Source organism: Malaya genurostris, chromosome 2 (assembly GCF_030247185.1).
Source record: "Malaya genurostris strain Urasoe2022 chromosome 2, Malgen_1.1, whole genome shotgun sequence".
Taxonomy (NCBI): Eukaryota; Metazoa; Arthropoda; class Insecta; order Diptera; family Culicidae; genus Malaya; species Malaya genurostris.
In genome coordinates this window covers 136,772,067-136,916,245 of record NC_080571.1, presented here as the reverse complement: position 1 = coordinate 136,916,245, position 144,179 = coordinate 136,772,067, and the positions used below count along the sequence as shown (strand labels likewise).

General features: G+C 37.5%; 1 protein-coding gene across 2 annotated transcripts; it reads right to left on the bottom strand.

Moving 5' to 3' along the window:
* Positions 1-48,277: 48,277 nt before the first annotated feature.
* Positions 48,278-117,707, bottom strand: LOC131428505 (clathrin heavy chain). Of its 2 annotated transcripts, none has more exons than XM_058592492.1 (7): positions 117,299-117,707; positions 54,052-54,259; positions 53,738-53,995; positions 49,628-53,674; positions 49,401-49,567; positions 48,649-48,735; positions 48,278-48,579 (listed from the first exon to the last, which is right to left on the bottom strand). In XM_058592492.1, exons 1-7 carry the CDS (start codon positions 117,338-117,340, stop codon positions 48,355-48,357), a joined length of 5,034 nt encoding a protein of 1,677 aa, XP_058448475.1. In that variant the 5' UTR covers positions 117,341-117,707; the 3' UTR covers positions 48,278-48,354. The 2 variants fall into 2 exon arrangements, with proteins under 2 accessions (XP_058448475.1, XP_058448476.1); XM_058592493.1 differs by having other exon boundaries at positions 53,738-53,992.
* Positions 117,708-144,179: the final 26,472 nt, after the last annotated feature.

Sequence of the window (144,179 nt, the reverse complement as noted above, 5' to 3'; positions counted from 1 at the left end):
CTAAAGGTGATGCCCAAGCTATTTTCAACGGCACTGGTTCGATTATATCTTGTTGTAAGAGGTCATTTCATTTTTCTTCAACTACGCCTTGTAACGGGATCGGTAAACGCCTACAAGGTTGTTGAACTGGGACTATAGATTTATCGATTTGCAGTTTCACCTGCAAATCCTTTATCTTTCCAACTTTCAGTGATTGTTCATTTGTAACGCGGAACACGTCTCCATGAATCTCCAAGATTCCCAACTCCAACGATGTATTTTTGCACAGTAGGTTTGCACCTACTTCGTTGTTTACGACATACACCTCGTGGGTAACGCGTTTTGAACGGGTAGCTATATCTGTTTTGAACGCTTTGTGGACCTTTAGCTTGCCGTCTCCGCAGACACGAAGAAACTCCCGTGATTTTGTTGCTGCGCTAAATTTACATCCATTCGCTTTCAGGTAGTGCCATGTTTTCCGGTATATGACATTAACGTGCGATCCACCTTAATTTGTCACCATGTCATGTTTGTTTCCGGTAGCGTAAATTTGTTGTACATCGTCATCACTATCTTCACTGTTTGCACTATTGCAGCTCTCACCGACTTCTTCGCCTTCAGATCTATCCACTTGCCACACATTCTTTTTACCTCTATTTCCGTTAATTCTTCGATTCGAGGATTTGGTTTTGCACATCTTCCGGAAATGTCCGACTAGTTTACAACCGTCGCAAGCTTTGTTCTTTGCAGGACAACATTTATCGTTTGCAAAATGTCCACTGTTCCCACAACGATAACACCTTTCTTTAATAGGCCCTTTTTTGACTATGTTTACCATGTTCGGTTCAACAGAGATTTCGTTTTTCTTCATTGCTTCCTTATTCCGATGCACGGTTTCCAAAATACGGGCTTCTTGAACAATTTCCTCTACTTGCAATATTTTCTTCTTGATAATCACTTCGCGCAGCTCGTCTGATAAACTGTTATCAAACACCTGTTCAGTAACTCGCATGTCCAATGCATTACCATACTCGCAAAGGCGTCCTTGTTCCCGTAAACGGGACACGAATCTTTCAACACTCATCCTCTTCCTGCTTCATTTGCCGAAATATATATCAATCATACGGTATATTGGAAAATGGTGCAAAATGAGCATCCAGTAATTTTATCGCTTCTTTATATACGTCTGAATCGCCTGGAGGAAGTAATTCGTGACCAGGTGTATCATAAAAAATGTCCTGTATTTGTGCTCCACCGGAATGCAACTGGTAGGATTTCTTTCTAGACGCAAGAGCGACGCAATTCACTTCTAGGAACAACTCCAGCGATCGTTTCCATTTCTTCCATCGAGTTCCGATAGACTCCGTGTTGGAGGTGTCAAACGGTAATAACGTTCATTTGCTGTTTTCCATCTTATTATTTATTTATTATTTTTTTTTTACGCAACTACGGCGAAACACTTCTATTATTAATCCCTCGTTTTCCGGTTAGTTGTATCTATCCCCTGAACGTTGTATCTGATCCAATCCGTTACCTTATAGATTATGTTTAACTCCTCAGTCAAAACTTTCCCGGCTCTCGTCCGATTTGGAATTGAATCCCTGATAACGAATTTAATCACTGTCTTCTTACACCGACATTGTTTAGAACGAATTTTATCCGGTCGTCGCCAAATATTTGGAATAAAAGTACACGCGTACGTGACAAAGTATATTTTATTTATCCTCCCGCTTCTTCATCCGTGCTCTCAGTTTACAGGATCATAACACAAACATTTCAACAGACTTCGCAGCCGATTCTTAGTGTAAAGAATCATTGCATTGCTACTAGGATCCAACTAAGGTTTGAACAACCTTCCAGGTCGGGGCTCGAACATACGACAACTGGCTTGTAATACCAGCGTCCTATGCATTGAACCGCCAACCCGGGACATTGTCTCTAAGTGTTCTCTATTTTTCAAATGACGGTTGTTCAAACCTTAGTTCATAATTCTCGAAAAGTTCGTTTTTTATGTACAACGAATAATTGTGGAATGTAACTAGGTGAATTCCTTTCAGCTTTCTGGGTTTGATACCGCAGGTGCTATTGATGATTACGTCTTGGTGAACGGTTTGCACCAATAGTATTCCTGGGGCTATGGTTTTTGTATTAGCTTAGGCTGATATTTCTGATGGCTGATATCTGTTCTAGGTTAATGAAAACGTCGAGATTCAATGTCATCAAAAATTTTTTTCATCAAATTGGAACTCCAATGGTCTTAATGAAATGATAAAAGGGAGATAAGTAATATCACAGACATAACTGGAGGTCGTGAATACAAATAAAGATGATAATCGTTCGTATTAGTTGATTAGATTGACTTATTGGCGACGAATATTTTCTACCACACAATTAATTACACGGAACAAATGAGAGTCAAAAAATGCTGTACGGGAATAATTTCTGGCAGTGCCAAATTGTGTAATTCTCGACGATATCAAACACTGCTGCGAAATTTGCAGTATACTGATGGTTTCAATCTCCGAATTGCAAAGAAGCATTTTTTATAGTTCTTTATATACAATTTGGAAGGGCTCATTTTGCATAATGTTCCCCATTGTTGTCCATTTTTCGTTGTATTTTGCTCTAATGCACACAACTAGCAGCAGGATGACGCAATGGATGAAGGCACAAATCTCCAAATATCAAGGGGAACGTGCCATTTGAGCCAATTTATTCCGATTCCTGATTCCTACATAATAGGAAAACTTTTAGTTCTTTGAGAATATATTAATAGTTCTATCAAGAATCGATTTATAGAATTCAGAAACTAGACCTCAGTTCAAGAACTAAACAAAACTCAGTTGTAATTTAGTTCTAGAGCTGAATGCTGAATTTGAATTTCGAAACTAAATTTAGCAGTTCTGTTCAGTTGAGAGCACGACCTGAGCGTATGAGGTTTATTCCACGCAAAAGGTCTATTTTCATTACCGACGACTGCTCCTCCTGACGACCGAAGTCCAAATGAGAGCACGTCCTGAGTGTTTCACGCTTTATACCTGATTTCGACGTCAACATTTCAAAAAGGCCTAAAAACAATTGAGAGATTCTCTTTGTTTACTTTCTCTTTCGACAATATCTGCGTTATTATACAAACGTTCGCTCCATATTTGGTACTGTCAGAAACATGGGAATATTGTCTTTCATTTTACATGAATATTTTGTAGGTACACGAGAAAATTAAGGAGATATTAACAAAAGAGAAAGTGAACAAAGAGCAACTCTCATTGGTTTATGTGACCTTATGATATTTTGACATCGATTTGTTCTTACTGATATTGGTGGGAGAACCTCACCTCGACATCCAGTTCTGTCTGAAGCACTAGAAAAAATTGAAGATTTTCAATCAAAATTTACTTTTTATACTCGTCCAGTAGATAATCGGAACTGATATGTGCTTGACTACTTCAAAACCGTCGTCCGGATGCGAAAAAGGCAAGCAAGCGTGATGAGTCTTCCACATTACTTCGAAAAGTTTTAGAAAACTTTGTTTCTTAGTTGTTTATGGTTATCTCACGCTGTTGAAAATTTAATCACCAATTCCTGATCATATTTCCGATAGCTTGTAGAAAAAATTATAATGTTGGGGTAAGTACATCAAGAGATATTCGCAATAAATTTCTGCCCATTCTTGTACTGGGTAAATTTTGAAAAGGCGCCCCATAGTATGTAACGGAGTTACAAATCTTGGTCCCAAGACAGTTCCGCCCATAGTGATCGTCACTTATCTTGATCGCGTTCTCGGTCTCTGTTCTTTTTCGACTGGAATTCGCCAGGGAAGGGTACATTGATTATACCAGCGCAAAACCAAAAGAGAGTCTCTCTGAGACACTTGAACGGCACGAATAACGATCAATTGATTTTCGGGTCCGCTTGACGAAGTAATGAAGAGGAAGAAAGGATGACTCGATAATACGGTCTCTTGTAGTTCAACCAGCGGACTGATCACACGTCAGTGGTTAGCGCTTAATAAGAAATCGTTCAGTGCTAAAAGCGTACCGTGCCTAAAAGCGGTTGTGCCGGTGGAACACCTGTTACCGAATGTGGGGTCACAGAGTATATATACAGATACTCTTCTAATGCTATTTTCCAATCACTGTTTTGTTGTTGGCTTATTTTCAGAACTTTCAAAATTGATCGGTTTTGGCGCTCTACTTCACTCTACGTTTGCGCTGGGATAGTATGGTGTTGTGTGTGTGAGTTTGATGCCGTAATCATTGCAATAATCTTTCATCTCTTGCCTTGAAAAGTTTCTCGCATTATCGAATGTTAGGATCAATGGGGGACCCATCCTAGTGAAGGTGCTCATTAAAAATCTAATTACGTCACCTGATGTAGTTCGGGTCATCGGTTCTGCCAAAACAAACCGACTATAGAGGTCGATTAATACGAATACGTAGCTGTTATCAGGTAAAGGCCCAAGAAAGTCTCCTGACAAGTGAACCCAAGGTGCAGTCTCGGATGCATAAAGGCTCAGGTTTTTCGAATGGTGCAACAAGTTGACAGTCGAAACACTCGCGGCGTCTTATTTACGTCAGCGTCAATTCCAGGCCACCAGACAGCAATTCTCATCATTCTCTTCATCTTTTCAACTCCAGGATGACCGCCGCGTGCCAGCTTCAATATAGTTTCACGTAATTTCATCGGTATGACAACTCTGGATCCTCTAAGTAACCCTTCATTAGCAAAGCATAGCTCACCTTTGAATACTGCGTATCTCTTCATATCTCCTTCCCATTTGTCATCACTTAGAGCTTGAGAAACTTTTTGAATCTCCTCATCCTTTTGTGAATACTTTACGATAGTGTCCATTGTCACTGATGGTGGCATACTGCTTTCAACAATTGCAATCGCAGGGCAGTTGATCTCTCCGAGAGATTTGGAATGAACTTACCGACGTAGTTCACTAAGCCGAGGAAGCTACGCATTTCAGTAGCATTTTTGGGGTACCTAAAAGATTGAATGACACATATTTTATCGTTCATTGGTAAGATTCCTTTCTCGGATAAAGTATTTCTCATAAAATTTACGGATCTCTTCCCAAACTCGCACTTCTTGAGGTTCACTGTTATACCATGTTCCTCGAGTCGACGTAGAACTAATTTCACTCTCACATCGTGTTCTTCTTTCGATTGTGCGCACACGAGGATATCGTCGATAAATATTCGTACACCATTTAGGCCCTTTAATATTCTTTCGATTTCCCGCTGAAAAATTTCTGCGGCACAATTCTTCCCGAACATCAGTCGTTTGTAACGATAATATGCGGTAACGTAGTGATTTCACGAGACGTAGGGTGCAACTCAATTTGGTGGAATGCTTTGACCAAATCAATCTTGGTAAAGTATTTGCAACCGTCCAGATGAGGATTTATTTCATCAAATGTATGGGAATAATGGCTTTGTTAGCCATACGCATGTCAACGCACAGACGTACACTTCTTCCTCCATCTTTTGGGGTCACTACTAAAGGTGATGCCCAAGCTATTTTCAACGGCACTGGTTCGATTATATCGTGTTGTAATAGGTCATTCCATTTTTCTTCAACTACGCCTTGTAACGGGATCGGTAAACGCCTACAAGGTTGTTGAACTGGGACTATAGATTTATCGATTTGCAGTTTCACCTGCAAATCCTTTATCTTTCCAACTTTCAGTGATTGTTCATTTGTAACGCGGAACACGTCTCCATGAATCTCCAAGATTCCCAACTCCAACGATGTATTTTTGCACAGTAGGTTTGCACCTACTTCGTTGTTTACGACATACACCTCGTGGGTAACGCGTTTTGAACGGGTAGCTATATCTGTTTTGAACGCTTTGTGGACCTTTAGCTTGCCGTCTCCGCAGACACGAAGAAACTCCCGTGATTTTGTTGCTGCGCTAAATTTACATCCATTCGCTTTCAGGTAGTGCCATGTTTTCCGGTATATGACATTAACGTGCGCACCAGTGTCTACGATCCACCTTAATTTGTCACCATGTCATGTTTGTTTCCGGTAGCGTAAATTTGTTGTACATCGTCATCACTATCTTCACTGTTTGCACTATTGCAGCTCTCACCGACTTCTTCGCCTTCAGATCTATCCACTTGCCACACATTCTTTTTACCTCTATTTCCGTTAATTCTTCGATTCGAGGATTTGGTTTTGCACATCTTCCGGAAATGTCCGACTAGTTTACAACCGTCGCAAGCTTTGTTCTTTGCAGGACAACATTTATCGTTTGCAAAATGTCCACTGTTCCCACAACGATAACACCTTTCTTTAATAGGCCCTTTTTTGACTATGTTTACCATGTTCGGTTCAACAGAGATTTCGTTTTTCTTCATTGCTTCCTTATTCCGATGCACGGTTTCCAAAATACGGGCTTCTTGAACAATTTCCTCTACTTGCAATATTTTCTTCTTGATAATCACTTCGCGCAGCTCGTCTGATAAACTGTTATCAAACACCTGTTCAGTAACTCGCATGTCCAATGCATTACCATACTCGCAAAGGCGTCCTTGTTCCCGTAAACGGGACACGAATCTTTCAACACTCATCCTCCGCCTGCTTCATTTGCCGAAATATATATCAATCATACGGTATATTGGAAAATGGTGCAAAATGAGCATCCAGTAATTTTATCGCTTCTTTATATACGTCTGAATCGCCTGGAGGAAGTAATTCGTGACCAGGTGTATCATAAAAAATGTCCTGTATTTGTGCTCCACCGGAATGCAACTGGTAGGATTTCTTTCTAGACGCAAGAGCGACGCAATTCACTTCTAGGAACAACTCCAGCGATCGTTTCCATTTCTTCCATCGAGTTCCGATAGACTCCGTGTTGGAGGTGTCAAACGGTAATAACGTTCATTTGCTGTTTTCCATCTTATTATTTATTTATTATTTTTTTTACGCAACTACGGCGAAACACTTCTATTATTAATCCCTCGTTTTCCGGTTAGTTGTATCTATCCCCTGAACGTTGTATCTGATTCAATCCGTTACCTTATAGGTTATGTTTAACTCCTCAGTCAAAACTTTCCCGGCTCTCGTCCGATTTGGAATTGAATCCCTGATAACGAATTTAATCACTGTCTTCTTACACCGACATTGTTTAGAACGAATTTTATCCGGTCGTCGCCAAATATTTGGAATAAAAGTACACGCGTACGTGACAAAGTATATTTTATTTATCCTCCCGCTTCTTCATCCGTGCTCTCAGTTTACAGGATCATAACACAAACATTTCAACAGACTTCGCAGCCGATTCTTAGTGTAAAGAATCATTGCATTGCTACTAGGATCCAACTAAGGTTTGAACAACCGTCATTTGAAAAATGGAGAACACTTAGAGACAATGTCCCGGGTTGGCGGTTCAATGCATTGGACGCTGGTATTACAAGCCAGTTGTCGTATGTTCGAGGCTCGACCTGGAAGGATTCTTAGTGTCAGTAGGATCCATGTATTGATCCATAGTAGTACTATGGATCCTACTGACACTAATACCGTTTTCGTTTATTGATCAGAGCAGCCCGAAAGCTCACCCAGAGTCGCCCAAACAACGTTTAATGTGTTTGTTTTAGCAACCTGAGGTCGCTCTAGAGCGGACTCCAATCGCGTAGTTTCGCTCTGAAAATGTTTTCGGGTCGCACCACGCATCCAGCCGAGTTTGTTTATTTTATCTTTTTTAGGGCGCGTAAAACGTGTTCGTTTTACTCGGAGTCAGAGTAGCCCGCGTCTAGGTTCAAAAACGAAAACGGTATAAGAATCCTTCCAGGTCGGGGCTCGAACAACTGGCTTGTAATACCAGCGTCCTATGCATTGAACCGCCAACCCGGGACATTGTCTCTAAGTGTTCTCTATTTTTCAAATGACGGTTGTTCAAACCTTAGTTCATAATTCTCGAAAAGTTCGTTTTTTATGTACAACGAATAATTGTGGAATGTAACTAGGTGAATTCCTCTCAGCTTTCTGGGTTTGATACCGCAGGTGCTATTGATGAGTACGTCTTGGTGAACGGTTTGCACCAATAGTATTCCTGGGGCTATGGTTTTTGTATTAGCTTAGGCTGATATTTCTGATGCAGGACATTGTCCATGTTGTCCTCTCAAGAGTGGAGCTTCGCATGAATTGTTGCTGATATCTATTAGTTGTTTCCTCTCACAGATCGTAACTTGGCTGACTTCTCGACATTGAGATGTGATGGCTGATATCTGTTCTAGGTTAATGAAAACGTCGAGATTTAATGTCATCAAAAATTTTTTTCATCAAATTGGAACTCCAATGGTCTTAATGAAATGATAAAAGGGAGATAAGTAATATCACAGACATAACTGGAGGTCGTGAATACAAATAAAGATGATAATCGTTCGTATTAGTTGATTAGATTGACTTATTGGCGACGAATATTTTCTACCACACAATTAATTACACGGAACAAATGAGAGTCAAAAAATGCTGTACGGGATTAATTTCTGGCATTCAGAAGTGCCAAATTGTGTAATTCTCGACGATATCAAACACTGCTGGGAAATTTGCAGTATACTGATGGTTTCAATCTCCGAATTGCAAAGAAGCATTTTTTATAGTTCTTTATATACAATTTGGAAGGGCTCATTTTGCATAATGTTCCCCATTGTTGTCCATTTTTCGTTGTATTTTGCTCTAATGCGCACATCTAGTAGCAGGATGACGCAATGGATGAAGGCACAAATCTCCAAATATCAAGGGGAATGTGCCATTTGAGCCAATTTATTCTGATTCCTGATTCCTACATAATAGGAAAACTTTTAGTTCTTTGAGAATATATTAATAGTTCTATCAAGAATCGATTTATAGAATTCAGAAACTAGACCTCAGTTCAAGAACTAAACAAAACTCAGTTGTAATTTAGTTCTAGAACTGAATGCTGAATTTGAATTTCGAAACTAAATTTAGCAGTTCTGTTCAGTTGAGAGCACGACCTGAGCGTATGAGGTTTATTCCACGCAAAAGGTCTATTTTCATTACCGACGACTGCTCCTCCTGAGTGTTTCACGCTTTATACCTGATTTCGACGTCAACATTTCAAAAGGGCCTAAAAACAATTGAGAGATTCTCTTTGTTTACTTTCTCTTTCGACAATATCTGCGTTATTATACAAACGTTCGCTCCATATTTGGTACTGTCAGAAACATGGGAATATTGTCTTTCATTTTACATGAATATTTTGTAGGTACACGAGAAAATTAAGGAGATATTAACAAAAGAGAAAGTGAACAAAGAGCAACTCTCATTGGTTTATGTGACCTTATGATATTTTGACATCGATTTGTTCTTACTGATATTGGTGGGAGAACCTTACCTCGACATCCAGTTCTGTCTGAAGCACTAGAAAAAATTGAAGATTTTCAATCAAAATTTACTTTTTATACTCGTCCAGTAGATAATCGGAACTGATGTGTGCTTGACTACCTCAAAACAGTCGTCGGGATGCGAAAAAGGCAAGCAAGCGTGATGAGTCTTCCACATTACTTCGAAAAGTTTTAGAAAACTTTGTTTCTTAGTTGTTTATGGTTATCTCACGCTGTTGAAAATTTAATCACCAATTCCTGATCATATTTCCGATAGCTTGTAGAAAAAATTATAATGTTGGGGTAAGTACATCAAGAGATATTCGCAATAAATTTCTGCCCATTCTTGTACTGGGTAAATTTTGAAAAGGCGCCCCATAGTATGTAACGGAGTTACAAATCTTGGTCCCAAGACAGTTCCGCCCATAGTGATCGTCACTTATCTTGATCGCGTTCTCGGTCTCTGTTCTTTTTCGACTGGAATTCGCCAGGGAAGGGTACATTGATTATACCAGCGCAAAACCAAAAGAGAGTCTCTCTGAGACACTTGAACGGCACGAATAACGATCAATTGATTTTCGGGTCCGCTTGACGAAGTAATGAAGAGGAAGAAAGGATGACTCGATAATACGGTCTCTTGTAGTTCAACCAGCGGACTGATCACACGTCAGTGGTTAGCGCTTAATAAGAAATCGTTCAGTGCTAAAAGCGTACCGTGCCTAAAAGCGGAGTCTAGTGAGGTCAGTTTAGAACCCGATATATTAAAAGGCCAGAAGTTACTTAAACTACAGGGAATCTAGATATCAGGTAATTGTTAGAATCGGAGACTAAAAAGGAGCTAACTAACAAAAGGCTATTGTTCTTTTATCAGTTCTGTAACGCACATGTTCGACACTTATTCGGAAGAAAACGTCAATACCTGATTAGATCGAAGCTATTATAAACAGGTAACTTTATTACGAAATTGATAAATGTTTGTTACCAGAAAAAGAAAAAAACTGACTGGAGTTTCTGAATCCGTTTGAAGATTATTACAACCTTCAAACGAAGATGCACTCTACGGGCACCGGATCGAGTCGGAAAAGTCCACCCGCTACAAGAAAAGGCCCTGGTTGATTATCGCGGTGCAACGCGGTTACACTAGCAGGGACGCACACATGGACGCAGTAACGACATCCAAATCCTCGCTCTGCACATCAAGCGTCACGTGCACCACAAGCAACTAAACCGGTACTAGGGCAACGAACATCGAACTTATCGACATCCACCGCGCTCGACCCAAAAGCGCGACGACAATTCACACCGTGACCACGAGGGGAATTTTTGTCCGTTCCCGAAACGGATTAGACCACGTTGCAGAGACCAGACGTTCTAGATAAGTCGCCACGTGCCATCAGGACTACGCGGGAATGCCGGCGAAGCAGAAGTATTAGAATGAGCTCAAGTAAGAGAAGATAAACCACTCATCTTAGCCTATAAGCGAAAAGACGATGACTAATATGTTTGTAACACGAGACTAAGGTGTATGATCCATTTGGTGAGTTGTGGTGATTTCTTGGGTCGCGGATTTCGATTGGCGTACTAGATTGGAACCTGCCCTGAGGAGTCCCAGCCGGGCACGGGAATTTCAGACGAAAAAATTAAAACATGCATTTTCACGGCATGTAATCAATCATGCCTGGCGCTTAAGTGAAGGTTGCTTATTTCCATCTACCCTTATAACTGTCATCCGTCCCCGTTACATTTGGCGCTCAACCAACGGTTAAGTATATGTGAATAAGTTAAATTTCTCAAAAAATTTAGGTCAATAATACAGAAGTTTTGTATATAAAGTATCGTGTTTTCGGAGAGAATAGATTGGGACAAATCAGAAAAAAAGATATAGAATTTATTATTGCTTACATAATGTACATGTTGCACGTTGAGTAACACTCGTTCGAATGTTATCATGGTACGATGTTCCTTTTGAAGTCGAATCAGAGGAAAAGTAATACGAATATATCTTGAATAGGCCACCTGGAAAAGTATAAACAAATATAATATTAATGAATCCAACAGAGGGGAGGTTACTGGATATTATATAAATCCAAATGATTTATTGAATGAGGAGATCGACTATGAATTAGGAATACGAGAATTACCAACCTATGGTTTAATTACAAATAAACAAATGAGATTAAGAACTGCTCATTTAGAAGAAATTAGAAATTGTCGGCTGAAAGGTATAACTAGTTTTGTACGTGAATACGAAACCATAAAGAAAAGAATTCAGGATATAAAACACATAATCAAAATTTTTCTAGAAGCAGAACAAATTTCGCGTCTCAGACATTATCGGCTGAGAATCAATCGTTCAAAGAACAATTGAGACTAAAAAGAGACTTGTAAGCAGAAATCGAAAGCATGTTGGTGAGGCATGGAAACCCATTTAACTCTAGAAGTCATACGGTAGGAAATTACCCACACCATTCTAGTAGAATATTAGGACAGAATTTGTAGGATGAAACGAAGAAGAATGTACCTAAGCATTCAGATCAGGGTTAAACTGACAATCTAGAGCAAGGACTATTAGAGGAATAGGAGGAGTAGAAAGTAGCACGACTCAAATATGACATAAAGAGTATCAAAATAGAAGTAACCCATTTTGGAGCGAAAATTTCATTTTTAATTATACACGCTTCCCAAACGAGCCTCTGTTACCTCGTAGAAATGATCAGGTTGAAAAAAGGGAAAGAGAAATACAAGTAATGAGCAAATGGAAACAAGAGATTAATGAGTACATACAACATACATTATCAGTACAAATGGAAAGAATAACGTCGCAATGGTGTCATAATTTAACACGGCAACAACCAAAAGCGTCAACACCTCCACCTACCAGGCCGGCTCCTCCATCGCCCACATTCAATGTAGAACGACCACAGCTACAAAATCTAAATTATTCAGAATGGAACGTATCGCATGAATCATTATACGAACCTGATCGAGCAGAAAGATTAAACGGAAACCGAAATAGCAGAAATGTAATGCAAATAAAATAAACAAATGGAGAATCCATTTTAGTGGAGACACACGAGGTGCAACAGTTACACAATTTCTCAACCGGGTCGAGATATTGGCGAAAACTAATCGGGTAACAGAACAAGAATTACTCAGCCAAGCAAATTTTTTTTTCAGAGAAGGCTCGAAAGCGGAAGAGTGGTACAACACATTTTGTCATAGATTCCCGATCACAAGAGAAGAGTTAATGCATACCAATTTCGGCTATTCTTTTTGAAATACCAGAATAGCTGTATTTGATATTCGTTAGGTTGAATTAGAAGCTAAAATGGCAAAACAAAATACCAAAAATAAAGCCGCCCAAGAGTAAAACAATATCGGTGGAATAGCAAAATAAGCAATTAATTTGCTTTTGGATTAAATAGCCGAATTAGGTATTCTATAGCTGAATAGCAAATTTGCATATTCTCTTTCATTTCTTCCAAATTTATAGTCAAATTTCATGGTTTTTAAAAAAGCTTTCAATTTATTTATCTTTTTTTTTAACTTTTAACAAGAATGCAGTCATTATTTTTCAAAATTTGTTTACACTCGAAACAACCATTAGGACATACTGTGTCTGTTGATTTTTAATAATAAATGATCAAATAAATAAATCCAGAAACCCAATTGAAAGAGCATACCTGAAAAAACAAACTAGAAATTTAAACAAAGAGAAAAGAATTATTAAAAAATATATACCCACCATTTCAATTTTCACCATCTAGGCGAAATACCTCAAGGTTAAGAAAACAACAGATCAATAATCAAGTAGCCCGCCGAAGATTTGGATTGTTTGCCACCACAATCGCTATGAACCTTGCCACTTTTCTTGCAACTTTGTTCCTGGAGAATCTTTTAAAAAAGTTCTGCGTTCGAAAAGTCGATCTGCAAATACAATTTATATGAGAAAAAAATCAAAATATAAATAATTATTTACCTTTAATGTACTCAACCTTTTCCGGACCCAGTTTCTCCGGATTACATGCTTCATTGACTTGAGAGGCTTCATTCAAACTCGGTTTACGCTTTCCGCTTGGATTATTCGATTTCTTTCCGGAAACGGTGGCATTGCCTATACCATTCGGCCACAAATAGAACACCAGCTCTTTTACGAATAAATAATCTGAATCCTCCGCAGCTTGCGACACTTTTAGAAGCCACGTTCTATCGGGGTACCCAGGAATCTTTTTAAAATAAACTTCTCCGGGTTTGTCAATTAATGCTGTTTGCAGCTTCATGTTCAGATTCCGCAACTTCAGGTTGTCATCCTCAAGGTTCGTGATTTTGCGATGATTGCTGCGGTAGAATTTACATCGGACACTGCACTCGATTGACCTTTTTCAGCTTCACTGGAGTCCGCTAATTGAATTAACTGGTGAAAAACTGGTGTTGTCCACAGCGATCTCCTGGACGCATTCTTCTTCCGAATCAGAACCAATGTTTTTAATTTCTTCATGCATGGTCGTCTTTAATATTTTTGTATTTCGTGTTACCTTTCGCAGTGGATGTCTCGTACGCTTCATACCCAATGTTTCATTTTCTTCTGGCTTGTTCACCGTAACCTAGGAGAAAGAAAACTTTTGTTAGGTTATGTTGCATCAAATTTCCTTAAATACTTACATTTTCTTTCACAAATCCCATATTCACAGTGTTGGCCATTCTCAACATCAACTTTTGGGAATTGGTTTTCCGTGTTTTCCCCATTTTCACCACAAATTTAGTCACAAAAGAAAAACGCGCACGCCATAAGGCTGGAACAACAGTTTTTATGAAATCAGGAATGCCAGTTCTTTTTTTACATCTGAGTGATACTGATTTGGACTTGCTAGCTCAAGATATTTAGTAGAGGTGGACACATTTGTCATTTGTAAAGCTTAGAGTGACTATAATCAGAGTGGCGACAGCTGTTCGTTTGGAATGACAGCTACCAGTTCCAAACGAGCAAACGACCTGTCAATTCAATGTAAAGCTAAAGGAATGTTTTGAATTGTTGCCAACATTACGGATGAGATGTCGTCACTCTGGTTATAGGCACTCTAGTAAAGCTATAAACAATCTCGCGAATTATTTAAATATCTGTATAAAATGTTCAAAACGACGTATGTAACAATGAGAGATTCTCTTTGTTTACTTTCTCTTTTGATTATTACGGTACTCTTAGCAATCCTTCTCTCCAATTATTTACCGATAATAATTACTAAAACTATCATCTTTTAATCTGCTCTGGAGAGATTACCGAAAAAAGCAGGAATCTTTTGCAATAATCAAAAGAGAAAGTGAACAAAGAGAATCTCTCAATGTTACATACGTCGTTTTGAACATTTCATACAGATATGTGTACAGTTACAATTTCTATTACGTTTGACAGTATACTCTTTTTCACTTTTCGTGGTATTTTTGTGACAAGGGAACTTTTAAAAATAACAATGGAAATAGTACTAATACTGATAACGATAATGACAATGATAGTAATAGCAATATTGATAATATTTTTTTTTATAATAAAATTTTTATTGGGCTCATTTGCGTTAGCTTAACGTGGCCGATTGTCTTGTTGTTAGGTGGAAAAGAGTGGAAGCCGTATTATGGGGCGACCTGCTCCCCTAGAGTTGGTAAAGGAGTGTCAGGAGGGTGGGACCTATACTGTATTGATTTTGAACATATTTTGATATTACGAATCATTCATTAATAGCTTGCATCTTTTAAACACACTTTGCATTTCCGGGTTCTCGACGTTCTCCAGATTGTACGAGGAAGAGACTATACTAAACTCGGATGCTTTGTTGGTGTACTTTGATGTTAGTGTGTCATTTATGGATGGTTTCCAGCAATTCAGCTTGGCCAGTGTTTAGTTCGTTTGGGGTAGGACCACTGTAGAAGAAAAAAAGAGAAAGAGGGGGAACTAGATTTGCACGTTTATAGCTTTGAGGAAGGTCATGTAAAGGAGATCTCGGGTTGCCAAAACGTCACGGACTGGAACATAAGGTGGTCTACCTCGGGCCCGAAGGGAATCAATTAGCTGGAGTCTGACGTCGCAATACTCGGAGCACACCCAAACAACATGCTCGATGTCATGATAACCGTCTCCGCAAACGCAAAGATTACTCACACTAAGGCCAACAAGATGAAGATGCGCTTTGAGCAAAGAGTGGTTGGACATAAGCCTTGCCATTGTGCGAATAAAGTCCCGGTTCACATCCAACCCTCGGAACCAAGCTTTCGTCGATACCTGCGGTATAATGGAATGTAACCACCGTCCTAGATATCCATCATTCCAGGAGGTTTGCCAGCTGACGAGTGCCTCTTGACGAGAACGACTGAAAAATTCATTGAAGCAGATTGGTCTTTCATAGGTTTCACCTTGTAATGCGCCCACCTTGGCCAGTGAGTCCGCCATCTCATTACCCCTTACGGAACAATGTGATGGGACCCAAACCAAGGTAATCCGGTATGATTTTTCAGTTAAAGCACTCAGTTGTTCCCGTATTTTCCCCAGGAAATACGGCGAGTACTTTCCAGGCTTCACTGAGCGAAGAGCCTCGATAGAGCTGAGACTGTCCGATACAATGAAGTAGTGGTCTGTGGGCAAAGTTTCAATGATCTCAAGGGTATACTGAATTGCAGCTAGTTCTGCGACGTAAACTGAAGCCGGATCACTGAGTTTATAGGAGGCGGTGAAATTTTCATTAAAAATACCGAAGCCAGTGGACCCGTCGAGATGTGATCCGTCAGTGTAAAACATTTTATTACAGTCGACTTCTATAAATTTGTCATTAAAAATATTTGGGATCACTTGAAGGCATACGTGATCCGGGATTCCATAAATATCTTCTTTCATGGATGTGTCGAAAAACACCGTAGAATTAGAAGTATCGTTGAAACGAACACTGTGAGGATTGTAGGAAGAAGAATTATTGTTACGTGACATGAAATCAAAGTACAATGTCATAAATCGGGCCTGAGAATTAAGCTCGACTAGCCGTTCAAAGTTATCGATAACCAACGGGTTTAAGACGCTACATCGAATGAGTTGTCGATATGAGAGATCCCACAAACGGGTTTTCAACGGGAGAATTCCCGCCAGTACCTCGAGACTTCCCGTATGAGTCGACTGCATACAACCCAAGGCTATACGCAAGCAACGATACTGGACTCTCTCCAGCTTGATAAAGTGTATTTTCGCGGCTGAACGGAAACAGAAACATCCATACTCCATCACTGACAATATCGTTGTTTGGTACAGCCTTATAAGATCTGTTGGGTGAGCTCCCCACCAAGTCCCGGTCACTGTACGTAGAAAGTTGATTCTTTTTTGGCATTTTCGTTTCAGATACCTAATGTGACATCCCCAGGTACCTTTGGAATCGAACCAGACTCCGAGGTATTTGAATGTGAAGGCCTGAGCTATGGTTTGACCCATTAGTTGAAGCTGTAGTTGTGCAGGTTCACGCTTCCTGGAAAATACTACCAACTCAGTTTTCTCCGTGGAGAATTCGATACCCAGCTTTAGAGCCCATGTAGACAAAGTGCCTAAGGTAGTTTGTAATGGTCCTTGCAGGTCGGTAGACTTGGATCCTATAATAGACACCACGCCATCATCTGCAAGTTGCCTTAACGTGCAAGAATTTTCAAGACATTCATCGATGTCATTGACGTAAAAGTTATAAAGAAGGGGGCTGAGGCATGAGCCCTGGGGAAGGCCCATGTAACTAATTCGTGAGGTCGTCAAGTCTTCATGTGTAAAAAACATGTGCTATTCCGATAATAAGTTGTGCAAAAAATTGTTGAAAAGTGGGGAAAGACCATGCTTGTGCAGCTTCTCCGAGAGAATTTTTATGGAAACTGAATCAAAAGCCCCCTTTATGTCCAAGAATACTGATGCCATTTGCTTCTTGTGGGCGAATGCCATTTGAATTTCTGTAGAGAGCAGCGCAAGGCAATCGTTCGTTCCTTTGCCTTTACGGAAGCCAAATTGTGTATCTGAAAGCAAGCCACTTGTTTCCATCCATTCATCGAGACGAAACAGAATCATTTTTTCCAGCAGTTTCCGAATACAGGAAAGCATTGGAATCGGCCGATACGAGTTGTGGTTGGAGGCTGGTTTGTCCGGTTTCTGAATAGCGATAACCCTCACTTGTCTCCAGTCTTGAGGAACAAAGTTCTGTTCGACGAACTTGTTGAACAAGTTCAACAGATGTTTTTTCGCGATATCGGGAAGATTTTTAAGCAAATTGAATTTAATTTTATCACGCCCTGGGGCATTGTTGTTGCACGATAAGAGGGCAAGAGAAAACTCCGTCATCGTAAAGGGGGTATCGTTTTCAGTGTATCGAGAGGACGCGACGCGATAGGTATTCGATTCCCGAACAAAATCCGGGCAAACTTTCTTGGCGAAGTCAAATATCCAGCGATTTGAATATTCTACGGGTTCGTTATTAGTGGTTGCATTTCTCATACGACGGGCTGTATTCCACAGAGTGGTCATCGATGTTTCCCTAGATAGGCCATTGACGAACCGACGCCAGTAACCTTTTTTTAGCTTTAATCAGATTTTTCATGGTCTTTTCTAATGATGCATATTTTTCGTAGTCTTCGCGCTTGCCACTGTTCCCGAATTTTTTATACGCGGATGATTTTGTTTTATATATTTCCGAGCACTCTTTATCCCACCATGGGGTTGAAGGTCGCGTAGTGATTGTAGTTTTGGGTACTCGTTTGGTCTGGGCTTGAATCGCGGCGTTGAGGATCAAGTCAGCTAGGGATTTGTATTCTTCTTCAAGCGAATCTGGTTGTTTCGTTTCAAGAGCTTGGGATACCGCGGTCGAGTAGGAATTCCAGTTGATGTTTTTCGTGAGATCATATGTCATAACGACTGATGTCGGTGTTTGTGCACCAGTGGATATTGAAACCAAAATCGGCAAGTGATCACTACCGTGGGGATCAGGGATTACCTTCCACTTGCAATCTAGCTGTAGTGATGTCGAGCAAAGGGATAAGTCCAGCGCACTAGAGCGGGCTGGCGGTCTTGGATTGCGTGTCATTTCACCCGTTTTTAAAATTGTCATATTGAAGTTGTCGCACAGATCATAAATTAACGAAGAACGGTTATCATCATATAGGCAGCCCCACCCCGTACCATGCGAGTTAAAGTCTCCTAAAACTAACCGCGGAGTGGGAAGAAGCTCCATGATGTCTGCAAGTCGTCGATGCCCTATCGAGACTCTGGGAGGTATGTAGATAGAAGCTATACAAAGATCTTTGCCTCTAATCCTGCTTTGGCAAGCAACAACTTCAATGCCCGGGATCAAGGGGAGGTTAATTCGATAAAATGAATAGCACTTTTTGATCCCTAAAAGAACCCCTCCATAGGAGTCTCCTCGATCCAGGCGTATAATGTTGAAATTGTGGAAGTCAAAGTTTATATTTGAAGTGAGCCATGTTTCACACAATGAAAATACGTCGCAGTTACGCGAATTTATCAAAAATTTGAAAGAATCTAATTTTGGGATGATACTTCTGCAATTCCACTGGAGTATAGTGATCATATTCTCGATTTCTGTAGGTATTTCAGCCATCGATAGATACGATCGCTGTAAGGAGGGGCCATTGTTCCGTCAACTGTTTTAAAAATGTTCTTACTGTTGGTAATAAAGCCGTTAGAATACTTTTAAGAGGATCAGTTGTATTGAAGGCTGTTAATATCCAGTCCACGATATCAGAGAGTTTCAGTAATCCAACGTTTGTCGGGTTTTCTGGTTGTGTGTTGGGATCACTTGGGATTTTTAGTGTCCCTGGAAGTGCTGGAAATTCCTGGTTGTAATTCGATTTTCGAAATCCAGGAGGTATTGGTTTCGGCTCTGTGACATTGTTGTTTTGGTTCCGTTTTAATATGTTAGTTTCTAGTATTTTAAGACCTTTGCGAGGAAGCTTAGGAGAGGACATAATTGGTCGTTTCCTGTTTGTTCCTAGCTGAACAGAAGAAGGTCCTTCGTCGGGGATTTGAAACATCAGCGTCAGTTGACAAAAAAGCGAATGGGTTGTCAGAGATATGTGGAGTAGCTCGTTTGAGGATTTCCGCGTAAGATCGTTTGGAATGCTCCCTCACGGTTCGCTTGAGCTTTTCCTCGCGTTGCTTATATTTCGAGCACTCAAAAAGAGCATGCGGATTCTCACCACAGTAAATACACTTTTCGATTGACTTCCTGCAGGAGTCATCTCTGTGTCCCTCATCACATTTACCACATCGTGGTTTGTTACAACAGACTAGAGCCGTATGTCCCATCTGTTTGCAGTTTGAGCAGTGCATTACTTTCGGTACATACAACCGAACAGGTAGACGAACCCCTCCCACTACAACGTAATTCGGAAGTGCAGAACAGGCGAAGGTCACACGAAAAGAGTTTGATGGATGATACTTTCCATCTTGTGTCGATTTAGAGTGCAATTGCTTGCACTCCAATATCTTCACTGGTTGAAGGTCGGGATTTTTGAAGCGGCCAATCCCATCCTTCAACAGATCTTCGACAGTTAAACTTTCTTCGTGGACCACACCGTCGATCTCCACCATCCGAGAAGGTACGTAGACGCGATATTCCCTCGTGAAAATCTCATTGGTAGCAATGTCGTTTGCTTGTTTTAGATCAGTTACGACAACGCGCAGTTTGTTCCGAGATACCTTGTCCATGTGTTTTACTGCCGAGTAGTGTTTAGCCAGATCTCGAGCAATATTGAGGACTCTGAGTGATTTAGCTATGGGCCGGAAGTATACCACCCACGGGCCATCCGATCCGTCATCCTGATAGATCTTCCGACGGATTGGTGGTTTTCCCAGAGGGGGAGCGGGGATATCCATTTCAGATGTATCACTATCAGGATATTCATCCAAACGTTCCTCATCTCTAGGTTTATCATCATCTTCGACGAGGTTTCCCTCATCGGAAGACATATTTTCTGTGCAGGAGAAACAAAGTCTCCCACACTATCAAGGAAAATAGAAAAAATAGATAGGATAGTGAGAAGTAGGAGAAAAGTTGAAATATAAAATGAAAAAAAACTACTTCACCGGTATGGTTTGTTGAGCTGATGGGTGAGTTGGTCCTTTGCTTAGATTATTTCTCTCGCGTGACCTTGATGATCCAGTCACTCACTGCTGGTGCCGATGCTATTGAAGCGACAGGTAGAAATGGTCGCAAGCAAGTGTGTATACCACTGTCTGCTGCCGGTGTTTATCACTCGATCAACCACTGGATCTAAGAGAACAAAAAAAAATGTTTCCTCCAGCCCTTGCTAGGGAAACACCTTCGCACTCGAGGTTTTGTAATCGATACCGTCCCGATACGGAGCGAAAAAACAACAAGTGTATCGCGGACGACTGCTCGGATACGAATGATATTGATAATATTGAAAATAGAAAAGAAAACGAAACAAACAAACAATTATCTTTTGAGACTTTTCACCTATGTACACCTCTACATTTGTTGTCTTGATTATTTAGAAAAAGGGTTGCCACCCGCAAGCAGAGATGCCATTTATACAGATTTATCTGTATTATACAGATTTTTACATGCACATACAGATTTCATACAGTATACAGATTTTGTACAGGTTTTTGCCTTTCTCATATAGAAAGGTTATGCAATCACTTGAAAAACCGACTAGTGAAAATTGGCCCGGAGGGCCAAGTGTCATATATCATTCGACTCAGTTCATCGAGCTGAGCAATGTATGTGTGTGTGTGTGTGTTTGTATGTATGTATGTATGTATGTGTGTGTGTATGTGTCAAATAATCTCACTAGGTTTTCTCGGAGATGGCTGAACCGATTTTGACAAACTTAGATTCAAATGAAAGGTCTCGTGGTCCCATACGGAATTCCTGAATTTCATCCGGATGCAACTTCCGGTTCCGGAATTATAGGGTGAAGTGTGTTCAATATTGTACACTGTCACTTAAACCGGCGAAACAAAAAATGTAAATAATTTTCTAAACTGGTCTCAAAACTACACAAATCGATATTCATTATCAGTAGGCAACTAAACAAACCGATTCCGGCTATCCTGGCTCCCGGTATCCGGTTCCGGAAATAGTGGTCATATATACCAAAATGGATCTCACTCACTTTTCTCAGCGTTGGTTTGACCGATTTCCACAAACTTAGATTCAAATGAAAGGTCTTCTGGTCCCATACGGAGTTCCTCAATTTCATCCGGATCCGACTTCCGGTTCCGGAATTATAGGGTGAAGTGTGTTCAATATTGTACACCGTCACTTAAATCGGCGAAACAAAAAACGTAAAAATTTTTCCAAAACTGGTCTCAAAACTACACAAATCGATAGTCATTATCAGTAGGCAACTAAACAAACCGATTCCGGCTATCCTGGTTCCCGGTATCCGATTCCGGAAGTACCGGAAATACTGGTCATATATACCAAAATGGATCTCACTCACTTTTCTCAGCGATGGTTTGACCGATTTCCACAAACTTACATTCAAATGAAAGGTCCTCCGGTCCCATACGGAATTCCTGAATTTCATCCGGATCCGACTTCCGGTTCCGGAATTATAGGGTGAAGTGTGTTCAATATTGTACACCGTCACTTAAACCGGCGAAACAAAAAACGTAAAAAAATTTCTAAACTGGTCTCAAAACTACACAAATCGATAGTCATTATCAGTAGGCAACTAAACAAACCGATTCCGGCTATTCTGGTTCCCGGTATCCGGTTCCGGAAGTACCGGAAACAGTGGTCATATATACCAAAACGGATCTCACTCACTTTTCTCAGCGATGGTTTGACCGATTTCCACAAACTTATATTCAAATGAAAGGTCTCGTGGTCTCATACGGAATTCCTGAATTTCATCCGGATCCCACTTCCGGTTCCGGGATTATAGGGTAAAGTGTGTTCAATATTGTACACTGTCACTTAAACACTTTTTTCTTTGTCCATCCGTCCAACCGAACGGACGTGTTCACGGGACTCGTGTCGCAGTATATCGCGCGCGTATGTATATATAAATATTTTTATAATTTTATTTAAACTTTTTTATTTCGAAGCAAACGTGCAAGTAGGCACTCTTTTTTAAATAGTAATCATTTTTTAACATACCGTCGCGTAAACATGGAGAAGTGCGGAATTAGTAATTGTACTGTCTACGACAATCGCTATCTCTGGAAGTGTCACGGAAAGTGCAATCGAAAATTTCATGCAGCCTGCGTGGGAACACAGAGAAACCACGAAGAATTATTAAGGACCTTCATGGTACCTCTCTGTATTGACTGTCAGCAGGAATTTGCCGAAGAACTGCAAATGAAAAAACTCATTCATCAACAGCAGGAATTGAACCAAACAGTCCGTGCCCAAATTGAAGCAAACCATGCTTTATTCGCACAAATAAAAAGCATGAAAGTATCACATGACGCTCTCGACAGCATGGAATCTCTTTTGCTGAAGCTAGAAACGGACATAAAAAATGTAAACATTAATACATGCAACGCGGCCAGTAAAGTCATAAATCGCATTTCATCACTTTTGAATGAACGCGACGAAACTTTTTTAGCTGACATAAAAACCGCCAACAAGCAACTGTCCACTAAGACAGAAGTAAACCTTGAAAAAGTGTTTACTTTTTTCGAAAACAAAATTGACGGCGTGCAAACAAATATTAATGAAATAAAAAGTATCGACCCATCGACCCACCAAACCGGCGAAACAAAAAACGCAAAAAAAATCTAAACTGGTCTCAAAACTACACAAATCGATAGTCATTATCAGTAGGCAACTAAACAAACCGATTCCGGCTATCCTGGTTCCCGGTATCCGGTTCCGGAAGTACCGGAAATAGTGGTCATATATACCAAAATGGATCTCACTCACTTTTCTCAGCGATGGTTTGACCGATTTCCACAAACTTACATTCAAATGAAAGGTCTTCCGGTCCCAAACGGAATTCCTGAATTTCATCTGGATCCGACTTCCGGTTCCGGAATTATAGGGTGAAGTGTGTTCAATATTGTACACCGTCACTTAAACCGGCGAAACAAAAAGGCGGGTGGGTAATGTCAGAGACATAACTGGATGTCGTGAATACGAAAACAACTGACATGTTCCTTAACACTTCCGAATGTCAATTGTATGAATTATGCACGCATTCCCCTTTTTCACATTTTTCGCAAAAACAAAGAAAGCTTCACTTGATCTCGATTACTGTGAATTTCACACAGCGAAAAATGCACAAATCTAAGCAAACTGTTTTTGATTTGCAGTAAACTAAGGATATTTCCCTACGATTTGCAAACAACAAATCCTAATAGTTATTTAGAAAACTTCTAGAGCCATTAGAACGGCTGATATTGTGCAATGCTCTCCACCGTTGTTTTTTCCCAACAGAACAAATTGGCTCAAAGGGGAACGTGCCATTTGAGCCAATTTGTTCTGATTCCTGATAGAACGCGCTCTGATTGGCTGGTGTTGACATGGAGCAAATGAGACAGGGTTTTCAATAGTGTACTATTGAAATACTTCAATGCTTTTGCTATACACGTTTAAATTGAAAAATTTCGATTCTATTGGTAGTTAGATTATATAAATCCTTCCACAGATCACTGAGCTATGAGCTTTCAAAATACGAGAAAGGCAAACGCGCCTTATGAATTATCCTCTTTGATACTCGTTCATACCAAACATTTCAGAAAAGTTTAATTTTGAATTATTTGAGACTATGTTACAAAACTGAAAATTTTATCATAAAATTGTGATCATATTTCCATGTCGGCATGTCGCAAGAATTATGTTGATTCATTAGATACAACAATAGATATTTACGATCAAAAACTTATCACTCTCTCAGAGGGTAAATTTTGAAAAGGCACCCCATAGTAAAGTAAGTCGTATTCACGACAAAAATGGGTTGTATAGAGGTACAGTAAAGTAAATTCCGCATAATTCTTTAGGAGTATTTTTATGGTTTTAAGAAGAACCGAATAGAAGTCTGGAATAGAGAACTGGACCCTTAGTTCAAGACCTAAATTTAGATCCAATAACAGACTCAGAATCCAGTTTCAGTCGCTGCTGGTTCTCGCCTTGATGGCCAGCAAGCGAATGAGAGATGCGACCTGAGCGTTTGAGGTTTTTAACCACGCAGAAGGTGCACTCTCCGAAGCTGCTAGTCCCACGACGTCTGCTTCCGTCCAACGCACAAGAAGAAATGATCGATTCTCGACCACGGTTTCCCTTTTATACGCATTCAGTTGAAGATATGTGCCAGACTACCTCAAAATCGTCGTCCTTGCGCGAAAAACCCAAGCGAAAGTAAAGAGTTTTCCGCGTTGTTTTCAAATTTTAAGAAAACTTAATTTTTGAGTTGTTTGTGATTATCGCACACTGTTCAAAATATTATCCTGAATTCCTGATCATATTTTTGATGAAATGGTGAAAGAATTATGTTGCTACCATTAATACAAGTCGAGAAATTCACGATTAAGTTCTGCCCATTCTTCCATATGGCTAATTTTGAAAAGGCGCCCCATAGTAAAGTAAGTCGTATTCACGACAAAAACGTAAAAAAATTTCTAAACTGGTCTCAAAACTACACAAATCGATAGTCATTATCAGTAGGCAACTAAACAAACCGATTCCGGCTATCCTGATTCCCGGTATCCGGTTCCGGAAGTACCGGAAATAGTGGTTATATATACCAAAATGGATCTCACTCACTTTTCTCAGCGATGTTTTGACCGATTTCCACAAACTTACATTCAAATGAAAGGTCTTCCGGTCCCATACAAAATTCCTGAATTTCATCCGGATCCGACTTCCGGTTCCGGAATTATAGGGTAAAGTGTGTTCAATATTGTATACCGTCACATAAAATATTTTCGGATGCAACAAACATTTAAATCGTAATTTAGAGTGCGTACTAGTGGAGTTTGTGTGTCATGTTAGTGTGTGGCTGTACGAACCGACTTTGATTATACCAGTTCTCGGGTTCCGGTCCGGAAGTGCATATAATAGAGATCCCATTTCGTTTTCTTAAGGATGACTTACGCTATCAAAGCACTGTTTTATTCTGTATGGTGGATTAAAACAGGTTTTTAAACTTAATACAGATTCATACAGATTTTCCAAAAAAAAGGAAAGAATAAAATAATTTCGTTTGTCTGAGCTCTCTTTGGTAGTAGTGACGAGATGAGAGTTTTGTAATCAATCGACGAATCACAAATTGATCTAAAAATCATTAAATGGTGTTGATAGTTTAAGTTGAGCGCTGAGATCCTACATCAACTCATCAAGCCAATATTTTGAAAGTATACGAAACTGAAATTATGTTTTGTTGATTCCGATTGGTGATGGCAATTTGAAAGCATTTAATGTCGTCGTTGTAGAATGATATGAATATTGAGCACTCATTCAATTTCTCATTATAAAACCATAAATTTTAGGAATAACATTACGTCAACAAATTTTTATTATAAATATTTCGATTCTATAGTGGATACAAATAAATACAGATTTTTCATTTTCTGTAATACAGATTTTCTATGAAAATATCTGGCATCTCTGGTGTAATTGAAAAAGGGTTGCTGTAAGAAATTGAAGACCTTTGGTTCCAGGAAATTCGAAAAAATTTCAAATTTTAATTATAAATTTTGCGAGGCATGCATTGAGTTTTACTCATTTATTGACAGCATTCTAAAGATAGAGCATTTGTGATTTTTCAAATATTGTAGTACGTTCTTACAAATAATCCATATGAAAATCTCTAATAAATGTGAATTTTGACAACCAGCTCAATATGTCATCTGCCATGTCACAGTAAAGGGCCTAGAAAACTTTTCCCTACAGTGAACGACTGTAATAGTTAAAACTGGGTTTAAAGACAGGAAATATTCAATCCATCATCGACCTAGTTAGGTTCTATAGGTTGATATCGCTATTAAAAATTTTCAAACCTTGGTAGTTTTTCACATTAATGTTTTCAAATAAGAATGAGCATGCCAGTAAATTAGTGATGGCTGTCAAATGATGACCTTCCAACTCATTTTATGAAATTATTTCAAGTTGATATGAAATAAAATTAAATATATTGGTACTACCCCTTTATGGTATACATAGTTTAAAATAACTTGTTTTATAGCTAGAATGAAAAATTGAAAAATTTGCAAAAGCATTTTTTCCAAACTCATATTTTTCCAAAATTTTTTTCAGAGTTTAATTATAAACTATATTCCAAAGTCAATTAATGATTTCCAATTTTTTTTATTACCATGACTGACAACCCTTACTGTATGGATAGGTTTTGGATGCAGGTTAAATACACGGTGTAGAATGAACTGGTGATAACATTTTTGTGTTAGTGCGTAAACATCTGCCGTTGCAGGCTCATCGGTTGAATCACGTCTAGATACAATAACAGTTTTTATTTCATTTCTATCATGTTGGAAACATTTGAACACATAAATGAAAACTTCATACCAGAAAACACCACCTTGTAATTCAGCAACAAAGCTCTGAGCCACATTTTATTCCGAGGCAAGCCCGGGAGCCATATTTAATTTCATGAGAAAATTAAAAACGCATTCAAAAAAGACTTATGTGATCACCAGTACATTCTACTTCGTGGGTTAAATACCATGCATAGGCACAATTCTTTTTGATTGAATAAATGAAGCATGGGATTTGAAGACAAGTTTTTGTAAAGTGGACAATTTTTGTAGCTCACATTTGATTTGTTTATTATATGATGTCTCGAAGAAGACGTTATGACTATTTGTCGGTTTCTATGCTTGGAAAGAAGTACGAGACAAAGGTAAACAGAATACAGATTCACGTACCTGCACCATTATTTTGCATTCCGATCGAGTTCGTATTATTTCGATCGAATGCGAAATTTGCATTCAGCGATTCGCTCTTCTAATGTTGTTTTTATAAGGAACTCGAGCGAAATAGAGAATGGAAATTTTACATTTGATCGAAATATACAGAACCGATCGAAATACAGAATCGGAATGATAAGTTTATTAAAATTTTTCAGCGTGAAAAATCGGCACGTCGGTCACAAGGCAATTTAGGTAAAGAACAGGTATATTTGAACAAATTTGAAGACCGAATCTCTCCAGAACTGACAGCAGTGCCAAGGAGCTGTAGGAATTCATTTGTTTTTGCGTCGACAAATGAAACTGCCAACCAATCGTTGAATCCCAACATTCGGCAAGATGAAGATAATTTACCACGATTCATTTCAACTTTTTAATCAATTTGTGAAAATAGTGACACAAAATGCTGATGAGTTAAACAGTACAGTTGACAGTGAAACACCCAATGGAATAAAACACAATGGCGAAAATATCGATGAATCAGGCAACATTAACGATTGGAATGATTTTTGTAAAGTTTGTCAATATGGTATGCTCAAAGTACTTTTGGTAATTTGATTATTTTTTTAGGTGTTTTCGAAGAAAAATCATTCACAATTTCGAGTAAATTCGGATATAATTATAGCCGAAATTTTTATCTTGGTTGTGAACTACTACGTTCGTCATAACTTGTCACAAGATGCACTAGAAGATTTATTGAAAATGCTGAATGTTATTAGTGGAACAAAATGCTTCCCTGAAAATTTTGAAACATTCGCGTCTCAGTTCCGTAATAACCCATATGATGCCAAACGTGTTTATTTTTGTACATTCTGTCAGTATGATTTTGGAACCAACCTACCCAAGAAAGGAACATTATGCCCTATTTGTAAATCACAAGGACATGATTTTTTCGTAACTATACCTGTTGAGCCACAACTTCGTGAAATGGTACTAAAATATAGCCTGGAAATTGAGCAGCATTCCATGGAAATCGAAAATAAGAATATTTGTGATATTAATCGAGGACGCGTAGCAAGGCGTTTAATGAAAGAGCATCCGGAGAAACATCTCACGTTGAGTTCTAATACTGATGGTGCGTCTCGAAAGAGTACGACAAAAAAAAACACTTTATCCGGTTTTCGTTACACTTAACAATCTCCCGCCAGTACATAGATTCAACAAACACAACCTTTTAATTGCTGCACTTTGGTTATCAAAGGAAGAACCCAACATTAATTTACTCTACAAATATTTTTGCATAGAATTAAGAATACTCAAGAAATGTATCTCGATCGGTAATCAAAACTATACAGTTAGTCTTCTACAAAATTGCGTGGATTCTGTGGCAAGATGTAAAGTTTTGTGTATGAAGCAATATAATGGAGACTACGGATGTACAATATGTCTGAATCCCGGAAAAGCTACTGATGCAAGCCCAATAAGATATTATCCAAGTCAACGGTATCCCAAACGTGACGATACGACCACTAGAAAAATGATGGATGAAGTTCAATTTACAGGTCAAGAAGTGCATGGAATATTAGATAAATCAGTTTTCGTGGCTCTGCCTGAATTCGATATCATTATAAGTCACCCTCCAGATTATATGCACGCAGTTCTTCTGGGGGTTATGAAACAGTTATGGGCAAGTCTTACTGAAAGTGAAAATCATAAAGCTCCATTTTATGTAGGACTTCGTATGAAAGATATTGAGAAACGTTTTTACTCCTTCCGACCTCCAAGCTTATTCCCGAGGTATCCACGTTCATTGAATCAAGTAAAAAAATTCAAAGCAATCGAATGGGAAGCCATGTTATTACATTATATATATCCTAGTTTATATAAAATTCTTCCTGACCATTCATTGAACCATATTATGCTTTTATCATCTACAATATTTTTATTATTGGATCCAAATTTGTCTGAGGAAATGATTAATTGGTGCGAAAAAAAGCTTAAACGTTTTGGTTGCCAATTTGAGGCTATTTATGGAATAGGACGAATGACTTACAACGTTCATTTGATGTCTCATTTAGCAGAAACTGTTCGAAATCTTGGAGCATTGTATAACTCATCATTGTTTCCTTATGAATCAGGTAACACAGACATGTAATATCAGTAACTAAATATTAACCATCTTTGTTTAATATTTTCAGGAAACGGAACGCTATTAAAATTTTGCAGTGGCAACAACAAGCCTGTTCTTCAAATCGAGAAAAAATATTACTTGAATAAACTTTGTCAAAACAGCAGGGTGCCTCAAGATTCGGTCATTAAGCAGTGGGTTCAGTCTATATGGTTCAAGAAACATTCTATAGTTCAGTATAATCCTCAAAAAATATTTACTGTGAATAATTCTACCCTCTTCGATAATGATGTAACACAACGTCATTTCAGCTATCATTCTAGACTGTACTACAATCGCTTAAGTTTGTGCACAAAAGATGCTTGCTCAGATCTCAAATATGATGATTCATGGATTTGGATCAACAGTAATTTTTGCCTTTCTCTATAGAAAGGTATTAGAATTGCTGGAAAAACCGACTTTCGAACGGAGCCTCGGAGACCCATAGTGTTATATACCATTCGACTCAGTTCGACGAGATCGGAAAATGTGTGTGTGTGTGTGTGTGTGTGTGTGTGTGTGTGTATGTATGTGTGTATGCATGTGTGTGCACTTTTCGAAGATATTAGAACGCGCTCAATTTTCTCAGAGATGGCGGATCCGATTTTAACAAACTTGGGCTCGTTTGAAAGCTACTGTCGGACCATTGATCAAGTTCGAAGATCAAATGGCTGTGACTTTTGGTTCCGGAGATATGATTGTAAAAGTGACGTAACCGACAAAAAGCGTTGTATTTGAACGCGCTCAATTTTCTCAGAGATGGCTGATCCGATTTTAACCAGCTTGGGCTCGTTTGAAAGCTACTGTCGGACCATTGATCAAGTTCGAAGATCTAATGGCTGTGATTTTTGGTTCCGGAGATATGATTGTAAAAGTGACGTAACCGACAAAAAGCGTTGCATTTGAACGCGCTCAATTTTCTCAGAGATGGCTGATCCGATTTTAACAAACTTGGGCTCGTTTGAAAGCTACTGTCGGACCATTGATCAAGTTCGAAGATCAAATGGCTGTGACTTTTGGTTCCGGAGATATGATGGTATAAGTGACGTAACCGACAAAAAGCGTTGTATTTGAACGCGCTCAATTTTCTCAGAGATGGCTGATCCGATTTTAACAAACTTGGGCTCGTTTGAAAGCTACTGTCGGGCCATTGATCAAGTTCGAAGATCAAATGGTTGTTACTTTTGGTTCCAGATATATGATGGTATAGGTGACGTAACCGGCAAAACACGTTGATTTTTACCACTGTTATATATAAGGGTGCCAAAATTTTAGGATCACCGCTATTTTCGTTAAGTTCTAGTGCTCAAAAGTTTAAGCACCTCTAAAAAAGCCTTCATGCAAAATTTGACCTAAATCGGACATGCTTAAGGGGTGCTGCCCGGTGGTAAAGTTTTGACAATTTTCGATCTGGAAAAAGCGCCATAGGGGGGAGTACATGAAATTTCCAAAACCGAAAATTCTTTTGATGCCGAAACTCTTAAAACTGCATGAAACATCGAAATTTAGTGTCATCTCAAAAAAAATTTTTTTTGAAAAAATCAACTTTCTGGGATTTTTATATTTTTTCAAGTCCCAAAAAGTCGACTTTTTCAAAAAAAAAAAAAATTCGAGGTGACACTAAATCTCGACGTTTCATGCAATTCTAAGCCTTTTGGCATCAAAATTTTTTTTTCGATTTCGAAAATTTCATGTACTCCCCCCTATGGTGATTTTTCAAGATAGATGAAAATAGTGGACTAAGAAGGCTTTTTTTAGATTAGCATCACTGATTACAAATAGGCAACGCAAATGTCAAGCACTAGTTTGGAAAAATGATGCTGACTGTGTGACACAAACACTGAAGCATGCTTTTGAGAACTACTCGAATCAATCTGAATCAATTGGTGTCAAAATTAGTATCCAAAATTATTTAATAAAAGTATGAAACATATTTTCATGAGACTGTTATGAAAGAAGAGAAAGGCATTATCACACCACTAGGTTTATTAAGAAAGGTTTTTTAGATTAGCATCACTATTCTCATACAAATAGGCAACGCAAATGTCAAGCACTAGTTTGCAAAAATGATGCTGACTGTGTGACATAAACACTGAAGCATGCTTTTGTGAACTACTCGAATCAATCTGAATCAATTGGTGTCAAAATTAGTATCCAAAATTATTTAATAAAAGTATGAAACATATTTTCATGAGACTGTTATGAGGGGCTGTCCATAAAAGACGTCACACTTTTTTTTGACGATTTTTGACTCCCCATCCCCCCTTTGTCACAAATTGTCACAGAAGTAAAGACCCCCCACCCCCTATGTCACATGTCACGAATTCAAAATAAATAAAATTCATCTCAATACATACTCAATATGTATGACAAACCATACAAATATGAGGAAAAAATCGATTTATTACATGCTATCATTAGATTAAAAAATATCCCTAAAACTACAAAATCATCGGAATTATTTTATTAATATCAATTATATAAATTAACGAAAGTATTTGGTTGGAATTGATAAAACATTTAAATCATCTGTTTTATTTCCAGAGATATATTATTGTTTTAGGTAAAGAATAATATTTTCTTAGTGTAGCAGGGCTAAGAAAATAAAGACCAAAACCTCATCAAAACGAGATCACTGCCGGAGAATCTTTTCATGATCAGTTGATCAGTGAATTTTAAATCACATCGATCAATATCGGTACTGATCTTCCGTCACACGATGAGTAGTGATTTTGAGCTAAAATGATTCTTGATTTATGTAAGTTCAATCATTGGATGATTCGATAAGCTTTGATGTTGGTAGAGGAAAATCACATATGATCAAGACATGACATGATCTACGTCTGAAATCGTTGATCTCCCGTTTCAAATGGAGTACAATTGAATAAACTGTATCAGAATCAGATAAGAGAAATTATTCTGATATACTATTATCAATACTAGAAAATCAAATTACTGAAAAAATTGTCAGTGCATATCTTAAGTTAAACCGTCTGAAGGCATCTTTTTCTTTTTTACTCATATTAGGCAAAATTTATTAATTTCGCTAATTTACTCGCTCCTCCGTGCACTTTTGCTGATCACAACAGAAATGATTTCCTGCATCATTCGTTTCCGAATTTACAACAAGAAGCTTTTACATCAACAAATACTCAAACATAATTCCACTTCTTTACTAAACAGAGACCAAGGAAATAGGTCTTCCTGGCTCTTTAAGTTACTACCTACACACAGGGGACAGACAAACATAGAAAACACTTAATCTCTCCCTACCCTAAACAAATTAGATAATTTTTTCGAGGTGTTTATACCTGTTGTAGGAATCTACCTACTTCCGTTTCATATAAAAGGAACAACATTGCAGCATTCTTTCAATAACTAAACAAAACTATCACACTGAAGATGAATATAAATTGTATTCGAAATGTGCATATGTGATGTGACGTTTATTATACAAGATTTATAGTGTCGTGAGATACATAGTGAATTTGTATAGTGACGTGATATACTTATAACAGAATTAAATGGTAATATTTAAAAAATTTATCCTTGTAAAATCATTCTGTTCAAACACTCAAACGAAAAGTTAATGAAAATGGCTACCAAGCCTAGTGAGTTAAATAGGATTTTAAAGTTAAGAAAGAAAATTGCGGGATTATCGAAAGATATTGCATTTTTGAAAAAGTGCAAGAGCTTTGGAATTATTCCGACATGCTGTTAAATACGGGGTAGGAAATCTTTCTCTAAAAACATTATGGGTAAAATTCAGAGGGAAATTTTAAAAGAAAATTTAAAAAAGTTGTATAGCATCCAAAGTGTAAAAACCTTGGAATGTTATAATCTCCATTTAAAACTAGCAAAACAGTACCCCCATGATTTCGAAATTTTTCTAGCCAAAGTAAAGTTCGCTGAGCACTGTGAATCAGAACGCAAACGAACTCTACTCAACAAAAAATTTACTTTCCCAAAACCGTATGGTCCATCCTCCAAAACCTTCGGTACAGTTTTCAGAAAACTTCCTAGTTAATCGTTCATCACAAAATTTCACACACGAACAAACAAATCTTCTCAACTTGGGGTGCCATTTCTTCCAAAGTTAATCTCGAACAGGTTATTATAGACGTTGAAACAGGTCTAGATAGCTGTAACCTTCCTTTTTCGAAAATAAATGACGCCAGGACTATTGTAGCTGAAGTCATTAAAAATACTCCATTAAGAAATGAACAAACTAAAAATGAAAGAGAGCTAGTTAAACAATTGCGGGAAAAGCCAGTTTTTTATGTTAAAGCTGACAAAGGAAACAAAGTTGTTATTATAGATAAGGATGATTATGACAATATAATCATCCAAAAAATTAATGACGGACCATATAGGAAACAAAGATCCGACCCCCTTCCAGAAATTATCAAAAAATAGATAAAACTCTCATAGAATGTAACCCTAACTTCGATATCAATCTCAGCCGCCTCAAAGTTCCTAACCCTTCATTACCAAAAATCAAAGGATAACCTAAAGTCCATAAACCTGGGAATGAAATAAGGGAAATTATCTCTTCAAAATTAAAACCCTTTGGCTTGGATTTAGTGTTCAGTAGTACTAGCAACCAGTTGAAAACTTTACTAGGATCTACTAAAGATCCTACTGACAAATTGAAAAAATCGGGGGTATACAAAATTTCATGTTCTCATTGTGATAAATTATACATTGGACAAACAAAGAGATCATTGGATATCCGTTTCAAGGAACACATAGCGGAAATAGGGAAAGCATCCAAGGATCTGGAACGGGGTTTATCACACCATTTCAAGTCGAAAGTAGCTGAGCATGCCTTTTTCGAAAACCATGATTTCACTACAAATGACATAAAAATTTTAAGACAAATTTCCAACCCATAGAAATTAGATTCGGCAGAAAGTCTGGAAATTTTCAAACATAATAATTCCACTTCTTTACTAAACAGAGACCAAGGAAATAGGTCTTCCTGGCTCTTTAAGTTACTACCTACACACAGGGGACAGACAAACATAGAAAACACTTAATCTCTCCCTACCCTAAACAAATTAGATAATTTTTTCGAGGTGTTTATACCTGTTGTAGGAATCTACCTACTTCCGTTTCATATAAAAGGAACAACATTGCAGCATTCTTTCAATAACTAAACAAAACTATCACACTGAAGATGAATATAAATTGTATTCGAAATGTGCATATGTGATGTGACGTTTATTATACAAGATTTATAGTGTCGTGAGATACATAGTGAATTTGTATAGTGACGTGATATACTTATAACAGAATTAAATGGTAATATTTAAAAAATTTATCCTTGTAACAAATACTCGTTTTCCTATAGAATGTAAACGTTTATTGTGGAGATTTTTTCAGGAAATAGGGCAAAGCAGTAATATAATTAGGTATTTCAAAAATGCGCTCATTGAAAATATTGGATGTCACGTTCCAAAAACCTCCCCCCTGTCACAAAAGGTCACGTTTTTTGAAACACCCCCCTCCCCCTTGCGGCGTGACGTCTTTTATGGACAGCCCCTGAAAGAAGAGAAAGGCATTATCACACCACTAGGTTTATTAAGAAGGGTTTTTTCGTATTCAAGCTATTCTATGCGATCAAGCAAATATAAATTATATACTTGGCCAAAAGTTGGATACTATTAGTTTGTTTCCTAATATGTATTCCTATACTTTCACGGATGAAGTTAGAATTATGAAAGTTACGGATTCTTCAAAGCAATGTATTAGTATGAAAGTTGAAATTAACGGTGAATACATGAGATTCATTTCGATATGCAAAAAGCAAACACAAGTTGATTAAAAAGCACTTTTAATAAATAATGTATCATTCTTCAGATGCTATTCTTGTTAAAAGTTAGATTGAAATGAAATGCGTTGTGTTCCTGCAGGTTACATCATATGAAAATAACACTACAAAATAATTGGAAACCCAAATATGTTTACATGTATTACTAGCCAATTAAAGGCCTTTATTGTATACCCCAAACCGAATCCTATGCTGTGAACCTTTTATTTCATCTAATTTCTTTATCCGTTTAATAATCCCGAGTAAAAACGCATTAAATCGAATGGAATTTTTCGAATTGATCGTACTCATACTTTTTGATAGGATAATAACAAAAGAAGAACTAAACGAGCTCTTATACCAATTCGAGCAATTGGTTTACTATTAATAGCAATTCAATCAAAATATATGAATACCAATATAATAGTTCTTTATGCTATGATAACAAATTATGCTGTTCTTATGATACTGGGTTGCTATTCCCTTCTGATCGGGTTGAACACATGGACTAAATTCAAGCATCAATTGCCTCTTCGCTTTGAACTACCAAATAAAGATAGGGTGATTGAACGTCAAATTTTAGATAGGAGACAACTCCCACATGAAATCTTCAACGCTTCAAGGCAATTGTAATTCAAGTTAACTCAGCAATTGACCAAACCCTTCGCAGAAGAACAGAAATTAGACATTCTGATGGAAAATATGAAAGAATGCTATAAGCCTTTTCTTACAATTTACCGCATAGAGCGAGTGGAAGAACTCACTACCATATGCCACGGCTTGGATAAGTCAATGTATCGCAATTACGTCGGCGTTCCGCGATATAGATAGAATCAAATAAATTGCTTAGATGGACATGAACAAGAAATAAATTGCGAGGAGGAGACAGAAGATGAAGTAAATGTGATTAGCAGGAGTATGCGGAAGAGAGAGGAAAGGAAACACATCAATCGGGTGCGACCCCGAAGAAATTTGAGGAACAACAAAACATTTTGGGCTGGAATTGTAATCAATTCGATCACTCCTGGCGAAATTGTAATCAGCATAAAAAAATCTTTTGCCATTCCTGCGGGCAAAGGAACTATATTACAGCGAACTGTCCGAATAAACATTATTTTCCTTCGACGCAATCGGAAAACGGAGCAATAGGAGGTGATCTTTCTGAAGACCAGAAAAACCCTCCAAAAAATTAGAAAAACAAATTCAACATTTACCTTTAAAATCGAGACTTTTAGGGGCTTCGTGCATTAATACACGATCACGAAAATGTCCGCATATTACAGCCAGCGTGCTAGGGACAACAATAAATGCCTTGTTAGACTCGGGCGCAAGCGTGAGCGTAATAAACTCTAAAGAGTTAATATAAAAGCACCGTTTCCGAATACATCCAACTGACTTAACAATTGAAACAGCCGATCACCCTGCGTACACGTGTGAAAGGATAGTATTTATACCATACACTTTCAATGATCAAACGAATAGTCCCGAAACTGATTGTACCACAAATTACGAAGACATTAATTCTTGGGGTGGATTTTTGGACCGCTTTCCAAATTGCTCCGGTCATCCTAGGGGAGGGAAATACGCGAAAATTAAGGTAGCGCTTCGCCGTGGTCACGGGAGTTCGCTGCCTATCCCGGGGTTTCACGCACTTTACCCAAAATTGTGAGAAAACGGGGAAGAAAACGGAAATTCCAAGAACATACGATTCTATATAATTAATTTTTCTATCGATTCGTATATAAATTGTGCCTGATAAACATTTTTATCGAAAGATTTCGTGCGAGTTATAAAAATAAATGAGTTTTTCCTTATTCTTTCGCACGCACACAATGTCAACGCATGCATTGGGGTGTGCAAAATGCTACATGCGGTAGACGCTAACAACATTTCTTTTGTTTTCGTTGTCCGTTCTCTCTGCGTAAACGTTGAATATAGATGAGTAGAAAATGTAAATGTTACTACTTTGTAAAATAATTTCTATTCATGTTTCAGTAGAACCAGAAATCAGTAATGATTTTCATCGCTACTAGTTTTGACGCTACCCTATAATTTATTCAGTGAGCATCGTCAAAGCTCAGCTGAATACCATAAACAATTATTGGAAAATCAAAGTTTATTAATTCACGTATTTAAACAATTGGTTGTTTAAAAATACACTACGAAGAAGATAACCACGAAATCAAATGCAATGCATAAAAGCTGCTAGGAGCCTCAACACATAGTACCAAACGAGAATCCATTATGAGAAGCAACAATACAGAATACCAATATTACTACTGACAGTAATCCCAATGATGTCCAAAATGCAAAGGAGTCAACGATCAATTTTCAACTATGCCCAATGAAGCGAGTACATAAACAACGAGAAGCCCTAATACGTATCACCAACACAGAAGAACGAGCTATTAGGAACGAGAACGACACGGAACCCAGAGTCCGAGACTTGCAACCGTTCGATCACTCCCGCAGATAAAGCAACAATAGAAGCATACCATGGAACAGGATGGCGTCAGAGGAGAACACACATACGAGGACCACCGTAAGGTTAGGAAATTTAATTTGCATATAGCCAAAACGAAAAAAAAACATATGTAAAGAAGTCCGGCAATAGTAATTATAATTACGGAAATTTGTGATCCAGCTACAAACCTCAATGCTATAAGCCAACGCATTCGACTTGATGTCTACCCTTCAGGTAACATCAAGCTCAGTAAGTAAGGGGGCATGCAGCGCCCTTAGCAAATTTTCCTTCGAATTTGCTAGTATTGTAGAAAAAGTAAGAAATTGTGAAGGAAACTCTCATATCAGCGTAGCTGCAACCTTCAAGTATAAAATTTGTTATTGAAGCATGCACATTTTTGAGCATTAGTCAGCGCCACGATGTTTAAGAAATTTTGTTATAAAATCATAGACAGTTCCGGGCATTAATAAGCGTAGCAATGTTGTAAAACAAAAAGCTATTGTTATAAAACCATAGACAGTTCCGGGCATTAGTCAGCGCGGCAATGTTGTAAAAACAAAGTTATATTTTTTACGGACACTGCCTCTGGCATAGTGACAGTAGTCTCGGCTTTCGGTAGAACTTCGGCAGAAAGTCGGATGAACTTTTCTACCTAGAATCACAAGCTCAGCTTGTACTAAAATCTTCGGGCTTCACCCGAAAGTAAATGTTAGGAGCTTAAAAAACCCCTAGTTGGAAAGAGTTAGGAAGTAGTTCAATTCTAACGAGTGCGCGGTAAATAGCCGTTGGTCTCGGGCGTCGGCCCGTAGACAAATTAGCAGTTAGTTCAGTCTCAGAGTGCGCGGAAAATATCCGTTAGTCTCGGGCGTCGGCCCGTAGACAAGTTAGTAGCTAGTTCAGTTCAGTTCGGAGTATAATACAGTAGCTATAGGAACATGTGTGCATTGTGAGACTTGAGTATCAAGTGACATCAAAATCAAGTAAGAAATATTGTTTATAATGGGATATAATAGATTTCGGAAGGCTCCTAAAGAATTGAGTGAAAGATTGCTGTAATGAGTGAAGATTTAATAGTTTCGTGTGCAGGTTTGATATTCACATGCAAAAGAAAAATAGTTAGACACAACCATTGTTCGTGTTAGGGTAGTGTTGATAATATATGACAACAAAAGTACGTGTTGAAGAATAACTTCTTTTATTAATGTAAACAAGTAAATGTGGAGACATATATCCGACGAGTTCACCATGAAGTGTTGCGAATAGTTGAAACTCAGAAAAGGTGAATTTCGTGATATTAATCTCAAATACGCGGATGAATCAATACAATGACATAAAAGAGAAACCGAATTGGAGAGTGTTACTCCGTATAGAACTGAAAGAAACATCCTTCTTCGTTATTCCTCTTCCGCCACCGCTCGGCAGGAAGCGTGCAGTATTTTAGAAATTTGCAATTTAGGGTGAAATTTCGGCGACAAAGCAAGAGGAAGCAGTGAGTTGTCTTGCTTCGACCTGACCACGACGAAGCGCTACCTTAAGGTAGCGCTTCGCCGTGGTCACGGGAGTTCGCTGCCTATCCCGGGGTTTCACGTACTTTACCCAAAATTGTGAGAAAACGGTAAAGAAAACGGAAATTCCAAGAACATACGATTCTAGATAATTAATTTTTCTACCGATTCGTATATAAACTGTGCCTGATAAACGTTTTTATCGAAAGATTTCGTGCGAGTTTTAAAAATAAATGAGTTTTTCCTTATTCTTTCGCACGCACACAATGTCAACGCATGCATTGGGGTGTGAAAAATGCCACATGCGGTAAACGCTAACAACATTTCTTTTGTTTTCGTTGTCCGTTCTCTCTGTGTAAACGTTGAATAAAGATGAGTAGAAAATGTAAGTAAGTGTTACTACTTTGTAAAATAATTTCTATTCATGTTTCAGTAGAACCATAAATCAGTAATGATTTTCATCGCTACTAGCTTTGACGCTTTGTTGAAAACGTAGCACATCCCTACAAATGCGAGTTGTTTATAGCGAGAAATGGAAAAAAGAAAACAAAAGGTTTAACAAAACTCGCACGAAATCTCGCGAAAGAAAAGCCTTCTAACTAATATTTTTCGCTAAATGCATAGTAAAATCATTTACCTACAATCGTATGTTTTTGATTTTTCGTGAATCGGGTTAGTATTGGAGAAATTTGCAATTTAGAGTGAAATTTCGGCGACAAAGCAAGAGGAAGCAGTGAGTTGTCTCGCTTCGACTTGACCACGGCGAAGCGCTACCTTAATATGGGAAAACATGAAAGGAGTAATAAACATAATTGAAGACTATTTTCAAAAGGACGAGGAAACTTCAATCGGAATGGTTGAACATTTTCAGCACATCGTTGATGTAGAACAAACAGGAGAAGATACAAGTTTAGAACTACCATTCGCGAAAGAACCTGAAAATAGAGAAGTAGGTGAAATTAAAACGGAACATATGTTATCGGAAAAAGAAAAGATTGAAATGAAGGAAATTTTGGAAATATTCAGGGAGACGAATGGGGGGAAATTGGGTCGGACGCATATACTGGCGCATGAAATTGATTTAATTAAGGGAGGGAAACCAAAAAAAAACCTCCGCAGTATCGTTGCTTTCCGCATATTCAAAAAGAAGTAGACAAAGAAATTAGGAGAATGCAGGAACTTGATATAAATGAAGAATCACAATCGGAATGGTGCAATCCGTTGTTACCGCTTAAGAAATCATCCAGAGAGTGGCGTATTTGTCTTTACTGTCGTCGAGTAAATGAGATAACGAAAAACGAAGCATACCCTTTCCTGGACATGGTAGGCATTTTAGGAAGAATTGAGCAGTCAAAATATTTTACGGTTATTGATCTCTCGAGTGCATACTGGCAACTTCCGTTGGAAGAAGCTAGTCGTGACTTTACATCATTTAGAGCAGGGAAGCAATTTTTCGGTTCAAAGTTACGTTCGGATTGAAGGGGGCACCTATTATCCAAACTAAATTAATGAACCGTGTTCTTGGCTGTGACCTAAAACCGTACGTATACGTATATCTAGATGACATAATTATAACAGCAAATACGTTGGCTGAACACTTTCGGCTACTAAAAATCGTAGCACAACGTTTGAGAAACGCAAATCTAACGATTAGGTTGGATAAATCAAAATTCTGTCAGAAACGTATCAACTACCTTGGTTATATTATCTGAGCAAGGATTAGCCATTGACAGCTCTACAGTTAAACCAATTTTAGACTATCAAGTACCCCAAACATCTAAGGATGTACGACGATTCATTGGAATGGTCAGTTTCTACAAACAATTCATTAACCGGTTTAGTGACCTAACGGCGCCTATAACTGATTTATTGAAAAAGAGCAAAGGGAAAAGACTGTGGACAAAAGATGCAGATGAAGCGTTTCTGAAAATAAAATCAATCTTAGTTTCTCCTAAAGTCTTAGCTAACCCAGATTTTAATCAGCCGTTTGTGATAGAGTCCGATGCATCAGATGTGGCGGTAGGAGCTGTATTGATGCAAGTTCAGGAGGAAAAAAACGACCAATAGCTTTTCTTTTTCAAAAAAAAAAAAAAACTATCGGCAACCCAAAAGAAATACGCCTCGACTGAAAAGGAAAGTTTTGGGGGTCATACTGGCAATCGAAAAATTTCGTCATTATGTAGAAGGGTCCAAATATTCAGTCATAACAGATGCGCAAAGTCTAATATGGCTCCGAAAAATTAGTTCAGAAGGTGGGTCTGCGAAGCTTATTCGATGGACACTCAAATTGCAACAATATGATTTTGATTTGGTGTACAGGAAAGGAGCATTGAACATAACATCAGATGCGCTTTCCAGATCAGTAAACCAGTTGCAAGTCTCAGACGTTGATTAGGGGCTGTCCATAAAAGACGTCACACTTTTTTTGACGATTTTTTACTCCCCATCCCCCCTTTGTCACAAATTGTCACAGAAGCAAAGACCCCCCACCACCCCTATGTCACATGTCACGAATTCAAAATAAATAAAATTCATCTCAATATGTATGACAAACCATACAAATACGAGGGAAAAATCGATTTATTACATGCTGTCATTAGATTAAAAAATATCCCTTAAACTATAAAATCATCGAAATTATTTTATTAATATCAATTATATAAATTAACAAAAAAAATTGGTTGGAATTGATGAAACATTTGAATCACCTGTTTTATTCCTCCTAAGGGTACACAGATTGTTTTAGGTAAATAATAATATTTCCTTAGTGTAGCATACCGGGCTGAGAAAATAAAGACCAAAACCTCATCAAAACGAGATCACTGACGGAGAATCTTTTCAAGATCAGTTGATCAGTGAATTTTAATTCACATCGATCAATATCGGCACTGATCTTCCGTCACACGATGGGTAGTGATTTTGAGCTAAAATGATTTTTGATTTATATAAGTTCAATCATTGGATGATTCGATAAGCTTTGATGTTGGTGGAGGAAAATACGTCTGAAATCGTTGATCTAACGCCCTTTTTCAAATGGAGTACAATTGAATAAACTGCATCAGAATCAGATAAGAAAAATACTATTATCAATGCTAGAAAATCAAATTACTGAAAAAATTGTCAGTTTGAAGGCATCTTTTTCTTTTTTAGTCATATTAGGCAAAATTTATTAATTTCGCTAATTTACTCGCTCCTCCGTGCACTTTTGCTGATCACAACAGAAATGATTTCCTGCATCATTCATTTCCGAATTTACAAGAAGAAGCTTTTACATCAACAAATCCACGTTTTCTTATAGAATGTAAACGTTTATTGTGGAGATTTTTTCAGGAAATAGGGCAAAGCAGTAATATAATTAGGTATTTCAAAAATGCGCTCATTGAAAATATTGAACGTCACATTCCAAAATCCTCCCCCCCTTCCCTCTGTCACAAAAGGTCACGTATTATGAAACACGCCCCTCCCCCCTGCGGCGTGACGTCTTTTATGGACAACCCCTTATGAGACCTTGAAACAAAATATTGCCAATAATCCATCTAAATATAGTGGATTCAGAGTGATAAGAGATCATATTTAAAAATGTGTCTCATCGAGATTAACCGACGCTTCAAAAAGGTAACAAATGCAATACGTACAGCTGTCCATGAATCAACAACGTTCACGCCGTACTTCATAAACTATGGTCGCAATTACATTAGCTCGGAAGCTGAATACAAACGATTAAGAGATACAAATGCTAACACCGATTATGAGCCCGGAGAATTGAACAAAAACTTGAAGTTAATTTATGACTCGGTCAAAGAAAACCTCAAAAGTGCATATAATCGATACGCCAAACAGTATAATCTGCGATCAAATAAAAATGCACCTTCGTACGAAATAGGAGAAATAGTCATGAAACGTATCTTTCATCAATCTAGCAAAGTAAAAAAATTCTCAGCTAAGCTAGCAGACCCGTTTACGCCTGCAAAAGTAATAGGAAAAATTGTATTGTCATGTTACGATCTGGAAGATTTACAAGGTAATAGATTAAGCATATTCCATGCTACGGATATACAGAAGAAATAGACAGTTTTAAAGCTGTTTGTTGCCAGAGGAAAGCACAGTAACAAAGTTGATTGAATATATTTATATATATATATATATATATATATATATATATATATATATATATATATATATATATATATATATATATATATATATATATATATATATATATATATATATATATATATATATATATATATATATATATATATATATATATATATATATATATATATATATATATATAACAGTTCGGCTGAAAAGTTCGTATCGTTTCTATGAGAGGGCGCCACTAGAATTAAATCCATACCAATTTCAGTTAGTACCAACCTTCAAAAGATACGTGTATAAATTTGACAGCTGTCTGATTATTAGTTTGTGAGATATTGCATTTTGAGTGTAGCTACTTTTGTTATTGTAAAAAATGGAAAAAAAGGAATTTCGTGTGTGAAGTGGGAATTTCGGAGTGAAGTGATGGAGCCATGTTTCGTCCATTGTTATATATCGACGAAAAAAATCGGTTTTATTTCGATATAACAGCTCCAAACACTGCTCAGAATCATCAATTCGTTGTTGTTTTTGATCGATTGTGAGCTCACGCGGCACCCATTTTGCACAAAGCTTTCTCATATCCAAATATTCGTGAATAATATGTCCAACACGTTCCTTTGATATCATTTGGGTGTCAGCTATCTCGATCAACTTCACTTTACGGTCATTGAAAATCATTTTGTGGATTTTTTTCACGTTTTCATTGGTAACAGCCTCTTTTGGACGTCCACTGCGTTCATCGTCTTCGGTGCTCATATGACCAGTACGAAATTTTGCAAACCACTTACGAATTGTTGCTTCGCCCGGTGCAGAGTCTGGATAACACTCATCAAGCCATTTTTTGGTATCGGCGGCACTTTTTTTCATCAAAAGGTAGTGTTTCATCAACACACGAAATTCCTTTTTTTCCATTTTTTTCACAATAACAAAAGTAGCTTCACTCAAAATGCAATATCTCACAAACTAATAATCAGACAGCTGTCAAATTTATACACGTATCTTTTGAAGGTTGGTACTAACTGAAAATGGTATGGATTTAATTCTAGTGGCGCCCTCTCATAGAAACGATACGAACTTTTCAGCCGACCTGTTATATATATATATATATATATATATATATATATATATATATATATATATATATATATATATATATATATATATATATATATATATATATATATATATATATATATATATATATATATATATATATATATATATATATATATATATATATATATATATATATATATATATATATATATATATATATATATATATATATATATATATATATATATATATATATATATATATATATATATATATATATATATATATATATATATATATATATATATATATATATATATAATGAAAAATTAGATAATTCATCCAGTTCAAAATTTCTAAAAATACTCACTCAAATTCCAAAATCAGGGAAGGAAGGAAAGTAATATGACAAAAACGATATAATTTGTCTTAGAAAATCAGACAGTTGATAGAAATAGTTCACAGCTAGGCAAACAAAAGAAAACTTCATAAGATTTTTCCTCACAATTGAAGGCCGTATATATAGGTAAATGAACCGAACAGTAACACTAAAATAAAAGTAAGAAATAAATCCAGCTAGGTTAGGGAGTTGAACTGAGTCACCACAAATATTAAGGTAATGATTTGTTCGTCACATACCATCAAGGTGAATGATGTAACATAAAGTATCTTATACATACTTCCATAAATAGTAAAAACAAAGATACGATACGATTTTACTACAATAAGTAAATATTTAGGAGATAGTTTTCAGAAAAGGTTTCCGCATGATTTTTATCCAACTTCCATTCCTCAATGACAATTAAATTACACCGATATATAGAACACTCAAACGTCAAAGTAGAGAGCAGAAACACCAGTAGAGTTGATATCATTTTGAACTGGATTATTGCAGTCGGTATATACGGGTAGGTGCACGAATATAGGAAATCTGTTCGGACATTAACTGGAGCATACATATATGTTAGTATTGAATTGGATTCTGATTGAGAGATGGTGGATGGCGAATAATTTCGTAGAATTTTGTTCCGTTAATGTGCGGAATGGTTTTTACAATAAAATCAGCGGGGAGATGGGTGGTTGGGTCTGCATACTTTAACATATCAATTACAAATAAGCAGAAATCATAACAGCAAGAGAATAGGTCAATTCAAGAGCAGATATGTCCATCTCCTTTGTGTGACGAAGAGCAAGCAAAATTTCTTCCCTTGCACTGACAACTTCAACGAGAGCTCTTCTCTTTCACTTATATACACCGATGTTGTATAAAGTGTGCACGCATCATGAGTGCGTATGTAATTCGTCATCTAACACTCGATGTGGATAGACGAATAACCTACTACGACTAATTTCGATTTTGTTTTATCTTTTAATCGCAGCTGAGGAGGACGTACAGGTAAACGACCGTTTGCTGAGTAACAACCAATACGCTGATCTGCCAGTTGATGTCGAAGAGAAACTGCAGAAGAAGGAAAAAATGCCGCCTTTCTACCTGAAGAGCTTCCCACCAACTCTACGCTCGGATTTCAACACGCTGATCAGCAAAGAACTACAGGCAACAATCCGTTTATGTATTGAAGGCTACAAAATAACTATTCCGGCTTTGAACCACTACAAAGCAGTGAAATTGTACCTGAAGCAGACAAAAGCGGAATACTTCACACACGATATTGCTGCCAACAAACCTATGAAGATTGTACTTCGAGGACTACCCGACATGATGAAAGCCGAACTAAAGCAGGCACTGTCGGAGGCTGGACTAAAGCCTATGGTGCTGTTTAAAATAAAAGGACATAACACGGACAAAAAGTAGATCAACTGTGCCTGGTTCATCTGGAGAAGGACTCCATCACCATGAGTCAACTAAGAACGATAAAATCGCTATTTCATATAATCATCGAATAGCAAATGTATAAACCGGTACATCGGGATGTCACACAGTGCACGAACTGTTTGAACTACGGCCATGGAGCGAGGAATTGCCACATGAAAAGTCAATGTGCCGAATCACACAATACCAAAGATTGCTTACTAGATGACATCGCTGTAAAATGTGTGAACTGTGATGGCGACCATCCATATACTAGCAAATCGTGTCCCAAACGTGTTTAGTTCACAAAAATTCGACAACAGGCGTCTCGCAAACAATCAACGCACAAGAATCTTCCACAAAAGGATGAAATTAATTTCCCACGGCTCCTACCGAAGAGAGATATTCCAAATTTGCCGCAACTTCCTCACAGCAATCCACAAGATTCACCCGCTGGATCACAAAAAATATCTTCCTCCAAAGTCCCACCTGGGTGGGGCTATAATCAACCACAAGCAAGAAGGACTGTGGTGACTTATTCTCTGCTGAACAACTGATCGTCATTTTTGAAACAATGACAACAAAACTACGAAACTGCAGAACGCGGTTAGATCAAATCAACGCCTTAGGCAAATTCATCATCGAATATGCAATATAATGAGTTGGTTGTAGTAAATTGGAATGCTTGCTCACTCAGGAGGAAAACTGCTGAATTATCCGACTTTCTTCAAGAGAAGCATGCCGATATTGCTATTTTAACTGAAACTCATCTTAAACCTAAAATTTTTATTTCCATTTACAGGATTCACAGGCTCGACAGGACTACTACCAGAGGAGGGGGAGTTGCCATTGCCGTTAAACGATGCATTCAGCACAGGCTTCTGTCAGCCTTTAAATTGCAACTTATTGAAGTCATCGGAATTGAGATTACAACGACGATGGGACCCATCATCATCATTGCAGCGTACTGCCCCAAACAAACCAATCTTCGAGATGGTACGTGTGCATCATTGAAGCGAGATCTGGCTATGCTCAACAGGATCAACCAACGCGACTTTCCAGATCGGGAGTTCATAGACAGCTCTCCGGTTGTCTTCAACGTCTCTCCCGACCACTTTCCAGTAATACTGACGTTATATATATATATATATATATATATATATATATATATATATATATATATATATATATATATATATATATATATATATATATATATATATATATATATATATATATATATATATATATATATATATATATATATATATATATATATATATATATATATATATATATATATCGGTTACTTCATTTATACCATCATATCTCCGGAATCAAAAGATATAGCCTTCGAATTTGATCAACGGCCTAACAATAGTTTTAAAACGGGTCTAAGCTTGTGAAAATCGGTTAAGCCATCTCCGAGAAACTTGCGCGGTAAATAAAACAACACGTTTTGTCGGTTACGTAATTTATACCATCATATCTTCGGAACCAAAAGTCACAGCCATTTGATCTTCGAACTTGATCAATGGCCTAACAATAGCTTTCAAGCGGGTCTAAACTAGTTAAAACCGGTTCAGCCATCTCTAAAAAACTTACGCGGTAAAAAGTAACACATTTTGCCGATTACATAATTTATACCATCATATTTCCGGAACCAAAAGTCACAGCCATTTGATCTTCGAACTTGATCAATAGCCTAACAATAGCTTACAGACGGGCCTAGACTTTTTGAAATCAGTTCAGCCATCTCCGAGAAACTTGCGCGATAAAAAAAAAACAACACGTTTTGTCGATTACGTCACTTATAACCATAATATCTCCGGAACCAGAAGTCACAGCCATTTGATCTTCGAACTAGATCAATGGCCCGATAGTAACTTTCAACCGAGCTTAAGTTTGTTAACATCGATTCAGCCTTTTTTGAGAAAATTGATCTGTAAAAATATCTTCGACAAGTGCACACACAGACATTTTCCGATCTCATCGAACTGAGTCGAATGGTATATAACACTATAGAGAAAGACAAAAATAACAGTATGTTAGTAAAATCAATAAGTATGTTTTCGAAAAGTTAAAAATATATAATGATACTTACCAACAATATTCGCTCTAACTGAACTCGGTATAATGATTGAAGAATCTTAATTGAAAAGACGTTACATGGATGATTTAGTATATATCTTTTTGGACATTCAAACAAAGATTACTACAGAGGTACAGTGTAGGTTCGCCTGTTTTCTACATACCACCATATCCGGGATATGGTGGAATATTTGGTTGTGTCGCTACGTAACCTGTGTATTGCGGGGCATACTGAGGCATCCCCATGCCTGGTCCTGCTGTTAGCATGAGCTGGGGTTCGGGTAGGATAATTGATTTATGTTCTGAGTTTTCCCCTTCTTTTGCCCGTTCCGCATCGGCTAGTTCTAATCTGTCGATTTTTGAAGTGTACTCTCTTGTCACCTGCAAGTTTGATATAAATTTAAGAATCATTAGCAACTTCCATATATTCTTTACATTCTATCGATCTACCTGTATTAAATATGGCATTGCAAAATCCATAATATTGTGGCGCCATGCTAGCTCGAGAATTATGTCAGGATGCAGCAAATCGTAACACTATTTTGATACAACGAAAATCATATATATATATATATATACTGAATGATAATTTAGAGGTGACTAAGGTATTTTTTTCAATTAACCTGAATCGGATATTTGTATCAAATTGATAAAAATCTTAACTTTAAAATAAAATTAAAAAAGAAATTTTTTTAAGAATACTGTGACATCACCGGAAGCCGCTCCAAAAATATACGATCATATGATCCAGCATAACTCCGGATCAATCAAACAGATTTCAACCAAACTGGACACATATACTTATTGCACTTCGAAAGTAGTCATAAGGGTATTCTCATGTGGATGGAAGGAGTAGCAAGTGTTTCTATTGGGAGGATATTAGATGGAACTGATCGAATTTTACGAGAATCGAAACTTCTTAACCAGTACAGATAATACTCTCGTCTCAGAGGAGGTTCGTTTTGTTACAAAAACTTCGATCGCGCAGCTCATGACGTTAGAGAACGTTTGTACAGCAGCGTTGACATCATCGTTGTCAAAAATTTCCTCCCAGACAATATGCATTAGGGTCTCCGCTATTGATCAATAAAAATAATACTAATAAAAGATTTTGACTGTGTCGTCAAAAATAATTTCGCAAGAACATGCTGTTTTTTGTACGAATCAACCTTATCCCCCTTTTAAGTAATAAGAGCATTAACCTGGAAGAGACAAGCCGCAAAGCAATCATACGCGCCTCTTTCAAGAAACCACCCAAGTAATTCTTCAGCTATTTTGCCTTGGTGTGACTCTGCTGCATATTCCATAGCATCTTTGAACAGGCGATCCTTTTTGCAAAGTTCCACACTTTGTTTCCATCGGTTATTTCCTAGAAAAATAAATGAATTTACTGAACGAAATTCGTAAATACATTTGCTTAGCTTCAAACCTTTGTACAAGTACGCAGCGATTCGACGAAATTCTGTCAATTCATGTTTTTCTAACTTTTGAGCTAGAGCAATATTGTCAAAATTATCGAAAGCATCAATAGACGTTCTGAGTCCTTGATAATCCTCCTCGTCAATCAACAGGCCATTAAGAGCCTCATTTATAGCTTTGTTGTTTAGGCTTTGTACTGATCGCAAATAAGTTTTAACCAACTGTAAATGCCCTTTTTTAGTAAAAAAGTTAACAGCACGGGTGTGATCCATACGAGGTGCCAGTACAAGTAACATATCGTTCAGTAGTAGCGGTTTGTAATCAAGATAAAACTGAATTGCTTTATAGTAAAGTTCAATATTAGCGACTTTTGTAATAATATCTTTAAAATGACCTTCACGCCATGCTTCAGTTGGATGTGCCATCATAGCTAGCACGGCGTTGTCGTACTCTTCGTATTTATCAAACAGGAACACTAATTCAGACCAGAGATGAGCCTGTTCAGCAGCTCGTAACACTTTCGGAATGTTAACTCGTGACCAGAACAACTCTAAGTGTTCACGCATCTTAGCAGGTTTATATTTTGAGTAAAGTATAGCCAGTTCGGTGAACATTCCCATATGAGCCCGCTCCAAACCAAGGGCCGCTTCTAATAATCCTATCAATTCCTCAAAATGTCCTCGATCTTGGTAGTAAGTTATTAAATCCTCCAACTCGTCTGCATGCACAACTATATGGAGACCACACATTTGTGCAAGTCGGAATTCTTCTGCGTCTACACATGCAAAACATACCTCTTTCCAAGTACGCGTTGAATTTGCCTTTCTCGCACCATCAACAGCGCCTTGAAATTCTTTTAAATGTACCAGTGTTATCGCTAAACGAGCGAAATTGCTGACATTATTGTACAGTAATTTAGCAGCTTCATACATCTTATCATTGAAACATCTGTCACCAATCTTTTGAATATCAGCATGGTTCGGTCCGGAAACAAACTCTTCTAAATCTGCTACTCTACCAGTTCGAGCGTAAGCATAAATTAGCTCACTTTCAATATAACTTTCTCTTGCCTTCTTTCGTGCCATTTGTAGATAACGTACCAAATCTTCCCAGGATTCATTTTTACTAGCTGTTTCAACAACATCGATGTATGCACTAGGGTCATCGGCTTTGATATAACTGTCTATAGCTTCTTTTACTAATCCTTGCTGTAATTGCGCACGAGCCAACTGAGACCACACAGCCGGCTCGTTGCACCGCTCAGCAAATTCGTTAGCTCGCTCTAAATTGTGCACTTGTTCAATTAATACCTGAATGGCTGACGTATTGACATCGAATTTTTTGAAAATTGCGAAAGCTTCCTCGTACAATTCATTATTTATGGCAATATTAGCTATATCAGGTGCGTCATAGTTATCCAAACGATTAATGTAATCCATCACGCGACTTCGATCAGCTTTGATTGCGGTTAGAATGAGTAAGTTTTGAAGATTTCGATGATCTGAAAATACTGACGAATCAAGAACAATTTTCTCAAGCAATTCGATTAGCTCATTGGGTAAATCAGCAGTCATAAATGCTTTCACCGTCACTGAAATGTCATCCGGATCTTGAGTTTCAGATAAAGCTGTTTGAACAACCTGATCAATGAGCTGACGCTTATAAGGATTAGCCTCAGACAACACATCAGCCCATAACTCCGCATCACGACGACGAACTAAATACCTTGCTTCTGATTTAAATAATGAGTTTTCATTGCATACTGCGATCAATTCCCGATCACAATGACCACGTTCATAAGCGACACAAGCTAAGTGCGGGTCACGCTTTTCGCAGTAGCGACCAACGACTCGACTGTCGTAGAACTGATTCTCCTTCAAAAATCGTTCAGGGTTGTTGTTAGAATCTATATAGATTTTAGCTAACGCATTGTGTGTGGCAGGTTCGATACAGCCTTCGTGAACGCGGGATTCCAACCAAGGTAACAATAACTTCAATCGGTTACGTTTTTCAACTTCCTCGACCAACTCATCCGTAGAGAACTGACCTTTGACAACCAAGATCAAATTTTTTATAATATCTTCAGAGCAGTCGACGTCCAATAAACCGCCAACTACTACTGGTAGCCGAGACGGATTGACCTTTTGGACGTATATTTCAATATATTTCTGAAGGCTGTTGCGGTACAGATATAGTACCAAATCGTGTACGAAGTCAAAACGGTCACAAACAATAATTAACGGGAGTTGATCGGTCAATTTAGCTTCTTTCAGAAAATTTTTTACGCGTTCTGCATTATAACAATTCGATTCTCGGCAGATACGCTCGACCTCTTTTATTTGATTTGTCTTGCACGCTGCTTGAATATACTTGAAATGTACCTCTGGGTCTTGGCTAAAGTTAACGATTGATCCTAGGAAATAAAACAATCCTTCATAGCTTTTGAAACATTCAAACAAATCGATTAATGCTTTTGTCGTCAGCTGTTCATGATACTTAGTAGCAATCTGCACACAAATCTGAAGGTTTTGGCGGATATTAGCTGCCAACATTGCTTTCAAACATTCCAAAGAATCTTCAACCGACAATGTTCCAAAAAATCCAACCAACCAATCGCCGTTTAGTAGATGTGTATGTACTACAGCCCGCTTTATGTCATATAAGTCCGTATAATGTTCTAATGCACGTTGTAGTAATCCGGCTTTTTCACAAAGTTGGGCAATGTGAGCTCGATCATAATGAGTGAACATAGCATTACCAAGAATAGCATCTGCTACTTGTGGTGCAGACATCAAATTCATTTCAAGTAATCTTGTTTGCAACGATCCTTCACTGGGACGATTATTCTTCAAAGCATCTAATAGAAAAGCTGTGCATTGCTGTACCATATTTTGCTCCATGAAAATATCCACGATCTGATTAATATCAGCGAGGGGCTCTTCATCTGCTACCAACATGCTGGCAAAACCTGCTCCTTGTTCCGGATTAGTACGCATTACTGAACGCAGCAGAAACACGTAATCTGGATTATAGTTGACTTTTTTAGCATAGAGAACAATTTTCTGAAACTGGCCCGTCTCTGCGAAACATTGTATAACTTTATTTGGAACATTTGAACGCAGGTATATTGATAAAGCCAATGTTGGATCCGAAGGTTTCACTAAATCACCAAGTTCTTCACTACATTCCAGTTTCTCTTCTTTCAACCATTTCTCACATAATTGTTTGCGACCCTGTGCCAGAACAGGACGACATAATTCTAAAGACTCGTATTTATTTAATTTACCTTGATCCAATAATATGCCAAAATATTGCAATAATGGTGGAGAATTCGATCCAGGTTGCGTGGGAACTTGTTGAAATTTTTGAATTGTTTGAGGTGTTCGCAAAATACCCTTTGGTGCAATTGCAGCAACTTTCGCAGCCTCTGCAAACTGACTATTTTGAAACAAATGATTAAACTTGCGTACGAATAAATCTTCGGCCCCAGATAAATTGTTTCGAACGGCCATACGTAATGCTAACTCTGGATTCTGTAGAATACTATTAATATAGGGGATGATTTGCTCTTCATCGACTGTGACCGATAAAACCTGACCTTTACGGTTGACTCCAATAATACCGCCACTCGACTCGTGCGGAGCCGTCACGAAAATTGTGTCTGCCGAGATGCGATTCATATATATGCAAGTTGCTGTTTCGACGTCATACATGTGAATGTAACCATATTTTGTTATTAGATAAATCACATCGTACTTTGGCGAAACTTGCATTGCGACAGGAAAGTCACTCTGTGCCTCTGGTGGGAAAAATACATCCACCGCTTTCTTTGTGAAAGCAGCGTTGCCTTGAGGGGGAGCACCAACCTCGATTATATGCAATTTTGCTGCCATTGCTGAACGTACCGCGAAACAGAATAAAGTCGACGGTTCTTTATTTTCCTCCATTTTGAATGTAGCAAACGAAGCGGCATGTCCCTCGATTGCTTGCGAAACCTTTCGTTCAACTGAATATAACTGCATTGCTCCAATTACCCGGTTCTGCTGAGCGGAAATACCTAAATAGGAAAAAGTTTTCATGAATACTGATGAACAATAACCAATAACCCTACGTCACTCACCAACTAAAAGAAGCCAAGTTTGTTTAGGATCTGTTCTATAGTTGATGATCTGACATCCATTCAGAGACGAATGTCGTTCGAACATTTTAACAGGGGTAGAGTCACCCTCCATCGACCAATGATACACCGATGTCTCAGTTACCAATGAAAGTGTGTTCAATGTAATCCATTTCCAGAAAACTACCTCCTCCGTCATTGTATGCGCTTTCATTTTAGATTTCATTTCGATATTGAAAATTTGCAGGGTTTTTTGAGCTGCTAATGAACGGTAAGGTTAAAAACGATGTTCTGATTATGTCTTACAATTAACTAACCTTTCAGAGCGATGACCTTGCTTGCGGGATTCATAATCGCTGAATCAGCGCTGATTGGACGACGAATCGGGTTCTGTGCATCATTCATATCAATGATTACCACTTGAGCTGTTTCTCCTACTTTCTCGCGAACACATATAAATTTGTCGGATTCCATTGTAAGATTCGTAAAGGAGATTGAACTCGGATTGATATTGATATTTGTGAGCTGTAACAATACAAGATAATTTAGATTTTTTCATCTAAGCTACACTCAAGGAATGAAGTGTGGCGACTATTTTTGTAATATTGATCATATCAAATTGATGGTTATATAACACATGGATCAATAAGTCCCCAGACTAAAGCAGAGATGGCGCTCGTAGTAAACCAGTGACTACGTCTTTCTAGAGTACTAACCTTTGCTTTTAAGTCGATCCGACCAGAAACAGCTGAGTTATCGAGGTTGGAGTCGTTTTGTAGTTTGTTTAAAAAATGAAAAAAACCGAGTTTCGTGTGTTGATAAAACATTTTTTTTTAATGGGTAAAAACACCGTGCAAGCGAAACAATGGATTGAAAAATGTTATCCGGACTCTTGTCCATCAAAAGCAACGATTTGTCGGTGGTTCGCCGAGTTTAAACGTGGTCGTACCGACACAAATGACGCGGAACGCTCGGGTAGACCTGTGGAAGCCGTTACACCGGAAAATGTGAAGTGACGAAAATTATAATGAAAGAGTAAAGTGAAGCTCTGTGAGATTGCTGAGATGACACAGATATCATATGGAAGTGTATTTACTATCCTTCATGAAAAATTGAGCATGAAATAGGTTTTTTCCAAGTGGGTGCCGCGATTGCTTTCGATGAAACAAAATGCACCCTGCCACAAGTCGATGAAAACAATGGCGAAATTGAACGAATTGGGCTTTAATCTGCTTCCCCACACCCATACTCGTCAGATTTAGCCCCCAGTGACTACTGGCTCTTTGCTGATCTTAAAAAAATTCTTAAAAAAATATTTTGGGAAAAAAATGTTGTTTCCATTGTTAGTCTCGTCTTATTGTTAGACCATGTGTTATTGATTAGGATGTACTCAAATAATGGGTCTCTCGAAAATCATAAAAGAATTTTTCCCGAATATATATATATATATATATATATATATATATATATATATATATATATATATATATATATATATATATATATATATATATATATATATATATATATATATATATATATATATATATATATATATAGAGAGAGAGAGAGAGAGAGAGAATTTGGCCCATGAAAAATTGAAACAAGAAAATTTGCGCTATCACAATAAAAAGTTCTGAGTTCCAACAAAATTCAACTAGATACAAGAAAGTTCAAGGAATTAAAAAACACATCCTATGTATTCACCGGTTATAGTCGCTGAAAATCAAGGTAGATTGCTGATAAACGACTCTGGGCGGGAAATATACAAAGAAAATATGAAAAGAACAAACTAACTTGAAACTAATTTCAGGAAAGAAAATATGGCTTGCGAACAATGGATTCTATTCCTATATACCATCTTCATAACCCTCATTCCATCCCAGGCACAATATATCCAGATTTATGATATTACGAACAACGCAGGAGCGTTGCTTCTAAAAAGGGGGGATGGACGAGTAATAACATAAACAACAAAGTCTTGACATTACATTCCTTTTGTGGAATTTGGCCTTTCTGTTTCAACAGACTTCGCAGCCGATTCGTAGTGTACAGAATCATTGCATAACTAGTACTATGGATCCTAGTAATAACATGTGATCGATTTCTCGCAACTTGAAATATCTATTTTAGAAAATGTAATTAATCAAACTAAGGATTCATCTAGCAGTTTATCAGATATTCTTGAAATGAAATTCAGAGAAGTAAAATTCATTTATAGCACACTAAATTTGCAATCAAACAGATACAGTAGGTCAATCGATTTATTAGGAAGTACAATCATATTAATAACCGGTAACCTCGACGCAGAAGATCTGAAAATAATCAATAATAATTTAGATGAATTGCGAAAAACTGGTAATGCCATTGTTAAACAAAACAATAGACAAATTCACATTAATTCCAAATTCGAAAACAGGCTTAATCTAGTGATCTGTCTAGTGAAATCAGAAATCATCAGAGCATGTTGAACTCAATTTTAAAAATCGACGATTACATTCTGTCAGAGTACCAAAAGATATCAATAGCTTTTCAATTAGACACACTCATAGAAAATCTAAAAGCAATAGAATATGCAATTATGTTTTTATTCCATAAATACGTTTATTTTATAGGCAATATACATAAGCGTTTTTATTAGTTTTACGTTTCGTCTTTGACTCATCAGTGCAGAGCAGTTCAAATTGAACTGCTTAGTGCTAAACTCGGCAGTTCAACTTGAACCGCTAAGCAGACGTAAAGTTTCTGCTACTTACAGAACACTTTTTGTTTTGCAACGGAGTGCAATGTCTTTTCTGACGTGCCGAACGAAAACGTGTTTTCGACTATTTCTGGCCGATGCAGGTATGGTCATTTTGGGGTTAGCCAAATTTTGTGCTAGGGCACATAACCGTTTTCATTATTTTTACGTTTCGTCTTTGACTCATCAGTGCAGAGCAGTTCAAATTGAACTGCTTAGTGCTAAACTCGGCAGTTCAATTTGAGCCGCTAAGCAGACGTAAAGTTTCTGCTACTATAGAACACTGACGAGTCAAAAACGAAACGTAAAAATAATGAAAACGGTTATGTGCCCTAGCACAAAATTTGGCTAACCCCTAAATGACCATACCTGCATCGGCCAGAAATAGTCGAAAACACGTTTTCGTTCGGCACGTCAGAAAAGACATTGCACTCCGTTGCAAAACAAAAAGTGTTCTGTAAGTAGCAGAAACTTTACGTCTGCTTAGCGGTTCAAGTTGAACTGCCGAGTTTAGCACTAAGCAGTTCAATTTGAACTGCTCTGCACTGATGAGTCAAAGACGAAACGTAAAACTAATAAAAACGGTTATGTGCCCTAGCACAAAATTTGGCTAACCCCTAAATGAATATACATAAGTTTTTCTTCGCCGTGGCATCCACAATACATAGTACTTTGAACCTAATACATTTCGAATATCATATTAGTATGTTGGTATTCATTAGTCAATCTAAACACTGTGTTTATCAAGCGATTTGCAATTATAAATTACGTTAAATAAAATACATTTATTTTATACATGATCTTATAACTATTTCAGGTTTGCTTGTATCAGTTCATCACTTTTATTCAAAATCATATAGTTGTCTATTGGTTAAACTCATGGAAGAGAAAACAGTCTAACAGAAAATAAAATTTAAATTGGAACTCCAATGGACTTAATGAAATGTTAGTTTCATGTTAGGAAGGTCACAACAAGCAAGAATGTTGCGAACTGGGACATTGGATAGTCTGCTTTGGGTACACAAGGAATTTATCGGGTCCCAAACTATAGTGGTTTGATAATTATTATTCAATTTGTCGTTCAGGCACTGTTTTATTTTGCCCAAGAAAAACGGTTTATTTTTGCCAGCAGCGTTTGAGCGAATGGTTTCAATTGCACTCAGACTATTTGTGAAGAGAAAATAATGGTTTGGAGATAATGTGACGATTACATTCAAACTATAATGAACTGCTGCTAATTCTGCTATATAAACAGAAGCAGGTTCTTGAAGCCTAAATGAAACCGAAACATTATTGTTGAATATACCAAACCTAGTAGCCTCTTCAATTCGTGATCCGTCCATGTAAAATATTTTCTCAGAGTCAATATGCCTGAACTTACTTGTTAATATTTTTGGGATCCTGTTTTTGTTCGAAGAAAATTTATTCTTTGTTGGCATTTCATTATCAGATATCTAATGTGTCCTCCCCACGTGCATTTGGAATCAAACCACACCCCGAGGTATTTGAAAGTCAAAACCTGCGCGATCATTCTTCCTATCATATGAAGCTGAAGCTGCGCGGGATCATGCTTTCTTGAAAAGACGACCAGCTCTGTTTTCTCCGCAGAGAATTCGATACCCAGATGAACAGGCCAAAAGGTTATCTAAGGTATCTTGCAATGGTTTTGCAGATCAATAGCTTTGGGTCTAGTAGCTGAAACCACGCCATCATCTGCCAATTGTCTTAGTGTACATGGGGTTACTAGACAGCTGTCAATGTCATTCACGAAAAATTATAGAGGAGCGGACTGAGGCATGAGCCTTGCGGGAGACCCATGTAGCTAATTCTGAATGTTGCCAAATCGCCACGTGAAAAATACATTTATTTCTCTGACAAGATGTTGTGCAAATAATTATTTATAACCGCTGGAAGTCCATGTTAATGGAGCTTGTCTGAAAGAACATCAATGGAAACTGAATCAAATGCTCATTTGATGTCTAAAAATACAGATGCTATTTGTTGTTTTTGAGCGAAGGCAATTTGGAATTTAGACGAAAGTAATGCAAGGCAATCATTCGTCCCTTTATTTCTACGGAAGCCAAACTGAGTATCTGACAACAAACCGTTCGTCTCGACCCAAGTGTCGAGACGTCGAAGAATAATTTTTCGAACAATTTTCTGATGCAGGACAACATTGCAATGGGTCTATATGAGTTGTGATTGGAAGCTGGTTTCCCCGGCTTTTGAATGGCGATAACTTTCACTTGCCTTCAGTCGGGTGGGACAATATTTTGCTCAAGAAACTTGTTGTCGCAAATATTATATATTAAAGATGATCTGCTATCATTGTAAACGGAACCCCACATATTTCCGTGCGAATTGAAATCTCCCAGAATCAATCGTGGAGCTGGGAGGGCTTCGACCGTTTCATTAAGCTGTCGCTGTCCAGCTTGTGCTCGTGGAGGAATATATACCGAAGCAATGCAAATGTCTTTTCCTTTAATATTTATTCGACAAGCAACCACTGTTATACTAGAAGTAGAAGGAATGCTTAATCTATAAAAGGAATAACATTTCTTAATTCCTAAAAGCTCTCCGCCATACAGGGAGTGTCTATCGAGACGTATAATGTTTAAGTCATTAATATTTAAGGCTATGTTTGATGTAAGCCATGTTTCGCACAAAGCAAATACGTCACATTTTTGATTATGGAACAAAACTTTAAATGAATCAAGTTTTGGCATGATGCTTCGACAATTCCACTTGCACTTCCTCTGGATTATTGTCTTTTCTTGTGCTAGTTCCTGGATTGGTTTGTGAATGTGACAAACCAGGAGGTACAGTTTATGGTTTTAAATTTGGCTTTATAGATTTAACAGCGGGGGTCTTCTGGCTCCGCAAGATTTGAAAAAGCGTTTTCGGTTTCCAAAGGGGAGGGGGGGGGGGGGCATCTATGACCGTTTTAAGCATTTCTGCTTAAGTGCGCTTAGACCTTGCTTTTAAAGTAAGCTTCATTTTGTCTTTACGCAACTTAAATGCAGCGCATGCTGAAAGATCATGTGAACTCTCCCCACAACAAACACATTTTTCAATATCTTTATCGCAAAGATTATCCTTATGAGGCCCTTGAGATTTGATACATTTGGACATATTACTACAATAAGTAGCTGTATGCCCGAATTTTTTACAGTTCGTGCAATTAATAACATGCGGTACGAAAAGCCGAACAGGAAGACGAATTTTATCGATATAGACATGGCTAGGCAACGCAGAACCGGCAAATGTTACTCGAAACGAATCTGAGGAACGATGAGACTTAATTCCATCAACAACAGATGCTGAGTGCAATTGCTTGCACTCGAGTATCTTCACTTCCTCAAGCATGGAGTTTTTAAAACGACCAACTCCATTTTTAAGTAAATCATCGGCTGTCAGACTTGCTTCAGTGACAACACCGTCAATTTCCACCTCCTTCGATGGATTGTAAACTCTATATTCAACAGCAAATAATTCACAGGTTACAATATCATTTGCCTGTTTCAAATCGTTAACAACTCGAATTTTGTCTCTATTAACTTTAGAGATTTCTTCAACTTTTGAAAACTCCTTTCTAATTTGCATCAAATTTAATACCTTTTCTTTTTTTCGAAAATAGACTATCCATGGCCCAATGGTACCCTCTGGATAATGTTTAGCCCTTGGAGTAATTTAAGATCTTACTAGTATCCGGAATCGGATGATCTTCCATGAGATCATCCATTACAATAACTACTTTTTTTTGTAAATTAATATCAAAATGTACTCAAACTTATGTATAGTAAAATTTCAGTTATATTGAATGGCTGCTCGGCCATCCATGGAAGTTGACCATCAATGCACAGTGGTTTGAAACGGGAAATTAGCGTGACAAAAATATTTTCACTATTAAATATTAGTTTTTTGTAGTTGGTGTCTTTACAAAAGTTGTTTGTTATCAAATGGCGCTCCTTTTGATATAAAATATTACTAGGGTGGTCCTTATTTAGATTGAAATGTGAAATCTAACTTCCTTAATTGAACTCAAAAACGATTTTATTGTAGAATAAAGTTGTAGGAAATTTTATTTTGAGCAACTTTGCTGAAAAAAGCACCTCTCTAGCTTTTCATTTGACCGAGTTACATCAATTGTCCCGGGTAAGAGTAGGGTGGCTCCTGAAAAATCGCATTTTTTGTTCTAACTTTTTTGTGAAACGTTCTATGGAAAAGTTGTCTTCAGAAGAGTTGTTGAAATAATTATTGCGCATAATTTTGCTTAGTAAAGCTTTTTCATATGAGCTACCAGTAAAAAGTTATGATTGTTTTTTCATCGAAAACTAGTCAACCTTCAAATATCAAAATTCCTTAGATGCCAGATCGATAAAAATGTATCCTATGCGGCTACTGAAAGTTCATAATATAAGTAAACATCTAAGAGAAAATTGGGAGGGTGTTTTTTTTTAACTCATTTAAATTAGTCTTAACCCTCAGGGTACGGACTGGGTTACCGTAACCCGAGCGAAATTTGAAAGAAGCGCCATACTAAGAGAAGTCGGCGAGGGGGGTCCGGACCAGGGGGGGAAAAAACTTATAGGTACACACTATTAGAGGCCCAAGCGGCAGAGTCAGTTTCCGCTTTGTGTCCGAGCTAGACACATATAAACATTGTGCTCGGGTGTGGTACACCCAGTCCGTATCGAACGTTACAAAATCCAAAATTTTCAAAAAAATTAAGTTTTAATTTTCGTCTGTTTGCCGCTGAGGAATAAAAAGGTAAGTAAGAATACGTACTCTTTACTTAATTTTGTAGATTCTAACCTCAAAATAACGCGTTGTACATGGTGTAAACGAAGTATTGTAGTAGATCTCAATCACTTGAACGTACGTCTTATATCGAAATCTTTGCTGCTCGTAGTGAATTATAACTCATTAAATTTTGTTTCTTGTAATGATACTACTTGTAATGATACTACTCAACAATATCTGAGAAACAATTTTTTTACGCTCAAAGTAATTAATTTTAACCTTTATCATCATAAATCAACGAAACAACGTTTTATCGCTAACTCGAAAAAACGCGTATTTTCATTTTTAAAAAAAAATATAGTTTTTGGAATAAATCAAAAAACCGTTATGGACATTTGTAAGAACTACTTTTTACCTTTCAAATGCGAGTTATACAATGTTAATTTTTTTTTTCAAAAAGTTACAGCATTTTGAAAAAAAAACGTTTTTTACAAAAAAAATTCAAGACCCGTTCACATTTTTCATTATAATTTTTTTTCAATCAGTTAAATGATTAATCTGACAACTCTATTATATTGTTGAGACAATTTCACACAAAATAAAAAAAAATTATTCAAATTGACAAAGTACAGCTCGATATACACCCGATCAAAGTCGCGGGTTAGGCTAACCCTGTCCGTACTGAACGTAACTTTTTTATAGTCCGTACCCTGAGGGTTAAAAATAACTTAAAAAAACTCAAAAACATTGCATAACTCTTAAACGCCTTAACGTATCAACATACTTCCTTTAGCAAAATAATAGCATCAAGTTAGCCCTACAAATGTTCCATACATTGTCCATTCGACAAATGAGACACACAAAAACTACAGCCGAAAAGAGATTTTTTGCTGAACAAAATAACTGATTCAGTTGAGCTTAAGCAACAGAGACACTGTGTAATATGGTTATTCCGAAGTAGTTGGCCATGATAAATCTATCAACAGAATTTTCATTATCTTGACAACCAAAGCTCAAACAAGCTGGTGCAAGTTAGTGAAACGCGAATATTTTTATCCAAACCGTACCGAGACGCCTTTTTTCTCATCCACTTGTGTACCGAATAGCCTGTTACAACCAGAAAACGACGCACAATGAGTTTTGGTTAGAATAAATACAATCTACTCATTTTAACAAACTAATGATTTACTTGGGTTTCAGGAAGTGCTTTGTCTTACAAAAAGCTAACGGATTTAATGATTGCTGGTAGAAGTAATAAGGGCATTTTACAGTATATCATTCAAGAATTTCCGAATGCTGAAAAGAGTTCAATACTCAAGGAGATCAATCTGATAAGGTTAAAATTCCAACAAAAATGGAAAAAGAGTTATTATAAACGCGAGAAGTTTGTCTATGTAAATAAAGCATGGTTGAAGAAACAAATTCAACTGAAAGAACGTCGGGATATCGATGCGTCACCGAAAAGACCGCGGAAGAAAGGGTGCCCTCAGAAATCGTTCTCTGAAGGTGGAAGAAGAACCAAACATCGTAAATTACGAGAGATAACGAGTCAACTTACTCCGGAACAGTTGCGTTTTGCTGCAGCAACAAGTACAATTACCGAAGGGTTCCGTTCAGCGGGAAAGGTGATCGCGAAAATCGATCGTGACCCATCCTCAGTCATTAGTTGTTGTAAAAATTCTCCATCAATTCCACTGTATTCACCCGATGATGCGCTGGCATTCATATGCACGAATAATTTCTCGAAATCGCAATACTAAGGAACTATGCTATCCAGCAGGTATGTTTTTGTAAATTCATGACAAACTTATTACAAAAATAATTTATTGCGCACAGATATTTTGATTCAACCATCAATGGCTCAAGTTCCAGTACAGAGCTTAGTAGATCATACTGTTACTCGGCTTGTGTCATTTGTTCGTTCCAATACGCAATGCGATTATACTTTAGATGATGACTACGTTGTGATTATGAAATGGGGGGCTGATGGAATTTCAAATCATTCTCGGTACAAACAAAGCTTTTTCGATGAGGACGATGAAGGAGATTGGAGGAATTACAGTGACTCACATATCTATGCAATGTCATTAGTGCCACTGCAGTTTTCAGTAAGAAAAAATTCCTCACAAAATACGGATATCTTGTGGAGTAACGATGCCATCCAGCGTATCGCTCTGCAGACCGATAAAACTATTATTTCAAAAAGAAACAAAAGACTTGACACAACGCGAGGTAGAAGATGTTAAGTGTCAAATAGCAAATCTGAAGCCAACAATATGCAAAACTGAAACGTATTGTGTAACTGTGAAAACGACTCTACTTTTCTGCATGGTTGATACCAAAGTCGTTAATGACGTCACGAGCTCTCATTCACAATTGTGTTATATATGCCACAGATCAGGTACTAAATAAATATTGATCTTGTTATTGCTCTGACACGTGTATTTTTAGGGAAAAGATTAAACGATCCAGTAAGCCAGAGAGATATCAGTGATTCAGAATTTTACTCGTTTGGACTTTCACCTCTGCATGCATATATACGGTGCATGGAGTTATTGCTGAAAATTGCTAATAGGTTGAGTATGAAAACCCCCACCTGGCGTGTTAGTAAACTGAACAAGACCGTAAAGGAAAGGGATACAAATATAAAAACTGCGTTTAGAGAACAGTTGGGCCTACGTATCGGTGAGCCATTGCCATCAGGAGGTAATTCCAACGACGGAAACACGGCCCGGAAATTTTTCAAGAAGTGGAAAGAAACAGCAGATATAACAGGCCTTGATGAAACACTGTTGGAAGGATTCCACGTTATTCTCAGTGTAATCAATAGCCGGAATAAGATAAACGTCGACGAATTCCAAAATTACACTGAGAAAATACGAGCGTTGTATGTATCGTTGTATTGCTGGTATCCACTATCACCAACTGCTCATAAATTGTTGGTACATGGAGCCACGATAATTAGACACGCGATTTTACCTATTGGTATGCTTAGTGAAGAAGCTCAGGAGACTCGAAATAAAAGTATCCGGAACTTCAGAGAGCACCATGCTAGAAAATTCAGCAGAATCGCGAATATTGAAGATGTTTTTAAAAGGCTGCTGTTATCTTCAGACCCTATCTTGGCATTGTCGAAGAAACAAAATAGGAGAAGTTCAGAAGACTTACCCGAACAAGCAAAATGTTTAGTTTTAGATAATAATTAGAAAAATTCATTGCTTAATTTATTCAATACATACCAAACCGTAATCAACTGTTGTCTTATGTTTTATTTTGAATGTTAACGATACGATCATTACGATAACGGAATCAAAATCAATTGAATCAGTTATTTTGGTAATAAATTACTTAAAATTATTCAGCAAAAAATCTATATTCGACTGTAGTTTTTGTGTGTCTCATTTGTCGAATGGACAATGTATGGAACACTTGTAGGGCTAACTTGATGCTATTATTTTGCTAAAGGAAGTATGTTGATACGTTAAGGCGTTTAAGAGTTATGCAATGTTTTTGAGTTTTTTCAAGGTATTTTTAAGACTAATTTAAATGAGTTAAAAAAAAACACCCTCCCAATTTTCTCTTAAATGTTTACTTATATTATGAACTTTCAGTGGCCGCATAGGATACATTTTTATCGATTCGGCATCTAAGGAATTTTGATATTTGAAGGTTGACTAGTTTTTGATGAAAAAACAATCATAACTTTTTACTGGTAGCTCATATGAAAAAGCTTTACTAAGCAAAATTATGCGCAATAATTATTTCAACAACTCTTCTGAAGACAACTTTTCCATAGAACGTTTCACAAAAAAGTTAGAACAAAAAAATCGATTTTTCAGGAGCCACCCTACTCTTACCCGGGACAATTGATGTAACTCGGTCAAATGAAAAGCTAGAGAGGTGCTTTTTTCAGCAAAGTTGCTCAAAATAAAATTTCCTACAACTTTATTCTACAATAAAATCGTTTTTGAGTTCAATTAAGGAAGTTAGATTTCAGATTTCAATCTAAATAAGGACCACCCTAGTAATATTTTATATCAAAAGCAGCACCATTTGATAACTAACAACTTTTGTAAAGACACCAACTACAAAAAACTAATAATAGTGAAAATATTTTTGTCACGTTACTTTCCCGTTTCAAACCATAGTGCAATGTCAACTTCCCTTTCTGAGCTATCTAGGCCGTGTAGTGTCGGTAGCGGTTTCCCAACCTGCTAAGAATAACGCTACGGTCCACCTGTACCGGTGGTATAAGTCCACCAAACAGGTAAGCCGTGTGGCATCCGGCGGAATTATTTTCTACCAAGAATTGATCCACTGGTTTCCTGTTCCATGTCGTAAAAGGCCACAAAAATGGAATCTCCTAAGTCAAGGTGTATTTCCGTGCCGATGACTGAATGGCTGCAGGAGGCTAAATAATGCAGTCGTGAACGGAATATTTTGGGGTTTTCCCTTACAGTGTTAAGCGAAGCTCTGGCACAGTGGACGACTTTTTTCTTCGCAACTCGTGGGATTTAAATGATCAAAACATTTAAAAAATCTTTACATGGCTCGCTATAGGCGATTATAAGCCAATATATTTGGTTTCTTCTAGTTGTTGTACGATAAATGCTGGAGATGGAGTGTTCATTACTCTAATTGATAATGGTTAGAGTAGCACAAATCAATCTCCAGCATAAACGTACAGCAACTATAAATCTATCCTGACTTCTGCAAGAAGGTAAAGCTTCTATAGCTTTGATTCAAGAACCATATTTCCAAAAGGGAAACTTCTACGTTGGAAAATTGTTAAACCCAGTCTTTGTTGCCTTCAACAAGAACGGTATGACTAATCCACGTGAAATGCCTCGAGCATGCATATTTGCAAATAGTGCTCTCGAAGTTTCTCTCATATCGGAGCTCAGAACTCGGGATATTTGTGCTGTCACAGTTGGTATGACTATTGATGGCATAGACAGAAAATATGTCTATTGCGATGACTTCAAAAAGGTTGTATCATACTGCTGCAAAAGTGATTTGCCGCTTGTAATCAGCAGTGACATCAATGCTCACCATTTCATTTGGGGCAGCACAGATATAAATTCGAGAGGCTCTGATATGATGGAATTTGTGAGAAGTACAAACCTGCACATAGTCAATGCAGGAAATCGTCCAACTTTTGCGAGATCTGGAAGAGAGGAGGTTTTGGACGTAACTCTCTGCTCTGATAGAATTGCGCATGAGTTGGTGAATTGGTTCGTCTCCGATGAGCTCGAACCTTCGTTGTCTGATCATAAGTACATCTTCTTTGATCATTCAAACGTTAAAATTGATATTATCACATATCGTAACCCCAAATCTACAAACTGGGACCTCTATGAGGAGGGCTTGGCGACTAGATTTTACGGGTACCATCCAACAATTGAAACCCCAATTGATTTGGAAAATGTTGTCTACGAGACAAACTCACTCATAGTTGCAGCATATGAAGAGGCTTGTCTACTTCGGATTGTGCGAGCTACTAGAGGAACTCCTTGGTGGAATGCTGAACTTGCTAGACTAAGGAAACTATGCAGAAGAGTTTGGAACCACCGACGCAGAGATGGGTCGGAAGCATTCGTGTCGGCACGAAGGGCTTACAAAAATGCTCTTCGATCATCTGAACGAAGTGGTTGGAAAAGCCTTTGCACAAATGTCTCTAGTCTCAACGAGGCTAGCAGATTAAATAAGTTACTTTCTTGGGCTTCTTGGGCCCTTGCTCGAAGCGTTGTGACGATTGAAACGGTCAAATGGGCAGTTGAGAGTTTTGCTCCGTACAAGTCTCCTGGAAAGGATGGAGTTTTCCCAGTGTTACTGCAGAAAGGGTATGAACATTTCAAACATGTTTTGAAGAAAATACTTACTTTTAGTCAGGCGACAGGATATATTCCAAGAGCCTGGCAGTAAATAATTGTCAAATTTATTCCCAAAGGCGGTCGCGACACTTATGGGGAAGCGAAGAGTTTCAGGCCTATCAGTCTTAGCTCATTTCTTCTTAAAACAGTGGAACACATAGTCGATCACTATATCAGGAATGTTAGCTTGGACATGCATCCGCTACATGGAATGCAACATGCTTACCAGCTTGGACAGTCCACTACACCCCTGTTACACTGTTACATTGAAAAAGCTTTCTCACAAAAGCAATCTTGCTTGGGAGTTTTCCTAGATATTGAAGGTGCCTTTGATAACGTGTCTTTCAATTCAATTCTGGAAGCAGCCCGTGGTCATGGCATACCTTCAAGTATCACAAATTGGAAACACGCAATGCTTAGAAATCGATTTCTTTGTTCATCGCTTCGGCAAGCAGAGATTAAAAAGCTGAGTGTCTGTGTGTGTCCTCAAGGTGGTGTACTATCCCCACTTTTATGGAACCTAGTCGCTGATGGTTTGTTAAGGAAACTTAATAACCTTGGATTTCCGACTTATGGTTTTGCCGACGATTATCATATATTGATGACCGGTATAAGCATTAACACTCTCTTTGATTTAATGCAGCAAGCACTGCGATCTGTTGAACAATGCTGTTGTCAGGTTGGATTATCTGTAAATCCGGGCAAAACAACAATGGTGCTTTTCACTCATCGTAGGATAATCACAGGAGCTCGTCCGTTACATTTTTTCGGTTCAGAGGTCACTGTGGTCGAGGTTAAATACGTCAGAGTTATTTTTGATTCAAAAATGAATTGGTCTGCTCACATTGACTTCAGGATTAAAAGAGCTTGTATGGCTTTCGGCCATTGCAGACGACCCTTTGGAAAATCATGGGGACTCAAACCCAGATACATTCATTGGATCTACACAACTATTGTTAGAATAATTTCAGCATATGGATGTCTTGTATGGTGGCAGAAAGGAGAAGTCGCGACAGTTCAGTCAAAGCTAAATCATCTCCAAAGGATGGTCCTAATGGCGATGACAGGAGCATTCACGACAACTCCTACTGCTGCTCTAGAGGCGCTACTGTGCATTAAACCACTACATATGTTCCTAAAACAAGAAGCATTATCTTGTGCATACCGTCTTAAGGTTACAGTGCTTTGGAACAGTAACCCATTAGATTATGCTACTAGCCACCCTCGCTTGTGGTCTCAAATGGTTACATGGGATGAGTATTTACTCGCTCCTAGTGACCTAACTCTCACATGCAGTTTTCCTTTCAAAACATTCAATGTAAGCTATCGTTTTCGTAAGGAATGGTTGTCTGGTTGTCTGGAACGACAACTTGATGAGCACATAGTTTGTTATACGGACGGTTCTCTGTTGAATGGTCGTGCTGGTGCTGGTGTCTACTGTCGTGAAATGAGGCTGGAGCAGTCTCACTCACTTGATAGATACTGTACTGTGTTCCAAGCAGAAATCTACGCGATTCTGTGTGGAGTACAATCGGCACTTCAGCAGAGGATCTGTGGTAAACGAATTTATTTTTGTTCCGACAGTCAGGCAGCCTTAAAAGCACTCAGTTCGAATGACTCACGGTCGAATCTAGTGATCGCATGTCGAACTCAAATTGAAGACCTTAGCATTTCAAATGCTGTTTACTTCTTATGGGTACCCGGCCATTCTGGTATTACTGGAAATGAATGGGCTGATGAGTTGGCTAGAGCTGGTGCAACGAATGATTTCGTTGGTCCTGAACCATCTTTACCACTTTCAACTAGTTGGATAAAGCACAAGATTCGTTCTTGGGCTGCATCCAAACATGTCAGCTACTGGCGCAGCTTGCAAACTTGCTCTCAGACAAAAGCATTTCTAATAGATTTAAATCTGAAAATGTCAGTGTCTACTGCATTTCTCCAAGCATCATTGCAGTGTTCTGGTCAGAGCTCTGACTGGATATTGCAAAATCAATTATCACATGGCTACTATTCAACGTGCTGACCATTTGTGTGAATGCGATTACGGCACTTCATATCATCTGATATGTAACTGTCCCGTATTGACGCAACTACGTATCCGGGTTTTTGGTTCTCCATACATGGTTGAGTCTGTGTATGCGGAGCTAAAATTAAAGGATATTCTCTGGTTTCTCACCCAATGTGGTAAGGAGTTATAGTCAGAAAGGTTAATTGTTCTTCCTGGGGTGAATGCATCCTTTCTGTATTCACCCTAAATAGGGTTTAGCAGATTGTGTAGCATCCTTTAGGAGGTACCGAATTTACTTCTGCTCGTACATACTGCGAATCGTTCTGCATTCTTCCGGGAGTGCAGAATTGTGTCGCTTTTGTAAGATCTCAAAATCCTCTCGGGGGTTGAAGGGGTTATTAACAGCAGACTGTTCGGGACCTCGTAGAGGTTCAGAATTTACTTCTGCTTCCACTAAATGTGATCCCCAGCAGATTGTTCAGCGTCCCTTAGGGGTGCAGAATTTACTTCTGCTTTTATGTGTTTTTGTGTCGTCAATTTTCCCCATCCTCCTAGTCCAACCCTTACCATAACCTTTCAATCCTTCCTTCTTATATATCGGGAAAATGATGCTAAAAACAAATTGTAGGCAAGGCACAAATCTCCAAATATCTAGGGGAACGCGCCATTTGAGCCAATTTGTTATGATTCCTGATATGTATAGTAGAATTTCAGTTATAAGAGAAATAAAAAAGGCGGGTGGGTAATGTCAGACATAACTGGATGTCGTGAATACGAAAAAACTGGCACGCTCCCATCACTTTTCCGAATATCAGTTAAATGATTGATTGTATGAATTGTGCAAGCTTTCCCCTTTTTCTCTAATAGAGTTTGAAGCGATGCACCTACATTAAAGTACAGATTAGTTACATTGAACAGCTACTATTCTACAACTATATATTCCAAACTTGAAACAATTCCTTTTGAATTTGCCAATATAGGATGCTAGGTACGACAAATTTGTAGTTTAACATTTCTATTGAAGCTATGAAGTTCGAAGATATCTGATTCTTCTCGAAATTTCAGTACGAAGCAATTGCAATGGCCTGGTCTGAAATGTATCGACGATCTTCGGTATGCAAGTCATTTTAATAATAATAATGATAATAATAATAGTAATAATAATGATAATAATAATAATAATAATGATAATAATAATAATAATAATAATAATACAGATTAATCTGTACATATATGTATGTATAAATAAAATACAGATTAACCCTGTATCACACGACCCCATACTAGTATAAAGATGTGTTCAACATCATCACATTCGCTTTCGCATTACCGTTCGTAATTGAATGTGTTAGTGACGGTACAAATCTACCTTTTTTCCTGCTTTCGGTGCCATCTAGCTGACGGTGTCTCGTACGTTCAGAGTAGCTGCTTTAACTTAAATGACGCTATTTCTCACATCACATTTCAATTTATACCTGCTACTGGTAACGGTGTAGGGACCTCCCCTTCGCAGAACGGGAAACAGTGAGACGATATAAAAGAGAGAGTTAGTATAGCAGCAGCCAGTAATACTGAATTGGCTGTCGAGCTGTTAACAGCATCTTATGGAATTTTTACGCAGAAACACGCACACAGGAGGAACAGTTAAGGGCAAGGCAAAGTCCCGCTCGAACCGTGCTGGTCTGCAGTTCCCAGTTGACAAAATCCATCGTCTGCTCCGAAAGGGAAACTACGCAGAGCGTGTCGGTGCCGGTGCATCGGTCTATCTGGCGGCAGTGATGGAGTACTTGGCTGCCGAAGTGTTGGAATTCGCCGGTAATGCTGCCCGTGACAACAAGAAAACGAAAATCATCCCTCGCCATCTGCAGCTGGCCATCCGTAACGATGAGGAGTTGAAAACTCCGTCCTTTTCAGGATGACCACATCACTGTGATAAAGAAATATTTAGGATTGCTTTAAGGTTAGCCAGTTCTGATACGCCTGGAAAGTAGAATGCGCAAATCAAGTGGAAACATTCGTTCATCTTTTTCATTTGTTCAATTCTGTTTTTTTGTCATCTCTTTCATTTGTTCAACTCTGTTTTGCACGGCATATTTGTATACTAGTATAAAGATGTGTTTAAAATCATCACTTTCGCTTTCGCATTGCCGTTCGTAATTGAATGTGTTAGTGACGGTGCAAATTAATTTAGCTTCCATCTTGATGAATCTTTTGGTAGGAAATATTGAGATCTGATATGGTTCTCGTGTGTGTCTTGTTTCAGCAATGGGCCTTGCTGGACTTTTTGGCTGCCGATTTTCGGTGTCATTGTGCTGACGGTGTCTCGTGCATTCAGATCGGGAAACAGTGATACGACAGGTCCTCGATGTTGCTCTCGTGTGTCTTGTTTCGGGAACAGTTGCTCAGCAAATGGTAGGAAAAATGAACCACTCAACTTTTATATGGATGCTCTTGTACAGAAGCAGACATCTCTCGTTCTGATTGGCTGGTGCTGTCATAGGTTAAGTCAAACAGGTTTTTCAATAGTGTACTATTGAAAAACTTCAATGTTGTTGCAATACATGTTCAAGTTGAAAATTTTCGATTCTATTGGTAGTTAGATTATATTAATCCTTCTACAGATCACTGAGCTATGAGCTTTCAAAATACGAGAAAGGCAAACGCGCCTTATGAATTATCTTCTATGATACTCGTTGATACCAAACATTTCAGAAAAGTTTAATTTTGAACTGTTTGAGAATATGTCACAGACGTGTCTGCGTAGTTTCCCTTCCGGAGCAGACGATGGATTTTGCCAACTGGGAACTGCAGACCAGCACGGTTCGAGCGGGACTTTGCCTTGCCCTTAACTGTTCCTCCTGTGTGCGTGTTTCTGCTTCAAAATTCCACAAGATGCTGTTAACAACACGACAGTCAATTCAGTATTACTGGCTGCTGCTCTTCTAACTTTGTCTTTTATATCGTCTCACTGTTTCCCGTTCTGCGTACAGGAAAGGAATTCTAACAAAGGGGCTGTCCATACACCGTTGCCAGTAGCAGGTATAAAATGAAATGTGATGTGAGAAATAGCGTCATTCGTCATCTAACACTCGATGTGGATAGACGAATAACCTACTACGACTAATTTCGATTTTGTTCTATTTTTTATTCGCAGTTGTCTATCTACCCAAGCTATGAGTAAAACGCGCCATATATCCGAGAAGGATCCAAAGGATGCTAAGCGTTTGAAGCCAAGTGATGTACAGATAAACGACCGTTTGCTGAGTAAAAACCAATATACTGATCTGCCAATTGATGTCGAAGAGGAACTGCAGAAGAAGGCAAAACTACCGCCTTTCTACCTGAAGGGCTTCCCACCAACTCTACGCTCGGATTTCAACACACTGATCAGCAAAGGACTACAGGCAACAATCCGTTTATGTACTGAAAGCTACAATATAACTGTTCCGGCTTTAAACCACTACAAAGGAGTGGAATGTTATCTGAAGCAGACAAAAACGGAATACTTCACATACGATATTGACGCCAACAAACCTATGAAGGTTGTACTTCGAGGACTATCCGACATGACGGAAGCCGAACTAAAGCAGGCACTGTCGGAGGCTGGACTAAAGCCTTTGATGGTGTTTGAAATGAAACGACATAATACGGACAAAAAGTTTAGAGATCAACTGTACCTGATTCATCTGGAGAAGGGCTCCATCACCATGAGTCAACTGAAAACGATTAAATCGTTATTTCACATAATCATCGAATGGCAAAAGTATAAACCGGTACATCGGGATGTCACACAGTGCACGTACTGTTTGAACTACGGCCATGGAGCGAGGAATTGCCAAATGAAAAGTCGGCGCGGGAAATGTGCCGAACCACACAATACCAACGATTGCCTACTAGATGACATCGCTGTAAAATGTGTGAACTGTGATGGCGACCATCCATCTACTAGCAAATCGTGTCCCAAACGTGCTTAGTTCACAAAAATTCGACAACAGGCGTCCCGTAAACAATCAACGCGCAAGAATGTTCCACAGAAGGATGAAATTAATTTCCCACGGCTCCCACCGAAGAAAGATATTCCGAATTTGCCGCCACTTCCTTGCAGCAATCCAAGAGATTTAGCCGCTGGATCACAAAAAGTATCTTCCTCAAAAATCCCTCCTGGATGGGGCAATAATCAACCACAAGCAAAGGATGACTCTGGTGATGTATTCTCTGCTGAATAACTGATCGTCATTTTTGAAACAATGACAACAAAACTACGAAACTGCAGAACGCGGTTAGATCAAATCAACGCCTTAGGCAAATTAATCATCGAATATGCAATATAATGAGTTGGTTATAGTAAATTGGAATGCTTGCTCACTCAGGAGCAAAACTGCTGAATTGTCCGACTTTCTTCAAGAGAATAAGGCCGATATTGCTATTTTAACTGAAACTCATCTTAAACCTGAAATTTCTATTTTTATTTCCATTTACAGGATTCACAGGCTCGACAGGACAACTACCAGAGGAGGGGGAGTTGCCATTGCCGTTAAACGATCCATTCAGCACAGGCTTCTGTCAGCCTTTGAATTGCAACTTATAGAAGCCATCGGAATTGAGATTACAACGACGATGGGACCCATCATCATCATTGCAGCGTACTGCCTCAAACAAACAAATCTTCGAGATGGTACGTATGCATCATTGATGCGAGATCTGGCTATGCTCACTCGACGACAGAACCAATTCATCATTGCTGGGGACCTAAACGCACGGCATGAGCTGTGGGGAAACAAAAGACAGAATCGAAACGGATTCGTACTTGCCGAAGATTACGAAGCTGGCCAATACAACATCCTCGCTCCGGATCAACCAACGCGACTTTCCAGATCGGGAGTTCATTCCATTTTGGATATATTCATCAGCAACATCGCCATAGACAGCTCTCCGTTTGTCTTCAACGAGCTCTCTTCTGACCACTTTCCAGTAATATTGACGTTGGGATCTTCACCAGAAACAATGTCTATTCGACCTCGCACAGTGCCTATTCGACATTCGCACCGACTGGGTCCAATTTCAACGACCAACTTATTAATATCGATTTGCCACTTGATTCCCCGATGGAAATCGATGCGGCCCTATCTTCCTTCCAGCATTCAATCACAGTCGCTCGTGATAGGACGGTTCCAGTACAACATATGCCGAGTTCCTCTCTTCAAATTGACAGTGTCACCAAGAAATTCATCCGACTTCGAAATATCTACCGGAGGCAGTACCAACAAACTGGCATCCTAGATAGGAAGACTTCTTATACAAACTTAACTAGGATAATCCAGGAAAGGATATCTGAGCTTCGCAACAGGAACTTCCAGCAAAAGTTTAGAGAAATTCTTCCACATTTAAAGCCCTTCTGGTCCTTAACGAAGGTGCTTAAGAAAAAACCGAAGCCTATTCCTCCTCTGCTGCCACCCCAGAACGTAGCTGAAGGAATACCTTTAATCACACCAGTAGAGAAGGCAAATGCACTAGGCCAACAGTTTGTGTGTTCTCACAATTTAGGACTCAACATTGTTAGTCCACATGAAAGAGCCGTTGCAGATAGAGTAGCTGAGGATGACCAATCAGACAGCTTAGTTCCTGAGGAAAGTAGAGTCACTGCGAATGAGCTGATGGCTATTTTGAAAAAATCCAAAAATATGAAAGCCCCCGGTTTCGACAACACATCCAACATTGAGCTGAAACATTTGAGTATTCGCTCATTTGTCTTCTTAGCTAAAATTTTTAACAGGTGCTGGAAGCTTGGTTACTTCCCTTCAATGTGGAAGTTAGCTAAAGTTATCCCAGTGTTGAAACCGGGGAAAGATCCTTCCCTTTCCAAGAGCTATCGGCCCATCAGCTTACTCTCTTCTCTATCCAAGCTGTTTGAAAAGTCAATACAAAGGCGAATTCTTGCTTTCGAAGATGAACAGGATATATTTCTGGAAGAATAGTTTGGGTTCCGGAAAGGAAGATCCACCATCCACCAACTCACAAGGGTTAACAACGTCATCCAGCAAAACAAATCAGTGTCCAAAACGACTGCCATGGCAATATTGGATATTGAAAAGGCATTCGATAATGTGTGGCACGATGGCCTGGTGTTTAAACTGCATCGGTATAATTTTCCCATGTATCTTATTAAAATTATCAAAAATTATCTTGCAGATAGAGCATTCCAGGTTTCTCTGAATAATGCACTTTCGGAAAGATTTACTATTCCTGCTGGTGTACCCCAAGGAAGTATCCCATCCTATACAACATTTTTACATCAGACATCCCACCTCTTCCGGGTGGTGGTGTTCTGTCACAATTTGCTGATGATACTGCCATTCTTTACAAAGGTCGTGTCATTAATGCTCTGAAGAATAAACTACAGACAGGTCTGGACGCTCTAACTGAATATTTTACAAGCTGAAAAATTGTGATCAATGCAGCAAAAACTCAGGTCATCTAGTTTCCACATTCAAGATCTCCAAAACTTGTTCCATCAGACGAATGCCGAATACGATTCGGTGATGAGGTCATCCAATGGTCCGACGAAGTTATCTATCTAGGACTCACCTTTGACAGACATCTGATATTCAGGTCACATGTTGACAAAATCGTTCAAAAATGCAGCATACTCATTAGGTCTCTGTATCCGCTGATTTGTAGAACATCTAAACTGTGCCTGAAGAATCAAATGGCTGTCTATAAACAAATCATCTACCCCGAAATTGAATACGCAGTCCCTGTTTGGCGGGGCTGTGCACGAACACACAAGCTTAGGCTTCAGCGCATTCAAAGTAAGATCTTAAAGATGATTCTAAATCTACCCCCTTGGACAAGGACTAGTGAAGTACATGAGATAGCCTCCCTGGATATACTAGAACAAAAATTCGAACAATAATGCACGAAATTTGAAGAGAGGTGCTCAATCTCTGAAATACAAATAATTCAAAATTTGTACGTCATTTTCTTGTAGAAACAGACAATGAAAAAAGTCGTTAAAAAAGAAAAAGAGTAAAAATCAACATGATGGGTTTCCATCGGGGTAGCGATGCATGGAGCGCTACTGAACGCCGCTTGCAACCTTGGCTAAACAGCCAACACGCTGTGACTCTAGGCACATAAGCAATAGTTCGCACAAACCTTCCATTCCGATATTCAACTAGCCGTATAGAGATAAAGAAAAAACATCCATGCAGTGAAGAACTCATTGTGTGTGAGAATGCCGTCGCAAGTAGAAAGTGACAACTTCTGGTAACTTTTCTTTTGCCGGTTCGGATAGTAAATGGTAAAAGACCTTTATCACTACTTTCCGACATACCAGAGACTTGGGTGATTCGCATTGTTCAGATGCCTAAGCCCAACTCCTCTGGTAGAAGGTAAAAGTTAAGTTACTAGAAGATTTCTGCTTGCTTAAATGACCCTCTGTCACGTCTCACTTTTCCGTTCTATATTTTCACATCCTTGCTCTTCCTTGAGTATTATCATTCTATAATTTTCATTGTCTGTTTCTACAAAAAAATGGTCTCTGGTTAGGAGAATATCGCAAAAAGGAAAAAGAAATATTGACTACTAAACTTAGTCGTTAAAAAAGAAAGAGTAAAAATTAACATGATGGGTTTCCATCGGGGTAGCGATGAATGGAGCGCTACTGAACGCCGCTTACAACCTAGGCTAAACAGCCAACACGCTGTGACTCTGGGCACATAAGCAATAGTTCGTACAAACCTTCCATTCCGATATTCAACTAGCCGTATAGAGATAAAGAAAAAACATCCATGCAGTGAAGAACTCATTGTGTGTGAGAATGCCGTCGCAAGTAGAAAGTGACAACTTCTGGTAACTTTTCTTTTGCCGGTTCGGATAGTAAATGGTAAAAGACCTTTATCACTACTTTCCGACATACCAGAGACTTGGGTGATTCGCATTGTTCAGATGCCTAAGCCCAACTCCTCTGGTAGAAGGTAAAAGTTAAGTTACTAGAAGATTTCTGCTTTCTTAAATGACCCTCTGTCACGTCTCACTTTTCCGTTCTATATTTGCACATCCTTGCTCTCCCTTGAGTACTATCATTCAATAATTTTCATTATCTGTTTCTACAAAAAAAATGGTCTCTGGTTAAGAGAATATCGCAAAAAGAAAAAATTTAAAATAAATATTATGAATAAACATTAGTATGTAAAACAAGAGTAACTAAAACACCTATTATTAATAACGAATCGTATGAACAACAAAGATGAAAGGACAAAGGGTCAAAACACTTGTACTGTAAAATGTTGATGTAATACACAAAAAATAAGATTAATAAAGAGATATTTATGCAAAAAATAAATGAGAAATAGCGTCATTTAAGTTAAAGCAGCTACTCTGAACGTACGAGACACCGTCTATAAACAAAATCGAGTGATGATGTTGAACACATCTTTATACTAGTATGGGGTCGTGTGAAAATATGCCATGCGATACAGGGTAGCCATATATACAGGATAATCTGTATTTTATTTATACATACATATATGTACAGATTAATCTGTATTATTATTATCATTATTGCTTGTAAAATGTCTTTGCACCGGTTTGGACATCTTCTTTTGGGTGGAAATAGACGAGAAAAAACACACGCGTCTTTTACGTTTTAATTTCATGACTGTACTTTATTCTCTTTACTGTTTCTCTGCTGCTTCGAAAACAAAATGTATCAAACAAGGTGGGAACAATAAAATGTAACTGAAAGAAATGTGGACTGTAGTTTTGATTCGTATTCATTCTCCCCCCGTTGAATCGTCAGGTTCAATCACCGGAAGCAGAGATATCTTAGTTACAGCTCTGTCGTATTCACCGGTCGCCGTCTTGACCCCCGTCGACACAACCCGGACAATACCGTCCTTGCCAGGAATCGTCGATGTTATGCGCCCCAACTTCCACTGCTGCGGTGGTGCATTATCATCACGCAGCAACACCAAAGCTCCTACTCTGATGTCCACCACGCCATCTTCCACTTCTGCCGCGTTTGAAGTGTGTGCAGGTAGTCTGCAGACCACCGCTTCCATAGATGTTCCCTCATCAATTGCACGTGTTGCCATCTTGATAGACGGCCATCTTCTCCTCTTTATACGATGGTTCGGGTACAGCCTGGCTTGGCCTCATAATCAAAAAGTGTGACGGAGTTAGTGCCTGCAGATCATTCGGATCATCCGATAATGGAATCAACGGACGAGAATTCATAACTGCTTCACATTCAGCTAAAAACGTTGCCATTTCTTCGTAGGTTAGTCGAGTTTCTCCCACGACGCGCTTAAGGTGATACTTCATTGTTTTCACCCCAGCCTCCCAGATGCCTCCAAAGTGAGGACTTCTAGGAGGGATGAAGTGCCAGGTGATACCATTGGAGCTGCAGTACTCGCTGAGTTTGTCCTTGAGTTGCTGTGAAGTGAAAAGATTCCGCCATGCTGCCAATTCGTGATTAGCACCTACGAATGTCGTACCATTGTCGGAGTAGACATCACTTGGAAGACCGCGGCGACTGACAAAACGCTGCAACGCACCAATGAACGTTTCAGCCCGAAGATCGGTCACTAGCTCTAGATGCACGGCCTTGACAACCATACAAATAAAAACAGCGACATATGCCTTGTAGACTCTTGGCTTCCTTCCACTATCCTTGAGCATGAACGGTCCAGCATAGTCGATACCAGTTTTAGCAAAAACTTCAGCGGGTGTTACACGGTAACTAGGTAGATCCCCCATAAACTGATTCAACGGCTTAGGTTTGTATTTGAAACAACGATAACAACGACCGACTACTCGTTTGATAGCCGATGTTGCCCTCACTGGCCACAGCTGCTGCCTGACGATAGACAGGAGTGCGTTCCGCCCTACATGGAAACTCCTCTCGTGTAGATACTGTATAACCAGATCGGTCACATGATGTTTGTGTGGCAACAGGATCTGATGCCTTCCTTCGTAAGGGATACATGAATTCTTCAAACGTCCACCGACTCGAATACAATCTTCGGAATCGAGGAATGGTGCCAGACCAGCATATTCATTTCGTTTTATCGATTTCGCCTTCAACTGTTTCTGCAACTCAGGAAAAGCTTGTCTCTGGACTAGCTTGAAAATAGTCCGAGCATACATTTAATGCCTTCCTCGTCTTCTGGGTAAGCTGAGCTAGCACGAGTGCAGCACAGAGCTCAAGCTTCGGTATAGTTACTGGTTTCAGTGGAGAAACCCTTGATTTGCTGCAAACAAGCTGAACGCTAATCGATCCGTCTTTGAATTCACTTCGGGTGTAAAGGCAAGCACCGTAGGCGCGCCTCGACGCGTCACAAAAGCCGTGTAGCTCGATTCGTGTGACGTCACATGGAATGACACATCGCTTCTTCTTAATGTTGCGTATTGATACCAACTGTTCACGAAATGACAGCCAAATTGCCATCTGATCCTCAGGGAGTTCATCCTCCCAGTCAAGTTGCAATCGCCATAGATCCTGCATCGTTAATTTGGCCAACGTAATCACTGGCCCTAGAAAGCCAAGTGGATCGAATAATCGCCCAATTTCGGAAAGAACTATTCTCTTCGTCGGTCTCGAATTACTGCTTTCCAGCGGTGGAACATGGAAAACGAAGTAGTCTTCGTCGGGGTGCCAAATCAGCCCTAACGTCTTTATCGCATCATTGATGTTGGATTTCTCGAAATCCATCCTGGTTTCCTGTAGTTCCAGTGGTACATTCTTCAAAACTTCCTTGCTGTTAGAACATATCTTGTGAATACCGAAACCACCGAGGCTCAGCATCTGCTTCAGTTGCGTGAAAAGATCAACCACCTCTGTAGCCGTTTTTCCTCCCGTCAGGAAGTCATCAATATAACTATCCTTTTGCACCACTCGTGATGCTATTGGAAAGTTAATCGCCTCATCTGATGCAAGTTGCATTAGTACTCGTGTTGCAAGATAAGGAGCACTTGAACAGCCGTAGGTGACTGTCGCTAACTCAAAAACTGTCATCTGGTTCATCTCGTTCAGCCATAAGATTCTCTGAAACTTCCTGTCAGCTTCATGCTTTTGTACCTGACGGTACATCTTCGGAATATCGCCGGTCAACACTATTTGATGAGTGCAGAACCGCAAGATGATCGTAACCAGGTCGCTCTGTACCGTTGGTCCTACTAACTGAGTATCGTTCAGGGACACACCTGATGTGGATGCCGCTGAAGCGTCGAACACGACTCTAAGCTTTGTCGTAGAGCTAGAATCCTTGTAAATTGCATGATGTGGTATAAAGTAGCACTGTGCCGGACTGTCGCATACTTTCTTCATATGGCCAAGGGCCTCATATTCTTGCATAAACTGTGCATATGGTTCACGTCGTTGTGGATTTTTGGCGAAACTGACCATCAGCTTCCCAAATCTTCGCCTGGCATTCTCGAAGGAGTCACCTAGTTGACCCTTGAGATCATTAAACGGAATCCTCACAATATAGCGGCCATCCTTGCCACGGATGTGAGTATCATGAAAGTGTTTTTCCACAGCACGCTCTGCTGCGGTCATCATAGTGGTTGTGTAGCATGTTTCAAGTTCCCAAAATCGGGAGAGAGTTCGATTTACATCTTCATGAGTGATGTTCATTTGGCAAATACGTTTCTGACCAATCTGCTTACTTGTTTTGACAGGTCCGCTCACAACCCATCCGAAAACTGTCTCTGCTAACATAGGTAAATTTACTCCAAGCTTCATACGTCCCTTTTTGAGAACGTCATAAAAAACTTCAGCACCGATAATCATGTCGATATCGGCTGGCACAGTGAACGTCGGATCAGCTAGTTCTATTGCAGGCGGCAGAGGCCACAGCTGCGTCTCGAACTTTCCTGTCGGTAGCTCGGTAATAGCAGGAGTTACCAAAAAATCCAGCATTGTATTGTATTTTCCATCACGAGATGAAACTTTCGTTTGTATCAACTTATTCGTCGTCGTTTTCATGTTGTTTAGACCACATATCACTATCGGTGGATCCAACTCCATCGGTACCATTTTCAGCTTCGCTGCTAACTTCTCGGTGATAACATTGGACTCCGAACAGCAATCCAGCAGTACTGGACAAGTTGTCACAACATTACCGGAACCAGATACAAGCACCATCGCCGTAGACAGGAAGATGTGCTTCATCGTTGTTTGTGTACAGCAGCTTACCGTGCGTTGTTCGGAATTGGCCATATTTTCGGCTGGAACAGCTGAACTCGATAAGTGACTACTGTCACTTCGCTTCACAAAAGTATCCGGACGCTCGCGAACCTGGTGTAGAAGACTGTGGTGGCGTTTACAACAGCTTTGGCACACCTTTTCCGATTTGCAATCAATTGTGCGATGACCTTGTCGAAGACAATTGAAGCACAGACCTTTTTGTTTGATTATCCCGAATCGGTCTGTTACTGGTAACTACTTGAAATCCGAGCATTTGTAAATAAAATGCGTACCGGAACAGTAGCTGCATGTTTCCTTCGTTGTTTGTACAAAAACCTTCTGTTGTTTCGATTTTACAGCAAGCTGCGATTGTTGCGGCTGACTGTGACTGCTTAATTTCTGAAGAACGCGGCTTCGTTCTCTTACAAATTCCATCAGATCACCGAAAGACGGTAATTCTTCTCGGCTGAGTGACGATTCCCACAATTTTCTCGACTCTCGATCGAGATGCTTACTGACAATGTTTACCAGAATCATTTCTGACAAACCTTCTACAGGGAAGTCTCGATTTTTCAACGCATCGACATGTTTCGTACACACTTCGACCAGTTTCCGCAATTCATCTCCATTTTCCTTCGTCACCTTCGGCAGATCCAACAGCGCATCAATGTGGATGTCGATTATCAGACGTTCATCCTCGTAAGCGTCCTCTAGCATTTTCCAGGCCGACTCGTAGTTGTTGTTATTGATCACGTCTTGGTCGATTTTTCCTTCCGCACTACCAATCAGAGAGTTTTTAAGATGGTAGAGTTTGATTGCTGGTGATTCACTGGGATACCGATTCATAATCGTCTGGAACATACATTTGAACGAGTACCAGTTTTCCAACTTCCCGTCGAAAGTGGGTAAAGGTACTTGTAGGTGTGGAACTGCGTTAACTGCTTGCGGTCGGGATACATTTGATTCGCCAACATTCTGCATATAGGTGCTAGTTCCATTCGCTGAACACCTGCGATCGAAGTCTGGACTTTCACATATACTTTTTCATGCAGTCGCTCGAAATTCAAATATTCGACACGCAGATCATCTTTCATGTCCTTCGGGACAAGACCACAAATCTCGGAATGAACCTTTTCGTAATCATCATAGCACCGTCGGATCGTTTCCTATTGCAGATTAAGGTAATAAATGCTGTGAACGGTTTCTTGTGCAAGGGATGCTTGTATTCTCATCATCTTTTCCATTATTAGATCACGACGATCCGTCAAGGTATCTAGCAACTTATCCAATTTTTGTTGCTCCATTTTTGCTTTCTGCTCGTTTTTCTGCTGTGCGATAGAAAATTCCTGTTTCGATACCTGTACTCCAGATCCCGTCAACGCTTCCAGTAAATTCCTTCGAGTAAGAACACTAGTCCTCTGCAACGGTGTAGTATAATCTTGTTGTTCACTGTTACTGACACTTTCGTCACTCATTACATCTTTTTTTCATAAATGTTCTCGTGTTACATTGTTCATTTCGTGTTTCAAACGATTCGTCCGATCATTATTTTTTCGAACAGTTTGTTCGATGTTTCATCACATATTTTTCACAGTTTTTCGCAAGTGCACTCGTCCAAAACCATCACTATGTCCACATCCGGATCCAGAAGGACCAAAAAAATGTTTGTAAAATGTCTTTGCACCGGTTTGGACATCTTCTTTTGGGTGGAAATAGACGAGACAATTGAAGCACAGACCTTTTTGTTTGATTATCCCGAATCGGTCTGTTACTGGTAACTTCTTGAAATCCGAGCATTTGTAAATAAAGTGCGTACCGGAACAGTAGCTGCATGTTTCCTTCGTTGTTTGTACAAAAACCTTCTGTTGTTTCGATTTTACAGCAAGCTGCGATTGTTGCGGCTGACTGTGACTGCTTAATTTCTGAAGAACGCGGCTTCGTTCTCTTACAAATTCCATCAGATCACCGAAAGACGGTAATTCTTCTCGGCTGAGTGACGATTCCCACAATTTTCTCGACTCTCGATCGAGATGCTTACTGACAATGTTTACCAGAATCATTTCTGACAAACCTTCTACAGGGAAGTCTCGATTTTTCAACGCATCGACATGTTTCGTACACACTTCGACCAGTTTCCGCAATTCATCTTCATTTTCCTTCGTCACCTTCGGCAGATCCAACAGCGCATCAATGTGGGTGTCGATTATCAGACGTTCATCCTCGTAAGCGTCCTCTAGCATTTTCCAGGCCGACTCGTAGTTGTTGTTATTGATCACGTCTTGGTCGATTTTTCCTGCCGCACTACCAATCAGAGAGTTTTTAAGATGGTAGAGTTTGATTGCTGGTGATTCACTGGGATACCGATTCATAATCGTCTGGAACATACATTTGAACGAGTACCAGTTTTCCAACTTCCCGTCGAAAGTGGGTAAAGGTACTTGTAGATGTGGAACTGCGTTAACTGCTTGCGGTCGGGATACATTTGATTCGCCAACATTCTGCATAGTAGGTGCTAGTTCCATTCGCTGAACACCTGCGATCAAAGTCTGGACTTTCACATATACTTTTTCATGCAGTCGCTCGAAATTCAAATATTCGACACGCAGATCATCTTTCATGTCCTTCGGGACAAGACCACAAATCTCGGAATGAACCTTTTCGTAATCATCATAGCACCGTCGGATCGTTTCCTGTTGCAGATTAAGGTAATAAATGCTGTGAACGGTTTCTTGTGCAAGGGATGCTTGTATTCTCATTATCTTTTCCATTATTAGATCACGACGATCCGTCAAGGTATCTAGCAACTTATCCAATTTTTGTTGATCCATTTTTGCTTTCTGCTCGTTTTTCTGCTGTGCGATAGAAAATTCCTGTTTCGATACCTGTACTCCAGATCTCGTCAACGCTTCCAGTAAATTCCTTCGAGTAAGAACACTAGTCCTCTGCAACGGTGTAGTATAATCTTGTTGTTCACTGTTACTGACACTTTCGTCACTCATTACATCTTTTTTTCATAAATGTTCTCGTGTTACATTGTTCATTTCGTGTTTCGAACGATTCGTCCGATCATTATTTTTTCGAACAGTTTGTTCGATGTTTCATCACATATTTTTCACAGTTTTTCGCAAGTGCACTCGTCCAAAACCATCACTATGTCCACATCCGGATCCAGAAGGACCAAAAAATGTTTGTAAAATGTCTTTGCACCGATTTGGACATCTTCTTTTGGGTGGAAATAGACGAGAAAAAACACACGCGTCTTTTACGTTTTAATTTCATGACTGTACTTTATTCTCTTTACTGTTTCTCTGCTGCTTCGAAAACAAAATGTATCAAACAAGGTGGGAACAATAAAATGTAACTGAAAGAAATGTGGACTGTAGTTTTGATTCGTATTCAATTATTATTATTATTACTATCATTATTATTATTAAAATGAATCTTGCATACCGAAGATCGTCGATACATTTCAGACCAGGCCATTGCAATTGCCTCGTACTGAAATTTCGAGAAGAATCAGATATCTTCTAACTTCATAGCTTCAATAAAAATAAACTACAAATTTGTAGTACTTAGCCCCTATATTAGCAAATTAACAAGGAACTGTTTCAAGTTTGGAATATATAGTTGTTGAATAGTAGCTGTTTAATGGTACTAATCTTTACTTTAATGTAGGTGCATCGCTTAAAACTCTATTAGTGAGAAAGAGGAAAGTTTGCACAATTCATACAATCAATCAACTAACTGATACTCGGAAAAGTGATGGGAGCGTGTCAGTTTTTTCGTATTCACGACATCCAGTTATGTCTCTGACATTACCAACCCGCCTTTTTTTACTTAGTATTAGAAATTATCATTAGGACTACAATGTGTCTGTTGATTTTACAATAATAAACAAAAATAATAAGAATAAAACTGACACGATTTCTTTATACTTTCGAATTCGAATTGATAGCTGATCGATTGTGTGAATTGTGAAACTTTTGACGTCGATTATCTCATTTCGGATTTGCATATTTCATTGAAAGAATCTATCAAGATGCTGTACAGGATTCATTTCTACCTTTTAGAAGGACCAAATTGTGGAATTCTCTACGGTATTTAGCACAGTTCCGAACATTATTCTCGAACGATTTCGCACAGCGAAAAGTGCACGACGCAAATCAAATTATTTTGGATTTTCGCTGAACTGATGATTTTTACCTTCGGTTTGCAAAGAAGTTCTCTTATACCGTTTTCGTTTACTGATCAGAGCAGCCCGAGAGCTGATCCAGAATTGCTCAAACAACTTTTAATGTGTTTGTTTTAGCAACCTGGGGCACTCTAGATCGGACTCCAATCGCGTAGTTTCGCTCTGAAAATTTTCTGGGGTCGCACTACACATCCATGCGAGTTTGATTCTATTTGCCTTTCTCATATAGAAAGGTTATGCAATCACCGTGAAAACCGACTTTTGAACCGAGGCCCGGAGGGCCGAGTGTCATATACCATTCGACTTAGTTCGTCGAGTACGCAAAATGTATGTGTGTATATGTGTGTGTGTATGTGTGTATGTAACGTTTTTTTGCTCGGAGATGGCTGAACCGATTTTCACAAACTTAGATTCAAATGAAAGGTCTTGTAATCCCATACAAAATTCCTGAATATTATTTGGATCCGACTTCCGGTTCCGGAATTATGGGGTAAAATGTGCAAAAAATTGTGAAAATAAGTGCACTAACTTTTCTCAGAGATGGCTGAACCGATTCTCACAAACTTAGATTCAAATGAAAGGTCGTATGGTCCCATACAAAATTCCTGAATATTATTTGGATTCGACTTCCGGGTCGGGAGTTATGGGGTAAAATGTGCAAAAAAAAAAGATATACGTAATTCCTGAATTTCATGCGGATCCGGAAATATATGGTAAAGTGGGTTAAAAATTGTATACCATCACTGAAAATGGGGAAAAACCATAAAAAAATTTCTAAATCGACCTCAAATCTTTTCCAAGTGATAGTTTTTATCAGTAGACGGTCAATCAAACCGATTTCGGTTATTCTTTTAAGAATCGAAGAAAATTATTTTGAAGAATACCACAGTATTATATATTTCATCTGAGCTCCTATTTCCGTCTCATCCCTTCACCTCATTACTTTGAACATGAATAATATTTTAAAACCTACCTGAACCAAACTGTGAAATGTTTTAAAATGATTACAAAACTTGAAATGTTTTAAAATGATTATATTACTATTGTCACACTTTCCTATTGAAAGAAATGGTTTTAAGTTCTTCTGTTATCGTTTTTTTTTTCATTTAAAAAACTCACTTTTCAATTTAGGACACATTTTCGTCTCAAGATTTACAGTTTGTCATATTTCTGATTATCTACTAATCGATTCGTCTCAAAACATGATCACTTTTTCGCACAATTACACTACCATTGAATGCTGGATGACTTCATAATTAGTAATGCTCACTTGCTACTTATTTAATTAACGATTCAATACTTCAAAAACTACCCGACAATCAATAAAAGTCTTTAAAAATATGAGATGAAAGTTTTTCACTTAGTTCACTTGAACGAACGCAAAAATCTATACAATACATATTAATCTGTATAAACGGCATCTCTGGCTCTACACTTTGTTTTAAGTAGGGCTAATGAATAAATAGTAACAATCACAGTTTTGTTTTTATTTAAAGTTCACCAAATTAACTTTTCAGTAAAATTTTAAATTTAAAGCGAAAGGTAACGGAAACGACTGAAAAATTTTTAAACGTTTAAATGATTTCAAACTGGTTCTAAAAATATCGTATATTGTCTCATAGTTGGCATTAGGCCGTTTTTAAAAAGAATTCTGACATTTTGAACCTGAGAGTGTAATAGTGGAATATTTCGTTTTGATTGCTGTCGCCATTGCTAATTTATAGGATGAATAAAGGATCAACGATAGGATGTTTTATGAACATTATTTTAATTTCCAAGGAATGTGAATCACATTTCAATGTGGAGCAAGGCGAATGAAGCAGTAATATGAAATAGTTATAGTGACTTTAGTGGCTAAATCGAGGTTTGAAGGCGACGTCCTTACAAATGAGATGAAATAGGGAGCCCTTACCCTATGATAGTATTATTGATATGAGAAAGGCATCATTACACCACTAGGTGGAATAAAACAGGTTTTTCATGAGTTGTTGTTTAGGGCGCGTACCACGTGTTCGTTTTACTCGGATTCAAAGTCGCCCGCGTATAGGTTCAAAAACGAAAACGGTATTAGTAGTTCATTAAATAACATGTAGAGTCATTAGAACGGTTGATTTTATATAATGTCCACTTTTCGTTTTCTTTCTCTCCAATGCAAACGACCAGAAGCTCTGTTGCACGATGCAATCGCTGTTGTTTGAGTTGAAACTAGCTTTGCGTACAAACCGCAACACATCCGCTCGCAGTGCCAAATGATGCCGAACTGAATAAATTTTTCTCAAGAGGTTTCTTTTTACGTGAATTTGTTTGTAGCTTTTTCACAAATGGGCGGTTCCAACGGCCACACATATAGGTACTTATAGAATTTTGACGTCGATTATTTCATTTCGGATTTGCATATTCCATTGGAAGTAACTATCAAGATGCTGTACAGGATTCATTCCTGCCTTTTAGAAGGACCAAATTAAGGAATTCACTACGTTCTTTAGTACAATTCGGAACATTTTTCTCGAACGATTTTCTTACAGCGAAAATTGCACGACACAAATCAAATTATTTTGGATTTTCAGTAAACTGATGATTTTAACCTTCGATTTGCAAAGAAGTAATCATAATAGTTCTTTAGATAACATTTAGAGTCATAGCGTTTGAGGTTTTAACCACGCAAAAGGTGCACTCTCCGTCGCTGCTGGTTGAAGGTTTAACTCCCGCGATGCCAGTCCTCTCGCCTTGATGACCAGCAAGCGAATGAGAGATGCGACCTGAGCGTTTGAGGTTTTAACCACGCAGAAGGTGCGCTCTCCGTCGCTGCTGGTTGATGATTCCACTCCCACGACGTCTGCTTCCACCGACCGCACGAAAAGAAATGATCGATTTTCGCATTTTTTTTTTGCGTAAATATCTGTTTATTAATCTTATTTTTGTGTATTACATCAACATTTTACAGTACAAGTGTTTTGACCCTTTGGCCTTTGTTGTTCATACGATTCGTTATTAATAATAGGTGTTTTAGTTACTCTTGTTTTACATACTAATGTTTAATCATAATATTTATTTTAATTATTAATAATATATCTACCTACTTATAACTATCCTTAACCTAATACGTACAAATTTTGAATTATTTGTATTTCAGAGATTGAGCACCTCTCTTCAAATTTCGTGCAGTATTGTTCGAATTTTTGTTCTAGTATATCCAGTGAGGCCATCTCATGTACTTCACTAGTCCTTGTGCAAGGGGGTAGATTTAGAATCATCTTTAAGATCTTACTTTGAATGCGCTGAAGCCAAAGTTTGTGTGTTCGTGCACAGCCCCGCCAAACAGGGACCGCGTATTCAATTGCGGGGTAGATGATTTGTTTATAGACAGCCATCTGGTTCTTCAGGCACAGTTTAGATGTTCTACAAATCAGCGGATACAGAGACCTAATGAGTATGCTGCATTTTTGAACGATTTTGTCAACATGTGACCTGAATATCAGATGTCTGTCAAAGGTGAGTCCTAGATAGATAACTTCGTCGGACCATTGGATGACCTCATCACCGAATCGTATTCGGCATTCGTCTGATGGAACAAGTTTTGGAGATCTTGAATGTGGAAACAAGATGACCTGAGTTTTTGCTGCATTGATCACAATTTTCCGGCTTGTAAAATATTCCGTTAAAGCGTCCAGACCTGTCTGTAGTTTATTCTTCAGAGCATTAATGACACGACCTTTGTGAAGAAGAATGGGACCTAGGATACTTCCCTGGGGTACACCAGCAGGAATAGTAAATCTTTCTGAAAGTGCATTATTCAGAGAAACCTGGAATGCTCTATCTGCAAGATAATTTTTGATAATTTTAATAAGATACATGGGAAAATTATACCTATGCAGTTTAAACACCAGGCCATCGTGCCACACATTATCGAATGCCTTTTCAATATCCAATATTGCCATGGCAGTCGTTTTGGACACTGATTTGTTTTGCTGGATGACGTTGTTAACCCTTGTGAGTTGGTGGATGGTGGATCTTCCTTTCCGGAACCCAAACTGTTCTTGCAGTAATATATTCTGTTTATCAGCGAAAGCAGGAATTCGCCTTTGTATTGACTTTTCAAACAGCTTGGATAGGGCAGAGAGTAAGCTGATGGGCCGATAGCTCTTGGAAAAGGAAGGATCTTTCCCCGGTTTCAAAACTGGGATAACTTTAGCTAACTTCCACTTTGAAGGGAAGTAACCAAGCTCCCAGCACCTGTTAAAAATTTTAGCTAAGAAGACAAATGAACGAATACTCAAACGTTTCAGCTCAATGTTGAATGTGTTGTCGAAACCGGGGGCCTTCATATTTTTGGATTTTTTCACAATAGCCATCAGCTCATTCGCAGTGACTCTACTTTCCTCAGGAACTAAGCTGTCTGATTGGTCAACCTCAGCTACTCTATCAGCAACGGCTCTTTCATGTGGACTAACAATGTTGAGTCCTAAATTGTGAGAACACACAAACTGATTGCCTAGCGCATTTGCCTTCTCTACTGGTGTGATTAAAGGTATTCCTTCAGCTGCGTCCTGGGGTGGCAGCAAAGGAGGAATAGGCTTCGGTTTTTTCTTAAGCACCTTCGTTAAGGACCAGAAGGGCTTTGGATGTGGGAGAATTTCTCGAAGCTTTTGCTGGAAGTTCCTGTTGCGAAGCTCAGATATCCTTTCCTGGATTATCCTAGTTAAGATGTTATGAGAAGTCTTCCAATCTAGGATGCCAGTTCGTTGATACTGCCTCCGGTAGATATTTCGAAGTCGGATGAGTTTCTTTGTGACACTGTCAATTTGAAGAGAGGAACTCGGCATATGTTGTACTGGAACCGTCCTATCACGAGCGACTGTGATTGAATGCTGGAAGGAAGATAGGGCCGCATCGATTTCCATCGGGGAATCAAGTGGCAGATCGATATTAATATGTTGGTCGGCGATTTGTTGAAATTGGACCCAATCGGTGCGATAATAGTTCCTCCGAGGTTGCATAGGTACTGTTTCTGGTGAAGATCCCAACGTCAATATTACTGGAAAGTGGTCAGAAGAGAGCTCGTTGAAGACAACCGGAGAGCTGTCTATGGCGATGTTGCTGATGAATATATCCAAAATGGAATGAACTCCCGATCTGGAAAGTCGCGTTGGTTGATCCGGAGCGAGGATGTTGTATTGTCCAGCTTCGTAATCTTCGGCAAGTACGAATCCGTTTCGATTCTGTCTTTTGTTTCCCCACAGCTCATGCCGTGCGTTCAGGTCCCCAGCAATTATGAATTTTTTCTGTCGTCGAGTGAGCATAGCCAAATCTCGCTTCAATGATGCACACGTACCATCTCGAAGATTTGTTTATTTGGGGCAGTACGCTGTAATGATGATGATGGGTCTCATCGTCGTTGTAATCTCAATTCCGATGGCTTCTATAAGTTGCAATTTAAAGGCTGACAGAAGCCTGTGCTGAATGGATCGTTTAACGGCAATGGCAACTCCCCCTCCTCTGGTAGTTGTCCTGTCGAGCCTGTGAATCCTGTAATTGGAAATAAAAATAGAAATTTCAGGTTTAAGATGAGTTTCAGTTAAAATAGCAATATCGGCATTCTTCTCTTGAAGGAAGTCGGACAATTTAGCAGTTTTGCTCCTGAGTGAGCAAGCATTCCAATTTACTATAACCAACTCATTATATTGCATATTCGGTGATGAATTTGCCTAAGGCGTTGATTTGATCTAACCGCGTTCTGCAGTTTCGAAGTTTTGTTGTCATTGTTTCAAAAATGACGATCAGTTGTTCAGCAGAGAATAAATCACCAGAGTCATCCTTTGCTTGTGGTTCATTATTGCCCCATCCAGGAGGGATTTTTGAGGAAGATTCTTTTTGTGATCCAGCGGCTGAATCTTTTGGATTGCTTCGAGGAAGTGGCGGCAAATTCGGAATATCCCTCTTCGGTGGGAGCAGTGGGAAATTAATTTCATCCTTCTGTGGAACATTCTTGCGCGTTGATTGTTTACGGGACGCCTGTTGTCGAATTTTTGTGAACTCAGCACGTTTGGGACACGATTTGCTAGTAGATGGATGGTCGCCATCACAGTTCACACATTTTACAGCGATGTCATCTAGTAAGCAATCGTTGGTATTGTGTTATTCGGCACATTTCCCGCACCGACTTTTCATGTGGCAATTCCTCGCTCCATGGCCGTAGTTCAAACAGTTCGTGCACTGTGTGACATCCCGATGTACCGGTTTATACTTTTGCATTCGATGATTATGTGAAATAACGATTTAATCGTTTTCAGTTGACTCATGGTGATTGAGCCCATCTCCAGATGAATCAGGTACAGTTGATCTCTAAACTTTTTGTCCGTATTATGTCGTTTCATTTTAAACACCATCATAGGCTTTAGTCCAGCCTCCGACAGTGCCTGCTTTAGTTCGGCTTCCATCATGTCGGGTAGTCCTCGAAGTATAACCTTCATAGGTTTGTTGGCGGCAATATCGTGTGTGAAGTATTCCGCTTTTGTCTGCTTCAGATAACATTCCACTCCTTTGTAGTGGTTCAAAGCCGGAACAGTTATTTTGTAGCCTTCAGTACATAAACGGATTGTTGCCTGTAGTCCTTTGCTGATCAGTGTGTTGAAATCCGAGCGTAGAGTTGGTGAGAAGCCCTTCAGATAGAAAGGCGGCATTTTTTCCTTCTTCTGCAGTTCCTCTTCGACATCAACTGGCAGATCAGCATATTGGTTTTTACTCAGCAAACGGTCGTTTACCTGTACATCACTTGGCTTCAGACGCTTAGCATCATTTGGATCCTTCTCGGATCTATGGCGGTTTTTACCCATAGCTTGGGTAGGTAGACAACTGCGAATAAAAAATAAAACAAAATCGAAATTAGTCACAGTAGGTTATTCGTCTATCCACATCGAGTGTTAGATGACGAATGATCGATTTTCGACCACGGTTCCCCTTTTATACGCATTCAGTTGAAGATATGTGCCTGACTGCCTCAAAATCGTCGTCCTTGCGCGAAAAACCCAAGCGAAAGTAAAGAGTTTTCCGCGTTGTTCTCAAATTTTAAGAAAACTTAATTTTTCAGTTGTTTGTGGTTATCGCACACTGTTCAAAATATTATCATAAATTCCTGATCATATTTTTGATGAAATGGTGAAAGAATTATGTTGCTACCATTAATACAAGTCGAGATATTCATGATTAAGTTCTGCCCATTCTTCCATATGGCTAATTTTGAAAAGGCACCCCATAGTAAGTCGTATTCACGACAAAATTTTAAATAATATCAGAAATGGCTAAACCGATTTTCACAAACTTAGATTCAAATAAAAGGTCTCACGATCCCATACAAAGTTCCTGAATTTCATTTGGATCCTACTTCCGGTTCCGGAATTACAGGGTGATATGCACCAAAATTGTGAAAATAATGTCACTCACTATTCTCGGAGATGGAAGTTCTTAAGATGTCATAAGAATATCCCAATTTTCATTCGGATCAATCAGGAATCAGAACAAATTGACTCAAATGGCACGTTCCCCTTGATATTTGGAGACTTGTGCCCCTGGTATCGGAGATAGGATGCTCATTTTAAAATGTCAATTTCAGGAATACTTTGTTCATAAGCTACATTTTTATATTGCAGGGTGGCAAGTGAATTAGCGATTTCAATTTCCCGGTTTTTTACATGTCCAATAAAACATCGAGAGTTGAGAAATAAGTATTTTCCGGGTATTTTTTTGGAACTACGATTAAAACTCTCATCCACAGTTTGTCCAAACGTTTATCTTCTGAACTAACAGTACCATCCAGCCCAATGTATTCCATCTATATTTTGTATTTCACATCGCCAGTAACTTCGATGTAACAATAGAATTAAAACAAGAAACATATCTGGCCAACGGTGATGAAAGTGATCAGTCTTGCATTTCACGAAGAAATGAAGCATCAAAATTATTGCAATTTTCTTGAAAAATCAACACAATTTATTTAAACTTCTTGCTTTTTCCAATAATGCTCTTAAGCGCAGCTTTCACATCATATTCGACGATTATTGGTGGTGTTTTGTAATTTTCCATAAATATCATCAGTTATTTGAAAGCCTAATGATGAAAAATTAAATTACAAAAAGTCTAAAGTCTTACAATTAAAATAAAATAATTATTTTTCGAACTATTCAATCTTTTTCAAGACTATCACTGTATCAGTCTTTTAAAGGCTATCTGAAAAATCAGTCTTTCTTAAAACTTATGCAAGGAGTGTATTCTAGAAATGGGCGAAACCGTTCATTTCAAAGAACTGTTGAAAACTTGATAGTTGTACCGAAAGAATTAGTTCTATTGAACCGTTCTTTCGTTTTTCTGAAACTTTGAATGTTTCTTCGAAAATAATATGAGAGCTATAAATTATATTTTGTAGTAAACAGATTCAATAATAATAAAGTCTTTTTGCATGCGTTCTATCAATAATCCTTCTCTAACAAACATTTTCAAAGTTCGCGAACTTATACCAGATTCCTCAAACCAGCAAACGTTTCGAAAGACTATTCTATTGAGAAGAATAGAGAGCTATCGTTCTTCAATAAAGAACTCCAATACACTTAATCTTCGAGGAAAACTAGTTATTTTGGACCGTACGCGGACTGTCCATCTCTAGTATATTCTAATACTTTTTTAGCCTGGTATAGTATAAGGTTAAAAATTAATAATGAATTAACTAAAACACAACACTCCTCCCTCAAACCCGATTACTTCTAACAACCAGTGGCGTCTCGTGACAAAATTTACGGGTTGTGCACTGTTTATATGGTATGATATCAGAACCGCTTCGACGTTTCAATTGAGACAGCAATTTGTTTTCAACTGCTATAAGCATAAGCCACTGAAGCCTCTCCTGAATGTGTGCATACACGTTCTCACAGAACCTATTTGGCCAGTTGTGCAGTGCACGAGGACGAGAGGCCATTGCTAACAACATATACGATATTCTTTCATAATTGGGTTCTGGCGAGAGCACAAAATCCTTCTAGAATTCTTAAAATGTGCGCTTGTCACTTTGGAAAAAAACAACAATCTATGCCTCTAGTGACTGAGATGATCTAAATTTGACTCTCCTATCATCGACACTGAACAAGCTCTTACGAACTCTGAAAAACCAATTTCAGCTATCAAAGAAAAAAATCAAATATTCCTTGCAAACGGTGGATAAAATTAAAGTCAACAACTTCGTCGATTTTGTGAATCCTATTGAAATCAATACCAAGATTACTAAAAAAGTATTGTCACAATTTGACATTACTGAGACAAATTTTGGTGAAATTAGGGAAATCATTGGCTGGCAACTAAAAACACGGCCCCTAAGAATTCTTAAAAAAATTGTCGAACATGTTACCTGATGTTGCTTTTTCCATTATGCATACTTATTTTGAAATTGGAAGAAAACATTAGAAAAGGTCTATCTTAAACTTTGTATAGAATTATAATTTAAAGAGAAAATAAACAAAAAGAAACTGTCATTTGCACTTGAAATCTTTTCTAATATTTGTCGAGATTTAATAGAAATCCAGCAGAAGCATCCAAATTATCCTTATTTTTCATTACGAGCATTCATTGTGCTGTTATTGATGACAACTAAGAAAGCTTTTATTGATTTAAAATTGCTGAGGCTCCATTTTCAATGGATTGTCCACCATTGAACCTGTGAGGAACAATAAGAAGTTTCAAAACTTGTACTGAACTTCTAGTTCAAATACAAGATGGCCTTCATCTTTTCATTTGTTGTATCAGTCAACATTGAACCTGTGAGGAACAATAAGAAGTTTCAAAACTTGTACTGAACTTCTAGTTCAAATACAAAATGGCCTTCATCTTTTCATTTGTTGTATCAGGAAAATCATGATGCTGAAAATCGTTACTAAGATTAGGACTAGTAAATTTTTTCCCGGATTTGCTCAAAAATTCCCGACTTTTTCCCGGTTTTTCCCGGTAAAACCAATATCCCGACTTTTTTCCGGTCACTTGCCACCCTGATATTGGCTAGTGATTTTCTCTAGTTTGCAGACTTTAGTTTTCACTAAACTATGTTTGTCAGCGCATTTAGCGCCCGAGGTTTAAAGTTTGTATGGGATTTAGTATGGAGGAATTCACTTTTCACAAAAAAAAATCGGCTGGAGATCAACCTATAAACTATAAAAATCAATGCATGTGTTGTTATCGTAGAAAATTCAACGAGGAAGAAAACTTTGTATATACGTGCCACACTACTTTTCAGCTTTGCTCACTGAACCGCTTCCTTCCAACGAGTGCGGAGAAACAAACAAGAATGCAGAAAAGACGTCAGCATAGCGGACCAAAAGTTCCATGTGTATGTCTCCATACACCGCGTGAGAACAGACATAAAACGTTGAGCCTTGTTGGTGGATGTCTCTCGAAAGCTGTAGAATTTGAAAGGAAAAACTGTTCTTTGTGGTAAGCCATTCTATGATTGAAGAGAGTAGAACAGCTACCGATGAAAGCAAACGGGTACATCCACGAGAGAAAATGTCATGAGATCTATGACATTTTTATCCACTGCAGTCACGGCAAAGTTCATTCGGCGACAGCTACCATTAGTGCGGTTTGACTGTTCGCTGTTTCGTGTCATTCTCCAGTACCGTTCGCAACCCTGCTTGCGCCGGTTTTCATCTAATAACTTTTTCTACAAACGTCGGACTGTTTTGTGGTCTTATAAAGTTTACTTCCTCGTTAAATTTTCTACGATAACAACACATGCATTGATTTTTAGAGTTTATAGGTTGATCTCCAGCCGATTTTTTTTTGTAAAAAGTGAATTCCTCCATACTAAATCCCATACAAACTTTAAACCTCGGGCGCTAAATGCGCTGACAAACATAGTTTAGTGAAAACTAAAGTCTGCAAACTAGAGAAAATCACTAGCCAATATCAGGGTGGCAAGTGACCGGAAAAAAGTCGGGATATTGGTTTTACCGGAGAGTGTGCGGAGAAACAAACAAGAATGCAGAAAAGACGTCAGCATAGCGGACCAAAAGTTCCATGTGTATGTTTATTTATTTATTTATTTCGTCAAGCAAATGTAGACTACATATAAATTGTTTACAATGTTCACTTACATACTACGCATTATTTCTACGACAAGCTGAGATTTGATTTGATTTTTTGACATAGTAAGGTCAAGATGTTCGCAGTATTGATTGTAATGGCGCATTATTCGATTGACTGGACTGTATTTTGCATAATTTGTTCTAGTGTTTCTTTCTAAAAATAATTTTCTGGTTCGTAATTGACGGCTAGGTGTATAAAAATTTAGTTGCGATAATAAAGAAGGTGATTGAATGCGTTGAGAAATAATGTCGCTGATAAAATAAAGCATTGCAAGGTCGCGGCGTTCTTTAAGTGTTTGTATATTGATGAGCATGCAGCGTGCTTCATATGATGGTAGAGGAAATGCTGTCCAGTTTAATTTACGAAGTGCATATAAAAGAAATTGTTTTTGAATAGATTCGATGCGTTCTTCGTGAATAATATTATATGGATTCCATACTACGCTGCAATATTCCAAAATAGGTCTGACATATGTAGTGTATAATAATTTTATTGTGTATGGGTCCTGAAAGTTATGACTGAAGCGTTTAATAAAGCCCAGCATGCTATTTGCTTTATTGATTATGGTATTGTAGTGTTCCACAAAAGTGAGCTTGGAGTCTAAGATTACGCCTAAATCTCTTACAATTTTACATTTTTCTACAAGTTGATTTCCTAGATGTATGTTTGTGGGTATAGTTTCATTTTTCCTACTGAAAGTTATTGAGTTACATTTTTTTACATTAAGTTGGAGTAGACTTTTGCAGCACCAAATGTAGAATAGATTGATTTCGTTCTGGAATATTACAGCGTCGTTGATATTTTTTATTTCCATGAAGAGTTTCATGTCGTCTGCATATATAAGCACTTTCAGATTTTTGAGTATGAAGGAAATGTCGTTTATATGTAAAATGAAAAGGAGAGGCCCTAAGTGAGAACCCTGAGGTACGCCAGATGTTACATTAATTGGTTCAGACAGAATGTTTTGGAAGCGGACTACCTGTACACGATTCGTTAAGTATGATTTGAGCCATTCAAGAAGAGCATGTTTTATGCCATATTTTTGTAGTTTGTGTAGAAGTAAAGGTATGTCAATACGGTCGAAGGCTTTGCTAAAGTCAGTGTAAAGAGTTTCTACGTAGTTGCCGGCGTCCATTGCATTCAGAGTGAATGTCATAAATTCTAAAAGATTTGTTGTAGTTGAGCGGCCTTTAAAAAAGCCATGTTGTTTGTTTGTTATTACATTTTTAAGTTGATGAAAAAGTTTATCGTTTACAATTTTTTCAAATAATTTTGGAATGCATGAGATGATGGCTATTCCACGGTAGTTCCGAATGTTAGATTTTGCACCAGATTTAAATATTGGTACAAGAAAGGAAGATTTCCATGCTTTAGGAAAAGTACATTTATTAAGTGATAAGTTAAAAAGTAGTTGTAGTGGTAGTGCAAGATTTTTTAAAAATATTGGTGGTATACTGTCAGGTCCAGGCCCTTTTGAGGCGTCTAAGTTTTTCAGTGCTGTCGAAATGTCATGTTCTGATAGAGTTTACAGAGATGGAGCTAGAAAATGCAGGTATGAAAGAGAAGTATTCACGGTCACGGTCAGTTTCTGAATAAGATGTATATACTTCTTGGAAAAAATTTGCAAATTGATTGCAGATTTCTGTACTATTTTTCCCTACATGTTCGTCGAGGTGCATTTGAGATGGAAAATTGTTGCTTTTTAGTTTAGTTTTTGTGTAGTTAAAAAAGTTCTTAGGGCAAGTCTTTATTTCGTTTTCAATTTTGCGGTTGTATTCTTCGTGTGCTGTGTTAATGGCTATTTTGAGTTGATTGCATAGATTTAAGTAATTTTGAAGATGAGCGTCACTTTATTCTTGTTTGTAAGTTTTGTGTGCTTTTTGTTTCCTATTTTTCAAATGTTTTAGTTGTGAATTGAACCATACAGGTAATTTGCTGTTATGATTTTTTCTTCTTCTTTTCATGGGCAAAGTTTCGGCTAATATTTTGTTTATAATGTGATAAAATTTGTTTACTTCGACGTCGACATTTCCTTCTGTACTCAGTATGTTCCGCCAATTTATTATACTTAGTCTACACTTGACTTCTTCAAAGTCAATTTTATTGTATTCCGGCACTTCCTCATATTCCAAGTCGTAGGGAAGGGATGCATTGTGTGTAAATAATGAATATTCAATTGCGGTGTGAAATGCTTCATTTTTCCATAATGGCAGGTTTGATGCGTTCACACAAAAGTCTTCTGTGCAATTTGTGAAAAGAAGGTCTAAATATGCATTTTGTTGATTTTTACGGAGTTTACTTGATGTAGGCCAAAATTAGAAATTTTGTCGAAAAAGTAGTGCAATGTTTCGTTTTCTCCAACGACTGGGAGTAAGATTGACTGGGAGTAAGATTGATTCAATTTCAATGTCAGAAATGAAGTCCGCATTACGTTGATTGAAGTCGCCAAAAATATGTAGCTTTACTTCAGGTTCCATATTCGAAATAATTGTGTCTAAAGATTGAAAGAATAATTCAAAAGAGAATTTGTTCGCATTTTCGGGTGGGAAGTAGACAGAGCAGTAAATATGTTCTTCTCCCAATATTGAGACTTTGGCCCATACATGCTCAAATTCTTTATATTTAGGAGTAATAATTTCTTCAGAAGTAAAGCAAGAGTTTATGGCTATGAGGACTCCACCTCCAGATTTTTTCTGACAGAGAGATAAATTTCGGTCGTGCCGGAATACGTTAAAATTATTTCCAAATACTTCTTCGCTTCTAACACTTTCATCCCAGCTGCTTTCAGTTCCAAGGATTACGTCGAAAGAGGAGGTTATTAAATTTTGATGAATTTCTTTCATTTTGGCCGGGCTTTTCATGCGGTTGAAATTTTGGCAATAGACCAAAATTTCAGTCACATTTTGTCTATGAAGCGAAGAAGTTTTTGAGAATTCTGGAATACTTACATTACTAATTCCTGTTTCTATTCCTTCGTCAGAGGGCGTCGTTATTTCCGAAAATTCGGCCTTGTAAAATTGTGTTCGGCTACCCGGATTAGTTGGAGTCGGCGGATGTGTTCACTTGTCAAAAATTTCCCATAAGAGTCCAGGTCGGCCTGCGCTTCCTTAGGTTTCATTCCATATTCCTGATGCACTTCGATGAAGATTCGTAGAAGGTGGTCAGGTGTTGTTGGAAGGCCTTCTGATGCTAATAGCATTTTTATACTAGTTGGTGTCATACCCTCGATGCATACTGTAGATTGTTGATTTTTCATGTATGACAAATACAGACGGACGACGTGCATTATTTTCGGGTCACGAAGTCTTGCTTTCAAGAAGCGTTCGTCGCCATTTGCAGATTGTGAAGTAAGACGTACAATTGGAGGACGCATTGGATCAATTTCGAATTGGCTGTCTGTACTCATGTCCTGTGATACTGTAGATGTATTTATGTTCTGTGATATTGAAGATGTGTTCACATAGTTAGTGGATGGTGCCGCTTCGATGTCATTACTTCCTAAGACCGGAGTAGTGTTGTTTTGAATACTTCTTGTTCCTTTGTAAGGGTTGATGGTTTCACCTTTTTGGAAATTTATGAATTTTGAGGCAATATCTGCACCTGGATGTCCGGAGAATTGAACCCGTGCAGCTGCTAGTAAGTCCTTGTCCAAGGGTAAGGTATATTGTAATGACATATTATTGTTATTGTTGGGGCAGGTATTGTTACTATTAGTGTTCAAGTTGCTATTGTAGTGCACATTTGTTGTTGATGTTGTTGCTGCTGCTGTTGTTGTTGCTGTTGTTGTTGTTGTTGTTGTTGTTGTCGTGTTTGCTGTTGTTGGTGTAGTTGTTGTTTTTACTGCGTATACTGTAATTTGTATTATTTTGTTGTTTCCGCTTCCGATGTTTTCGTCTGAGATTTGCTTTTTCAGCTTGTTTTTCTTACAGCCGTCGAGTGCGCTGTTTCTTATCATACTCACTCCAGTCTCGTTTCCAGATTTTATTACTTCCAAAGAAGCGCCAGCCACTGTCGCAGGTTTGAATTTCCTTCTCTTTGAGTTCTTCAGCTAGAGACTTAGGTTTGGTATTTTGGTCTTTGGTTCCGATACTGGAGATTGAAATCGATATTGCTTTGACTTCATCTCTCAATTCTTCCAGAATAGTGTTAGGTATTATTGCGGGGACTTCAGATTTGGTAGGTCGTAAGAATTTTTCTTCGAGGCGAAGAAGCCGTTCGCTCATTTCCTTGATGTGCTGGTCATTGACTTTACTAAAATCGCTAACGTTTTTTATGGCACTGTGTAACGAGGCCTCGAATGACTGCATGCGCTGACCTACTTTACCGCAAATATTGTGGTCGTTTCTGCTGATACTGGACAATGACTGCTTCACGTCGATGAGCAAGCGCTCGACACTGTCGAATATTTCCAGGTAATGGGTTTTCATGTCTGCAGTGGTCCGGTGATACGTTTCCGTTTGATTTTTTGTGTGCTTTAGAAGTTGCTCCTGTAGATGAAGTAGTTTTAGAGTTTCAGCTCCTGTCCTTATTAAATGTTGACAGTCGGCACACACTGGTACCATAAATGCCAGAATAAAATTCTCTTGATGCCGCTGCACGCCGATGCAGGCTGAATGGTACGATTTTTCACAGAATTCGCATTTCCAAAGGAAGCGATCGTCAATATTAACACACGATTTTACACCGCACTTCATTATTCTAGATAAAATTTGTTCGAAAGGCTATGAAAAAAGCCCGCGCGCGACGTAGGCTACGCGTCAAAAAATAAATAAATATAAATTACTTGCGGAGTGCTCGAAAAAGCGAACCGCGCCCGATGACTGTTCGAGGCGAAGACATGTCTCCATACACCGCCTGAGAACAGACATAAAACGTTGAGCCTTGTTGGTGGATGTCTCTCGAAAGCTGTAGAATTTGAAAGGAAAAACTGTTCTTTGTGGTAAGCCATTCTATGATTGAAGAGAGTAGAACAGCTACCGATGAAAGCAAACGGGTACATCCACGAGAGAAAATGTCATGAGATCTATGACATTTTTATCCACTGCAGTCACGGCAAAGTTCATTCGGCGACAGCTACCATTAGTGCGGTTTGACTGTTCGCTGTTTCGTGTCATTCTCCAGTACCGTTCGCAACCCTGCTTGCGCCGGTTTTCATCTAATAACTTTTTCGACAAACGTCGGACTGTTTTGTGGTCTTATAAAGTTTACTTCCTCGTTAAATTTTCTACGATAACAACACATGCATTGATTTTTAAAGTTTATAGGTTGATCTCCAGCCGATTTTTTTTTTGTAAAAAGTGAATTCCTCCATACTAAATCCCATACAAACTTTAAACCTCGGGCGCTAAATGCGCTGACAAACATACTTTAGTGAAAACTAAAAAATATCGTTGACGACGAATTCGGGTTTGCCGGACGGACGCTATATTGGTGGCGAGCTGAACTGTGCCAGATAGATGTAAATGTGCGCATAGAATACAAATCTCGATTGATTTTTCAAATGGCCGTAAGAGTGACAGCAAGTGACAGTTTCTCTTTGTGTAATTTCTTTTATATTAATCACCAAGCGGTTTCCACGTTTTCCACTGAACTCTGTATAAAATGATACTCGAAACCAGAGATGCCAGGTAAAACTTTCAAATACTTTCATTCAGGGATGCTAAAGTCAGTAAATCCGAAAAAATGTCTGCACGCTTCAATTTCCTAGAAAGTATGATACGCTAAACTGACTTGGCGAGCAAAAAAACCCTGTTTTAATTCACCTAGTGGTGTAATGATGCCTTTCTCATTTTCATTTTCTCCTGTATATTACATCAGAAATTCCCCGAAATACTACAATTTGAAACGTTCCAAAAATAGTTTTGAAAATTTATGTTTCATAATACTACTACATTGATACACTACATTTGAATTTAAGTTAGTGAAAATCTATTCAATCATATGTGAGCAAGTGAGGTGAGCTTCATTTTATCATATTTGATTATTATTGCCGGTACTTCCGGAACCGAAAGCTGGATATCGGCATAGTGATATTCGGTTTATTCAATCATACACTAACCAAAACTACAAACTTATTTACGGTTCTTTATGACGATTTGAATGTGGGAGAAAAATGTACCGGTAGTCGGACTTGGATAAAATTTCGCAAATCATTTATTATTATCTATCAATGGTTTATTTGGTTACATAGTCTCCTAGTCTGCAAACTAGAGAAAATCACTAGCCAGTATCAGGGTGGCAAGTGACCGGAAAAAAGTCGGGATATTGGTTTTACCGGGAAAAAGTCGGGAATTTTTGTGCAAATCCGGGAAAAAATTTACTAGTCCTAATCTTAGTAACGATTTTCAGCATCATGATTTTCCTGATACAACAAATGAAAAGATGAATGCCATTTTGTATTTGAACTAGAAGTTCAGTACAAGTTTTGAATCTTCTTATTGTTCCTCACAGGTTCAATGGTGGACAATCCATTGAAAATGGAGCCAACACCTCAGTAATTTTAAATCAATAAAAGCTTTCTTAGTTGTCATCAATAACAGCACAATGAATGCTCATAATGAAAAATAAGGATAATTTGGATGCTTCTGCTGGATTTCTATTAAATCTCGACAAATATTAGAAAAGATTCCAAGTGCAAATGACAGTTGTTTATTTTCTCTTTAAATTATAATGTTTAACAGCAGATCGAAAGTTGATAGTTGATAGTAGGGGCCGTGTTTTTAGTTGCCAGCCAATGATTTCCCTAATTTCACCAAAAATTGTCACAGTAATGTCAAATTGTGACAATACTTTTTTAGTAATCTTGGTATTGATTTCAATAGGATTCACAAAATCGACAAAGTTGTCGACTTTCATTTTATCCACCGTTTGCAAGGAATATTTGATTTTTTTTTCTTTGATAGCTGAAATTGGTTTTTCAGAGTTCGTAAGAGCTTGTTCAGTGTCGATGATAGGAGAATCAAATTCAGATCATCTCAGGCACTAGAGGCATAGATTGTTGTTTTTTTCCAAAGTGACAAGCGCACATTTTAAGAATTCTAGAAGGATTTTGTGCTCTCGCCAGAACCCAACTATGAAAGAATATCGTATATGTTGTTAGCAATGGCCTCTCATCCTCGTGCACTGCACAACTGGCCAAATAGGCTCTGTGAGAATATATATATATATATATATATATATATATATATATATATATATATATATATATATATATATATATATATATATATATATATATATATATATATATATATATATATATATATATATATATATATATATATATATATATATATATATATATATATATATATATATATATATATATATATATATATATATATATATATATATATATATATATATATATATATATATATATATATATATATATATATATATATATATATATATATATATATATATATATATATATATATATATATATACATATATATATAATGTAAAAAGGAATGTAATGCCAAGACTTTGCTTTGCTTCATAAGGCAATATACATAACTAAATTTCTGTTTAAGCTGTTAGTAGAATGTTCTCACTAATAGTACTGTTGTTGTACCCTTGAATTCCACTATGTTATATCACGTCATTACACTCTCACAAAGTCACTATTTTCACAGTCACTATTTTTCCGAAAGTGTATCAAACGTTATAATACAGATACGTATTTCGGAATGCTATTTGCATCCTTCTTCAGTGTATCGGTTTTATAAGTTTATAAACTTATAAAACCGATACACTGAAAAAGGATGCAAATAGCATTCCGAAATACGTATCTGTATAACATAGTGCAATTCAACGTTACAACAACAGTACTATTAGTAATATACATAAGTTTTTCTTCGCCGTAGCAATACATTTAGTATGTCGGAATTCATTAGTTAATCGAAATACTGTTTTTATCAAGCGATTTGCTATTATAAATTACATTCAATAAAAAAACATTAATTTTGTACATGATCTTATAACTATTCCAGGTTGCCCGCTGCGGTGTCAAGCAATATAAACAGCGTCGCTCCCACTCTAGTGCAGTTTAGAGCAGTCACAACCGATATGACTGTCCAGTTATAGAAATGTCATGACATTTCGAGCTCGCGACATTTTCAAAAACCGTGAACGAAAATCAATGCAGCTGCTACCTATCCAGAATGTACGTACACTACCGCACAGCCACACGGCTTTGACTGCTGTGAGAGAGTGCGACAAAATGAACTGTTCTCAATGTTGCTGTCGTGTGTCGTGGCTCTCACGACTGCACCTAGCTATCGTGTCATTGCATGTTGGCTACTGTTAAACGTAGCAGCTGAGCGGATCGTTGGCAGTGGATGTCTTGTGCTTAGCGACAGTTAAAAAAAAGTCAAATTTTCGCACCCCTGGGCGCAAGGTCCAAACAATGGCTCATTCCTTAACATATCTAGCATCACTAGCTGCTAGTGAAAGTAATATGATGTGACTTCTTTTTAATGTGCTATAATGGTAGATTCGAGTTGTTTGATGTCTTCGCGATACTTACTCAGCAGAGAATGAATATTATTTTTAAGTGACAAACCATGCTCCAAACTGATGTGTGCACCATCAGTGTACCATCGTGAAATTTGCATAACTCACGTCTGTGCTGTCAGATAGGTCTGAGCTAAAATAAAGGCAGTCGGGGCTGCATTACTGATTGTATAGAGCTACGAACAAGAAGTCTGCATAAAATATTCAAAACGACGAATGTAACAATGAGAGATTCTCTTTGTTTACTTTCTCTTTCGATTATCACGGTACTCTTAGCAATCCTTCTCTCCAACTATTTACCGATAATAATAACTGAGACTATCATCTTTCAATCTGCACTGAAGAATATCCGAAAAAAGCAGGAACATTTCGCAATAATCGAAAGAGAAAGTAAACAAAGAGAGTCTCTCATTGTTACATTCGTCGTTTTGAACATTTCATACAGAAGTGTTTTAATTTTCTTCAGTTTCTGGTGGTGAGAAATATCTCCAAATCCTTCTCAGGTGTTTGAGCAGTTTTCCATAGACTTTGGACTTATGCAGGATCTTTGTCTTTTACTGAGGTGAGTTCAAAAAGGATCTGTTTGAATCCTTCACAGTTGTTCTGTGTCGTGTCTTTAAACACAAAAACTGGCGACGAGGATTAATGGTGGATGATAAAATTCATGCTCAAGATAGCCCTGGCGTGGTTTGGTCTGGTCCGACTGGAAATATTTACATTTTATAACCCGAAGGAGGTAAAGGTGCTCGTTGTAGTCGGAAAACCATTGATTGAATTTAAACAAGTACTTTGAATTTGTAGGGTGAGTCAATCAGTTTTCCTTTATTTATTATTCTATAAATATTCATATTGTTTTGCTGTGAGGCCTAATTCAAATTTTATTGTTTTGCGTGATTTACGTTATAACAGTAATGTCTCAAATGAGCATGGCTTCTCTCATAGAACCATATAGAAAGGGTACTATTTTCTGCGATTGGAATGACCGTTTGGAGTATTGCTTTATGGCCAACAAGGTGGCAGATACCCTGATGAATCATTGGAGGATTATGTCCTAGCTATTAAACTTCAGGCGGAGTTTTGTTCTTTTGGGACTTTCAAAGATCAGGCTATAAGACACAGAATTATTCCGGGTATAAAAGATACAGCTTAACAGGAAAAAAAATTAAATGAGGATGATTTAAGCGTGGAAGCTACCGAAAAGATTATATTGACATGGCAAATGGCCAGATAAAACGCGAAATCGTTGGGAATAGGAAGTAGACCGGAAATAATAGCATCGATTAACCCAAAATATTCTCCAAATGGAAAGGTTTGGCACAAGCTTAGGAATGCTTTTTGCAATGCACAAGCTAGTAATAATTTGAGTACTCCCAGTTCTTCAAGGGGTCCAGTAAAATCTAGATTAGGTTGTACACCATATAACAGGGGGGACACTCCTAAATCTAAGGTTAATTTTTCTGAAAGACCGTGGGAACAAAAGAAAGTAGACTACTCTAGATTAATTTGTGATTTTTGTGAAATTAAGGGTCATATTAAAAAAAATGCTTTCAACTAAAAAATTTTAAAAGGGTTTCAGTGAAATTTGTCGATACTTATGAAAAGCCTGGGACTAGCCAAAGCAAATCACTGAATGAGATTTTCAGCCGGATGTCAACTCAGGAGGACAGCGATGACGAGCCTGAAGCAGGTGATATTCAATGTATGTTGGTAACAACTGTTAATAAAATAAATAATCCTTGTTTGATAAATGTCATTATGGAGGGAAAAGCCATCCAAATGGAGGTTGATTGTGGTTCATCTGTAACAGTTATGGGTAAACAGCAATATGATGCAAATTTTGCGATGCCTTTGAAGAAATCAGGAAAGAAATTATTAGTGGTAAACGGTGATAGTTTATAAATAATGGGAAAAATAAATGTTTCAACAATTTACAATGAAAAATAAACAATTTTGATACTAGTGGTTTTAAAATGTAGCAATAATTTTATTCCTTTACTGGGTCGTGTAGCTTTAGACGTTTTATCTTGAACTAGAGAAACCTTTTTACAAATTCTATATCTGAACGCAAAAATGAAACAAAGTAAATTCAGGATACAAGGGAAAAATTCTCAAATGTATTCGTTAAGAATTTTTCGGTGCCCATCAAGGGTTACGAAGCAGATTTGATCTTGAAAGAGGACAGACCGATTTTCAAAAAGGCTTATAACGTGCCTTATTGTCTGCGAGATAAAGTTTTACTTCATCTGGACAAATTAGAAAAGGAAGGAGTTATAACAGTTCGGCTGAAAAGTTCGTATCGTTTAATAGAAACACACATTTTTTTGCCAAAATTCGTTTTTATTATTCAACATAATTGCCATCAGAGGCGATACAGCGATTATAGCGATCTTCCAACTTTTCGATACCATTTTTGTAGTACGATTTGTCCTTTGCCTCAAAATAGGCCTCAGTTTCAGCGATTACCTCTTCATTGCTTCTAAATTTTTTACCAGCGAGCATTCTCTTGAGGTCTGAGAACAGGAAAAAGACACTGGGGCCAAATCTGGAGAATACGGTGGATGAGGGAGCAATTCGAAGCCCAATTCGTTCAATTTCAGCATGGTTTTCATCGACTTGTGACACGGTGCATTGTCTTGATGAAACAAAACTTTTTTCTTCTTCAAATGAGGCCGTTTTATTTTTTAAATTTCGTCCTTCAAACGTTCTAATAACGCTATATAATAGTCACTGTTGATGGTTTTTCCCTTTTCAAGGTAGTCGATGAAAATTATACCATGCGAATCCCAAAATACAGACGCCATAACCTTACCGGCCGATTGTTGAGTCTTTCCACGCTTTGGGTTCGGTTCATCGCGTGCAGTCCACTCAGCTGACTGTCGATTGGACTCCGGAGTGAAGTGATGGAGCCATGTTTCGTCCATTGTTATATATCGACGAAAAAAATCGGTTTTATTTCAATATAACAGCTCCAAACACTGCTCAGAATCATCAAATCGTTGTTGTTTTTGATCGATTGTGAGCTCACGCGGCACCCATTTTGCACAAAGCTTTCTCATATCCAAATATTCGTGAATAATATGTCCATGTTCCTTTGATATATTTAGGGTGTCAGCCATCTCGATCAACTTCACTTTACGGTCATTGAAAATCATTTTGTGTATTTTTTTCACGTTTTCATCGGTAACAGCCTCTTTTGGACGTCCACTGCGTTCATCGTCTTCGGTGCTCATATGACCAGTACGAAATTTTGCAAACCACTTACGAATTTTTGCTTCGCCAGGTGCAGAGTCTGGATAACACTCATCAAGCCATTTTTTGGTATCGGCGGCACTTTTTTTCATCAAAAAGTAGTGTTTCATCAACACACCAAATTCCTTTTTTCCATTTTTTTTACAATAACGAAAGTAGCTTCACTCAAAATGCAATATCTCACAAACTAATATTCAGACAGCTGTCAAATTTATACACGTATCTTTTGAAGGTTGGTACTAACTGAAAATGGTATGGATTTAATTCTAGTTGCGCCCTCTCATAGAAACGATACGAACTTTTCAGCCGATCTGTTAACACAAATAAAAACTAACGAGTGGGCATCCCCGGTAGTCATTGTTATAAAAAAGAACAATGATATAAGATTAGTGATAGACTGTAAAGTTTCAATCAATAAATGTTTAATCCCAAATACTTATCCTCTGCCAACGGCTCAGGATTTGTTTGCCGGATTGGAAGAATGTAAGGTTTTTTGTTCACTTGAACTTGAGGGGGCATACACCAAGCTTTCATTGTCGGACAGGCCCAGAAAATTCATGGTTATAAACACAATCAAGGGATTATATACTTACAACAGATTGCCCCAGGGAGCTTCCTCTAGTGCACCTATATTCCAACAGATTATGGAACAAGTATTGCGGGGTTTGGATAAAGTTTATTGCTATTTGGATGACGTACTGATTGCGGGTAAAGACTTACATGTTTGCAAGGGCAAAATAGAGAAGGTTATCAGAGGCAAAAATAAAAGTAATTGGGAAAATGTAAGTTTTTTGTAAGCGAATTTCCATACTTGGGGCACATTATCATCGAAACAGGTTTGCAATTATGCCCAAACAAAATTTCAACAATTTGAGAGGCAAAGGTTCCAGAAAATATATCGGAATTCAAATCGTTTTTAGGTTTAATCAATTACTACAATAAATTTATACCGCATCTCTCATCCAAACTTTATTATTTATATAATCTTTTAAAAAATAACACGAAAATTGTTTGGGACGATAATTGCTACAAAGCGTTTAGAGAAACCAAAGAAGAGCTGATAAATACAATCTTTTTGGAGTGTTACGATCCAAAAAAACCTATAGTAATTGTATCGGATGCATCAAATTACGGTCTTGGAGGGGTAATTGCTCACGTAATAAATGGTGTCGAGAAACCAATTGGTTTCACCTCCTTTTCGTTAAACTCTGCTCAAAAGAATTACCCAATTTTACATCTAGAGGCTTTGGCATTAATTTCTACAATGAAAAAATTCCATAAGTTTTTATACGGACATTTTTTATGATTTATACCGGTCATAAACCCCTAGTGGGCATTTTTGGCAAGGAAGGCAAAAATGCCATTTTTGTTACTAGATTACACTGTTATGTTTTAGAAATGTCTATTTACAATTTTGATATTTGTGAAGATGGAATAACTAGGTAGGCGACGGTTATTAGAATGACATTAAAAGGAGAATATAATTTCATCTCATGCCGAACAGTTGTGTTTTATTAAGCTCTACGAGAATATCACAAATGGCGACGAGGATGGGATCTCAAAAGAATTTATTTTAACAAGATACATTAAATGTAAATCTGAAGGAATTATTGAAGGTAAGTGTGAGGAAAATCTTGTACAAGTATAAAAAAAAAATGATGAAAAAAAATTGCAGAAAGAAAAAAAAACCGATTGAGAGAAACAAGTGAAGTTGCTATCGCGACGTGAAAGCGATTGGAAAAGTATAATATGAGATACTCGACTTGAAAGAGGTTGAAAAAAAAAACTAATATAATTGGTTGCAAGGCAACAAGTAATTTACTCGACAAGAAGAGGTTTCGAATCATACAGGAAATTATCTATTCTACTTTGCGAAACGGAAGAAAGAAAAGCTTAAAACCTAATTTGAACAAATTTAGACGAATTTAATCACATTTCTAGAGTATATATATCGAAAAAAAAGTTATATGTGCTTACATAATAATTATTCCAATTTTGAATTTTAAGGATGGACGGCAGTAAATTATTTATAAACCTTTCATCGTTTTCGTTCATAAATGTACCGTTTGCTGAAAGAAGAACTAAATGGTATGCATGGAAACGGGGATTTGAAATTTGTTTACGCGCAGCAAAAATTACTGAATCTACGAATAAGAAAGATCTATTGCTAGCTCATGGCGGGTTGGAGCTACAAGAAATATTTTTCAACATTCCTGGAGCCGACGTAGAAGATAACGAAGACGAAAACATAGATTCTTATAAAACAGCTATTGAAAAATTGGACAATTATTTCGCGCCACAGCGTCACGATGCGCATGAACGATATATCTTCTGGGCAATGAAACCGGAACAGGATGAAAATTTGGAAAAATTTGTCATGCGTGCACAGACTCTTGCTTCAAAATGTAATTTTGGTCAAACTGCTGCAGAAAGCTCAGCAATAGCAGTTATTGACAGAACGCTACAGTTCGTACCAATTGCTTTGCGGGAAAGATTGTTACATGAAAGAGAATTGACAGTAGACGATTTGATTAAACAAGTTAACGCATATGAAACAACACGTTCAGCTAGCAATCAAATCAGTGGTCAAGCTATTTTACAAAGTAACACAACTGTTTCTGAAACTGTTCAAAGGATTATCAAAACATGTAAATTTTGCGGGAAAACTCATGGAATAGGTCAATTGTGTCCTGCATGGAATAAAACTTGTTCCAACTGTGGAAAACGAGGTCATTTTCGGGTAGTATGTCTTTCTCGAAATTTCAATTCAGAAAATCAAACCTCAAGCGAGAATACACAGTTCTTTGGAAAAAGGAATCATTTACAAGCGTTTAAATCAAACATTTCAAAAGATCAATCCCAACATTCCCGGAATAAACAATTTCGTCCTACGCGCCGATTGCATGCGATAGATGATGACATAGTAGAAGAAGAATGTTTCGAACTGGTGGAAATGGTATCATGTGTTAACGATTCGGATGAGTTGGTTTGGGTTAAAGTAGGCGGAGTTTTGATTGAAATGCAGATCGATTCTGGTGTGCAATCTAATATAATTGATAACAAAACATGGGAAACAATGATACAGAGTGGTATAAAGACAATCGGAGGAAACCAGAAACCAGATCGCAAATTCAAAGCTTATGCTCAAAAGGATTGTTTAGTTGTAACAGTTATGTTCGATGCGGAGATTGTGATTCATGATGAGGATCGGAAATTAAAAACAACAGGAAGATTTTATGTTGTGGAAAATGGCCCGCAGCCTCTTTTGGGTAAAAGATCAGCTAAACAACTTGGAGTTCTTATTGTTGGTCTTCCAAGTCAACAAGAACTCGTTAGACACGTCGCTGCAGTAAGACCTTTTCCAAGCATTCGAGGATATAAAATTCACATTCCAGTAGATAAATCGATAGCGCCAGTAGTGCAACGTCTTCGAAGATTGCCGTTTGCTACTTTAGAGCGTGTGGAACATAAGTTGAATGAGTTATTAGCCAAAAATATCATTGAGCGAGTTTCAGAGCCCAGTCGATGGGTATCTCCAATTGTGGTTGTTGTAAAGGATACAGGTGATATTAGATTATGTGTAGATATGAGGCAAGTAAATCGAGCAATATTACGAGAAACACATCCGCTTCCTACAATTGAAGATATCCGTTGGAAGCTTAATGGAGCGACATATTTTTCCAGATTGGATATTAAAGACGCATTTTATCAGCTAGAGTTAGACGATGAAAGTAAACCTTTAACAACATTTATCACACATAAAGGCTTGTTCAGGTACGTTTATCTAAATAAACTGCTCATTTAATCTAAAACTGGATTTATTGCTTTCAAATTCAGATATAAGAGATTAGTGTTTGGAATTTCGTGTGCTCCAGAAATGTTCCAAAAGGTAATAGAGCAGATCCTGGCCGATTGTAATAATTCAATTAATTTTATCGACGATATAATCGTGGTGGGTAAAACAGAGCAAGAACATGATGAAGCACTTAACAAGGTTCTGAAGAAATTTAAAGATTATGAAATTCTTTTGAATCAAGAAAAATGTAAATTTAAATTGATCGAGATCGATTTCTTAGGACACCGATTTGATAAGCATGGAATGTCTGCATCTATAGAAAAAATTGAAGCTATACAAAAATTTAGATCTCCGGTCAACGCAGAAGAAGTGCGTAGCTTTCTTGGTTTAGTGAACTATATTGGTTCATTTATACCTAATTTGGCAACTATATCGTTCCCACTTCGAGAATTAACAAAGAAACAGAATTCGTTCACATGGGGCCTAGAAGAACAAAAGGCATTCGCTCATCTTATCTCATCGATTAGCCAAGTTAGTACATTATCTCACTTTGATCCTAAACTTCAAACTCGGGTGGTAGCTGATGCGTCACCTGTAGGTCTGGGAGCAATTTTGTTACAGTTTTTGCAAGGTGAGCCTAAAGTGATTATGTACGCTAGCAAAAGCCTTACCGATACCGAACGCAGATACGCCCAAACTGAAAAGGAAGCTTTAGCTCTGGTATGGGCAGTCGAAAGATTTCAAATTTATTTGTTAGGAATTCATTTCGAGTTGGAAACGGATCATAAGCCATTAGAGGCAATTTTCTCTCCGAATTCTTCCCCGTGTCTACGGATTGAGCGCTGGGTTCTAAGACTCCAATCGTTCAGCTATGATGTTGTCTATCGAAAAGGAAAATCTAATATAGCTGATCCGTTGTCACGATTGTCGCAACCATCCGAGACAAAGGCATTCGATCCAGATTCAGATGTATATGTAAGAAGAGTACTTGAATTGACAGCATTAGATATTGATGAACTTGAAAAAGAGTCTGCTTGTGATCAAGAACTCAATGAGTTGCGAGAATGTTTGAATCGTGGAATTTGGAATTACACTTATGAGGCAATAAAACCATATCATGCCTTTAAAAATGAACTCGGTAAAGTTGGAGATTTAGTGGTGAGAGGCTCTAGATTGATCATTCCCAAAAGTTTAAGACAAAGAATGTTAAATCTTGGGCATGAAGGTCATCCTGGAATGATAAAAATGCAACAGCGTCTGAGACAATCGTGTTGGTGGCCAGGAATGGATGACTCAGTAGTTCGATTAGTTAACAACTGTGAAGGATGTCGTTTGGTAAGCCAACCTGAAAGGCCAGAACCAATGGAAAGGAGAAAATTACCGGATGCTCCTTGGATAGATATCGCCATTGATTTTCTTGGTCCATTACCCTCGGGTGATTATTTACTTGTTGTAATTGACTACTTTAGTCGATACAAGGAAGTTGAGATCATGCAGAAAATTACGGCTACTGAAACAGCAAATCGATTGGAAAAGATTTTCATAAGGCTTGGGTATCCTCGGACGATCACATTGGATAACGGTCGGCAGTTTGTAAGTACAGAATTTGAATCTTTCTGTAAGACAAGAGGAATCATATTAAATAAAACAACACCGTATTGGCCTCAAGAAAATGGATTGGTAGAAAGACAAAACAGATCTTTAATCAAACGATTGAAAATAAGTCAAGCGTTAAAGCGTGACTGGAAAAATGACTTACTTTCATATCTAATTATGTACTATTCAACTCCACACAGTACAACAGGTAAAACACCAAGTGAACTGCTTTATGGAAGAAACATAAGAAGTAAAATACCATCTTTAAGAGATATAAGCACTGCTGTGCCATACTCAGATTATAGAGATCAAGATTGTCGCATGAAGGAAAAAGGAAAATTTCATGAAGATATACGCCGTAATGCTAAACCTTCAGATATAACAGTTGGAGATAAAGTATTGATGAAACATGTTCTACAACGGAATAAACTAACTCCAAACTTTGATCCAATGGTTATGGAGGTTACAGGAAAAAACGGTCCGTGCGTTACAATCCGGAACGATGAAACCGGGCAGATATTCAAAAGAAATTCGAGTCACTTGAAAAAAATCACTACCGATGATATAAATCTAACAAAAGGTAGGTATAATGCTTCGTTTATATTAATTTTCAATTAAAATATTTTACAGAACCTATGAAGTTAAACTATCAGAATGATCAAAGAGAAAAACCTCAAACAACTCCGGAAACAACTACTTCCGAAGAAATTTCTACGGAAATTTCAAATAAACAATCAAGACCAATTCGAGTAATCAAGAAACCAATGCGGTACAATGAATAATAAAAAAAGGAGATGTGAAGATGGAATAACTAGGTAGGCGACGGTTATTAGAATGACATTAAAAGGAGAATATAATTTCATCTCATGCCGAACAGTTGTGTTTTATTAAGCTCTACGAGAATATCACAATATTCATTACCGACCATCTTCCAGAATGGGAAACGCCGATTTCTGCTCGCGATTCCCATTACGAGAAGAAGTTCCCAAATGTTTAGACGAAGAATTGATTAGAAATATAAATTTCGGAAGGAAATTCCCTATAGATTCAAAAAAAAATAACCAAAGTAACTGAAACTAATGAATTTCTAGGGAAAATTATGGAATACATGAAAAATGGTTGGAAAAAAGATAGATAAACGATTTGTTGACGTTTATTCTATTCAACATGATTTAGAAATAATAGATGACTGTTTATTACACCAAGACAGGGTTGAAATTCCGTAGGTCATACAAAGCAAGATCCTCAATTTACTACATTCCAACCATGTGGGAACTGTTAAGATGAAATTGTTAGCTAGACGATCCGTTTATTGGTTCGGTATAAATGCAGATATTGAAAATTTTATAAGGCATTGTGATATTTGTATGAGTAGGGCAATTGTCACAAGACCAAAAGTAGAATTTAAATGGATGCCAACAACAAGACCTTTTAGCAGGATACACATAGATTTCTTTCATTTTGAACATCGTACATTCCTGTTGGTGGTAGATAGATTCTCCAAATGGATTGAGGTTGAATACATGAAAAACGGTACGGATACGGGAAAAGTCCTAAGAAAACTAATGGCTATTTTTGCTAGATATATTTTAGTTTCTGACGGTGGTCCTCCTTTCAATTCTTTTAGTTTTGTCATTTTTTTGGAAAAGCAAGAACCTTTTTAAAAGCCCACCTTACAATCCTTCTAGTAATGGTCAAGGTGAACGGTGAACTGTGAAAGAGGTATTGAAAAAGTTCTTCATGGAACCAGATACTAAGGATTTGAATTGGGAGGATCAATTAAATTTTTTTTCAACTATGGAAATAGTTGTTTGACAAACGAGGGAGATTTCTCATCTGAAAGAATTTTTAAATATACACCAAAAACACTTATAGTTTTGTTAAATCCCAAAAGACATTATAAAAAACAAATACTGTCACCACACCCTCCTCCTAGTGATGAATAGTCATCAAAATTCCTTATCGATAATGATATTGATCCTTTTGACAATCTGATGGAAGGTGATGCGGTGTGGTATACAAACCATAACCGTCACGACCACAGAAGATGGTTAGAAGCATTTTTTTAAAACGTTTTTCTAAAAACACTTTCCAGATTACAATTGGAAATGTGCCGGCAATGGCGCACCTATCCCAGATGCGAATTAGGAATAACTTGGAAGGAAGAAACTCATTGGTTTCGTGAGTGACGTGCGACGATAAATGAACGAAAGAAATAACCATATTTGCGTTAAGTAATTCGGGGTTATGTTCAATGCGCATAACAACTGCAACGAATAGATCTTCGTGCGAGCAACGAAACAGCGTCGGCTTCGTTCGCACCCGTATATACGGGCAAGTCCGAATATCAGAGCGATTATCGAACAAAGGCGAAGGGAAGCGAACGATGATCATTGGCGTTTGTTGCATTTTTAATATTCGAGCAACATTGTATATAATAATAAAAGAAAGCAAAATCATATCACGCCTTTTTTTAGAACGGCCAATAAACCATCCATCAACATTCACTTTGAAGAGTAATTTCGAATGACTCGGCAATCGCTGAGAGTAAGTCATAATAGTAAACGGCAGGTGTTAAATTTAATACTCTATCTTTGATTGCTCGCTTGTAATTTCTTTCGAAAGTGGAAGTATACAGGTGGCTTATTAGACGTTCTCAAAAAACGCGTGATATTATCATTACTAGGAGTAGGGTAACAGAGGTATTTTGGCCACTTCATATATTTTGGCCCACCTAACAAACTTTATCGATTCTATCGGATTTTATCCATGTTAAGTAACCCATTGTAAGTTTTCTTTCAATAAATTTTTCTACAAATGTCAAATTGTTTTACCGTCTTCGAAGTTTTTTCTCCTCGTTAAATTTCCAAACTTTAAACCTCGGGCGCGAAAATATAGGGTAACAGAGGTATTTTGGCCCACTTTAGGATTGATTTTATTTTGGCCCACTTTGTACAAATATCCACCAAATGTTGTGATATCTTTGAAAAACCCTCCCGCAATAGGTAATTTAATATTGATAGGTAATCAAATTGATGCAACATGGGGTACTTAACATAGATAAAATCCGATAAAATCGATAAAGTTTGTTAGGTGGGCCAAAATATATGAAGTGGCCAAAATACCTCTGTTACCCTAGTTTCTCCGATCGAGCTAAAATTTTGCATGGTGCTTATGGGACCCAAAAGGAATACGAAAAGTTTAGTGGAGCTGAAATCAATATTTTGTTCCATCCTAGTGTATATAGTAATAATCGTTTCCTATCTAGATGACAGTCTTGTCATCAGCCGAAGGTGATTCATCACTAGAGTGCCCATAACCATAGAGTTATAGGCACTCTATTACAAAACCATTTATTTCATATACAATAAACTAAAACAATGACGAAAAAGTGCATCTATTAAATCTTACAATTATCAAAATCAGTTAAGCATGATTTAAACAATAGATTAATTTGTAATTTGGATATATTATAAAAAAAGGGGCGTATGTTTATTGAAACGATTCACTTCCTTTAAAACTAAATTGAAAATTACCTGTAAATGCTCTTGAAAACGTATTGGCAGCGACTGCGACATATTGCTATACAATAACTCACTTCCTCAAAACGATGTGTATTCGAATTAAATTAAATATCTTCAAATAACTTTCGATGGTATCACAAGAAATTAATTTCAAAGCTTTTACTTTAGCCGTTTCAACATGGCTGACCTTTTTCGGAACTATTGGAATCGGTTGGCAGTGAAGACAAATCAATGAATATTATGTTGACACTATAAACGATCGAATCTATTCGAGCGCTAACGAATACCCACTATCAACAATTTCAGTATTATGTTATACAATAAATTTTATGAATTAATCTTTAGATCGCACAACCGACTACAAAAACCATCAGCGGTCTTTGTTATTTGCCACATGAACAAAATTTGACGTTTAACTAATACGATCAGCGTTGCCAGGTTGCAGATTTGTCTGACAAATGCCAGATTTTTCTTGTTCCGCCATTCACTCAAACTAATAAGAAAAGTTTTCTCTTCTCTTTTTCCAGATTTTCCAAATTTTCCTTGATTTTGTCAGATCTCGCTAAATCTTTGTGGTTTGGCCTCAATACGATAGGTGGGAAGGCGTTTTGTTTTTCTTTTTTTCAGTAACTGACAATGAAACCCGGCAAAAATGTTCATGTACACGCAGAGAAAAATATTGTGAAAATAGCTAAATTTGGGTTTCATACAGCTACACGCAGAGAAATTGAGCATGTTTAAAATAACAAAACAGTTAGTAGTTTTTAAAATTTGATTTATATTCATTTCAAGCTAGAATATGATTGTTACAAACCAATTTCTCCCTTCAACAAAAACAATGATCTTTGTTTGATTTGAATCAAAATTTTGGTCCAACTAAACCAAAAATATATTTGTTCCCGCTGAGTTTATTGTTGAAATAAACTAACAAATTTTCACATGTCAACCAAAGTTGAGTTAATGTTATCGGCAATGTTCTCGTTGACTCAATCCTGCTATACCTTCATATCAAGAAAATACTTGGTTCTATTTATCTATGATATTATTTGTGTAATAATACAACTAAGTTTACTATTTAAATGAACCGCGTTAGTTTTATTTCATATAAACCAGAACATGTTTTTTCTCGCGCGTATAAACCACTGCATTTTTGTCTCCCGCGTAAGAAGTTTGCTTCTTTCATTTCCTAGGAGGTTTCCAACAATTCAAGTGTATGTATTGATGATTAAGTATATTTTTTGCATCGTATTACATAACACATTTTCTTTACAAAAAATATTTGATGCAGGTTCGCTGTTTTGGCCGGACTGATGGAGCACCGAGCACCGGATGCTATAAAAAAAAACATGGCTTTACTGCGGCATGTAAATAATTCGATCGTGTAGCAACGGAATGACGAAACGATCGAATGTCTTAAAAACATTCTAAATTAAAGATAAAGTTTTCTAGAAATTTTTGAACCAATATAATACGAAATAAAAGTAGTATAAAATATAACCCTGTAAATTAGTTTGAAAGAAATCATTTTATTTTTAAAAACAAACAAAAATGTATGATTTCAACAAAGAAAAGCGTTTGTTGAAATAGCTAAATTTAAGGTAATTTATTTCAACTAAATAGTTTGTAAATTCAAAGCGCAACAATTCCTAACTTTTTCTAAAGTTCGTTCATTCATAACAAATTTTTCAAATTGAATTCACTGTGAAATTGTTTGTCAAGAAATTGACAGGAACGCACAAGTGAAATATTTGTTGTTTTTTATCAAAATGTCGTTTGAAACAAGCTAACACACTGAGTAAAATTGATTATCATGTTTTGTAGTTTCAAGCAGCAATATTTTCTATATCAAACCAGATTTTCTTTTGTCACTATTTTAACAAAATAAATCGTTGCGTGAAACCCAAATTTGGTTATATTTAAAACAAATTTCTCTGCGTGTACAAGCCGCATAGCGTTTTGGCTACCTGGGCAGCCATAACCACCAGACGGCTACCAAAATTGATTCAGTGACGGTTGTCAAATCCAATTTGGCAAAACAAAGTCGCCTGTATCTAAGTTAGCCGAGCGTTTTCATCTTCTCATTTTCGCTGAAAATGTCAAAGATTTTAATGTGAAAAAATCCTGGTGGATACGGTTGTATCGTTTGAGTTGTATATCTGGCAGTGGTGAGGCAGTCGGTCACCAGAATGTCTGCCAGCCATATTTTTCCAGCTGGCAGCATTTAGCCAGTCATCTGGCAGCCATGCGTATGCGGGAATTTTATTGAAATATATAGTGACAAAAGAAAATCTGGGTTGATATGCAGAGATGCCAGGTCTGCAGATTTGTCTGTAAATCTGCAGATTTGGGGTATAGTGCTGCAGACATTTTTTGTTGTGCAGACTTTTACAGACTTTTGAAATTCTCGCAGACTTTTGCAGATTTTTGAAATTCTCACAGACTTTCGTCTATATTTACAGACTTTTGAAATTTCCGGGACCTTTTTTTTTATTTTTGCTCGCCAAGTCAGTTTTGCGTGTCATACTTTATAGAGAAATACTTCTGACTGCAGATTTTTTTTCAGATTTACAGACCCTGTCTGCAGATATTTGAAATTTTTACCTGACATCTCTGTTGATATGGCAAATATTGCTACTTAATACTACAAAACACGATGATTAATTTTCCTCAGTGGATTAGTTTGTTTCAATTAATATTTTGATGTAAATAACAAATATTTTTCTTGTGCTTTTCTATCAATTTCTTGTCAAACAATTTCACAGTACATTCAATTTGAAAAATTACTTTGTAATGAACGAATTCTAATTTAAGCTAATTATTTGTAGCGGTTTAAATTTACAAACTTTTTAGTTGAAATAAATGAGGTTGAATTTAGCTATTTCTACTAACACTTTTGTTTGTTATAATAAAATATTTTGGTTTGGTATTAAGAATGAAATGATTTCTTTTAATTTGCAAGGAAATTTTTTATGTTATTTTATTTCGATTTATGCTTTTATTCAAATACTTAAAAAGAATGTTCACATTAAAGCCCGGGTATTTTGATTAGTACCCAATATTTTGGTTCTTCATTAGTCCGGTCAAGATATCTGTATCAAATAATTATTTTGTAAAAAAAATGTGTTATTCAATGTTATGCAATTTTCAGGAATACTGTAAATTCTCAATACATACACTTGGATTGTTTAAAACCCCCTATGAAATGAATAAAGTATATCAAATTTATTTTCAAAACACGCACAAGAGAGAAAAAATGCTGTTTATTCACGCGGAAAAAAATGCTCTAAAGAAATAAATTCAATATGGTCCATTTAAATAGTAAACTTTGTTGTATCATAACACAAAATAGATCACAGATAAATTGAAAAAAAAAATTTGTCGTGATATAGAGGTATAACAGGATTAAATCAATACAGACATTGCCGATAACATAGACTCAACTTTGGTTGACATGTAATAAATAGTTAGTTTATTTCAACAGTAGAATCAGAACAAACATTTTTTTTTTCATTTGACTAGTCAAAACTTTGATTTAAATCAAACAGAAAACATTATTGATGTTGAAGGGAAAAATCCGTTCAAAAAAATCATATTCTAGTTAAAAATCATCATAAATCAAATTTAAAAATCTACTAACAGTTTTATTAGTTTAAACATGCTTCATTTCTCACGATTTTTTTTGTTAAAATAGTGACAAAAGAAAATTTGGTTTGATATAGAAAACATTGCTGCTTGAAACTACAAAATATGATAATCAATTTTACTTAGTGGTGCAGCGCCCTTAGCAAATTTTTCTTCGAATTTGCTAATATTGAAGAAAAAGTAGGAAAATTGTGAAGGAAACTCTCATATCAGCGTAGCTGCAACCTTCAAGTATAAAATTTGTTATTGAAGCGTGCACCGTTCCGGGTATTAGTCAGCGCCACGATGTTTAAGAAATTTTGTTATAAAATCATAGACAGTTCCGGGCATTAATCAGCGCAGCAATGTTGTAAAACAAAAGCTATTGTTATAAACCCATAGACAGTTCCGGGCATTAGTCAGCGCGGCGATGTTGTAAAAACAAAGTTATATTTTTTTACGGACACTGCCTCTGGCCTAGCGACAGTGGTTTCGGCTTTCGGTAGAACTTCGGGAGAAAGTCGGATGAACTTCCTACTTGGAATCACAAGCTCGGCTTGTACTAAAATCTTCGGGCTTCACCCGAAACAAAATGCTAGGAGCTTAAAAACCCATAGTTGGGAAGAGTTAGAGTGAGTTCAGTCTCAGAGTGCGCGGAAAGTATCCGTTAGTCTCGGGAGTCGACCCGTAGACAAATTAAGTAGTTTTGCTTCGAGTATTCGGGTTAGTTCAGTTCGGAGTGTAATACAGTAGCCGTAGGAATATGTATGCACGGTGAGGCTTGAGTATCAAAATCAAGTAAGAAATATTGTTGATAATGGGATATAATAGATTTCGGAAGGCACCTAAAGAATTGAGTGAAAGATTGCTGTACTGAGTGAAGATTTAATAGTTTCATGTGCAGGTTTGATATTCACATGCAAAAGAAAAAAATGTTAGACACAACCATTGCTCGTGTCAGGGTAGTGTTGATAATATACGACAGCAAAAGTATGTGTTGAAGAATAACTTCTTTTATTAATGTAAACAAGTAAATGTGAAGACATATATCCGACGAGATCACCATGAAGTGTTGTGAATAGATGAATCAATACAATGACATAAAAGAGAAACCGAATTGGAGAGTGTTACTCCGTATAGAACTGAAAGAAACATCCTTCTTCGTTATTCCTCTTCCGCCACCGCTCGGCCGGAAGATTGCAAGTGGTGACAGCGGTGGGATGCTATAGCAGCAAGGACACGCCAGGACTACGAGCGATGATTTCGGAATTGAGGATGTTGGGCGAAGTTGTATTAGTATGGTGAGTCTCCATTATTTTACTTATTTTTTTTGTTGGTTTGATTACGTAATGTTGCCACTTATTGTGAGCGCTAAATCATTAAAAATTAAGATGGCATTAGCGCGAAAATTTTTCCGATTTGTTTAACTCCCACTCACAAGGGCCAATATTATTTTTTTAACTCCATTACCAACAATCCATCAACTGGTAAACGATATCAGAACTTTTTCTCATGCCTACAGCGGGTTTCTAGAACAGTTATATACATGCCGTTGTTGAGTCATTTGGCAAGCAGTAAATTTGTTCAAGTTTCCTTGAAAACTGCGGACGTATAGACTACTCTCACAGTTGATTTGTTTACGTTTTGACCACGGTCAATACGAGCGCATATGTTAAAAAAAAAACAACACCGCGATAATACTTATAAAAAGTGGCCACACTAGCATAAAGGCAAAAGAAGTTTTTTTTGCCTTTGTTGAAAAAAAAACACGAATATCACGACCAGCTGAACAGTTAGCACTGGTGTAATGATTATAAGGTCAAGGTGACCATCCGAAACCAACGCGTATGAGCAAAGGAATCGGCAATCTGACGCATCATTTTGCGAATAAACAAAGGTAGCCGTCTGACATAATAAAGCAAGTCAGCGAGCTAGGTACCAAGAGTGCATGCCACGAAGTATATGAATTTAAAACGGTGGTGAACCAACCCGTATGGGCGGAACCTATAGCAAAATGCGTTGCTAGGCAACACACCAAAACAACCGCGGCCATATTTGCGGCTAGAAGTCGGGCAACCGAAATAAAAACATAGCACGGGGAAAAGAAGCGGTATATGACAATAATAACAATAAACCGACATTGACTTTGAGTATGGTATGACTCACGCGGGGCGAGCAATAACGATCACCCGCAAACGAAGGGAAATGTTTCTAGATGTTTACAACGAAAAAAGGTATTGAGCCAAACTAACAAAGACGTTCGCAGATGTCAAGACTAGAAGAAATAGGCGAGTATATTGCACACGAATACGAGAATTTATACAAAAATAAGACTAGAGCAAGATCATTACAAGGGATCCTAGCCAAGAAGGAAACACTTAAGGAAGCCTTCGCCGAATTCGAACAACTGATCGAAGGTTACGAGTTTCGGGTCTCAGTAAGTGAATGGAACAAACTAACAGACCTTTATAACGTCGTGCGAACAAAATATGAGACAGCATCGAAAATCCTAAGCGAATCAATCGTTATAGAAACCAAACAAGATCGCCCTACTGGGCGGCACAGAAGTATATCGGAAGCTGGGAGTACAAAACATAATATATCACAGCGTCAAAGAGTGCATTCAGCTATTGAGAATAACAACAATTACGAAGAGTCCCAAAAGCCAGGATCAAAACCGTACAATACCAATAATTCAAATAACAACATGAGCCTCCCGGACGGAACATATCGGTTCCCAAAAACCGAGGCCATCCAGTGCATACCGGATTTTCATGGGTCATTTAATGAGCTTAATGCGTTCCTATATCATATAGAGCATTTTGCGGATGAAATACCGGAAGGTATGCCGCACAATGAGCTAATTTATGTCGTTTTATTGAAACTTAAGGGAAAAGCGGCAAACAGCATATTAAAAATCAGAGCCGAAACTTGGCCGGAGACAGAAGCGAATTTAGTAAGAGAATTCGGTGAGGTAATTAAAACCGAAAATGTGTTAGCATATATGGAGACTTTAAGACAAAACCCGCAAGAATCTTATAAGTCATACAAAAAACGCGTAATGAAAATAAAGGAACATATAGATCTATATAATGAAGGCGCCCAAGGAAACAGCGCTTTAGATAAGAATTTGAGGTTGCATTGCATAGCAGGCCTGAGAAACGATGATCTCAGGAGAACGGCCCAGGGACAACGAAACATGGCTCTGGGAGAATTACTAGACTTTCTCGAAGAGCAACACGTAGAATGTGAGCGGTTATTAGACCTAGGAGAGAGACTGAGATGCATGGAAATCTCTGGCTCACGGAACGGCAGTAGGCAAACAAGAAACCACAGAGAAAGGAACAGCTTTAACAATACGAATACTACAGCGGACAGCGATAGGAGGCAAAATCACAAGTACCCGCAAGGAGGAGGATTCAGAAACCCGCATGTAGATAGGGGTGCAGCACATCAGACAAGGGTCATGAGACACAACCAGGAGCCTACTACATCTCGGCAATATAACGCATTAAGCGGTGGGTCCAACTAGAGACATTATGGCGAATCACACCAGGCATTCCGACAAGAACCGTGTAACCAACTAACAAGAAGAGATTATGAGAGAGAAAATCAACAACGACCAAGAGCTCGAATGTATGGGCACCAACCACAAAATACCCATACACAAAGCGGAGGCCGGAATAATTGGAACAATTACGAAACAGCGGAGCGCTCGTACCGTCAGGAACGCCAAAACAATCGAGATAGTAACAGTAACAACTACAACAACTATAGAAAAAACTAAACAAGGGGTCATTCGAGTGGATAGAGGACCGAGCACCCCATAATATTATTCAAAAGCAAGACTTACAAAAGAATACATGTGTACTTCAAAGATCTATTTCACAGTTGAGAAATCAAGTCGGACAAATCAGGAATATGATGCTAGAAATGAGACAGCAAGAGGCAGCCAAGACGAATCTCGGGTCAGGAAATCAAAAACGCATCCGAAAAGAAAGGAAGTCATACCATGTTCACATTAGCGCTTATATCACTTGATATACCGAGATGATATGCATATCACGTGGAAGTGTTCACATATGATCGAAATGATATCGTTTGACAATCAAGTTGTCATATTGAATGTTTCCATTAGGAGTAAGATCAATAATATTGCTTTTCTCTCCTACAATTCAATCAATAATTGAAGTCTTGCATTTAATTGTCTCCGAACGCTAGTATTCGTTGAAAAATTCGAAATTATAATGATTGTTTATTATCACTCTCGAAGTGACGTTCATAAATGAGTGCGTTCAATGCCATTATCCGTGTTGCTAGTTGCGATTTTTGACAACTCGACATGATATCGTACATGATATCCCGGATATCATGCCAAAATGGTGATACGCCTTGACATAAAATTGTATGGGATATCATGTGATATTGCACATGATATCATCGGATATCAAGTATATCCGTATATCTCTTGATATCAGCGCTAATCTGAACATACTATCAGTAACCACAAGTCAAGTAATGACTAGAAATTGGTTCAATGCATATGAGATTGAATTGAGGTCCACAGCTAACCCATATATAAGAAAGAAATTTCTAATCGATACGGGGGCCAGTTCCAACCTAATCAGTAGAAAATGTGCAGAGGAAATAGGCTCTGCTAAGATAAACGGACAAGAGCGAATACGTTATACGGGGGTGGTAAACATCCCGCGGGTAAGTCTAGGTACAACCGAAGCAGAATTTATAATCCAAGATGTAAACCTAAAAGTGAAATTTGACGTAGTCGAAGAATTGGGATTCGATGGAATCCTCGGGATGGAATTAATAAATAGATACGTCACGAGTTTGGATAACAAAAACGGGATAATATACATGCAAGAAGAACCTATAGAGTTCAGCACGAAGGTGAGACCTTGCACAAGAGGATCATTATATTTAGTACAGGGTAAAGAGCCCACGCAGGAGAGGGTACACAGACAAACGCCAACGGGCACGAATAAACAAACAGAGATACGACTAGGCAAGCTAAATATGGGAAAAATATTAGACGAAATAGATAAATCTCCAAGTAGAAATAGGACAACCGAAAAACATACAGAAACTAATGCAAAGAGTGGTAAAAATGAAGTAATTATCGTAAATGCTGAAGCCTTGGAAGGCAGTTTAGCAAAGCATAATAAATATGAAGTGAATAAAAATGATAACATTAATGCATCGTATCAGAGCAATTATGAGTTATACAAAAACGACGATCGTTCAGATAGTATGCTCCCCGGTTGTGGAACTACTATTAACAATGAAGAAGAAAAGGATTTTATTGACAGAGAGTATGACGAGGAAGACAAATGTTTCCTTGATTTAGATACAAATCAAGACGTAATTCTTACGGAAAATAAAAGATACGGTCAAATAACTGGTCGAGACCGAACGGAAAAAGTATTAGAATCACTAAATATGAATCATCTAAAAAAAGAAAATTTTAGGGATATAGAGAAGCTTATGGCATCATATAGCGAGGTATTCTATCTGAAGGGGGATAAATTAACTATCACTGATGCGGCAGTGCACGAAATTGAGACCACGTCAAACGTGCCTATCAACAAACGGCAATATAGATTTCCGGAAGCTACAAAGAAGCATATTAATGAAGAAATTGAAGAAATGCGTAGACAAGGTATCATAAGGCCTAGCAAAAGTCCGTGGAATGCACCAGTCCTATGTGTTCCCAAGAAGGACGATGAATTTGGTAACAAGAAATACAGAATCGTGGTTGACTTCAGGGCTTTAAATTTAGTTACAAAGCCATTTGTATACCCCATTCCACTAATCGACGAGATTCTAGATAATCTTGGAAGCAGTAAATATTTTTCTACCTTGGATTTAAAATCAGGGTTTTACCAAGTGCCAATCAACGCAAAAGATGCAGCCAAGACAGCGTTCTCAACTCCAAAAGGGCACTTTGAATTCACAAGAATGCCTATGGGCCTGCGTAACAGCCCGTCAACGTTCCAACGATTAATGAATACGGTACTTTATGAGATAGAAGGGGTTAAAGCAATCGTCTATCTGGATGACATAATTGTTTTCGGTGTTACTATCGAAGAACACAATGAAAACTTACGCAAAGTTTTAGAGGCTCTACGTCGACATAATCTAAAAGTCGAGCCAGGTAAATGCCAAATTTTGAAAAATGAAATAAAGTATCTAGGACATGTAATTGACAAAGAAGAAATTCGCCCTATGGAGGACAATATAAAAACAATTAAAGAGATGGCGGCACCAAAAACAGTCAAAGGTGTTCGGTCATTTTTAGGAACAGTAAATTTTTATGGAAAATTCATACCGCACATGGCAGAGAAACGTAAATCTTTGAACGATCTCTTGCGAAAGAATGTTAAGTTTACTTGGACAGAAGAGTGTCAAAAATCTTTTGAGGAATTGCGGAATTTTTTAACTTCTGACACACTGTTAGTTAGACCGAACTATAAAGATACGTTCGTGATCACGACAGATGCAAGCGAGTACGCTATTGGAGCAGTACTCTCGAATGAAAAATCGATCGACAGGCCTATTTCATATGCAAGCAGAGGTCTAGTAGGTGCTGAAAGAAAGTACCATACGATTGAAAAAGAGTTGTTAGCCATCGTATGGGCAGTGAACCGTTTCAAACATTTCATTTATAATCAGAGATTTATTGTATACACTGATCATAGACCGCTAATTTCAATATGACATTTAAAAGAAACTTCGCCTACGCTAACGCGTTTACGTCTGAAACTTCAAGGGTTGGAAATGGACATTCGCTATAAACAAGGCAAAGACAATGTTGTGGCAGACTTTTTATCCAGACTGCCCGAACAGGCCGAGTCCTTACACCCTATTTCAATAGTCACTAGACAGCAAAAGCGTCAACAACAGCAGCAAGCAGAAAAAAATGAACTTGCGAAGCGGAAAGACGCGGAAAATAACACAACTTCCCCAAAACAACTGAAAGACGAATCAGGCAGGTTTACGTTATTTAAAAATAAACAAAAGACAGAATGGAATCCGCACATGGACGGATTAGAAAACATCGATTTTGGATGGGACGAAAAGGAAGATTTGGGAGCACTCTCACATTTCGAAGAATATGAAATATGCATAAATAACAATGACATCAAATTTGATCTGCTGAAATTTTCAAAACAAAAAACTAACGAAAGTGATTTTGATGATACTTTCGTGATAGTAAACAGTAGATCAGCATATAAAGAACTAGCCGAGCTGATACACTTACCACACGGTCTAAAAGACTACCTAAATGGAAGAGTATTTTCAATTCCAGATCGTAAAATATGGGGATTGGTTCTAAATGGCTCGAGTAGATCAATAACCGATACAAGAATTCTAATAGATGGGTTAGTAGATGCATTCTCTAACTGCCCTGAAGACCTGAAAAATGCAAAGAACATGCAAATTATCTCTTTTCGAAACATGCAGAAAACTCCTGAGGCAAATGTGTTAAGATTTATTGCCGAGAAATTTGATAAAATTTTCACCCTATATGCATCGGAAAAAGACAGGATGTGGGTGCCAGAAAAAGAACGCGAAACTACATTGAAAGAATTCCACGATGCTCCTCTAGGTGGACATGTTGGAAGCAAACGGATGTTGAAAAGAATGAGTCCACTATTCCATTGGACTAATATGCGGAAGGATATCGAAAATTATGTTAAACAATGTAGCTCGTGCCAGAAAAACAAAATCGGGCGAGCGAACAAAATTCCAATGAGAATTACCACGACATCGTCCAAACCGTTCGAGAAATTGTATATGGACATAGTGGTATTACCCGAGTCAGAATGGGGGAACAGATACGGACTTGTGATGCAAGACGATCTGACTAGATATCTAATTGTAGCACCGATGGAAAATCAAGAGAGTGCCACGGTCGCGCAAACTTTCGTGAATAATTATATATGTAAATATGGAACACCCGCCGAATTGGTAATCGATAATGGAACCAACTTTGTTAGTTCTCTTATGAAAAACGTATGTAAAATTTTAAAAATTAAGAAAATTACTACAAGTACATATCATCCACAGGCAAACTTGGTGGAACGATCGAATAGGGAACTGAAAACCTATTTAAGACAATACGTAGGTAACGAACCGAAAACATGGGATCAATTACTCCCATTCTTCAGTTTCGAATATAATACCACTGTAAATTCCTCAACGGGTTATACACCGTTTGAATTATTATACGGAAGACGGGCGAACATCCCAAACTCCGTCTACAAATACAACAATGATGGAATGTACTATGAAGACTACGTAAATGAGATGCGATCATCATTCAAGCGATTGCATCATCAGGCACGAGAAAATTTAATTAAGTCCAAAGAAAAACGTAAGGAGTTGTATGATAAAAACTCGAACGAATGGCAACCAATGTGGGGAGACTTAGTGTTAGTAAAAGCCAATCCCACAGGCACAGGACAAAAATTGCAATCACTTTGGAGAGGACCGTATGAAGTAGTTGCTCTTCCTAGTGATCAAACAACAACTATAAAGAATGGGAATAGACTAGAAAAGGTTCACAATAACCGATTGAAAAAGTATACGGATTGAGAAACTGAATTTCATCACATAATATGGAGATAATTAAGAAATTATCCAAGAAACATAAAAAAGTAATAAAAAGATTCAAAATGTATACAAAGTGATACACGGAAATAAACATATTGTATTGAGAGTTTCATCGGAAAACTAAATGAAATGGAATAATATTAAAAATATAAGGGAAACTGAAATCCTGAGAGTAATTGAAATAAGGAAAAATAGGATACAGTTATAACATAAATTAACAGCAAACATCATACAATGATACGTTGACATAAGAATTCAACGAAAAACTTAGAACCACAGTGTAAGGAAAACAATGGATAAGATAAAAACATGAAAAATATACCAAGAAGGGAAAAATATCAGCGAAATATGTAAGATGAAAGTCGAAATGAATCAATTCGAACACGAAAAAAAACATGATTGCGAGCAGAAGGATATTAAAACCGTTAAGAGGGTAATATACACATGTTTTAAGATGTTATTAAAAAAAAAGTACGAAAGTCAATAAGAAATAAAATTATACTTCTGCGATGAAACGAGCACAATGAAAACAAATGGACACCAAACGAAGAAAGAAAAATAAGGTGAAACTGATGATTATAAACTGATGATAATAAAGATCCATCAGAGGGACAATAAAGCAATAGGTTACATTGTCAAAGAAGATATATAATGGGGGGAAAACATATGAAGAAGAAAAAAGAGAGAGTATACTTAAAGAAACTCAAACATATGGTTGAAGTAATACAAAGTGGAAACATACTATGGGAAAATATGGGATTCTAATGATCCTACATGAGTCAACCAATCTAGAATATTCAAATATTTTATAAACATGGGAATCATGTCATTCACAGCAATACCGTGCTGGTCATAAGAAAATAAAAAAGTTAAATTCAAGAGGAAGATTATAGATGTGGGCAAAATGTGTTTTTGGGAGGAAGCTATAATGCTACAAATTAAAAATGAACTGGAGAAAAGTTACAATGCGTTTAGAAAAAAAAGAAGAGTACATTACACAAGGGATTTCTATGGTGAAATAAAATGGTTTATCATTCAATAGCATAAAACTAACACTGGAAATATACTAAAAGAATACTTCGAATAAAAAAATAAATAAAATAGTGATGAAATATCGCTGATACGACAAGAAAAGGATAAGACACAAGCGAACAGACTATCAAAACGACGCTGGCCAGCAAATAATTTCTATATAATGTATGCATTTATGCAATGATACTAGTATGAGTGATCAAGTGTGTGTGGACAAGGGGATCGCGACCCCGGAATGAAAAAATAAAAGATGCATACAATATGAATGAATTGAGGATCTCTTAAGTGCAAATTACGCACTCAAATACAAATGTCAATAAAATACAGATACGACAATATGGACATGTAAAAGTTACGAAAACACAACGAAAGTAAGATACAACAAATAATTAAAATATTATATACCAAAGAATTCATGGGGGATTACAAAAATAGATATATATATATATATATATATATATATATATATATATATATATATATATATATATATATATATATATATATATATATATATATATATATATATATATATATATATATATATAAAACTCTGCCACTAACAAACTAATAATATTTTAATACTTTATGGGTTACCGTTATTATTGGAAAAATATTAAAACCCAGATTTGAGTCTATTTTTAGAAAGGAAAAACAGGAACACGTACCGAAAGAACCAGCTCAAGTAGTGGGGGAGAGAAGCTGCGGCATGAGCACTACACAACCGACCAGTAATAGAACGGAAGGACGACTTATGAAGCTATGGAGGCAAGGATGGTAAGACACCATTAAAATGAACACGGCATGGAAGCTAGTTGCGGGAAAAGTTTAAAAAAGATTCATTATAACCTGCAACAAGCATTCGCATGCCGCAACTTTAATAACAATTTTATATCCACAGACAGACGTATTGTCGACCTGTATCTACGGGTTAAAGGTACCTCAACAAAAAAAAAAATATATAAGTAAACATAAAAACCTCTCGATTAATGAAAAAGTACACGAGTTAACATATAGACGAATAAATATATCGCAGAAACACTTAAATGCATAGAAAAAAAAACATAGATTCAATTAATTGAAAGAACATGTATGATAACGAAAAAAAAAATACGATGCACAAATATATGACAATGAAAAATATATATATATATATATATATATATATATATATATATATATATATATATATATATATATATATATATATATATATATATATATATATATATATATATATATATATATATATATATATATATATATATATATATATATATATATATATATATATATATATATATATATATTCAAATAATAACAATCATAGAATAGACAATAGATCACGTAATATGTATATAAAAATAATAAGGATAATAACAATCATAGAATAGAAAAAGTGATTACACTAAAGGCACCGAATCATACAAAATGAATAAAAGTTTTTTTGAAGTCCCAAACTGTGTGTGTGCCCGAAAATAGTCGTCGCAGAAGGAAGGATGTCAGTAGCTTAGCCAAGCTACCTAAGAGAACGAGAGGGTGTGATCGGATGCGGTGGCAAGTTGAAGACAAAGGGAACCGGGGAATCACCAAGATGTCAGAAGGAAGAACAGCAGAGCTGAAAAATCGAGGCCGAAATTGCAAAAAAAATTTAACATGGAAGACGTAATAACAAATCAAAATAATGGCAACGCTACCAATTGCTACATCAACAAGTACAACTGATAACAAAACAAGAAAGAAGTAAATGTAGTCAACACAGTTAAAGATGACTTGCGCGGGTATGCAACAACGTTACAAACTGCTACCCTATAATTTATTCAGTGAGCATCGTCAAAGCTCAGCTGAATACCATAAACAATTATTGGAAAATCAAAGTTTATTAATACGTGAAAATTTAAACAATTGGTTGTTTAAAAAAAAATACACTACGAAGAAAATAACCACGAAATCAAATGAAATGCATAAAAGCTGCCAGGAGCCGCAACACATTGTATCCAACGAGAAGCCATGATGAGAAGCAACAATACAGAATATCAATACCTGAGTAATCAACGAAGAAGCTTCATCACATATATTTTTACTAACTAATATTACTACAGACAGTAATCTCAATGAGGCCCGAAACGCAAAAGAGTCAATGATCAATTTTCAACTATGCCTAACGAAGCGAGTACCTGAACAACGAGAAGCCCTAAGACGTATCACCAACACAGAAGAAAAGCTATTAGGAACGAGAACAACACGGAACCCAGAGTCCGAAACTAGCAACCGTTCGATCACTCCCACAGATAAAGTAACAATAGAAGCATACCATGGGACAGAGTGGCGTCAGAGGAGAACACACACGAGGACCACCGTAAGGTTAGGAAATTTAATTTGCATATAGCCAAAACGAAAAAAAAACCCATATGTAAAGAAGTCCGGCAATAGTAATTATAATTACGGAAATTTGTGATCCGGCTACAAACCTCAATGTTATAAACCAACGCATTCGACTTGATGTCTACCCTTCAGGTAACACCAAGCTCAGTAAGTAAGGGGGCATGCAGCGCCCTTAGCAAATTTTTCTTCGAATTTGCTAATATTGAAGAAAAAGTAGGAAAATTGTGAAGGAAACTCTCATATCAGCGTAACTGCAACCTTCAAGTATAAAATTTGTTATTGAAGCGTGCACCGTTCCGGGTATTAGTCAGCGCCACGATGTTTAAGAAATTTTGTTATAAAATCATAGACAGTTCCGGGCATTAATCAGCGCAGCAATGTTGTAAAACAAAAGCTATTGTTATAAACCCATAGACAGTTCCGGGCATTAGTCAGCGCGGCGATGTTGTAAAAACAAAGTTATATTTTTTTACGGACACTGCCTCTGGCCTAGCGACAGTGGTTTCGGCTTTCGGTAGAACTTCGGGAGAAAGTCGGATGAACTTCCTACTTGGAATCACGAGCTCGGCTTGTACTAAAATCTTCGGGCTTCACCCGAAACAAAATGCTAGGAGCTTAAAAACCCATAGTTGGGAAGAGTTAGAGTGAGTTCAGTCTCAGAGTGCGCGGAAAATATCCGTTAGTCTCGGGAGTCGACCCGTAGACAAATTAAGTAGTTTTGCTTCGAGTATTCGGGTTAGTTCAGTTCGGAGTGTAATACAGTAGCCGTAGGAATATGTATGCATGGTGAGGCTTGAGTATCAAAATCAAGTAAGAAATATTGTTGATGATGGGATATAATAGATTTCGGAAGGCACCTAAAGAATTGAGTGAAAGATTGCTGTACTGAGTGAAGATTTAATAGTTTCATGTGCAGGTTTGATATTCACATGCAAAAGAAAAAAATGTTAGACACAACCATTGCTCGTGTCAGGGTAGTGTTGATAATATACGACAGCAAAAGTATGTGTTGAAGAATAACTTCTTTTATTAATGTAAACAAGTAAATGTGAAGACATATATCCGACGAGATCACCATGAAGTGTTGTGAATAGATGAATCAATACAATGACATAAAAGAGAAACCGAATTGGAGAGTGTTACTCCGTATAGAACTGAAAGAAACATCCTTCTTCGTTATTCCTCTTCCGCCACCGCTCGGCCGGTAGATTGCAGTGGGTTAGTTGGTTTCAAACAACATTTTGATAAAAATAACAAATATTTTTCTTGTGCGTTCCTGTCAATTTCTTGACAAACAATTTCACAGTGAATTCAATTTGAAAAATTTGTTATGAATGAACGAACTTTCGATTAAGTTAAGAATTGTTGCGCTTTGAATTAACAAACTTTTTAGTTGAAATAAATTACCTTAAATGTCTGTTGAAATCATACATTTTCGTTCGTTTTCAAGAATAAAATGATTTCTTTCAAACTAATTTACTAGGAAATTACTTTTAATTATGAGTTTTTCAAAATATTTAGGAGTTTTGTCGATGAACGATCGAATTATTCACATACCATAATCAAGGTTTTTCAATTTTTATAACATCCATCGGTTAGGTGCTCCATCAGTCCGGTCAAGATAGAGATCCTGCATCAATTTTTTTGTGAAGGAAATGTGTTCTGTATTTTATGCAATTTTCAAAAATATTCTTAATTATCAATACATACACTTGAGTTGTTTACCCTCTATGAAATTGTTGAACCCTCTATGGAATGGAAAAAGCAGATATAATTTTACTTATGAAACGCGTACAAACTTTTTCCGCGGAAGAAACAAAATGCCCTGGTTTATTCGCGCGGGAAAAATGCTCTGGTTCACAAGAAACGGTTCATTTAAACAGGAAAGTTAGTTGTATCTTAACACGAATAAGATCATAGACAAATAGATCCAATTTTTTCTTGTTTTGAAGATATAGCTGGATTGAAACAACAAGGACATGGCTGATAACATTAACCCAACTAGATCAAAAGAGACGGCATATATCGCGAGGTGCTACACTGCAAGCATCGCATTTGATCGCCACCAAGAGCAAAAGCACTGTACCTGGGGTCAGGTACAGGCAGCACAGCAAGTGCAGTGGTGTTCACAACGACGGCAGAGCAACTGAGATAGCAGTAAACGACAGAAGACTACCAATTGGAAACAGCAGAAGACTGCCAATTGGAAATCGTTGGAAGAGCTTCACGTCGTTCTTCACGATAAAGGAACAGAGACATCAGCTACAAGGTAGATTTAATTTAATTTATTTTTTATTTCTTATATCTGAAATTTTACTAAACATAAGTTTTTATTTTGGTATTATTAATTTACAAAAAAATTTAATGTAATGGATGATCTCATGGAAGATCATCCGAATCCGATTCCGGATACTAGTAAGAGTTTAAATACTCCGAGGGCAAAACATTATCCACAGGGTACCACTGGGCCATGGATAGTCTATCTTCGAATCCGACAAAAATCGATGCAATCTTCAATTGAATCGATTCGCTCTCTGTATTAGTTAGTAAGTTAGTATATAAGTTCCTTTTCCCCATTACACAATACAAGTAGGTTTAGAATTTTCCCTACACAAAAATCTCAGAATTGCGGAAGCAAATGATGTCTTCATGGTAATAACCAAATCATATATATATATATATATATATATATATATATATATATATATATATATATATATATATATATATATATATATATATATATATATATATATATATATATATATATATATATATATATATATATATATATATATATATATATATATATATATATATATATATATATATATATATATATATATATATATATATAACAGGGCTGAAAAGTCACCACTTGTGGCTGAACACCCAATTTAAATCTTAATAATTTAATTTTAACTCATATTCCAATAAATAGTTATTTAAAAAAAAAAAAGTCTATCTTCGAAAAAAAGAAAAGATTTGAAACTTGATGCAAATTACAAAGGATTTGACATCACATTTCTCTGAAGTTAAAGAAATCTGTAAGGTTAATAGAGATAAAATTTGAGTTGTTGTTAACGACTTGAAACAGGCAAACGATATTGTAACCTGTAAATTATTTGCTATTGAATATCGAGTTTACATTCCATCGAAGGAGGTAGAAATTGACGGTGTTGTGACTGAAGCAAGTCTGACAGCAGATGATTTACTTAAAAATGGAGTTGGCCGTTTTAAAAACTCCATGCTTGAGGGAGTTAAGATACTCGAGTGCAAACAATTGTACTCAGCATCTATTGTCCGATTCGTTTCGCGTAACATTTGCCGGATCTGCATTGCCTAGCCATGTCTATATCGATAAAATTCGTCTTCCTGTTCGGCTTTTCGTACCGCATGTTATGAATTGCACGAACTGTAAAAAATTCGGACATACAGCTACTTACTGTAGTAATAAGTCCAAATGTATAAAATGTCAAGGGCCTCATAAGGATAATCTTTGCGATAAAGATGTTGAAATATGTGTTGATTGTGGGGATAGTCCTCATGATGATCTTTCAGTGTGCGCTGCATTTAAGCTGCGTAAAGACAAAATGAAGCTTTCTTTAAAAGCATGGTCTAAGCGCACATATGCAGAAATGCTTAAAAACGATTTTTCAAATCTTGAGGAGCCAGAGGAATCTGACTCTGACGAAAATAGTGAAGATACCTCGTTTGTCACTCCTCAAGGGTCTGTTAAGAGGAGATTACCAAACCATAAAATACCAAAAAGACACCTAAAATTACACCTTCAAAAAAGATCCCCATGTTAAAGCTAAAAAGCCAAATTTAAAACCAAAACTGTGCCTCCTGGTTTGTCAAATTCACAAACCAATCCAGGAACTAGCTCAAGAAAAGACAATAATCCAGTGGGCTCCATTTCACAATCACCAGCAGGATTACTGAAATTTTCGGAAATTGTAGAATGGATTTTCGCTGCATTCAATATTTCTGAACCTCTAAAGACCATCATAACAGCATTCCTACCAATAGCTAGAACTTTTTTGAAACAGTTATCAGCTCAATGGCCAGCTCTTTCAGGTTTTGTATCATTTGATGGATAATTTATCATCCGCCGCAAATGATTCAATCACTGTCCTGCAGTGGAATTGTCGAAGCATCATGCCAAAACTTGATTCATTTAAAGTTTTGTTGCATAGTCAAAAATGTGATGTATTTGCTTTGTGCGAAACATGGCTTACATCAAACATAGCCTTAAATTTTAATGACTTTAACATTATACGTCTCGATAGAGACTCTCCGTATGGTGGAGTGCTTTTAGGAATTAAGAAATGTCATTCCTTTTATAGATTAAACATTCCTTCGACTTCTAGTATAGAGGTTGTTGCTTGTCAAATAAACATTAAAGGAAAGGACATTTGCATTGCTTCGGTATATATTCCTCCAAGAGCTCAAGTTGGACAACGACAGCTTAATGAAATTGTCGAAGCCCTTCCTGCTCCACGTTTGATTTTAGGAGATTTCAATTCGCACGGAATGATGTGGGGTTCCGTTTACAATGATAGCAGATCATCTCTAATATATAATATTTGCGACAATTGTAGAATGACGGTACTAAATATGGGTAGCATGACACGGATCCCAAGACCTCCTGCACGTCCGAGTGCATTAGATTTATCTCTGTGCTCGACTTCAATTCGACTAGATTGCACCTGGAAAGTATTTCCTGATTTACATGGTAGCGATCATTTACCAATCATCATCTCAATTAGCAGTAACAAATGTATTGCTAATTCAGTTAATATTCCATATGATTTGACAAAAAATATTGGCTGGATTAAATACCAAAGTAATATTTCAAGTGTCTTAACTGCAATGGAAGAGCTCCCCCCACTTGAAGAATATGACTTCCTCGTTTGTTCGATTCTGGAGGCCGCAGAACAAGCCCAAACCAAACGATTGCTTGGTCCATCGTCTAACAGAAGGCCTCCAAACCCTTGGTGGGACAAAGAGTGCTCAGATGCTAAGCACGCGAAACAAAATGCTTTCAAGACGTTTTTAAAACGAGGAGGAGGAACTCCTCAGAATTTTGAAAATTTCTTGACTTTAGAAACCAAGTACAAGAGCATACTTCGGGCCAAGAAATGTAGCTATTGGAGACATTTTGTCGAAGGTTTGTCAAGAGAAACCTCAATGAGCACTCTTTGGAATACGGCCAGACGAATGAGGAATCGTAACGTAGGAAATGAGAGTGAGGAATACTCGAACCGATGGATATTTGATTTTGCGAGGAGAGTTTGTCCAGATTCTGTTCCTACGCATAGTATTACAAGAGAATCTTTTCCAAATAATGGGTCCATTGATAGCCCCTTTTCAATGATGGATTTTTCCATAGCACTCATGTCTGGTAACAATAACGCTCCTGGGTTGGACAGAATTAAATTCAACTTGGTGAAGAATCTGCCCGACCTCGCAAAAAGACGTTTGTTGGAATTGTTTAACAAGTTTCTTGAGCAAAATATTGTTCCACCTGACTGGAGGCAAGTGAAAGTTATCGCCATTCAAAAGCCGGGGAAATCAGCTTCCAATCACAACTCATATAGACCCATTGCGATGTTGTCCTGCATCAGAAAATTGTTCGAAAAAATTATTCTACGACGTCTCGACACTTGGGTCGAGACGAACGGGTTGTTGTCTGATACTCAGTTTGGCTTCCGTAGAAATAAAGGGACGAATGACTGCCTTGCATTACTTTCGTCTGACATCCAAATTGCCCTCGCTCAAAAGCAACAAATGGCATCTGTATTTTTAGACATTAAAGGAGCATTTGATTCAGTTTCCATTGATGTTCTTTCAGACAAGCTCCACCAACATGGACTTCCACCGGTTATAAATAATTATTTGCACAACCATTTGTCAGAGAAACGCATGCATTTTTCACATGGCGATTTGGCAACATTCAGAAATAGCTACATGGGTCTACCGCAAGGATCATGCCTCAGTCCGCTCCTTTATAATTTTTACGTGAATGACATTGACAGCTGTCTAGTAACCCCATGTACACTAAGACAATTGGCAGATGATTGCGTGGTTTCAGTTACTGGACCCAAAGCTATTGATCTGCAAAAACCATTGCAAGATACCTTAGATAACTTGTCCGTTTGGGCTGTTCATCTGGGTATCGAATTCTCTGCGGAGAAAACAGAGCTGGTCGTCTTTTCACGAAAGCATGATCCCGCGCAGCTTCAGCTTCATATGATGGGAAGAATGATCCAACAGGTTTTGACTTTCAAATACCTTGGGGTGTGGTTTGATTCCAAATGCACGTGGGGAGGACACATTAGGTTTCTGATAACAAAATGCCAACAAAGAGTAAATTTTCTTCGAACAATAACAGGATCTTGGTGGGGTGCTCATCCGGAAGATCTAATAAAATTGTATCAGACAACGATACTTTCAGTGATGGAATATGGATGCGTTTGCTTTCGTTCCGCTGCAAACTCTCATATTATCAAATTAGAGCGAATTCAATATCGTTGTTTGCGAATTGCTTTAGGGTGCATGCATTCGACACATACAATGAGTCTTGAAGTTCTGGCGGGAGTTCTTCCATTGAAAGATCGTTTTTGGGAGCTTTCATCGCGACTGCTAATAAGATGTGAGGTACTGAATCCCCTGGTTATAAATAACTTCGAAAGGCTAGTTGAGCTTCAATCTCAAACAAGATTCATGACACCATACCATACCATAACCATAACCATATGTCACAGGAAATCAACGCTTCAAGATATATTCCTATCCGTGTCAGCCTCCTAAATGTCCCTGACTCAACTTTATTTTTCGACACATCCATGCAGCGCGAAGTGCGTGGAATCCCGGAACACCTACGCTCGATGGAAATCCCAAAAATATTTACAAGTAAGTTCAGGCATATTGACTCTGACAAAATATTTTACACGGACGGATCACGAATTGAAGAGGCTACTGGGTTTGGTATATTCAACAATCATGTTTCGGTCTCATTTAAGCTTCAAGAACCTGCATCTGTTTATAGAGCAGAGTTAGCAGCAGTTCATTATAGTTTGAATGTAATCGTCACATTATCTCCAAACCATTATTTTCTTTTCACAGATAGTCTGAGTTCAATTGAAGCTATTCGCTCAAACGCTGCTTGCCAAAATGAACCTTTTTTCTTGAGCAAAATAAAACAGTGCCTGAACGTCATATTGAATAATAATTATCAAATCACAATAGTTTGGGTTCCGGCTCATTGCTACATTCCAGGCAATGAAAGAGCCGATAGTTTAGCCAAACGTGGTGCTATTGAGGGTGAGATTTATGAGAGACCGATTGCTTTCAACGAATTCTATAGCGCGTCTCGCCAAAGAACACTTGCCAGCTGGCAAGCTTCTTGGGATAAAGATGATCTGGGTCGGTGGATGCACTCAATTATTCCTAAAATATCGACAAAGGCATGGTTCAGGGGACTTGATGTGAGTAGAGATTTCATTCGTGTGATGTCCAGACTCATGTCCAATCACTACACGTTAGATGCACATCTTCTTCGAATTGGACTTTCCGAGACTAATCATTGTGCTTGCGGCGAAGGTTACCGCGATATTGACCATGTTGTTTGGACATGCGTGGAGTTTCGTGATGTCAGATCTCAACTAATAAATTCCTTGCGTACCCAAGGTAGACTATCCAATGTCCCAGTTCGCGACATTTTTGCTTGTCGTGACCTTCCATACATGAAACTTCTTTATCATTTCATTAAATCCATTGGAGTTCCAATTTAAATTTTATTTTATGTTAGACTGTTTTCTCTTCCATGAGTTCAACCAATAGCCAACTATAGGATATTGAATATAAGTGGTGAACTGATACAAACAAACCTGAAATAGTTATAAGATCATAAGATACAAAATAAATGTATTTTATTTAATGTAATTTAAAATAGCAACTCGCTTGATAAAAACAGTGTTCAGATTAACTAATGAGTACCAACATACTAATATGACATTCGAAATGTATTAGGTTTAAATTACTATGTATTGTGGATGCCACGGCGAAGAAAAACTTATGTATATTGCCTATGAAATAAACGTATTTATGGAAAAAAAAATTAACACAACTTTGGCTGACATGTATAAAATAGTTAGTTCATTTCAACAATAAACTCAGCCGGAGCCAATATATTTTACCTTTGAGTATACCAAAATTTTGAATCAAATTAAACAGAGATTATTGTTGATATTGAAAGGAGAAATTGGTTTGTAACAATCATGATCTAGCTTGGAATTAACAGAAATCAAGTTCAAAAATCTACTAACTGTTTTGTTATTTTAAACATGCTAAATTTCTCTGCGTGTAGGAGACCCAGATCAGATTAATCCACACTCAAAAAAAATTCACTTGAAATATCACGTAAACTGGTTTCAAATGTCAAATTGAATATTTTACGTGACGAAAATGAATGTTATACGAACATCCTCTAAAATGAATAGAGTCATCACATAAGGTTTACGTGAATTGACCAAACGTCAAACAATCTACGTGAATTTCCAGTGTGAAAAACTCGATTTTGAAAATGGCGAACAGTGGCCCTCAAAGTGTGAGTAGTGTAAATATTTGTGAGAAATGTTATTTAATTAGAATTTTTTACTACATCGATCGGTTCATTCCAGTATGAAAGTTTCCATGTGTTCGGTTGGATCGAGTGCCTGCGTGAGTCCGGAAGTGTGCCCGCTCCTGCCGAATGTTTCAAACAGGCCGTTGGTCAACCGATGAACGAGTTCAAAATCGGTATGAAGCTAGAGACACTGGACCCATGTAATGCTACCTCAACCTGCATCGGTAGTGTTGTGGGAGTTCTCGGATCTCGACTTCGGCTTCAGTTGGATGGCAGTGACAACATAACGATTTCTGGAAGCTCGTCGATTCGAGATCCCACGACGTTATTAGCGCTTTTTATTTTTTATTTAAAATTCTATGCTGATTTTCTAAAATAAATGTTTTGTTTTGCATGTCATTTTTAATTCTTTAGATTTATATAAAAATCTGAAATCTCCCTTTTGACTTCAACCAATATATAAAATAGTGATTCTTTGGTATCTAAATTTGATATGAACTGATAGATAAATGTGATATGAGCAGTACATTACATTTTACCTATGAAACACGTAATTTTTACTGGATTATGCATTAAACAGCTTTTAAATGCCAGTCTATTAAAACCTACGTGAAAAGTAGGGTGGAAAATATTCACATAACTTTTCACGTAACTATAACATGATTATTATTTTGAGTGCAGATAAAATTTTGAGCTTTGAGAGATTCTTGAAAAAATAACCTGGCAACTCCGAATACGATTATTTCTGTATGAAATGTTCATAACGACAAATGTAAAAAGTGAGAGATTCTCTTTGTCTACTTTCTTTTTCGATTATTACGTCACGCAATAATTGGCATATTGTCGCAAAACTAATCGCAAACTTAATCGTAGTTTACACTAGAAAAAGTAGTAGTAATCACTTTGAAATCGATTTTCTTCTGCTCCGAGTATACTTTTATTGCTGATATTTATTTGTACTATTGAATAAACGATAAAAAAGTTGCAAATCACTACTAGAGATGTCGTAATATCGATCGATTAATCGAATAATCGAGTAAAGGCACAGTTAATCGAATGAAATTTAATCGATTGAATTCTTTCAGATAATCGCAGTAATCGATTAATTGCCTACGATTATTGGTTCGATTAGTATTGTGAATTTCAGCGATACCAAGTTGCAGATTTTATGTGAATTTGATGAATTTTCTTTTTTAGCGTACTATGCAGTTTTGCAGACTTTTTAGAGGTTTTCGAAGTTTTTTCAGACAGTCATCTAATCTAGATCGATTAGAAAAAAAAATCACATGATGAACCAAGGGCAATTACAGATTCAACATGCAATTTTCTTTTACGACAAGAATTATTTATTTGTTCATTTGAAGCCTCAATGAGTATATGTATAATTTTTAGTTGAAATCGAAAGTGTTTCAAGTAAAGCAGTAGGTAAACACAAATACTAAGTATTATTGTATAATTATTCTAGGTATAAAAAGTTTGGCATTGTAACGGTCATTTTAAAAATTATGTTTGTGACTTGGGGTCTCGAAGAGGATGAATTGATGCGAATGACAGGTTCGATTCCTTTGCGGCATTCTATCGCTTTTTGGCGCATCGCAGTCTTTGCTAACCGCCAGTGAAAATTACAATACAATAAAATGAAAGAAATGACTCCAGTTTCACTTATGTTCATTATAATCTTTGTTCATGAGTTGAGAAGTTTTAATAGATGCCATATGCACAAATTTTCATTGTACACAGTTATCAAAAACTGCACAAAATTCTGTTAATTTTTTTTATTCTAATAGATAATCTCTGGTTCATCAAAATTATTTACACATTCGTAACCGAATGTTCGAAGTGAGCACACGCGTTTTTTTAACAATCGACATCGGTAAGACGAAGGTGCCTATCACAGCAGAGGCTGTAGTATAGGCATTAAATAAAAGTGATAAAAAGTAGCATCCCCGCAAGTGAGTTCTGTCTGTGCACCGGTTTTGTATCGGTATCGACAGTAGACGCTATTGTGCTATCCTCGGGCAGCAGTTATTTCTATTGTTTGCTACCCGCATCGCAGCAGCCAAATCCTGAGTCAAGGTCACGCTGAAGCACAACGAAGGAGTGAAGGAGCAACTCACCTAACAGCTTACTGTGACATACTGTTAAGTATTTTCTCAAACTTTTTCTTTCAACTTTTACTATTCATATATTTTCTTTTCATTTTATTTCTTTCTTTCTCATTTCAAGTGCGGGAGACTTCTTTACTCCCGCACTTTAAATATGAATATTGATGACAGTGGGGGTGTCTCGGAGGAGGGCGAAGCTGAACGAATGAACGAAGAACATTTAGAGGCTGAGTTTGCTTCCGAGATGCCATCTACCCCTCCTATACCATCTCCCCCTCCGATACCATCTCCCTCTCCGATGCCATCTCCCTCTCCGATGCCTCCATCTCCCTCTAAGATATTGCCTGCCCGCCAAAAAGTTTACCAAGACGATGGCTCGGGGGGTCCGTGGGTGGTATACTTCCGGCCCAAATTAAAGTCTCTCAGAGTTTTAAATATTGCTCGGGACCTGGAAAAACATTACTCGGCAATAAAAACAATAGATAAG

What these genes read in the sequence shown, in the direction of transcription:
- LOC131428505 (XM_058592492.1), bottom strand. Translation starts at nt 117,340, where the DNA reads ATGTCGCAGTCGCTGCCAATACGTTTTCAAGAGCATTTACAG. An exon ending in GTTTTCAAGAGCATTTACAG is followed by an intron (nt 54,260 to 117,298) that starts GTAATTTTCAAT and finishes GTATTGTTACAG; the next exon opens with CTCACAAATATCAATATCAA. An exon ending in TTGCGGCTTGTCTCTTCCAG is followed by an intron (nt 48,736 to 49,400) that starts GTTAATGCTCTT and finishes GTATCAAAATAG; the next exon opens with TGTTACGATTTGCTGCATCC.